Source organism: Myripristis murdjan, chromosome 7 (assembly GCF_902150065.1).
Source record: "Myripristis murdjan chromosome 7, fMyrMur1.1, whole genome shotgun sequence".
NCBI classification, from domain to species: domain Eukaryota; kingdom Metazoa; phylum Chordata; class Actinopteri; order Holocentriformes; family Holocentridae; genus Myripristis; species Myripristis murdjan.
In genome coordinates, this window is record NC_043986.1 from 28,311,149 (window position 1) to 28,446,126 (window position 134,978).

General features: G+C 40.7%; 3 protein-coding genes across 6 annotated transcripts in view; all 3 read left to right on the plus strand.

Annotated features, from left to right (window-relative positions):
* LOC115362716 (zinc finger protein PLAGL2-like) overlaps positions 1-8,901 on the plus strand; it is an 8,965-nt gene extending 64 nt beyond the window's left edge. The window contains exons 1-2 of the mRNA XM_030056768.1: positions 1-11; positions 2,924-8,901. The exon at positions 1-11 is cut by the window's left edge and continues 64 nt beyond it. Of these exons, the coding sequence (XP_029912628.1) occupies positions 3,371-4,684 (1,314 nt within the window). The 5' untranslated portion in view covers positions 1-11; positions 2,924-3,370 and the 3' untranslated portion in view covers positions 4,685-8,901. The remainder of the gene's footprint in view (positions 12-2,923) is intronic.
* Positions 8,902-10,840: 1,939 nt separating this feature from the next.
* mfn2 (mitofusin 2) lies at positions 10,841-36,790 on the plus strand. 3 transcript variants are annotated; one of them, XM_030056767.1, is made up of 18 exons: positions 10,841-11,227; positions 13,809-13,990; positions 16,018-16,153; positions 16,674-16,836; positions 20,812-20,936; positions 21,211-21,319; positions 21,754-21,861; positions 24,297-24,450; positions 24,808-24,875; positions 25,973-26,094; positions 27,514-27,640; positions 27,910-28,014; positions 29,609-29,711; positions 30,870-31,090; positions 31,409-31,564; positions 32,266-32,462; positions 33,981-34,115; positions 34,848-36,790. In XM_030056767.1, the coding sequence occupies exons 2-18, from the start codon at positions 13,813-13,815 to the stop codon at positions 34,915-34,917; spliced, it is 2,277 nt and encodes a 758-aa protein (XP_029912627.1). In that variant the 5' UTR covers positions 10,841-11,227; positions 13,809-13,812; the 3' UTR covers positions 34,918-36,790. The 3 variants fall into 3 exon arrangements, with proteins under 3 accessions (XP_029912627.1, XP_029912625.1, XP_029912626.1); XM_030056765.1 differs by lacking the exon at positions 10,841-11,227 and adding an exon at positions 11,276-11,843; XM_030056766.1 differs by lacking the exon at positions 10,841-11,227 and having other exon boundaries at positions 13,813-13,990; positions 34,848-34,929; positions 34,961-36,790.
* Positions 36,791-58,257: 21,467 nt separating this feature from the next.
* On the plus strand, positions 58,258-121,168 carry LOC115361815 (paired box protein Pax-7-like). 2 transcript variants are annotated; one of them, XM_030055467.1, is made up of 9 exons: positions 58,258-58,342; positions 59,220-59,455; positions 59,948-60,092; positions 60,424-60,552; positions 85,440-85,639; positions 96,468-96,633; positions 97,403-97,602; positions 116,028-116,295; positions 121,053-121,168. In XM_030055467.1, exons 1-9 carry the CDS (start codon positions 58,258-58,260, stop codon positions 121,166-121,168), a joined length of 1,545 nt encoding a protein of 514 aa, XP_029911327.1. The 2 variants fall into 2 exon arrangements, with proteins under 2 accessions (XP_029911327.1, XP_029911328.1); XM_030055468.1 differs by having other exon boundaries at positions 59,948-60,077.
* The last annotated feature ends 13,810 nt before the right edge of the window (positions 121,169-134,978 follow it).

Genomic DNA, 134,978 nt, shown 5'->3' on the forward strand with positions numbered 1-134,978 from the left:
CGCGGGCAGCGGTAAGTAGCGATGCGCCGGCGTCCGTCGATGCGGGCAGGAGCTTTAACTGTGCTGGGGGAAAGACGGGAGGCACACCGAGACAAACTCCCGATACAAGTTAAGAGAAGCCGCTCATCTTTTGTGTTTTAACGAGCGAGGCTGGCGGCTCTCTAACTTCCCACACATCCACACCGCGGCTCGGCGGCCGGCTCGGTCCGTACTAACACGACGGAGGTAGCTAACCGCTGAGCGTTAAACTTAAATTCATCTCCGTCGCGTAATGTCGTGAAAGCAGCCGGGCTAGCAGCTTAGTTTAGCCTGTGCCTGTTACCGTCCCAGTCCCACCAGTTCCCACCAGTTCAGACTTCACTTCATTCAAGCCGCCATGCAGCGTGTTTGAAGCTCTCCTCTGGTTTCCAGGCCATCCTGCCTCGGCTCGCTGCCGCAGGAGGCACAGCCGTAGCTGTTAGCCTAAACCTCGGCGGAGTGGCTTTAGTTTCGCACAGAAAGTGAGGGGCATCCAGGCTTTCATGGCAGCGCCGCACTGGGACCCACAAGATGGCACTACCAGCACCAGCAGCTATCAACTTACTGGGAATGATGCAACGCAGGATTCAGCACTTTATCGGCATTCCCACCGCTCGTGGCAGGTCGGGAACACCCTGGAATTTTGACAGGGTGTCCCAGAAGGGGGAGGTTTGGGCATGTGTGGTTAAACTCACATTATCCATTAACTAAACGTACTATAAACAGTCATGGTATTGTAAAAACATACTCTGCTCCAGTCCCGACGCGTTAATTGAGTAGACATTTTGACTAGGACATGTGAGAGAGAAAGGATTAGGTATATGTATGAACTTACAGATGTAAATTAAACTGTTGATTTGATGATATCTGTTGGGAAAGTCAAGGACAACGAGTTTCAGCTCAGAAAGAGCCAAGACTGGACTGAACAACATGAGCAGGCCAGGAAGGGAGAGCATTTTAAGCACACAAAGTGGGAACCTTTTTTACGCTTCTTTTCCTTTTTGAAATAAATATAAATGCCAAAAAATAAGCACCAAGCCCCTTGTTTGTGATTTTCAATGACAAAGTTTAATGTGAATTGTAAATTATGCCAAATCTCTAATTTCCTGCAGTTAAAAAAACAGTAAAACTCATAAGTTGCCATAATTCAATGTGTCCTACAAGTTTGAATCACAGTAATACCATGTGACACTGTTAGGAACACATTATTAATTTAACTGCAGTTACTGTTTGCTAGCATATTTATTTTTCGTTGTTACACCTTTAGTAATTAGACGATATTAACTGCCCTTCCTTTTGTAATATGAAAATCATTTTTCGTTTGTTCAAACCTTGCAGAGGCAGTTAAGTAAATGTGTTAAGCTTATAAAATAACAAGCATGGAGCTATCTGGCAGGGGAAGTCCCAGACAACTTCATGATGTTTCAACAAATGAAATCAACATGACTGTGGTTTTCTTATCTGTTCATCTGATCTGGTTAGAAAAAAAAATTGAAATTACTGAAGATGACCTGAACTTTAACCTAACAGTATCTTAGAAGTTCACTTCCCAGTAGAGTGTGCAGTCCACTTTGAAAACCAGATACTGAAGCAGAAGCCCCTCTGCAGCTCTGTGTACGGGGCATTCAGGGTCATTACGTCACACAGTAGTTAACACACAAACTCTGGCACCGACTTGTTAGTCAGGATATTGTTGGAGCTCATATTCAAGTATTCTGGATTTTTTGTTTTTAGAGAACTGCGGGAATTTAACTGGGTGCAAAAATCACCTCGGACTCCAACTACTGAATATTTGCTTATTTTCTTTCATTCTTAAATTCAATCTTAAGTTTTTATTTATTCATTGGGATGATTTTGTTCTTTTTGGTGGCAATTTTTTTCAGATTATAAAATATCTCATTTACATTGCTTATTTACAATCAAATACACATTAACCAAAATCCTTACACCACAAAGTTTGTTTTATTCTAAATTATAATAAACTATTACAGAAACAATCAAGAAATTTTCAACTAGGACTGAACAACTTGGTAAAAAAAATAATTTTCCAGATACTGCGATTGAGATATGATTCACGATTTTAGTAGGAATGATAATTTTGGCATAATAATTTTCATTTTCACGAAAAAGCTATTAAAATGATTTTCTCAGTTATGTACAAAGAAATATGTTTTCTTAGATCTGGAAAATACAGTTTGTTGGCCAGAGTGACTGCAACACCAAAATACTTCATTATGTTTCGAAAAATGTTTTTTCACGCATTTTACCTTGTTCAAGAAATTGCAGCTCTGACGATTTGAGTATTGCACTTGGCCATATTGGAATTTCAATAATGTTTAGATTGATTGTTCAGCCCTATTTCCTGCTGCTTCAGCCTGCACACTTGGTTGTCTTCTGATCAAAAATGCTTCACCCAGAAAACAGCCCCTCTGCTTTCTGACCCTGGAGTCCACTCACCTCAGATATTTTGATTCTCCGCTCAGTCAGCTGTTACGCAGGGGGTGAGACACATTTGAGAAAGTTGTTTTGGGATTTGATCCTGGATCAGTGGCATAACAGCAGACTTCACCAATCCACTATTTTTGGAGAAATGTACTGGACTAACATACTCTAAATTGCAAGGACTAATATAATTTGATCTATGTCTTGTTATAAGTTATCCTGTTAGTTGGTTAACACTCCCAGAGCTTGTAGAAGCTGCCTTAAGTGCACTGAAGTGATCAACAAGAAATTCAGTTATCATAATTTAATTCCTGCCTGCATTTTTTTCATTGACTTTCTTTTAAGCAGCATCCCTTGCTGCTACTAATAAATATGCCCGTGGTTCCCACTGTAGCTTTGCTTAAATTATGTGACAATAATCAAGTCAAATTTACGTTGTATTTTTTCTGTGTTCTTTTTACAGAACTGTAAAAATGCTTAGCTGCCTCTCTGATTCAGCTGCTGCAACTCTGGCGTTTGGGGCTGCCTGAATACTAAAATAGACTTGTGGGCCAGCACAAGAGCTCTTCTCAGGAAACACAGACCCAGTCAGAGCTTCCAAAGCTCCTCATCACAGCAGCCCTTTTGGGGTTGCTATGGCAGCTGCTGTCACAGAAACCAAGCGCTGGACACAAGCTTGCCCCAGTATAGCAGGACAGACCACTAGTCATTGCTGTAAGAGACCATCGAACACTCAACAAACAGCACTTACCATTAATCCCAGCACTCTGAATTAACAAGACGCCCAGAGGTCTCCAGTCTGATGGTCAGCTCCTTGGAAAATCCCCATGAGTCTTGTCTGTGTCTGCTCAGGCTCCTGGCCAGATCTCCTGTGCACCAGCAGAGCCAGTGTTGTTCTTTCTGCTAGACCATGTTCCACCAGCAGGATCATCTGAAGAGCCAGCTGCAGGAGAGCCACCCGGCCAGCAGACAGCTCTTCCACTGCCAGGAGTGTGGGAAGCAGTACAACACCCAGCTGGGTTACAGACGCCACTTGGTGGCAGCCCACAGCGCAGCAGCAGGCCTGCCCTGCCCGGAGGGGCCACCCGGTCTGCTGGAGCACCTGGGCAGCCACATTGACAGACCTCCACCAACGGAGGGCAATGCCAGTGCTGCTGTGCCTGTGCGGGAGAGGAAGTACTCGTGTGAACGCTGTGACCGACGCTTCTACACCCGCAAGGACGTGCGTCGCCATGCGGTGGTGCACACCGGTCGCCGCGACTTCTTGTGCCCACGCTGTGCACAACGCTTTGGGCGCAGAGACCACCTGACCCGCCACCTGAAGAAGAGCCACGCCCAGGAGGCAGGGTTGACACCCACTGGCACACCCAACACCCCTGTGGCCACACCAACTCCTGCCACCCCGTGTCCAGTGAAGGAGGAGCCAAGCCCGGTGACCTGTGACATGGGCTCAGCATCAAAGGAGCCTATGGAGGCCTTCTCCATGTACAACTCCTACCCCATGGCCAATCCTGTCCCAGGAATGGGCCACCCTCATGGCCTCATGCAGGGCTCCTTGTCCTCATCCATGGGCATGGGTCGCCACATGCCACCCCCTTCTCCTCAGCCTCACCACCATCACCTGCAGCCCCCTGCGCCACAGCAGCAGCAGCAGCAGCAGCAGCAGCAGCCTTACGGCAACATGACCAGGTACCAGCATGGATCTACCTCATATCCTCGCGCTGACGTGGACAGTTTCCTTCTGGACCTGCAGAGTGGCCTACCCCCTCACCTGAGTGCAGCCCCTTCCTCTACCTCCACCACTGCCTCCCCTCAGAGAGAAGTGCTGGCTGAAGGTGTGGGGAGTGTCGGGGCTGGTGACCCCCATCTGCTGTCCAGGAGCCCAGCACTCTCTTCTGCTGAGCTGTCCTGCACCGCTAATATGGACCTGGGTCCCCTGCTGGGCTTCCTGCCCTTCAGCCTGCCGCCCTACAGTGCCCACATGGGAATGGGAGGGTTGGTGATGGGCTATCCATCTACCTCCACCTCCACCTCCTCCCCATCCGCCTCCACTGGCCTGTCCTCCCAGGCTCCAGGGCCCTTCACCCTCCTCCAGCCTCCCCAGGCTCATGTACCCCAGGGCCCCGCAGCCCACAACCACAGCCAGCTACCTCAGGGGTACAGCAGTCCTGCTATGAGCACTTCCAGCTCCCTACCTCGCTACTACCAGGCCTTCCAGCAGTGAGCAGCTCTATCCCTGAAGATCTACCATCCACAAACGTTGGCTTCACACATGCTCATGGATACTTTATGAAAAGGGCAAAAAATGGGAATGGGATCTTCCATTGTAAAACAGAAATGCTAATTTAGCCCGTTGATGCTAATGATGCTAATCTTAGTTATCTTTTGTTGAACACAACAAATCACCTCATCAGTATTACCTCATTATTTAAAGTAAGCTTGAAAGAGGGAGGAGATTATCTCAGTGCAACCAAAATAGAGTACTTCTTTCAGTCAGAATCTGTTACCAACAGTGGTTGCACTTAAGAATGGACACAGGTGCAGCACAATGTCATTGAGTTATACAGTTTTAGATCAGTAATGGAAACATCTGTGGTCTCAAAGACCACTGATGTTTTTTTTTTTCTGGAATTTACCATGTTTAAGAAAGTGACACCTTCACACTACAGCAGATTGGTTAGAATTTTTCCATGGATTTGCTTTCTAAAGTTTTCAAGTCAGTGGAAATTTGTTTAGTTGAACTTTTTAGCTCCAAAAGAACTGGCAGGATGAGGAATGATACTTTCAAAATGTTATCCATTACAGAATAGTGAGAACTTGCAAACATTTTTAATCAGCAGTTTAAGCCACTGGAAAATATTGAGTAAACAGTACAGTTTGAGTAGGTTTAAATATTTGTTTGGATTTACCCTTTTTTTTTTTTTTTTTTTTTTTTAACAATAGTTTCAAATGGTGAGACATTGTTAGCCTTTAACTCTTTCTGCATAATTCAGAGATTAGTAACCTATTTTTAGTGTCTGCCAACTGATTACTGTAATTAACAGTAACCATAAAGATGGATTATGGTTACCAATTGTTGGTAATCAGAATACTGTATACTGTAAAATACTGTACACCCATTACATCTAATCCATTACTCCCGAAACCTACCGACCTAGTCAACTGAAAGAGTGATTGATCAAAAATATAATGCACAGTTCTTTGAATTTTATTGCTGCTATATACAAAATCATTTCAGATGTTATGCTGCATTCCAGGGGTGTCAGAAAATCTGAAATTCCAACTTCCTACAAAGAAAAATGCAGTGGATCGGCCCTTCAGATCAGAATTCCTGGTCAGAAAAGTTGGGTGAGATTTCTCAGCGCCAAGGTTTCAAAGATGCAATTCCTGATGTTATGTCAGCTTAGTGGCATACACTCTGAACACTGCATTGCACCATTTTTCCTCTTTGCTACTTAACATTACTATGAATAATCCTCAAAGTACACTGGATTTTCTTTTTTTTTTTTTTTTTTTTTTCATATTGCATGACCTTAAATATATCAAACCACCTGTGTGGTCAGTGGTTCAACACGTATTTGAAATATTTGTGCTAACTAGATAACTAACACTGCTACATATCATAATAGCTGCTGCATGAGGAACAGGATTTTATGTTGAAGAGTCCATGTTTCTCACCTGGTTTGTAGGAGGTTAGAATTACGGCCTCGAAGCTGGGACTTTCTGATGTCCCACTCGGAATGCAGCATAAGATTCACCAAGGTGTTTCAGAACACTTACATGTGTTTTCTATTTTGGGCAAGCTTTGTGCCTGTCCAAACTCACAGCCGTTTTACTGTTCTTATTACGATGCATTCCCATGAGGTTGGGATGCTTTTGGATCTTGGAGTTTCTAGTGGAAAGCTGTGTCCCTCCTCTTGGCCTTGCCTCCACTCTGCTGCCAAGACCAGGCAAGGCAAGAGAAGGGAACTATTGGAGGAACATTGGTCTCTTGAGATTCAAGCCTGAGCTGCTGCATTTCCAGGGCTCCTTTTAATGGAGTTGCACTGCAACATAGCATGAATTAAGGATCTGAACGAGTATCCTAAAAATGGCCTCTTTCCGTCATGAAGTTGGTCATTTCAAGTGGAAGTGGAGGACCCTTCCCGTTAGATGTTGCGTGTGGTTGACTTGAAGTTGGAGAGAAGATACTTAGAGAGATAGTTACTGAAATGGTTGCTTTCACTCTTCTGCCTTATTTACATTTGCTGTATTTTGAAGGACTTTCCTCACTAGCATCGTCTCAAGCCTTGAAGTGTTGCACCGATGTCTTAAAATGCTACTGTTGTGCCTCTTTAAGAGTGTCTACTCTCTTGACTGGGTTTAAGCACTTATGACATTTCTAAAAAAGGATGAATTTGATCTCTTTTGAAATTCTATGTACCTCAACAAACATGCAGAACTGTGGGTTTATATTTTTATTTGCTTCTAGTTATTTTGGCTCTTATTTGTGCCATTAGATTGAAACTATAAAGGTAGATTTTATGAATCTAAACTCTTTATCTAGAAACAGACATTGACATTTTAATTCACTCAAACTTTCTACCTCTATCTTTTCATAATTTTTTCTTCTGCAGAAATCATCAGAAATTGTTTTAACATATAACAATTCAGCGGTTTTTACTGCTCTTGAAGATACGGAGATGTGTTAAAGAATTTCAACTTTGGAGGACTGGGTATACATTCAATTCCTAATAGTGTATGCTGGAGTCAGATAATGTTGTCTGTACATGCCTTTGATGATTTTTCTACTTGTTTACTACCTCAGAGAAGAGCGACAGGTTACTCTCCACCTAACTACAGAGAAGATGTCTGTATAGAGTTTTATTTTTGTCAGTGAACAAGCACATGTACTTTGTAGCTCCATAGTTTTTTATTGAGGTTAGCTTAGAGCAAAATTATTTCTAGCACAAGAAGTACCATGTTGCCAGGCGATCCACGTTGCTCTGTTCTCATATTGTTGTGTGTCTTTTCAGTCTGGAATGTTTACCTGCTTCATTTACCGATTTGGAGTTTTTGCAACTTGCAATTTGGACAATTGCAAGTTGGGATGTACAGATGCCACTCTGCCACTGCCAGTATCGACTCTGAGCACTAAACCTGAAGTAATGGCCAAATTCAAGCACCAACTTAATGCTGACTTAATGAAATAGATTAACTAATAGCAATTTATTATCTACAGTAGAAAGTTATAAGACTGATTTGCAAGTGGTCTGCACAGTCTCAGTACTCAATAGGACTCAATTCCAGTCGTCTGTGGCAGGTTTTTGCTCCTCCTCGTTTGGTACTGAGCTCCACCTGGTCTGTATCTACCTGACACCAGGTAGTATCTCATGCTGTACACTGGACAGGTGTGACTCTTTATCTACCACTGAGGAACAAAAATCTGCAAGACACCAGACCTCGATACCAGAATTGAGTACCTAGGCTCTTGGGTTTAATGTCCAGTAAAAGTTCAAACACATTCCCAAATTCATTTTCCCATTCTTAGTAGTGGGGGCTTCAGTAAAGAGTGATCTGTCATGTTTTAACATGAGAGCCCAGCAGTGTCGAAAACAACAGTCATTAAGCCCAACTAAAAAAGTGACAAATTTTTTTATGCACAACACGCAGCTACTGGCCTATCACCCAGTGATTCTCTGTTTATGTCTTCAGTGTTAACATGCCATTAAGGCAGTCACATTAGTAAATCACCCAGGTCTTTCTTTCTCGTTAAAGTGTGCTAATCAGTGAAATCAGATGCTATGATATTAAGCTGGAGTGAAAACCAGCAGACTAATGTGGTGCAGGACTGGACACCACATGTGGAGAGGAAACAGTGGTTCACAGTGTGTGTTAAGACACTGAACTGATGTAATGTAGTGGTGAGTGATAAACCACTTGTCATATTGGGACACAAACATCAGCTACGTGCTCTATAGTTATGGCTCAGAGACTCCAAGTCAGGAATGCTGATTCCTCAATGTACCGTGGCATCTGCATCTTACTGCTGCATCCCTAAATGCATGGTCATAAATCAAGTTAACTGGAACATCTGATGTTAGATCAGTTTGTCAGTGCGACAATAACCTGATGTGGAGGGCATTCCAGACTGAACGGTAGAGAAGCTGTGCAGGGCAGGGGGTGGACGAAACGCCAGGCTAGTTATTCTACCCATCAATTTACCTGATGATAATTCAATGTTATTGTTGTGTAGCCTGCATTCAGGTTGGCTCTGAGAACCACTACAGTGCAGGTTTCACCACTTTTAACTTTGTTGAATTAGATCAATTTTGCTTTAGGTGTTTGTATTATCACCCAATAGATTAGAGAAAGATGAAAAGAAAATAAGCAGTTGTCATATTATTTTCTAATTGTTGTCAAAACATAAAGCAATACACAATAAATCATTCTTTAGATTTCCAATGTGTTTTGTTGTTTTTTCCTCTTCAAGAGTAATGACTTTCATGATGTTAATATTAGCAAGGGTTGTAATTAAAGGGAATTAAAGGCATTCATTTTGAAGATGTAGTCACAAGCTGGATGGAGTGCACTTTGTACTCGGAGGCTTTTTTCTTTTTTAGTAATCTTTTTTTTTTTTTTTTTACTCATTTTCTTGGTGTAGACATTTAGAGTGGATACATTGTGTAGGGAAAATAAGTTGAATGGTGAAACAATCATTTTCTATTACTTCAGGCATAATATAAATGTGAAAGGAGGAAAAATAAGTTTGTTAGATATACTTTTCATTTTTCTATACACTGAACAAAAGATCCATGGATTTGTACACTACAGCTGTAAAAGGGTGCTGTGTTGTGACCTAACTAGATGAGCAAGTGAGAAAAGGCTGGCTTTTCAATCTGAAACTATGAGAAGAATAGCAGCTCAAATACAGAGGATTATAGTTTGAAGAAAAGGGACATGAAAAGGAAGCACACCTTATGTGTTTCTGGGTGAAAGCAGGGAGCTGTTAAACTCACAGTTGGACACATACAGAGCTTTAATTCAATGACTTTAATTGCTCCTTTAGAAAAAAAATGCGCAGGATGTAGCACAGCGCATTAAAACCTGGGCTGAAACCAGTGAATCACCATGTAAGGACATGACACTCAGCATTGTGAGTTACACTGCAGAAAAAACAACATCATTATTCTTAATGAGTAAAAACAAACGAGTAAAGGGTTTGGTTGGACAATTAACAAGACTGGTGAAGAATTTGGTTTTTAAAAATTAGATTTTAATATATGTACATTGGGCATTTGGTTCACAACCGTATATAATAACTAATTACTAATTAATAATAACTAAATAATTACTTTAACAGATGCTTCAATAAAATTGGCATCAATAAAAAACTTCAATCTGCAATAGACTTTCTGGAAATACAGCATAAATAGCTATTGAGATTATTGGTCTGCCCTGTGTAGTTCAGATTCTGCTGCAGTCATTTCAAGTTTAACTTCATCTGAAACTGAGAAATAATCTATTAATGAAAATTAATAAATCTGAGTCCAGAGACATGAGGTATGGGCAGTAGGGAGATTATCACAGCATGCAGAAATCTGTGTGATCTGGTAAAGGGAAGTGATGGAGACATGAGTCAGATTAGAATAAGATTTGGACACAGAGGATTGAGTACAGCTTTGTTCCAGATTAACATGAGTTTATATGAAACATTTTTTTTTTTTTTAGATTGGAACAAATATTTTATCTAGATGAGAAGTTTCCAGATGAGAGTGGGTGAGACAGGACAGACAGGAAAGTAGCTAGAGTTCAGTTTGTGGGTGAAGCAGACCACTGCTAAATGTTCTGTCTAGTTAATAGAATATAAGATCAAGGTTATTACTTTAACTGTAACTAAGCTAAAAACTAAAAGTAGGTGTGAAAAAAACAAGGACAGCATAATAATACCAAATGGATGTAGACAATGCAGTCTCTTCACAATGTATTTTACTGAACAGCACAGAACAATCACTGTCCTAGGCTGCATTAAATTAAATAAAAAAATATTAAAATCAAACATTTTGCTGCAGCCTCTGCTTTGACTCAATGCTTCAACAACATTTTAAGTGTTGCAACAGTGAAAATAGAGCATTCTTCTATAAACAAAATACTAGACTGGATACAGGAAATGCAGTTATTTCACAAAGTATTTACAAACATTTTTAAACGATAAAAATTAACTGAAATGAGCAATCTCACACTGAAAACTAACTGAAACTAAACTGAATCTGAGAAAGAAAAAACAAATGAAAAATACAAAACTATACTGTATCTAAAATAATACTGCAAATAGGATAGCAATAAAAGTCATATCGATGCGCACTCCAGTCCACTAGGTGGCGATATGCGACTATTTACGCCGGCTAGGAGGGCAGACACACCTCGCGCTAGCAGCCACAGTCAGAAACAACAGAGTTACATCGCTTTGTGCTAAAACAGCTTTCCGCTGCCTGGCAAAACCAGCGAACACAACCAGCGTGGAAAACTACAAACGTGTGTGTTTATTCCCTGTCCAGCTGTCACTGCCAGTATCATAAAGTGAACGTAAACAAGACGCTTGGTCGCCCTAAACGGTAGCATAGCTAGCTAGTGCCTTATGATGTGCGATAAACGCCCCCTTCACTTAGCATAGGTAGCGTTGCTGACATCAAGTAAACATTGAGCTTAAAGCATAGAGTCATTCCAAAATCTGAAGGACCAAGATGCAAGAGGATTGTTTATAACGCCCCCAGCCCCCAAATCCACGGTAAGTCATGAAGCCGAGGACGGTGGCGAGTCAAGCAGCTAACAGGAAGCAGCCAGTGGGAGGCTAGTGAGCAGCTAGCCGTGTAGCCCGGACCTGTCCAGTGTCAGCCTTGTCATGCGGGGATTTTATCTAACCGATTACACAATGGCTTTGGGTGTCATTTGACTGACGACTAGCGTTCGTGTTGGCGAGCGAGCAGCTTGGCTAGGACTGTAGAGATTTGCGTGACGGGCTGGGATCTGACATTTGGACACGGTTGCTAGCCAGCGGGGGTGTCATTTTGAGACTGCGTGCCCTTCGCTCCAGGCGTCACACATATTGGGAATATGTGCCTGCTTCTTAATGTAACGTCTTTTTTCTCCTAATTTACCAACCGTCCGGACTCTTTGTCGGTCGCCTATCGGTTTGTAATACACGCTATTTGTGAAATTGTAATCTTTTGAAAAGGACGAAATATTATTTTTGTAGTTTTGCGTTGTAACCTCCGAAAATTGTGTGAAAGGTCACGGCTAAAGTCGGTTGGAAATGGCCGTGGCGGGATTTTGCTAGTGAAGTAATTTTGCTCCTGTTCATAGAGTAATCACAGTTTTCTTGAAGAGTGTCCCAATAAGTCAAGGTAAGCTTCTTTAATAAACCATATAATCTGTCATTGACTTGCTAAACATAAGGGGGTGTGAGCTACCATATTCCTCATGAAGCAGCGTCGCCCGTGGAGAGAGCGTCACACCAAAGTCCTGTTAAAAAATGGAAAAATAATGTATTGATAATCAGCAAATGAACATACCTGATACACTATGGCTAAAGATATTTTATGCATTGTTAGTGTGTTCTGGTGAATTCGGCATACAGGTTATTCACCAAACAGCATATAATCTCTATAAAATGGTAACTTTTTAAAGTCCTTATCGCTCCTTTTCGCCCTACACTGGTGCAAACACCCAAAAACACCCAACCAGCCATACCAGTCGTTGAAATCTCTAACAGTGAGACTTAATAATTCAGCAAATGTCATGCTCTTCAAGCTGTTGAATTGCCTGTAAAAAAGACAACATAAAATTCCCAGATACTAAATGGACTTCAGCCTGGCTGTTTCTTTACATATGAGAGTGGAACATATTGGGAGTAAACTGCCTGAAGCTTTTATTTGATCTGAGTAGAAACAGGAGGCAAATGCTCCTTTGGAAGACACTGTGATGTTTGCTAAAAATAACTTGCCAAAATCTTGAGGCTGTAGTGTTTTTTTTTGTTTTGTTTTGTTTTGTTTTAAACAGGACAGGAATACTTGTTTGTTTGATTGCATGTTGATTTATTGATTTTTTATTTTATTATTTTTTTTTTTTTTGGTAGATTTGTAGACATGTGAAGATTGCATTGCACCCTAAAGATGAAGAGAAAATAAAAAAAAAAGAAACACCACAGCAGTGACCACTTAGTATAACACACTGATACAATATCTATTAAAAAAAACAAACAAACAAGAACTTGCATTTTAACACTTTAAGTCGAACCGCGGTCCTGTACCACAGCATTTTCCACCCAGTAGTGTTAATGCTAGCATTGGTTTTGATGGTGTGTGAACCCTCTGGCCTCAGAGTAACTCATGTTGGAGCGACACTTGACACTCAGCACTTCAAAGCCACGGATTCTTTGCTTGGCTGTCACTTGGCAGGGAGTGGAGGATCGCTGCACGTATCTCCACACTTTGTATTGGTGTTGGAAAGACGTGGAGTAATACATGTAGCCACACACCTGTAGTTGAAACCTAGGCTGCCAGTCAAGAAGCCAGCATAGCTTCATTAGCTTCACTATCCTTTTGGATGGTGAAGCTTTTTGCATCATAATTGTGGTTGTACAGTTACATCCGTCACTTTTTAAGTCCATGTTCCCATGACCTAGCATGCCACTGATATTAATGTACATTTTTTTCTCAAAGATGTGTTATCTAGAGACTAATAGCAGGTCTAATTGTAGTGGATATTAGATTATGGCTAATAAAAATGGAAAATAGAGGCTAATAGAGTTAAAAAGCAGATGCACAAAAAAATGCACATTCACTGCACAAATAAACCCTTCCTTATATTCTCTGTAAGCCTTGGTTCAGCCTGGTAGGCTCTTGTTGAACAGGGATCTGGAAACATCATCTGTGGGCTTGTGAATGTGTATTGTCCAGCTGTAGGCTTGCTTTCACACCTCACTTAGTGGCAAATCAGCATTTTACACTTGACAGCTGACTGCTACTCCATGCACCAACTTAACAGCAGTTTTGAGTTAAAGGTCAGCCTTTTAGAGCGTTAAAATTTCGTACATACCCTTTTTCAACATTTTCTAGTCCTCATATCTTGGATTTCTCTGTCTGTAGTTACTAGGCTGGTGCCTCGTTTTTGTGAAGTCATTGCAAGTATCGCTGCCAAGGTGGAGGCAATTAACTTTAATATTTTATTTATACTACTCCTACTTTGAACTTTGTACTCTCTCCTCACTTTGGCTCTTTGAATTGGAATTCAGCACTGCTTCTTCAGATTGTGCTTGCATTTGGTTTTGTAGATGAAAATGTCTTTTTTGGTCTTTCTGTTTTTCCCAGTGCCATGTCTCTAGTTTTCCCACGACCCAACACCAACGTAATCCACGGCAAGAAGGATAAGAGACTAATGGCGGAGGTGAACGCGTCGCCGCTCAAGCACTTTGTCACAGCCAAGAAGAAGATCAACGGTATCTTCGAACAGCTGGGAGCGTACATCAAGGAGAGCTCGTCCTTTCTAGAAGGTGGCCTTTCTTTCTCTTCTTTAGAGTTGGTTCCTAAATTGGCTCAGCTGTGATGAGATCTTGTCACTCTTGAATGGAAAGAATGTCATACCAAACTGTTGTGTTGTGTAGCTTTATACTAGCCTAGGTGACTGTAGAAACCTTTGAGCACCTCATACAAATGCCTTATCTATATCTTTGTAAAGGAAAATTTCTATTCATGTTTTAGTCCATGTGCTACACTGCAGACATACTTTACATTACTGACCATTTTCCAAAGTACCGTAATTTCCGGACTATTGAGCGCACCTGAATATAAGCCGCACCAACTAAATTTAAAAAGAAAAAAGAATTTGTACATATATAGGCCGCACCTCTTTATAAGCCGCAGGTGTCCACGTTGTAACATGAGATATTTACACAGAAAGATGGTACACAGAAAGATTTTTTTTAAATTTTTACTTAAATAAATGCTTTTTTCCGAGCAGCGCCTGTAACACGGCAGTACAGCGACAGTAAAACGGCAGTAACACGGCTGGTTAAAAAAATAACCTGGCTGGTTAAAAAAATAACCAGCCTACCAGCCGTAGGCCTTTTGCCTACCAGAAAAGTCATTGATCGCTATCTTCATCTTCCTCCTGCGCACTAAAACCACTGAAGTCCTCTTCTTCAGTGTCGGAATTGAATAGCCTCAGAATGACTTCTTCACAGACTTTCTCAGTCTCTCTTTCGTTGTCGCTCTCAATGTCACTTTCGTCTCGAGGCGAATTTGTGCTTGTGCTGTCCTCTTCATCACGCAACTTAAAAGCTGCAACATATGAATTTCTTCGTGTGTTTTCCATGATGAGGGTGTGTGCATCTATGGTGTGCATGATGCGCAAAATGACTGTTCAAAACACAATCAAACTAGCGTCTTCCTCGGCGCATCATCTCTTCCACCTGTCTGTCTTGCTCTTGCGCTTCCTGCTAGAGCGCCCCCTGGAGGCCGTTAGCCCGTAAAAATCTATAGAGTAGCCGCATCGTTGTTTAAGCCGCAGGGTTTAAAGCGTGTGAAAAAAGTAGCGGCTTATAGTCCGGAAATTACGGTATATCATACTTTATTATTATTATTTTTTTTAATGGCTTTTCCTTCTGTCTAAGCAACCATTCTGTTCCAAATATTTTATAATGATGCAAAATATAAACTTTCAGCAACTTGAAACTTGCTTGAGATAGATAATCCATCAGTGAACATCGTGCCTGTTTTTTTTTTTTTTTTTTTTTTTAAACATAACCTTATTGTTATGCACTTTGGCTTAAAGAGACTGCAGGTGCTTAAATGTGCTGGTGGAAAACTCCGATATCTGGGACATTATTGTAGCTGGGTGCTGAAAAGTGTATGTTCTGCCAAAATGAAAAATCTGTGTTAATATGACCCACCAAGCAGCACTTAAATATAAACTTAACTTCTAGAATTGGTTCACACTGCTTACTAATATTTAAAACACTGCAGATATAGTTTGTCCAAGTTGTGTTGGGTGTATGTTGAGTTGAATTGAGAAGAGTGTATTCTCATGATTTGTTAAAGGCCTTCAGTTTGGTTCTGCGATGTGTGTAGATTCACTAATGAGCAAGACAGCATTGAACTGTCAGATTTTTTTAAACAGAGCTTGTGATGTTCTTTCCATACAAGAGAGAATAGTACATATTGGACCTAGAAGTGGATGTTCCCTATGTCACTACAGTATTCCCACACTCGGAATGTGATAGCAGTGTTTGTATTTGTTGAAGACAATGAATGGAACAGTTGCTTTAGTCAAGAATCGAAGAAAAGGCTTTATCATTAACTTCTTAGCAATGTACATGGGTTTTGAGGAAACTAAATTGTTTGAGTGTTGCAAGTCCAGTACCGACCATCTCCTGAGAGACTCTATTTGGGCATTTTTTAAAATTCAAGCTATATGTTGGTAGCTGCAAACAATATACTGCTGCTACTACTACATATGAGTGATAATTCAGTCCTACCTGGTTTCATTGTGTGACTTGCTCTGTTGCCGTCTACCTATCAGACACTCACAAGAATGAAGAGCTGGACCCAGTCACCACAGAGGAGCAGGTCCAGGAGGTTCGAGGTTACCTCGCCAAGGTGGCCGGGATTGGAGAGGTGCTCGCTCGCAGACACATGAAGGTGGTCTTCTTTGGGAGGTATGACCCCGTCTTTGCTCACACTACAGTTTGTCTTAATCACAAGGGCCAACCAAATGAAAAACATAATCCTTTGAGCTTCTCAAGGGCCCAGAGATTCCCCTGCTTTCTAAATATATTTTGGGTATAGTTAATGACCAGTGGAGCGCTAAATGTTTGAACTTTTACTGCCAAAAAGGATCAGAACCTTTTAAAGATATAAACTTACCAGGGCAGAGATTTGCATGTATGTAAGTTAAAGGTTACCAAAGTAATTTTTTTGCTTCAGATTTATTTCAAATGCTGTGATGCACCTGTAAAATGTTTCAGTGAAAAATAACCTGGTTTTCCCAGCTTGTCTCTTTATTTTGGTATTTAAAGTCATCTCGCATTGAATTCCAAGTGCTATTGAAAAGGTCTTAAAATATCTTGAAATTAGAGAAATACTGAACAAATAGAGTGCCAACATGTGAAAAGACTGCAGGTTAAATGGCCGAGGCCACTGCTGACAGGCTTGCTGGAAATGCTCTGCTTCCTTCAGGACGAGCAACGGGAAGAGCTCTGTGATCAACGCCATGCTGTGTGACAAGGTGCTGCCTTCGGGTATTGGACACACCACCAACTGCTTCCTAAGGGTGGAGGGAACCGATGGCAACGAGGCCTTCCTCCTCACTGAGGGCTCCGAGGAGAGGAAGAGCATCAAGGTCAGCAGGAAAAAGCAGATGCACAAAATAAATTACAGCATTGCATCATGAACATAACTCCTGAGATGCTTTGAACATCACCCATTGATGAATTCTAGTAGTGTAAGAGTTATGCGAGTGTTGTTCCCCTCTTAATAGCAGTGACAAACATCAGTTCTTACAGTTTACTACTTTGAAACAGTACGGCCAGGAAAAAAATAGATTTGCCTATTCTAATTACAGCTATTGAAGTAGTTTATTTCCAAAAGATAAGTCGGCTTAATGCACAGTGGGGCTGTTGTCCTCTTGGCATGCTCATTTAAGGGAGGGATTATCCTCATGTCTGTCAGCCATGCTTTCTCTTCTAAGTCTGGGCTGTGGGTCAACTACGTGGGTAGAGCTAGTCTACTTACCATTCTGGTCTTCATTTAACTTGGAGTGTTTTTTCTGCCATGCCAAGGTCAAATGTCGTGGCTATAGTGCGGAAGCAAACAGATGATACGCACGCACAACTATTCCCAGGTGCTGAGTCCATCAAAGGATGATCCGTAGGGTTCCGTAGGGTTAAGTAGAAAGACTCGCAACACTGTATGCGCTCCTTATGTTTTCCACAGATTTCTCCATCAATTATATAGAATAAAAATACAGCATTTCAATCCATGACGGGCTCTTCATCAGGCAGTCACTCCAAACAGCAACAGAGGTTTGATACAGTTCACTGACACCCTCGATTGTAAAGACATGTAAGGATTGAGAAGAACACATTTGTTAATACTGATTATTTAAATTTGCATAGTAATATTCATCCCATGGTAGCATTCACTTGTAAGAGGAGTGAAATAGAATACAACAGAACCAAGGTGTTACAGCTGTGATTGGTAACTCTCAGTTTTCAAGCACCGTGGTATGGTGGGAATGTGGTATTTTTACAGCCTCATGTGTGCTCTACATATGATGACCCACTTCTCATACTACACTATTTGACCTGGGAGTCTTCAACACACTGACAAACACACAGACAAACGCACAGACAAGCATGCATTTGAAGAGCCAAGCTTTAAACATAGCAACAGGAGCAAAGTGGCACTGCTTTCTAGTCTCATTTGTGATCAGTGGCTTCAGTTTGTGGTATTTTAATGTTTCTGGATAAACACAAAGGACACCAGTAGACGCTTTTCGCAGCAGCCATTTTGACACGAGCAGCAGAGTAAACACAGGTGGTACTAATAACATTAAGGTTGTGTTCTATTTATGTCTAATATAGCCGGGGCCTGCTGCTGTTCATGCTGTTTCACTGGACAGGCTTTTCTACACTTAAATGGAACAGCCCTTTAATTATTGTCATTAATAACCCCTGTGTTTGCCTGCTATTTGATGTCAGAATGGCTGCTGTGAAAAGGGTCTATTTGGGCCTCAAGTGTGTGACTTCATCTTGACCTAGTAATACTTTGGATACTGCAGCAGAGGTGGGCAGACACACATTATTCTGAGCTCTTAGCTTAGCTACTCTTTATTGTTTGCTTCCACTGTTCAGTTTGTAAGCTGCTGAACAGTTTAAACCAAAAATGACGAGCTGTCCCTTTACCCTGTGGTTGTTAATACAGTTCAGTTTCTGAATTTCTGAACAGGCCAGTTTGAAATTAGGGTTGGCCGTCCCTCAGGACCCCCTACAGACCAGTGTTGCCATACAGAGGCAAGAGGCAGCAACTACTCGGAGTGAAACTATGAAAAAGGGCTTTTAAGTCCCCATGAAACAGCGCCTTACCTTCTTAAATTGACACACATCCTGATGTAACAGGATGTTGGGTTGGAACATAAAGTGGAGAAAGGTCTTTCAGAGGTGCAACCTAATGAGATATCAGGTTAAGGAAAGAAACATGATGGTTCAAAAATGTAGTGTAAAACTTTCAGTTTCTGCATAATCTAATCTAAAGCTTTTTTTGTGGTAATTTTCCTCCCTGTTAAGCCTGACACCATTAAATATAGTATATCTCTATAGTGACATAAAGGAATAGGGGTTTCTCCACCTGTACTGACATTCTTATAAATCTTATAAATGTTTTATTGACTTAGAAAGGAATTATTCTGTCTCCCTATCCTGTCCTGACCAGTCATCAGGTAAAATGGACAAAGTTTTATGTTCAATCGAGATTGAAACTTTTCCTTTATTGAACAGAATGATGTGTTTTAAACTCACTTGGTGACAGATATGTAAGCTGTTAATGTAAAGACAGGGTATGAGTTTGGCTGTGATCAGTGTAGAAACGAGTGGCTTTGTGATGCCAGAACCTCTCATTGCTTTCATTGGAGATAAAGTATGTCTAATCCAGTGAACCATCTAAAATGGGAACAGCCCAGTATATAATCCCAATGACAGACCTCTTATCCTTTTTCCTCGTACATCAAAGCTCAGTTCGTACATAGGGGCTTGAACACAAGACGCTGCAGATCCTGTTTTTGTCATTATGGGATGGACAGAGACCTTTTTTTCTAAGCCAAACCCCCCATGTTGGGAGTGAACTTAGAATAGGTCACATCCTCTGAATACTCATGGGAATCAAGCTAACAATTAAACCCAAGTTCATTCAGTAGGAAAATACTTAGTCAGATGTGCAGGGTTTTGACAGGTCCCATATAATACCAGTGCTTGTTTTGTTATGTCACAGATAAGCAGCATTTGGAGGGCTTGGTTCAGTCCAGTTGTTGCTGGTAATCTGTTCCTACGTCAATCAGTCATTTAAAAACTGACTTTCAGAGATTAAGGCCCTGTTTTGAATCCAGTTCAAGGGAGCAAGTTGCATCATAGCTCAGACATGTGTTTGCTGCATGCACCATAAAGCGCTGTTCATTTTGTTTGCCAAGTTTTTCTGATAAAGAGTCAATCCCTGTCAAAGTCCACATGGGAAGCCTTTTGTTGTGGGTAATCACAGTGTCAAAATTGGTCACAACATAGGTTCCCAAACTAATATAGTTATTTATATAGGATGCATGCATATGCTGTACTTCGTTTTGTTACTGTGTCCCATGCTGACTCCAGCCTGTTAACTTGTTGGGAGCACTACACCATGAAATTGTTGGACTAGCCATCCTCAGCAGTTAGGTTTTTCTGTCAACTGTCAAGCAAAAAATGTTGCAAAAAATGAAATGAAAATAAGGTTGCATTAAAGGTACTAATCTAGCTTCCTGAATATGTAAATATTTAAAATAAATACAGCAAATCTAGGGCTGCCCTCTGAAAGTCAACAAGTTGAATCATCAGTCTTAAACCTTGCAGGCAACTCAGGTGGTGGCATCAAAGATTTTTTTTTTTTTTTTTAAGTTACTGGGCATTGCAATATGACAGTGCATTGGGAATATATTGAAATAGGGAATGTAAAAAATATTAATTTTTCATATCCTTTTAGAACTGGTAGATGTGCAATTAATTAAATTAATCGACTGCAGAATTACGGAGGCCAGTGCTGAAGCCTGAGTCAATTTGTGGTATTGAAAGGCTGACTGTGAGTCACCTCCGGAAATTATGAATTGGGTACAGCCCTACTAAAATTCCTCATAAAATAAAAGGTGTCTCTCAGGTTATAATCAGTGTCAGGCAAGTGGTTATTGTCCTTAGCTTTAGACACCTGGCTAAAATTTGTCATGTCAACTCACCCTGTTACAGTGTTAACCACAGTGAACCACTGGAACACAGAAACTACGTCTTTAGTGCTTACTAAGAGGAAGCCTTAGGAAGCGCTTTTAGCTAATTTAAGCCAGTTAAATCAAAACAGCTTTGAGACAGATAAGAATTGGTGGGTACTTGATTAGCTAGAACAGGACATACAGAGGGAGAGGATTTGCTTGCTATGTTAATAAGTTAATTGCACCAGGCGGTCTTAATGTCTAGGGGACATAGCCTTTTCACTTTTAGTTTTATTTGCAATCAAAGTGTTTTATTTGAACCCAGCTAGTGCCATAAGTACCTCACCTGTTGTGTCCCCTCTCTCCACCTTGCAGACGGTGAACCAACTCGCCCATGCTCTTCACCAGGATGAGGACCTGGATGCCGGCAGCTTAGTGTGTGTGATGTGGCCCAAAGCCAAGTGTGCTCTGCTAAGAGATGATCTGGTCCTGGTCGACAGGTCAGATAGAGATACTTACACTTCTACACACTCTAATATATGCACGGCCTGTTGTACTACCTCTGTTCATAATTATGTAAAAGTATTGCAAAATCATTAAAAAATGGATGCGGAAAGAAACCATTTATATTTCACAGAGGAATTGCAATTTACCGAAAAAAAATCTTTGCTTCCATTTTTGATTTTCTTTTGCAAAAAATGATACATGTCAATTTTGACTTGACCTGGGTAGTTTTGCTATCAACAAATTTAAAGGTAAAATTTTCCTCCACAGCCCAGGAATTGACGTGACCACAGAGCTGGACAGCTGGATTGACAAGTTTTGCCTGGATGCTGATGTGTTTGTTCTGGTGGCAAACTCAGAGTCAACGCTGATGCAGACGGTGAGATATGAGCGTCTCTGCTGATTTAGTCAGTACAATGAAGCTTATCCACAATCCACTGTTTATTGTTTTGGAAAGCTGCGTGTTTGCAGACTTTTGCTGCTGACAAAATGTATAACCATGGAATTGACAGCTGTAGCCCTAGAACATATCAAGTAGAAATTTATGGATGAAAGTATGGAAAGTTATGTATGACAGAAGTGGTTTTCAGTCATAGTCTCAGGGTCCCAGAGCTCTTATGGTTTTCATTCCAGTTATTAGGGTTCGATTTATGTCTCAGATGAGGGTCTTGATGTTTGGGATTGAAAGCCACAGGATTACATCGTTAGAAAGTAGCAGCGGTCATATCAGTAGAACTTTGCAGAACTTAGTCATGTTTTATTGTTTGTTGTTGGTTGATTTTATAACCAATGAAAAACTGCATCTCTCTACAGGAGAAGTCATTCTTCCACAAGGTCAACGAGCGTCTCTCCAGTCCCAATATCTTCATCTTGAACAACCGCTGGGACGCCTCGGCCTCAGAGCCTGAGTACATGGAGGAGGTAGGTTACCTTTCACTTTGACAGAACACAAACACTCAAATGTTTAATTATAAAACAGCCATGCTAGTGTGAGGTTGTAGTTTGTTGCTATCCTGTAGCTGATTTCCATTTGTGCATAGGGCAGGGCAATAAAGCAACAATAACTATCACAATCTATTTTTATTCTCACTATAAATATAAAAAATGTTCAATAAAATTTTTGATACATTTCACCATAATAGTAATTATATTCCATGACTGATGCACAAATAGCCAATCATGTGGCGTGACTAGAGAAAGTCTGGTTGCATGCACAGTTAAAAACAAGGAGACACATCTTTCTCTTTCAAAATAAAAGAATAACAGGACATATAATCTCTACAAACACACAGTCTTGTTGTCTCTCTCTCAGGAAAAACAAAGGAATAGAGGATAGATAGGTATCTGTCTCTCTTTTCTTCTTTCAGCTCTACTTATGTTTGTTTTTGAGGGCCAGTGCTGATGTTTCTGCTAAGCTATGTTTTGTGCTCAATTTCAGAGTCTTTAACTTTTACCATTTATATACCAAAAAATCCAGGTAGAAAGTTTTTTCCAGAGAATTGAATTTGTTTTGGTATGGAAATGCCTCTAAACAGCATTTCGATCATACAACACTCATGCCCAGGAGAATAATGTCATTAATAAAACAGAATCTGGCATACTTGCACATGCACTGATTTTTACTGTGAGAACAAAATTGGCACAATTCTAGGGAGAGAGAGCGTGTCCAGAGCATTGAGCTGTAATACAGTATCAGCTTGGTGTTGACTCAGCAGCAGCAGTAGATTAGGTAGCCGGGTAAACTGCTTAACCGGCATTACCCTGAACTTCACTTTGTCTGGCCTAGTGGACTTGAACTGGGGTTGACCTTCTGCTTCACATGGCCTCCGCACATTCTGATAAAGTCTTAAAATATCACTTCAACAGGAGGTGTTAGAAACAGTCAAACATAACCCTAAAGTTTAGTTTCCAGACATTAAAAATGGACCCTCTGCACGTACCAGTTTTCTGGTACATTTTCCCAGCTGCATAGGCCTGCTGTCTGTTCTATTCTCAAAGGTCCACAGTTAATTTCATTTTCATGTTTAGTAGGTTGTTAGGACAGAGCACCTCAGTCAGCTGAGTTGTGTATTTGTTGGCACGGATAGGGAGTGGGTGTGTCTGAGCGTTTGTGAGCGTACAGTACAGGATTAACCTCAGTGAAGCTATGCATGGTGTACAGACTGGACATGTGAGCATGCGTATATTTAGCGTTGATCTGTGCCACTCCAGGCATGCAGGAGCGAGTATTTTGAAGAGATAAAAAGCTGATAACCAATTAATTGACTTTACACGAATTCATTGCATTTCATTAATGACAAAAAAATGAACACACCTTGAATCTAATGAGTAAAACAAAATATATTAACAGAAATCAAATAGCAAAAAATGAGATTGTATTTCCTACCCAGTTTTTGATTGAAACCATATATTTTATGTGTTATATTTATGACCGTGGACCATCATTAATGAACATAAAACAGTTCCCCTTTTAGGACAGAATTTGTCTCACGTCTTCCCCCTTTTTGCAAACACACTTTTTTGTTAGTGGATCAAGCATTTGAAATCTCTCCTCAGTTTTCTCCCACTGGGCACCCCTCTCAGTCTTGGGGTCTTTGAGGTAAGTCTAACTCAGTGCCAGTGCCAGACTCTGGATTTCAAAGAAATTTGACAAAGAAACTGTTCAGACCGGAAAGCTAATTGGACAGGTTTCTCTGCTTCTTTGCAGTTGGATTTGTATTCTCCTCCTCACTTGTCCCTTCCACTGTAGTTGGAGGTGAATTAGTGACTTTGTTTTATTGGGCAGCTTCCTCCCTCAGGCCTTTTTTTACTCTCTGCTGAAGTAAAGGGATAGTGACAGTATTTAGCCCCAAACACCCAGAGTGTTCTGACTTGGGGAACCTCCTTGTATGCCTGACCCATTAGTTGATAGTGTTCAGACATCATCAGACAAGTGACACTCTCCAAAGACATTTTCAGGTTGTGGTTTGCGGTGTAATGCCCCTTAAGTATCTTGAAGAAAATAAAAACAAAATCCCCACACATTCACCAAATTAAACTGCAATTTTATTAAATCAATGTTTCAGTCATCCAACCATCCAACCATGTACCTAAAATAAACTTAATAAAATAATAATAATAAAATAAACTTAATAAAATAAAATCCAATGAATTAAATAAATTAATTGATACCATAAATTACAGTAATAAAATGAATTAATATTCATTCATAATTAAATAAAATGTAAAAAAAATATTACATTTTCTCAGTGTGGATGTATTTATTATTTATTTATTTATTTATTTATTTATTTTTCAGTGTCAGTAATTTGAGTTAGTTCATGTTCCAGGGATTAAGTCTGTTGTCGGTGTCTTAGGTCCGCAGGCAGCACATGGACCGCTGCAGCAGCTTCCTGGTGGATGAGCTGGGTGTGGTGGACCGAGCCCAGGCCGGCGACCGCATCTTCTTTGTCTCCGCCAAGGAGGTCCTCCAGGCTCGTGTGCAGAAGGCCCAGGGCATGCCTGAAGCAGGTGTGGATAGAGGCAAAAACACACACACATATACAGGCTACACTAGGGATAAACCTGTATGGATTTTGATGATTAATACCAGTAGTGTTAGACTGAAGTTACCATTAGTCGATATTTGGTTTTAGATATTTGAGTTATTCTCGAAAGGCATTGCTCGAACTGCACATATATCCAAATCTATTTGTGTTGCTTTCATATTCTACACATCTGTTATTTCTTCTGTAAAACTTGCCAAGAAAATTTGATACAGTTGACACTGATTAACAGGCCTATATCAGCCCGAAATATTGTTCTAACCCTGAAGCAGACACGCGCTCGCTCTGTCACAGTGTATGAGAAATTGTTGTCCTGTTGTAGGCGGTGCCCTCGCAGAAGGATTTCAGGCCAGAATGTTTGAGTTCCAGAACTTTGAGAGGCGGTTTGAGGTAAGGTGCTCTTTCTTTTTTATACAGATAGATCAGAAAATATGATACAAGTTATGAGCTGGTGTGCAGGGACTATTTGCAGATTCATAGATCTGTGCATATTTAGTTATTGCAAGGTGTTTAGTCATAACTAAGCTGTTTATAAGGTATAAAGGGATGTTTTCTCATGGGGAAAAAAACATTTAAATTTGTACTATTGATGAACAGGGATGGTTTTTAGGGGTTTAATCAATGGCTGGAAGGGGACTTTCAGATAATATCAGCTTGTAAGCTAGCTGACTGAAGCATCTGGCTGGTGAACCATCACTGTTATGTTGTGAACACATGATTTCCACACTAACTTCTCCAGGAGAGGCCAGTGATAGTAATGGCTGTTACTTGCATATAAACATGAACATAGCTTGCTTTGTTCAGTTGCCCCGCTGGCTAGTCAGTCCCCTAATGAAGTGGAAAAACAGTTTTGTTCAGGTTAACTTGACTGACTCCTACAAAGTTTAGTTCTTTCACAGTCCAGACTTGGGCTAAAGATAATGCATTTTACGGTGTTAGCAATCCTGTCACTTTAAGTTAATAACTTTACTGAAGATCCTCACATCACAGCATTGTTTTTTTCAGGTATCTCTTTTTTTTCTAAAATGGGTGTTAAATATTTAGTTATTAACAGCCATACCTGGTTGATACGTTTGTAGTGCAACTTAAAAATGCGATTATATTTTCAAAATGGGGTTTCTCCGTTGCTCGTGCAGCCTCTAGGGCCTCACTTGGGGATACTTGTTGTCGTTCAGATAATTTCAGTGTCTCTGGCATACAAATCAGTTTCTACGCAACTGACTGCATCACTCACACCGTGCATTAGCAATAATTATGTGAACAAGGGAGCCTTTACCCATGCATTTTAGTGACTAATGGAGTATTTACTGTATATTATCTTTTGTGTAAAATTAACTAAGTAAACCATGTCAAAAACTGTGTCGATTTAAGTTCCTTTATGAGTAGTGGATTATTTGATCAATCATGCCCATCCTTACTGCCAGTAAATTTGCCATGTCTGAATTTAATGCCTGGTTTGATGGTGTGTGTTCTGACGTTATGTGTAGGAATGCATCTCCCAGTCTGCGGTGAAGACCAAATTTGAGCAGCACACTGTGAGGGCCAAGCAGATATCTGAAGCCCTGCGCCTCATCATGGACTCTGTGCACGTAGCTGCCCAGGAGCAGAGGTGAGCTTTTGCTGCTGTAAATCTTATGTATGTGAACAAAAGATTTACAGCAAAGGTGATAACATTTAAAGGAAAACACTCCGATATTCTCAAACTGTTTTACTTCATCAGTCTGTGTGCTCAGCACATTCCAGGAGTTCTTTTTGTATTGAAATGTTGTGATTTACTTTTCTGGTGTATCCACCTCTCAGCGTGCCACATCTACTTCTTCTGGTTAGTGATAAAACATACTTCCCAGAATGCCTTTGGACAACCCTCAGAAAACGTGTTGAACTTGTTTTAGTCAGCTGTCACAGGTATAGGGGAGTGTGAGAGTTTTTCTAATAGAGAAAGTGAGACATTCCATCAAAACACAGCATGCATTAAAGCTGCATTGCATTCTGGTCTCTTGCGTCCTGGCTGCCTCATTTATGATGGATTATGGATTATTATGATGGAGTTGGTTAAAAACTGGGAGCTCCAGAGAGAAGTCCTCTCTCTTTGATGTGACTGACATGAAAACATGATGTTTTAGATGACTGATTTTTTTTTTCCTGCTCCATATTAGCTGCTCAAGATAAATCTTGAGGTTACTTGTGTTGTCTGTTTGGCCAGTTGTTCATGGGAATCAGAAAAATGCGCAAAACAGGCAGAGAAATGACAAGTCTCTGACCAATAGCTGTTTTTAGCAGTGTTAGTACATTATTGTGGATTTAATTTCACTTTAATGTAGTTGATACTCTAATCTTTTAAATATTTTAGAAATAAAATCTGTGCTTAGCTATGTAGGGTGACGTGACATCGCACTCGTAAATCGTTGCTTTTACCAAAAAGAATGAGTGGAATTTTGAGATGCCTGCAAGGTACAAAAAACAGTGGAGAGGCAAGTGACAGCACTGATCTTGACAGGTAGACAAACCTGTCAATGCTGAGGAAGAGTCAACTTTGGCAAGAAAAAAAGCACCCTCTCCATTTTTAACCTCTGCCTTAGAAGAACGTATTTTTCTGCAGATGTTTCACCAGTGAAAGACTTGTCCACATCTCTTTAGTCAATAAATTATGGTTTTGCTTTGAAACTTGATCACATGAAACAGAACCAATAGAGTACACAAATGCAAAAAGGAGAAACATCTCCCATTTAGACCAGTACAAACAGATTATAGTTTTCAAATTATTCTATATAAATGTTGTCCTCAACAAGTTGAGAAACTCCAGTTAAAACATTTGTTGACAAAGACAAATGTATGTTCAGATTAACTTGCCTAGTGCAGTAAACTGAAAAGCGATTTGTTGGCACCTTTCCGTTGTATAAGTGGTGTGATTCACCAGCTGGTTGTATTTCAGCACAGGGACAGTCCATTGTGTATAAAAGTCTAAGCAGTTGTTGTAGAAACTGACAATCATTTTCAGTCATTTATATATTTGTGTCTCTGTGTTTAGGATCCACTGCCTAGAAACCAGGGAGGACCGTCAGGACCGCATGGAGTTCATCGACAAGCAGTTGGACCTGTTGACCATGGACTGCAAAGCCAAGATCAAGAAGATCACTGAGGAAGTGGAGAGACAGGTGACCCCTGACATAAAACATAAAACCTTTTACTCCAGGGTATCTACAGGTTCAACTGGACTTACTTTCATGTGGCCAAATAATGCAATGACGATGTGGAACTTGCTTTGTGAGACTGGCCCCTGAAAAGCTTACCATCACTAGTGATTAGTTGCTTGTTGTAGTTGAGCTAGGTTCTAATAAAGAGGGGGAGAGAGGTTGTAATCAAGAGGAAACAATGTGATTAAACAGGAAGGAGTTTTCATCCAGGCTTGTGTGGTCGTGTTTAGGTGTCCAACGCCATGGCAGAAGAGATCAGGAGGCTCCACGTGCTGGTGGATGACTTCCACCTGGACTTCCACCCCTCACAGGTGGTGCTCAAGGTCTACAAAAATGTGAGTTTGAACAAACACTCTAATGGGATCTCAGGACTCAACAATATGCATATCCAAAAAATATCCCCCATTCAATACTTTCTGTTTGCTGTTATCACAAACGACAAAGAATAACATCCAGAAGGCAGAGTTCACAACAGACTAAGTATATAAGCCCTTACGTCATGCATGTTTTTGATGTTATGTCGATGGAGGCTCTGTTGCAGCCACACTGTGCTTTCATCACGACTACTTTGATGTTTAGGTCTCTCTGCAGTTGATTTCAGTGATGAATCACATCTCTATCACAGTAAAATCTGAATCCCTGAGATAAAACTGCCATGCTAGATGTGAATGTGGTGCCTTTCTTTGTGTGCACCTCCACTGTCTGTGCAGACCGTACCCTTCCTGCCTCCAACAAGACCAGTCAGGAATGCCGTCCATCCCACCACATCTTTGCTAAACTACTGTTTATGTGCACTCAACACTCATACTCATTCCTGGATTCCTATTGGCCCATCGAATCTGTATAATGCCCAACACAGCATGCTCTGTTTGATGTGTTATGTAAGAGCAGCCCGGATTGATTCAGGCTTGTACTTGTTCAACCCTGTAATCTCATTTTAGCAACAGAAACAGGCCAAAAGTGCCAATCTGAGCTAAGCCTTCTGCTAAGATATTCAGTATATAGTGGTCTGAAAATGCTGAACAAAGCGTTTGTGCTCACTTGAGCCAAGCCCAAGTTGTAATTACTTTTGGTGATCTCAAACCTGACTAAAGCTCCACATTTTGCCAATAAATGGGCTTTTTCAATGATGTTTTTTATACTCTAACAGAAAAAGTGAGGAATTTGGTTTTGTGTATTATGTGCATTGTCAGGGCTCCAGACTAACTTTTTTACCACCGTCTCAAAAAACAATTTTAACCATGCCGAAGTGAATGTAAACACTCAAAAATCTCAAATGTTGTCTTTGTGGTTATCAGCATAAAAATACTTTTGAAATGATCAAGAAATAAATCATTGCATTTTTATTTAAATATTTGCTTCAATGAAAAAAAAATCTTGACAGCAGTGTTAAGTATTTACAATAAGCTATTAGTTAGAAGTAGTGTTAGGAAGGTAAACAGGGCATAATTCCCTCTCTAATATCTATATTATATTGTTGTTGAAAAAGTAAACAAATTTCTGTTTCAAACAAATATATTTATTCTAGTTTTTCATCAAAAACAAAAAGATTAAGGGATAAGCAAGTGAAAACGATAAAAAAAAAAAAAAACAGAAAATCCCCCTTTCATCCCAGAGGTGTCCCGCAGGAAGCATTTGTCTGTCCCAAATGCATTTTTTTCCCCATTGCATCTTTGTCTCAGGATATTATTCTGCTGTTGTTTTGCAGACCCTCTCATAATTCTCTATATGTATGCCTCTCATTCATACATTACTTTCTAACATGTTCTAATGTTGAAATTGTTGGGTGTAGGCAGCTCTTACTTGTTTTATTCATATGGTCTGTGGTGCTTCTGAAGCAGTAATACTGGAGATGTCACTATAAGGTGAATGCTTTTTAGTTAAGTAAACATTTTGTTGACTGCTGTTCTGTTGTGGTTGTTTTCCTAGGAGCTCCACCGGCATGTAGAGGAGGGTCTTGGCAGGAACATGTCAGAGAGATGCTCCAGCGCCATCACCACTGCTCTGCAGGCCACCCAGACTGAGATGATCGGTAATAAACGTCCCATCCACATTGATGACATGATTACATCTGACCCAAATGTCCACATACACACACTGTCCAGACTGAACAGGAGCATGTTCACGTTACGCAATGGGACAAAGATGAGTGTCACGTACCACCCGATTCATTCATGACCAGAACAGTTTGCTGTCAGCACGAGTACAAAAATAGCTGTTGTACTGTTTCTTCTTCCACGGTGGAGGAGCTACAGTTTACATTCACGTAACAAATGTATTTTGAGGCACAATTATTTCAGGGGTAATTTTATATAGAATTTCTTTCATTTGCAGTTGCATGTATATTTTTTGTTTCTTTTCTTCCTTCCTCTGTCTTACTTCCCATTGTCTATTTCTAGAGTCATTCTGCAATATATTTGGAAAAAAACAGCAAATAATAATTTGCTGCAACTGTTAGGTTTTAATGTAGTTAAAGGACCAGTGATTTTGAATGTTTAGCATATCTACAAAATGTATACACTTGACATTTCTGCTAATCTTTTCCCAAAGCAAACATTTTTATTTTAGAACTCTGATATAATTTTCCTACCTTTTACCCAGCCATTGACTTCGATTCATTTCACCACAATATTGTAATGAACTTTCGGAGACTTCAAACTTTTTTTTAACAAAAGTATTCCATCACCGTAATAAAGTCGTCCACATTAGTTTTCCTAAAAGCAGCAGTACTCTTGTGTTTTGTTAACTTGAAATTGGGCAGAGTGACACGGTCTCTCCACTGGAAAATAGTCCCTGGGAAATGTTTGCTTTACACTGCCAGTATCAGTTCTGTGGTTTATGAATGGTAACAGCTTTGTTGCCTGCAGAAGCAGAACATTATATGGTGGGTGTTAAAGCAAAATATCACATTTGTATTTTGGTAATTTGTTGTGAAATCTTTAGTACCCCCGCATGATTTGTGAAATGGTTTGTTGCAATGTAAAATATGACGAAACTGTAGTAGAGTGGCCCAACATTCAGAACCAGCCTCATGAAAAGTGTCCCACTGCTGTGTTATGAGTTGTGCAGAAGGAGCCACTAGTGGTTTCTGATTCAGTGAAAATGTTTGAATACCATGTAAATCTTTCTCTCTTCCCTAGCCAACACTACTGCATGTGCTTAGCTCTTTGATCTCTGTCTGTCCATCCAGAGGGTCTGAAGCCGCTGCTGCCCGGCGCAGTCAGAGAGCAGGTAGACAAGCTGGTGCCTCGCCAGTGCTTCAGCCTCAGCTACGACCTGGCCTGCGACAAGCTCTGCAGCGACTTCCAGGAGGACATTAGCTTCCACTTCTCCTTGGGCTGGACTATGTTGGTCAACCGCTTCCTGGGGCCCAAGAATACCCGGCGGGCCCTCATGGGCTACAATGACCAGGTAACCCCTTCAAGGACGTGCTGCGTTTTAGTGAGTCTTGCATCTTAGGAGAGCAAAAAAGATCTATCTCCTTACTTTTGAGAAGAGCTGCTCCTTGATCCCATAGATTTTCAGCAAGTCGCCTAGCAAGCCAAGCTAGCCATTCCCTAACCTTTAAAACTGCATTCAAAGACATAAAAAAGGCATCATGGTGTGTCTAACTCTGGGTACGAGGGAAAAAATAGCCAAATTCCCCCCAAACTTTTTGTCACTAAGGCAAAAGCAAGAGCAGGAATACTGAGTGATAGCTGGCAGTAATACATGGTATTTTTCCTGCAGGTTCCTCGGCCTTTGGCTCTGACTCCAGTTAGCAGCAGCATGCCTCCATTCCCCCAGGGCGCCATGACTCAGGAGGAGCTCATGGTCTCAATGGTGACTGGCCTCGCCTCCCTTACCTCCCGCACGTCCATGGGCATCATTGTGGTCGGCGGTGTGGTAAGAACACAAATATATTGACAAATATCATGTTTGAGATCAGGTGAAACTTTTCTGCACCCTGTTGCTAAGCTGCATTACTGCAGCACCAATTAATAGTAGTATCCAAAATGTAAACTAGAATTTAAACACGACAGAACAGTTGACGTAAGACAATTCCAACACATAAAGTAGAAATGTATGAATACAAGTATACAAAAACAACTGGACTTATGCATTTAACGTGAAAATGATGCACATTTGTCCATCATTCCCTATCCCTTTGAAACTCTGTAGACCTACACTATTTTTATGACATATTGCAGATTTTATATTTAGTAAATCTGTATTTCAGCAAGAAGTTAATACTGTTGTTAATGTGTAAATATCATCTGTCACTAAATCCATACATGCCTGTAATCCATCTCTTTTGTTTATCTCCTACTCATTAAGTGTTGAAGTGTTGGCAGCATGTTTACATAATCCCACAAATGTTTGTGTTCTGTCTGCCTTGGGCCAGAATACCCACTGCTATCAAAAAGGTTTCATTTGATCTAAACTCATCAGGATTTATAATGTATCTGTAATATATATACCAATGAAATGAACATGCAAGTATGACAAAACCTGATTTATTACAACATATATGGTGGAGTGAGCACCGACCCTTTTCCCAGCATGCACCAGAGCAGCGAGTCATGAGGCGTTTGTCCTGTGTGCAGATCTGGAAGGCGGTGGGCTGGCGTCTCATCGCCCTGTCGGTGGGCCTGTACGGGCTGCTGTATGTGTACGAGCGGCTCACCTGGACCACCAAGGCCAAGGAGCGAGCCTTCAAGAGGCAGTTTGTTGACTACGCCAGCGAGAAGCTGCAGCTCATCGTCAGCTACACCGGATCCAACTGCAGCCACCAAGTCCAGCAGTAAGCACAGACACACACACACACACACACACACACACACATACATACACTCAGCATGCATCCTTCCCTTACACCCTATGAAAAGACATTTATGAGGGTTATCTGTGTAATAAGAGGAAGTCAAAGCTGGATTTATGTGAAAATTTAACTTTTAATTTTAGACTTTTCACACACCTTCCTTAATCCTGTGTATGCAAATGAATTTTGATGATGTATGGTAATATCTGTAGCGAAACCTTGCTGTGCTCAGAGTCTCTCCATTTTTGCTAGTGGCACTGTATTCTCCACAGAAGAGATGAAGGCAGGTGATCAACTAGACGTCACTGAGTTACTAGGTGTGAATGTTCTGGTGGGACTGCACCCTATCTGGACTCGTCTTGGTTTCTAGCAGCTTCCCTGGCTCTAATGTTTCACATCACGAGCTGGTTATGTATTACAAACCTAATGTAATCCCTGTAGCTCAGCGCCAGTGTCAAATGTGCCAGGCGTGGTTAGTCATACTGCTCTTATGTAAGAGCTTTTAAATATAAATCACAAGTGATTTTTCTCCACAGTGCTTTATTGCTCAATAGTGTCCTCTAGTGGTGAGATTGGGAAGTGACACAAAAACACTGGAATGTCAGTGTTTACCTTTTGTCATGTCCTGGGAGCAGTGATTTAACTTCAGTAAATCACAACCTATCATGGGTTATGGATTAATTACTTACCATTAGTGTGGTTGGTGTGTCAGTCCAAGCTACTGGTTTTTACATATTGAGTTGCACAGCACCGACATTAACTTTAGTGATCGATAATTTCATATTTTACTCTGCCAGATGAGTGCATCTGGAAAAATAATGAGTGCAGTGGAAAAGTAATTTCCCACTCAGTGCAGTATCTCCACTGGCCACAATTTTTTGGAGACAGACTGCGCCCTTGTCTGTTTGGCAGGTGATGTCTGTCTCACACAAGCGGATAAGAAAGAAAGCCATGTGTATCCGGTGTTTTTCCAAGCAGCACCTGAGTGAGCACCCAAGCCTCACGAGATGAGTCTCTCTCGTGGCAGGGAATGCAAGAACAGAACGTGCATCATTAGCGACCGATGTAGATTGGATTAGATGGACTTTTTATTTGGTGGGGGCCGTGTCAGTACGGTGGTGGTGCACCACAGATGAACCTTTGTATGGGGAAACACTGCAAAAAAGAAGCTGGAAAACCAGTCAAATCCACAGTGGGAAAAAATTACACACTTTGATTTGTTCGATTTATGACGCCCTAATGAAAGTCTGGTAGGTTGAAAGCTTGGCCTGATAAATTTAAACTACATGGATCTAAGGATAGGAAGTCTTTTTCACTGTGATGTTCAGTGTCAGATATTACTGAAACGTCTCTGTTCATATATCTTTTCAGCATTTATCTTCCTTCTGTAAATTTCTGTCTGGTACTTTGTGCTCCCTCAGTGCTGTAACCATGACTGATGTCTGTGTTGGGGTGCTTATCTCTAACGCTGTGTCTCTGCCTGCTCTTTGTGGCTGTCAGGGAGCTGGCAGGTGTCTTCTCCCAGCTCTGCCAGCAGGTTGACGTCACGCGCCAGAACCTGGAGGATGAGATCAATGACATGAACAGCAAGATCGAGCTGCTGGACTCGCTGCAGAGCAAGGCCAAGCTGCTGAGGTAAGACGCCCGCTGGACTCAGGTCCCCCGTACAGACACTGTGGTGCAGCCAAATGAGGAGGTGTGAGCATTTTCCACGTGCTCACGTGGAGTGAGGAATATGCAGGAGCGGAGGGAATCCACTTTGGTGTTTACAGGCTCAGTCAAAGTGCTGTCATTAAGTAAAAGCCTGACATACAAGCTTGATGTGTGTGTGACTACTCAACCATACACTGATTTTACAGCTGCACTAAGTATTTTTCTGACCATTATAGGGTGTTGAGAGCTCAAACTCCATTTATAAACACACAGTCCAAAACCAAATTTTAAGAAGAAAAAAATGTTTGTTTTGTTTTGTTTTGCTGGGGATCGATGTTTGGGACGATTTGGTTGTGTGATTTCTTGCATTATATTTTCTCTATTATGTCTATTTATTCTCGAGCTGCATTCCAGTCCAGAATGTGACATTAAAGAGAGAAAAGAGCTGTACAAAGTCAAGGGGTACAAAAGTCTCCAGAAAGCACAGGCTCATTTCAGGATTCTTAACAGTTTCTGAAATTCTTAGTGTGAAACAAGACACTAATGGGATTCTGAAGAAAGCAAGTGCATAAATTTCACTTCCATACCTGTATACAGTGTTGCCTTGTCAAGAAAAAACATTTTTTCTGCTTTATTTTATTGATTGTAAAAAAAAAAAAAAAAAAAACTTCTGTGTCTAAATATCCTCTATATGTGTGTGTTTCCTCGTGTCAGGAATAAGGCGGGTTGGCTGGACAGCGAGCTCAACATGTTCACGCAGCAATACCTCCACCAGGGCCGGTAAAACCACTGGACACAAGATCCTGTGAAGACCTAGTGTCGTTTGTCAGTGCAACAGATAACTAGTTTCTTTTAACTAGACGACCGTTTCCTCTCTAGTTAACACTTCTTGCTTCCTTCATTTGAGGAGAACGACTTCTCAGCGGTGTTCTAAATAGAAAAGGGGAAATTCATTTGATACCAAATATCCCTCTGCCACGTTTAACCTGTCATGAAGAGAATAGATGAACTGTCTTTGTTTTTGTATGTTTAATTTAATGTCATGCCTTTTGAACACAGAGGTTAAGTGCCACCCCGAATTTAAGGCAGTCATAATGAGGGAATGGAAGAAAATATCATATGTATATAGGGTAATATATCTCATGAGAGACATGCAAGGCTATTTATTCCTCCAAGTGTACTACTGTGTTTGGCTAGGTGAAAAATCCAGTCGCGCTTCAGAGTCTGGAGCAGCGTTGGCCGTCAGACCTGACCCCGCATGATCAGGTTGTCCCAGAAAAGGTTGGAGACGGCGGCCATTTTGAATGCACTTGCCTTTGATTATAGGCTATTCCATGGTCATGCTCACATTGTTTGTTTTTCTGTCGTCATAAAAAAGTGACTAAAAATAAAACACGATTTACCGTCAGATGGTTTTGCAGCACTTAGGTTGAACTATCAACACCAATTAATCGTAGTGTGTCCTTACACACTACTCCTACACACTAGCTAGATTTTTCTTGTTGCAGAGGGTTCTGTCATTTGGCTGTGAGGGATGTGAGGATGGACGTGAGGTTAGTCATGTAACTCTGACCGGGCAGAGATCGGTCAGGTCCTGATGGCATCGGATCTAGATGTTACCTGTTAAGATTTTCTCCGACTTCTACATTTCTCTGAGTGTAGTTCCTTCGTTGTTACAGATGTTGATAATGGAGTGACACAGGCTGAACAGGCTGAAGGACTTATACAGACTCGTTTGCTGGATGTTAGGTTTTAACTGCTCCATATGTAGAGGGTTTTATTTTGATGAAACATTGTTGTGTCTAATAGTTGTGAATAGAGTAAAATTTGCATCCGCAAATCCTGGCAAACAAAATGCAACAAATAAAAGAACAATACACCTTTTTAATATGATGAGATGTTAGCACTACCAACTGAAACGCCTGAATATCCATGATTGCCTCTCAGAGCCTCAATGTCTTCACTACTCCATTTTTCCTTTTCTGTGTGGAGTAGTTTGGTTTGGCTTATCATATGCAGTACTGCTGCCACCTAACATTTGGCCATATCTGTTGATTATGGCCCACAAATAAGTGAATTTAATCTACATTAAAAAAACACACACATGCTTATTTATGCAGCAGTGGGCAAATCCAGGCATACATAAGCTTATGTTAAATTTCACAATTGGCTTCTCAAGAATATAGTGTATGGCGATGTGTATGATTTCATGTCACTTGCCTATGAGAAGGCAATGTAAAAACTCAGTAGTGCTAAAAGAGTGGAAACCACATCACTGTGTGTGTCTGTATTTGACCGCTAAACTCTGCTGTTAAAACAGCTTTTTGTTTCTCATCGGACGATAAAATAAAGCCATACATCTGCTGGGTTGTGCCAAGTTAAGTTGGAAGATGGCTGTGAGACACTTCTGTCAGAGTGAAGACGTGCACTTTATATTTTTGCTGCTTTTGTTTTGTTTGTGGCTTCTTTTGTTTTCCTTTTTTTCTAATAAAACTCCTTACCCCCCTAAATGTAAAGTGACAACGTCGACTGTTGAGTTACACATCAGGAGGGTCGAGCTTGTGCGTGTACACCTGCATGCAGTGACTGTCAGAGTTTGTTGTCCTGTTAGTTATCCTTGTAAAATAAATCAATAAATAAAGGTGACATAATGGTAACGAAATCTACGTGTATTCATTTTCCTGTACAGGTGTTATTTGGTGCAGCAGCATGTTCACTCTTGGCTTTGGTTTTCAGTCAGTCAATCACACTGCAAGAAACAACTCCCAGCTTTCACATCCGTCTCTTTAGCCCCAGAAAACATGAAAATCTGGAGGTGTTACCTGTTGTTGGTTCGGATTATGTTCTCTCTCCTGATGAACTGCAGCACAGTTCTTTTGGAAGAGGACCAAGACCTGCATTTTCAGTCCTTTTTTTTTTTTTTTTTTTTTTTTTTCTGTGTTCACTGTAATTTGCAGTAGCAGGACAGGCTTGGGGGAAAGCACAGACACCATGAGAAAATCCTTACAGCTCATTCTAAAGTGTGTCTAAGAGAGTAGTTTTCCCAATCAAGACAGATGTGGAGGACGTACAGTATATATTTTTCACTGCATGATTTAAAGAGTAGAATTTGCATGCAAGCGTAGATGATTAGACCCCATCATAAAATTATATTCCAGAGTGGGAACCACATGAAGGCAGTGAATGATGAGTCCAGTCTGACCAGTGACCATGTGATTATCACAGTTGGTAAATTTCATACAGAAACTGGTAACTGTTTTGAGAGTGAATCATTGAATAGAACGGAAAATGAAACTGGTGTAAAATATAAAATGGAAAAGGTGAGATTGTCTAAGGAAAATATGTTTGCTTCAGTTTTAAGAACCTACAAAACCCAAGATTTAAATGTTTGTAGCATTTGATTGTTTGGAGCTCAAGCAAATTTTTAGTCAAACATTCTATAGTTATCAATACATTGAACAAAAGCTAATCATTTTTTTTTTCATAACACCAGTTGCAGTATTTCATCACTTCTGTGTAACATTTCTTGAAAATCCATCAATTTTAATGTCCTATGACAGTAAATACTACTCAATTCTCACAATTTCACAAGTTGCCTCTCCTATCAGTAAAGCAAATTGTTTTTCTGAGCTCCGTGTTGGGTATTTGATAATCTGACCAGCAGGTGGCAGTACAATACCATCTACCACTGGGAGCAGGCTCCATCTGACAGCTCTTACAGACACTGAAGCTTCACCAAGGCCGACAACTTCACATGATCCAGGATCCTGGAAATCTGAAAACAAGGAGGTTGTGGTTGATCCAAAGTAGTGAAGGAGTCAGTGAACATTTAGACATCGAGTAGATAGTAGAACGTCCCGCAATAACATTGAAAAACCATGTGAATACTGAGGTGAAATAAAGAATGTCATTATTCATCCACTACTGCCACCTGCAAAGTTTACTGAAAAATACTTCATTTTCTTTCTATCGGTTAAAAAGACTTTCCTACTTTAGTATCATTTTAATATTAAATCTGTCTACTTGCTTGGGTTGATGTCAAACCTTCATGTCATGTAAACTCAAGGAACTGAAGTTGGCCCCAGTTTTCAAAAGATGTGTATGTCACATGCTGTTGGAGGGACAAAATTCATTACCAAGTACTATTTCATCATTCAACAAGAACTAAAAAAAATTTGAGTAGTTTGATGACGGTTAAAAATCCAACATACTGTCTCAAACTTGCAAATAGGATTTAAATAAACAAGACAACATTTTGATCTGCCTAGGATCTTCCTCAGGTCAGGTCATGTGTCCCGACGAATATTAAAGAAAAGTTGGTTAGTATTCAGATAAAAGCAACATTTTACTGTATTTTGTACATCCATCTTTGCCTTAATCACACCTTTTTCTTCTGTCTGGCTTCCAGAAGTTTTTGCAGAATTCAAGAATCCACATTATCCATAATCCACTTTTTCAGAGCTGCTGGACTTATGACATTCGAAGATGTTTTGCATTTTATGTTTTTTTGCAAATGTTGCCAAAGAGGAGCTATGGAGTTGAGAAAGCTCTGCAAGTCAGCGCTCTTTACTCTTCATTAAGACCTCTGATAGGCCTGGCATCAATGCACCATGTGTTTAGGGTCTATGTGCTGGAAAACGAATCCTCTTCCACGCAGCTTTAAAGCAGACGGGACTGATACTTCTCTTTGCTCCTGTGCATCGTATAGAGGAGATGAAAACTTCCCCACACCAGAAGTTTTCCACCACCATGTTTGACTGTAGTTTTGATGCACTGTTGCATTAACCTCTCATGCTGCTGCCGCCTCACAGAAACTCCCTGCTTGCTGCCATAAAGTTTGAACTGTGATTCATGTGTAAACTAGGAGAGTGCACTAAGTGGAGTGCGGATCTCCACCAGGCCTGTCTGGAACTGCAGGGCACGCTGTGTGTCCAGTGTGTGTGCATGAGACTTGTGGAATGAAGATGAGACAACATGCAGAGTACGTTACCCTGCCACCATAAGTGATAAGTTAACCGAAAAGGCATTTCAGTTGCTGGCAGAGTTTATTGAATATTTTCAAACGGCCACAATGCTGTAATGTCAGTTTGAATGAATACAGCCCACAATTGTCTTTGCTTGGAGAGCAAACCTGGACAAGAACGATAACAAGAGTGAGAAGAACAAAGAATCCGCTAACTAACATGCCCCGGCACGTACGTTAACTTTTGAATCTCTGGAAGGAAGACAGGACCGCAATTGTGTTTGAAGCTGTGGCAACAAGACATGATTGATTTTTCCTGGCAGAAAGAAATGAAAAAATGAGACGTCCTTCATGCAGGCAAAACTGTGCACAATAAAGTTATTAGGCTGATAGGGCCAGTAGTATGTGAGATTAGCTGCAGACAGATACACACTACTAAGCACATGATCCTCTCCAGGCTGCCACCTGGTGGAGGTAACCAGACTTTTTTCCTGACAATTTCAGCAATAAAATGTAGGTTTTGTTTGGCCCATGCAAACATTTAGACTTGTTTTGTAACAGACAAACTGCACCTCTGTCATTAAAGCTCCAGTTTCACTTTGCCAGTTGTACTTGGGACCAGGGTGTTTTTCCTCACTTGTCCTTGTATGATTGTAGATGCAGATGCTGTTCTGTCTGAGATATTATCTGGATATACTCATCTTCAGACGGCGTAGTCACTTAAGCTCAGTCTGGTCTTGCTTTGAATGAAAATGACTTGGTTTGTGAAAATCGCTTTGCACTGCCCCCTTAGAAACTTTTATTCAGCGCCTAGGAGAACAATTTTGCTCTCCTTCACTAAGCTCTTTGCACAGTGTTACGAACAGCTGGAAAATATTTTTCAGTAGAAGTTTTGTTTCAAAACACAACCAGTAGCAACAATAATGCATAGAGGACCATATTAATTTAGTCAATATCTGGTGTTGTGGAAGACCAAAGCGCTTCACACTGTGTTTTTTACAAGCTTTCATGTGTTAATATTTGAGTGAAATTTGTGATGAGACAATTCAGATACATATCAGTGTCATACAAACATTTCTCAAACATTACAAAGTGTAAATTTGTATTATTTTAGGGTGATGTGTTCTTGTTGTATATTATGAGATATATTTCGGTCTTGAATCCACAGTGTCCTTTTTAACTCCTTTTTAAGTGTACTGTGCTCTAAACTAGAAATTTCCACAAAGTTTGCACTTAGTAATGCAGATTCTGATTTGTTATCAGGCTTTCTTTAAAGATCAGTGGGATTGTGTTTCTCTTTTGAGACGTCGTCCTGCCCTTGAATTATTGCGAGCTGCTATACAGCTGGGCTGGGACGATATGCTCATCACAAGTATTGCAATTTGGTTTTTACGATTTATTGTGAATTTTGTTTGCTTTTTTTAACACTAGCCAATGGAAAAAAGTCGAATCCTGCACTTCTAGAGACTGCGTACCATGAGTCATATTTCCCAAAACGATGCACATCAATTTAAGTGTTGCAAATGCAATATTACGATTTATTGCGATTTACATTTCTTGAATGATATTGATTCAGGAATCACAAAATTGCACTGCCCAGTATCTGGCCCTGTGTTGCCTCTGTGTGTAACTGTCTTCTTACGATGTTGTGAGCCGAAGTGATGTGGGACAAAAATAAACGGTGTCGCCGCACAAGCACAACAGGGAGCACATTGTCGGGGCCGCTCTTTGCCAATGTCCCCATGTCTCACAGCGCTGACTTTGAAACAGCTGTGCAGCCCGCTAGAAGACATTTTACTGTGACAGTGCAAAAGGACAACTGGTTTTCAACCCAGTCCGTAAGTGTGTGTTCACCTCTTGGGCCGGCAGATGTTAATTAGTCAGCCACACGGCGAGGCCTTGACTGCCCGACTCAGATGTGCCGGCTCTTGTATTGAACACATATGTGGAATGTGTGGACTGGACTGAAAAAACCTTTAATATGATAAAGGCCTCAGCTGGTTAACCCAATCACTGCAATTGATGGCCAGCATATAGCAAACATGTACATATAAATTTAACAAAATTCAATATGGACAACTATCTACATCGCCACACTTAGCGACATAGTTTGTCCACCTTAAGCCGCATGAGGTTGAGTAACAGTGCAGCCTCCCAACAAAACATGACCACCCGCTAGTTACGCCCCTGGTTCACACAATAATAGCAGTTAATAAATATTTCTTGCAATAATAATTTGGATTATGTTGAAGTAAATTGGAAGAGAGGTCAATTGTGTCCCCCCCTATTTAAAGCTGCAAAAACAATGTGACACCAAATTGGATGACCATTTGCATCACATCGATCTTCCTATTTTTAGCCGGACAGCCACATCTGTTATCTGGGCTCGACTTTAATGTATACTTGTGTTTCTTTTTCTATTTTGAGTTCTGTCTCTGAAGTATTTGTTTAACTTGTTACGGCTAATAAATTTCGTCTAACTGAGAAGCTAAAATGTATGTCTTGTGTGACAGTTATCTCCAGATGCAACACAGGCCACCATGAATAGATAAATTGTTCTGTTTTTCCACATACATTCCCTGAAGTTACAGAGCGGGTGGCTTTGGGATTTTGTCCAGCGGTGGAGGATGGTGCACGGAGATGGAGTAGAGATGTTTTTCTGGGACACTGAGTTATGCGCTGTCAAATCCCAGTTAAATATTAAGTTCGATTTTAGAGTCAACGACGGGAGTAAATAGAAGTCTCACAGCAAGCAGGCTCTAATTTGACAAGATGTCCCACTCTCTCCATTCACATTCACACAAAGGCCCCTATTCATGGACAGACAGAGAGTTTCTGGATAATTTGTGATTAAAGAGAATACACTGCGACGACTTGGATCAGTTAGATTAGGATTTCACAAGCATTTTAAATGGCACTCAGTCAATTTGCCTGCATGCTGGTGTCAGTCCAGAGAGCGGCAGGTATCTCACGTTAGCAGGGATGCTGAAGTTGACTTTCATCCATTGACTATGCTTTCATCTTTTGAATGAATGTGTGTGCTCAGACACCTGTCACACAGAAGAGTTTTACATGAGATTAGGTTTCAAGGAGGAACCGACACGTCCTTTGAATGTGGTTCATCACCTCTGTTGAATACTGGAACACCTGTCTCTCTCTTCCCTACTGATTATCTTGACTAATCAGCAGAATAATCAACAGGATTATTACTTTAATGACATTCCTGCATTTTGAAGCGACTTTTAGGACCCAGAACATTTTGGTTGACCTGAAGCACTGTAGATTCAATCAGTTTTGTGTAATTCTGAGGTGCTGTGTTGTATTTAGCACAAAGGATAAAGGCACCTCAGTAGAAAAGACTCACTATAGTGTTAAAACTCTACTTTCTGCAAAAGCAGGAACTATTTGTAGCAGTGCAAGTTGACAAAAAGACAAAAAAAAAAAAAAAAAAAAAAAAAACTGACTGGAGATTGATCCCATGCAATTTGCTGCAGTTATTACCAGCTTACAGATGTTAGTTATCAGTTCAGTTAAAGTTGCATGTGACTGTGACTGCATTGCATCAACATTCATTTTTCAACAGTCATTATTGTTTGTGAATTTTTTTTTTTTTTTTTTTTTTTTTTGTAAAAAAATAATTTACTCATCAATAAAAAATAATCCACCAAAACTTCTCTCATCCATCAGCTGCACATGTTATGTGGAGCAGCAGCTTTAGTTATGTCAGTCATTTTTGGAATAGTTGATATTTTTGATAATGTTACTTCCTGCCACATCTTAATGAGCCAAACTATTGCAGAGACACTACTGCACCTTCTTATAATAGAAATGCACCATGCATTATGCAGACTGACAGAAATTAGATTGTTCATTCAAGACGAGCAATAAAACATGTTTCAGAGCCAGGAAACACAAACTGAGCCTGAACTATGATGCCACGAGCATGGCCAACCTGGAAAAGTCCTGTTCCCACTCTGAATGTTGTCTAGTGCTTTTACTTCCAAATGAGCTTCATTTCACTGTAATGCTAACATGTATAAACCAAAAAACATGGCCTTATTTCCACACAATACACCTGCAGACTGTCACTTTGTTTTCAATATTTGTGTCATGATGGCAGAACCAAAAGCTGTTTGATTCTTTTCAGGATCCCAGCAGCAGCGTGCATGAAATCCTCTGCGTTTGCCTTTAAAAGCAGCAGCTGAATATTTACACATTAACATTAACTTTAATGATTGATGTAAAAATTATAGTACCTGCTTAAAGAGGTACAGTTGCAAAGTTTTACAGATTTCTATCAAATTTTAAATATTAGTGCAAACCCAATTAACTTGTCACACTGCAAACAAAATCTCTGTTTTAAAGGTCACTTACTGCCATATTCATCTTTAAAATCATTCTTTTTTTCTTTTCAAAAAGTAAAAAAAAATCTGACGGTGAGATGAAATACACAATACCAGTTGTTTCCAATGCTAATCATCTATTTTACAGAATTTTATTGAAACAAGTGTCACTTTCTTCATAGCAGTGTGCTGATGAACCTCATTCTGCCTGCAACAAGTGAAACCATATTGCAAACAAATGGGATTATCCCACTGGCAGATTTTTTTTTCACTTGTTTTAAGAAAAACACGATTTTAACACTGAATATGGGACGTGATGACACTGGCAGTGTACAAAGTTAATGGGAGCAGCGACCTTTAATTGCAGATTCATATAATACAAACATTGTGCCAAACGGATCTCGTGCAGACTGGAGATGTTGTTCAACCCGTCAGCATCATCATCATGCTATCCACTTTTACTCCTGTGAAAAATCGGCCAATGAATAGGCGCTTCTGATAATTATTTAGCAAACAAAATGCATCTTGCATGGTGGATCTGCATTGCTTGATCAACAAAATGGCAACATTGATCCCAGAGGTGGCTCTCGGCCTCATGAAGGTCCCATGCTCTGCTGGCCTGTGAGACTGTCTGTTCTCGCTGTAATCGCCTGTGAAAAAACAAGTTAGCGATGCTTCGATGGGCCCATTAAATGCCGCCAAACATTACAAAACACCCCACCATAAGAAATTAGCTATGTTTCCAATGTTGGCCGTTTTTGAAAAAAAAAACAAAAAAAAAAAACAAGAAGTTTATTTTGGTGTTGCTCTCATGCTCTCAGTATGACCATTTGTGTCGTTCTTAGTCTTTTCACTACAAGAATAAAGACATGAGCTGGACCCACATTAAGTGCATATGTCTTCATTTGATTCAGTGGCCATTGGATCTCAGTATTTACCCAGCAGTCGTGCTCTGTTTCATTCAAGTTGCTGCTGTCGTCGGCTGCCCAGTGAAGTAGTGCCTGTGGGCATGAGCTGGACTCCTGGCCTACAAAGGGCAGCATTTGAACTTTTGAGGTTTGAACCTCGATCAAGCATCACTTCTTAGTTTGGACTGAGATTTCACCCACACACACTTGTGCATGTCTTTGCAAAGAGGCAGGGTTTATGCACCATCGCTGTATCAAATGCCCACTCATAATTTTGATTAGTTTGGCCATGGTGGCCAAAAAACTAACTAGTCCCTCATCTCACAAGTGGATATTTAAATTGTATGAGAATCATTCTCTCCATTTGAAATTGGATTAGCGTTTGAGCTAACGTTTGTGTTTCACTTGTTTAGTGAGACCTCCATGCTTTCAGACGCAGAAGCCAAAAGATACGGGGACAATTTTGCAGTATAATTCACTCTGACTAAGTATGTGACTTCCTGTCCAACACATTTAGCCAAATGAATAGATGGGATTGAAGTCAATGTTTTGCCCTGCTTACCATCATGGTTTCTTGCTGAGATAAGGTGGTTTTCTCGATGCTCCAGCTGTTATATCGGCCTTCCTCAATTATCAAATGATTTGAAAGGAACTGACAAACAGTGAAAGTGACCTGCCTTGCTTTACTGAACCAACACTAGCTGTTTTCTAGCTATAGGAGTGTGGCAAAAACTGGGGGGGAAAGGCAACAAAAGAAGTGGATCTTAATGAAAATGTGTCAAAAAGCAGTTTCAAATTGAACACCCGTTTGAACACTTAAAGCTCGACATTTACACTTCTGCTGCGTAAAACATCAACCCTAACCCATTAAAAAGGAATATACTGAACATTAGGCAAACCTGGCTTGCAGTGCATATGAAGTGAAATGCTGAGAGGGATTCTGCGGGACAGTGAAGCTCCTGTGTGCTGTGAGCGTGGTAGACGGGGCTGGGGGCAGGGGACGGTGGCTGGGTGGAGCAGGGGCATGTGGGGCATCAGATGCATCACTTTTCATGGCTCGGTCACCCGGATTAAGTGTAACCAATCGAGACAGCATGTAAAATCGGCCCTGCTACTTTCATCTGAGTTAAACAGAGTCTTTTCTTTCTGACATTTTCAAAGGCGAGCCTGATCTAACTGATTAATGCCAAAACAACCGACCGGTCCGTCACATGATAGGGCTGCTGCAGGAACTTCGTGTCAGCGGGGACATCTTGGGAAGAGGAAGCTGTTGGGACAGTTCCATGAATGGTGCAAAAAATTTTTCACTGCTCTCACAAAGTGCTTGTACTCTGCTGGATTATTTGAGGTAATTAACAGCTTCCAGTGCGGCAGCTGAAGTAGTAGTAGTAGTAATTTTGGTTAGTTCCTCGTAAAATCTAGGTCATGTGCAATCGTAAAAGGCCTTATGCTGTGCTCCAACGAGTGCGTCTTTGTCGTGTCACTGTCCAATTAGCAGCTTTTGACCTTGTTTGAACAGCCAGTCTACCTTATAAAAGCCGTTTACAAGGAGGCCAGCCATGTTGTCAGAATTAATTAAATGCCATTGTGGCGTCCACGCTTACTAGTCATAGACAGACACGCACATCAACATTTGGACAGGCTCTTTTCATTTAAATTTACACGTCCAATTTCAAGTACACGTTATTTTAGCATTCTTTTTTCATGGTAAGTGATGATTTAATACTCCTCAGTATCGCATAATATCACAGGTTATGTTTTTATTTTAAGCATCCCAATGGTTGGCGTCTGCTCAGATCAGAATCCTTAAATATATAATCTTTTGTTCATCCTTGTATTATTTATTAGATGTTTCTCTTGAAAAAAAAAATCTTAACTTTTTGTTAAACTTATGGTTGTAAGGATTTTTTTGAATGTTTCAGATGACGCACACACGGCTAACCACCCCATTCTGTATGGTCTGCACAAAAAGCGTATTCTTCTCCATCATCACCATTGGTCCTGTTCCCTCATGCTAACACGCACGTATCACACGTCCACACACACACACATGCGCACACACAAATGAAACTATACTTAGCTGACCTTTCCTGTTATCACACCACACTGGATTTGAAACTTGAAGAATATGAGCGGTGTGAGTTGGTTTCTCCTCACGAGCCGCTGACCTTCTCACAGCATGCCACTGCTCTATCTGTGGATGAAAGGATGACACACTGGAGATCACCATCGGCGTGACCTCAGCTCCTCGCATCACATGCTCCTCCAACCTCGCCGGTCACCGGGGGGGGGGCCTGAAGCACCGATAAGCCAGGCACATCTCGTCAAAGTGCCGGGTGAACAAGTCAGGCAGTGCTGTGCATTTTTCCATCTGTTTTCGAGGCTTTTGTTTTATTTGAACTGCAAACACTGGCAAATAATAGTTTCTCCCATAAGGCAGCGTATTTATCTGCCAGCACAACAGGCCTCTGCCTTTTTTTTTCCAGAAAAATGAAATAAAATGAGAATAAGCCTTTTTCACAGCAGTAATTTCAACATGCACAGCACGATAGACCGAGGTGTTACCAATGACATTAATGAAGGCTCAGGTCCATTCAGGGCTAACAGAGCTGTTGTTCATGCCGGCCCACTGGAGACACTCTGATACACTTCAATGAAACACAACTTTAATTAATAACATTAGTAACACTTGTGTTTACCTGCTATTTCATGTCAAAATTTTTTGCTGTGAAAAAGGTCTGTTATGGTTAGGAAAAAACAGATCCATGTACTGACCCTTTCTCTCAAAAAACGACTTTCAAGGTGCCCTTGAGCAAAGCATCACACCCCCAGCGGCCTAAGTGGCCAATAAGCAGAGCACGTTTTATGACAAAGTGCCAGATTTTTGGTTGAAGGAGTTTCTCCTCACTTTGTTAGGCTATGGTGGCCATCACTGCTCATGCTCACCGCCCTGTTCTTCTTCCAAACAAACTCCTCATGTACGACACATTTTCTCCTTTGCACCAGACCTGACAGCTTCCCGAACTGGCAATAAATCGAATTACTATCGTGTCATGCCAGTTGACATAAGACATAAGAAGCTTTATTGTCATTGTGCTACTGAGGACAGCATACAACGAAATTGAGTTGGTGCATCCCTGAGAAAAGTTAAAAGTAAGAAAATATATAGCAATTTAAAGAAATAAGAATATATACATTATATAATAAATAAAACAAGATAAAATAAAATAGATCACTTATTGCACTGAAACACTTATTGCACAATTGGAGTCACAGTTGGAGGTAGATGCTAGCGAAGGAGACGTTTATTTGTGTAAAAATGGTACGATTAGCTGAAGGTTGGGTCATAAATACAAAAGCGAGCTCTGGTGTAGAAATGAGGCCTGCTGAGGTTGGTATTGCACAGACCATCACAGACTTTTGCCTTTTATTTCAGCCTCTGGACAAAACAACCAATTCCTTTTCAACATCAATTTTCACTTTCATGATTTTCACACCAGAGTGCTGTGTGCCAAAGCCTAAACAGTGCTGATTTATCTTATATTGCTGTTTATGACCCAAACTGAGTCTAATAATGGCCTTTTGTCTGTAGAAGTTAGTCTTTGAAGATATTTCTGCACCCTTAACACACAGTAGTGTCACTTACAACATTGTAGGCACTAGTACTGGTGTCACTGTGCAACATAGTCATGACGGTTTTGGGGAACAGTGATAGGTCTGTATTTTTTTGTGTGAAATAAAACAGCTCTGTAGGACTGTAAATCACCTTCAGCTTGGCTGTGTGTGCAGAATTGGCCACTGTGCCCTAAGCAAACCAGCTACCATCATGTGGTAGTTAACAAAGTCAAATTTCCTAAATACAAAGTGCATGCATCAAAAATGATATATCAGCGATAAAAATGATCAGTTCCAAATCAAAAACAGCATGGACTCTAACCGCTATCTACCCAGCTCTGCCACTTTGCAGATTTACAAAGGCAATCAGCTGTTCGCAGCTATGTTTTCTCCAGAGCTGAGGACCTCCATTATGGCAGCCAGTGGGAGTGTTAAATCACTTGAAAGCCTTCTGTGGTTGGACATGCTGGTTTCGCATCCTGGATATTCCTTGATGTTTCGGCTGATGATAAATAGTGACAGTCTCAGAGGGCCTCGGTGATTTAGCAGCTTTAACCACTTGCAGCTGGAGTAGAAGTTGCCATGCTAAATATGTCATGTGGTTTTTAACTAAGGAAACACACCTGTTATTTCTGTCTCCCTAAGTTCTGCTATCTTTTTTTCTTCATTATTTTTCCAGGGAAATGCATGCACACACACAAACACACACCCACACAAACCATTATGAGATGCATGATACAAAGTTGCATTACTTTCTAACTTAGTCTGAATTTTAGCAGCAAGCTCCTCCCAGTTCCCTGCTGACAGACATCCTCTACAATCTGAAACCACGCTCTCTTACTGCACACCACTGCTGTCACCACTACGCCACTATGTAGAGAAGCAGCATCTAATTCTATGAACTTCTGTGTGCATTTTACCAAAGCACACCAAAGGAAAGGCCTAGTGTCTATGCTACCATGTGCCTACAACTACTACCTTTCTTTTCTTTACTTCAATCAAAAGCAAATTATCTTTCATACAAAATGTTCATCAGTACATTCATGCAGTCCTTGAGGTAAGAGTTATGGAAACCAAAACCAGACCATCCATTTAGTATTGGTCAGCTCAGATGGCTGTGGTGGCTCTCAGTGTGAAAAATATGAGCATGGAGCTGGTCGGTCCTGAAAATAAGTCATGCTTTCTCAGCAAAAGTCTGTCCTGAATAAATAAGGGATGAAAATGTGATGCAGTAAACCTTAAAGAAAAACTGAGCCTTGGTGGAGTGGTGGTTTGTATATTACCTGGATGTTATATGAGTCAACATGGTGGTGAAATATCCTCATTAGCTGGTCTGTGCTCCTCTGGGCTGCAGCTCCACAATATTGTATTTGTGTCTCTCTGTGCTGTATTTGTATCTAGCATGACAAAACAACTCCAGAAATAACACTTTACCATATAAATGAATGCCAATCAAGTGGGATATGCCAATTCGAAAAAACAACAACACACAATAGCCATTTTGGCAGGGGGGGATTACACTTTTTGTTTTTTTATTTGAATGGGAAAGCAAATCCCACAGATCCTGCAGGAGACTGGACCCTCTGCCCAGTTGACAACTAGGAGCTTGAACTCTCCTCCGACTCCACATCAGGTAGGAGCTCTTCTCTCTGACTGTCTAAGTGATCAGACCTGTTCACTCTGCAGCTGATGGTTACATCCATCAAGAAGAGTCCAGCCACTGACCTTTCTCTTTGCTCTTTGACCTTTCAGAGGTCAAACAGACCGAGACAGGGACCAGGACAAGAATCCAACACGTCCTCCGTCGGGTATTTCAAGCTGTCTTCTGCTGCTGCTGTCTGCCCAAGGATGCAGAGGAAGACTCCTAAAAAATGAGCACGTCTCTGTGGTAAAAACAGACACACACACACACGCACATGCATACACACACATGTGCCTTCTCAGTCTAAATGTCCATTACAACGTGTGTAAACCATGTTTAATAGAAAGTATAGTCAAACCTCTTTTGGCTAAAAAATAACAAGTGCTGTGCAGCCTGACTCCATGTTATGAGCATTGTACTTTTCCGAAATAATACAAAGAATAGCACTTTGAAATCTGACAGCCACTCTCAATGCTTTGTATGTCTAGGTTCGGGTGTCAGCTGTAGAGCCTGTTGTGCATTTTTTCTGCAGCTCTTTCAAAGTGTCACTGTCAGGAGGTGGGACCTTGGTACACTGTTATGGGTGGGCACACTACAGAAATGAGTCTTTTCTGATAAGTATTTGGAGAGTAACAAAAGTATTAATATGCTTATCACTGATACACTCATGGAAATGTGTCTGATTTGCATCAACAATACCTCTCCCTCGGTTTATTTCCATTCTAAATGAAGGTTTGTGTTTAGGAGCAACAAGTGCAGCTGAATGTGAGGGATAAGATCACAAAGGTGGCGTGCACTGGGAAAATGAAATTCAGTGTAGTAATATGGTCATATAATGTGGCACAGAAAAATATCACTGGGCTACATGCTCAAATTAATAAGGTCTAAGGACTCTGCAGCTGACTATGTAAAGAAGCAAACAGCCCACTTTATTTCTGCCACTGTAAGAAGACAGAGGTTAGGTCACTTACTGATAAAGAAAGCTTGGGGCATGGGACATTCATCCTCAACATGTAGACTGCATGCTCCTCCATTAATAATCACACATTAATGCCACTCAATCAATATGCACAGGCCATCTCCACAAGGCATTAGGGTAATTAGATAATTTAGCAGGCAGTGTTTGTGCATAGAGCTGCAACTATCCATTATTTTCATTCCCTGTTAATCTGTGGATTATTTTCTACATTAATTGATTAGTTGTTTGGTCCATAAAATGTAAGAACATGGTGGAAAAAATTTAATCACTATTTCCCACAGCCCAAGTTGACATCCTTCAATTTCTTGTGTTCTCTCATCCAACTGTCCACAGTCAAAGATATTTGGTTTACTGCCATAGAGGGCTAAAGAAACCAGAGAACACATCTGAGAAACTCTAATCAGAGAATTTGGAAATCATTTTTCTTGAAAATGACTCAAACAATTAATCTATGATCAAAATAACTGGCCATTTAATAGTTCACAGCTAATCAATTAGTCGAGTCCAGACAGAGACATCGCAGCAGTCCGACTCTTAACTGTCACTGAGTTTTGACCAGGATGCAAAGCCAACATCAAGCTGCTTTGTTGTCTCTTCTAGCTTATAGTGTACTTTAGCTGCTTGCTGACTCCAAACCAGCAAACCATTATACATCTCTTGCAAAAGCAAACGATTCTTGCAGAACTCTTCAAAGTCCTGTAAAAACTGTTTTTGTGTCAGTACACACCCACCATCACTTGAATAAGCACAAGAAGCACCAACTAAACACCGACAATAGAAATGAAAACACTTGTAGCTTTTGTTTGTGCTGTATGCAGGGCAGCAGGGCACACACACAGGTATCCAAATGTGTAAAGTGTGGATGTGTGTTCTGAACATAACACACTATCAATGCAAATAGGGGGAAAAGGTTTTTTTTTCCTCAAAATGTTCCACTGTAAGACTCTGCAAACACAAAAGCATGGAAGAAGAGAATAGAGACATTTGTGATAGAAAAATACAACAGAAAAAATAAAGCTATATCTCGCCCTCTTTGTGGGTCTGGCCATATGTAAGACTTCATCTTACTTCTTCACCTCCTCATCCTCCTTTTCCTCCTCCTCTAGTTCTCACTCCTCCTCCTCTCTATCCAATGTTGGCCTCCATTGTTGTCCAAATGTTTACCTGTAGCTAAAAGTGTTTTCTCACGTGTAAATGTGGAAAGGCATTTGGCAAAACAGTGCAGTGATGTATAGAGCAGTGTTATAGAACATGCATTCAGTTTGACACAGTTGGTAAATGCACTGGCTGACTGCACTGACATCTAAAATATTTAACACTTTACAATCCCCTGCATCAGTTGTTACAGTTTTTTACGGTTGTTTACACACTAAAATGAAAATGTTCACACAATTAACAAATCTTTACACACAAGAAGCAAAACACCTGTGCAGAGTTGCACAACAATAAGCATAGACTCAGCTTCACACTTTTTGCAAAACATTACACACAGTGATTTGCAAAATTCTACACACATTTTCACACCTTAGACACAGATAAGGATTGTAAGGCTATTTCCTTCTCATTACAAAGCCCTGGCTTGCCAGTGACCACACTAATAAACAAACTGGATAAGCACATCGACCTGATGTGGAAACACACGTGCTAAATTGAAAATACAGCACTCAGGAAGGTATAAAAGCCACCAGGTGAGTTCACCTGTCTTCAACAAAAATGGAAGGAGTTAGAAGAAAAGTGAGAGTGAGAGGAGGAGCTCAAAGAGGAGAAGAAGGAGGTAGAGGAAGAGGTAGAGAGGGACCTGAAGAAGTGATAGCACCCGAACAAAGAAGAATTACTGTCGCTGCTGTATTTCTGCTGAGATTTGGCTGAACTCTCAGTCCAGCTTCCCTCAGCGTCCTATTTGTCTACAGATAAGAAAACTACTATTTTGTTCTGATTTTCCTTGTTGATTGACATGTTACTATAACTGAGTATATGGTAAGAAATAAATATTTTCAGTCTGCAGTATCAGTGTTGTGCAGTGCTTAGTACGTTTATAGTACTTGTGTACTTTCTCTGTATACCTCAAAGTAATCATGAAGAATGTATTGAGTGTCAATATATTTTTGTCATCTAAATTATCCCATAACCATGCTCTCAAACAATATTTCTGAATAAAGGGTTTTCAAATGTGTTTTGAATTTATTACGGTAGTATGTAATAGTTGGAAACAATGTACGATCATTGAAAAACTGTTAGTGACGTGAGAACAAAATAAGATTTTTATCAATTTGTTTATGGTTTTGGCTGATATATTTCATTTTGCAAACAAACTGGGGTGTTCTGCAAATTGGGTGTGGTGCTTGGTTAATTGTGTGAGGTGTTTAGAAAAAAGGAGCCCTGTTTTCAAAATTGTGTGTAAACAATTGAAAAAAAAAAAACTGTAAAAGGTCCTTTTCTGACCTTAAGGAAAGCAGTGTCAATTATATTCCAAGAAAAGTTCAGGGAATATGATTTTCTCCACAACTTTAAACAAAAAGCAGTTTCAAAACAGCTCCACATTTATTTCAAATTGCAGCATCATAATTAGAAGGCTTTGAACCATGGCATGTTTTCAAACTGGGTGGGAAAATTCTATAAACCAGAGAGCCATGGCTGGCAGTGTGTGAGCAGCCTGGCTGGAACAATATCAAGAGGACAGGTGGAAGAATTCATGTAAGAGATCGCCTTCTCCAGGAGTTCAAGTGAGACAGGCTCAAAGCATTAACTGGGGTGATAGATAGGTCCAGGACAGAGGGTTAAATATTCAACCTTATATCCTCCACCTGTCTCTTGAAAAAAAAAAAAAAAAAAAAAAAAAAAAAAAAAAACTACCGGCCCCTCACATTGTACAGGGAGGCCTCTACAGGAGGACTGGGGCAGCAGGCAGCCACACAATAACACTCAGAAGAACCCTAGAATTGTGCATGTAGTGTGTACGCTGATGTATTGTGCATATTGTGTGCACGTAGTGTCTACATGATATATATGTTGTGTATGCAGTGTGTATGATAAGTGCCTGCAGTGTGTGCATAGTGTACGTGTGTGTGTATACATAGTGTGTACAGTGTGTTCATAGAGTGCATGCAATGTATGCATAATGCGTGTAGTGTCTATGTAGTGTGCATTCTGTGTTCAGTGTGCATGCAGTGTGCAGTGCGTATGTCGTGTGTATGCAATGTGTACATACAGTGTGTGTGTAGTGTGTATGTAGCGTGTATGTTTTGTGTGCATCGTGTGTTGTGTTATGTGTTTTAGTGTGCATGCAATAAGTGCCTAGTATCTGTGTAGTGTGTTTACTGTGTGTATACACTGTGCACATAGTGTATGTGTGGTGTGTGCATGCGTTGTGTTCATAGTGTGTGTGCATAGTGTGTATGCAGTGTGTGTGTGGAGTGTGTGTGGTGTGTGCAGTGTGTGTGTGTAGCGTTCCAGAGTGGCTGTCAGGTTGCAGGAGGAAGCTCTAACCCAGCCTGGTAATGCAGAGCAGATGCTGACATGTTGAGGTTAAAAACAGCACTGCTGTCAAATGTGAGTGAACCTGACTCAACACTCACCACTGACACATATGTGTGTATGTATATATATAAAATACCTGTTAGCTGACTTCAAATGCAAACGCTGCACCCCCAAGAGGAGCACAGCACCATGTGTGTCTGCACCTTATGTATCCCCCAATGGGATCAAACCCATCAGACAGTGATACCTGTCACTCTCCACATGTTCAGATATGAACTTTTGAACTATGAACTGATGATTTTCTATATTTTTAAGCCACATATTCAACAGTTGGTTTTATGACAGCACTATCTTATGGCGATGTTATGCACATGCATGCGTCTTCGCAATGCCTACATGCACTGGATACTGTCTGAATTGCAGCACTGAGGTTTATTACACATTTTAAAGCCCCTATACTCACTGCTACTCCCTTTATGCTCATGTTGGATGCTCTGCCTTCTCCATCTGGAAAACTTAAGCACTGGCATATTTTTACTAACAAGGCAGTTCTTGGTTTGCTTCCATCTTACCTATGGATCCTTCAGTTACTGTCTTTGCTCCGAGGTCCTATCCCTGCTATCTGTCCCTAAAGCCCGTACTGAACTGAGAAAAGGGGCGTCTAAGTATGCAGCCCCCTCTGCTTGGAATCAGTTGCAAAATGACCTGAATCTGCAGGAGCTGCTCTTTCTTGATACATTTCAAGTAATCCTTAATGATTTGGAGGCAGGCACATCTGGCTGCAGATGCTTTAACTGATTTATAAAGCCTCTCTATGATCCATGATGTTAGTGTCAATGTTGTGATGATGCTGATGAATATTTTAGATTATTTTATGACTTTGTAATTTATTTCCTATTTTTTTGTAACTTGGCATGTGTTCTTGTATGTCTGCAACCCTGTTATCTGTGCTGCTGTCTTCCTCGTATCAAATGCAATCAAAATGTGTCTTGAGAATCAGTTTCAGGTTAAAGGTTTCTTAGAGCCAAAGTCAGTGAGTGTGAATCCAGCTCAGGACCCCTGCTGCATGCCATGCTCTCTCTCTCTCTCTCTCTCTCTCTCTCTCTCTCTCTCTCTCTCTCTCTCTCTCTCTCTCTCTCTCTCTCTCTCTCTCTCTCAATCTCTCTCTTTCTCCACAATATTTACAAACTATGATACACACATAATTGATTACACTCAGACAGGACAAGTTGGAATTTTAAGAAAACAAGATTTGTGCAAAGTATAAGTCTAACCCTAGTTCATGACCATTATTTCACCAGGGACAGTATTACCATCGCACAACACTGGCCTTTCATTTACATCCCTCCCATATCAGTGGACAATTTATTTTAAACAGGCAATCTCATCCAGCAGTTGTAGGATTACATGGAAATAAAACCATCCACAAGAATTTGCAGTATTTATCATATTACAAATTGCAAAATACAGTCTTGCATTCAGGGTTTCAATAAATTGTAACAAGCTTACAACAACACGCTGCAGCTTTACAGTGTCTGGGGCCTGATCATGTGAAGCCTGCTCTGCTCTGAGGGACTTCTCGCTCTCAGTCTGGTGGAAGCTGCAGCTCTGGTTGGACCTGGCATGCCCTCTAGTGCTGAATGTGTACAACTCAACACTGACAAACCCTCAGCATTTGCCTTATTCCAATGGGACCTCCTCTAAGTAAATTCATGCAATTTATTATTTAAGACCTTCTGCCTCCTAAACTAGGCACATGCCTCTCACTTTGGCAGTTCATGTGTTTTACCTACAATATTTGTGAACAAGAACAAACTCTTTGCCAGCATGCAGCCTGTTATATCCAAATATACTGGCTGCCAGTCAAGAATAGTTTCACTAAGACCAAAAGCATTTATTGATGATGCAAGTCATGTCACACTTGCAAAGATAGATAGATAGATAGATAGATAGATAGATAGATAGATAGATAGATAGATAGATAGATAGATGATTTGAATAAACAGAACTGAGCAGAATGACAGAGAAAGCAACAGAGAGCTAAAGAGAGACAGAAATGATTTTGTGTGACACGCCTGTAGGCCATTTCAAACCAAACTAAACTAACCAGTTGTCACGTCTGTTGGTGTGCGATTCTTTGAGAGGAAGGCGGCACACCAGATTGATTCTACATAGTGGCTTGCTTTTGATTTTGCTATATTTTGCTAAAAATGCCACGGAGCTGTTATTTCAAGGCCGTCCTCGAAGGAACTGGCAGATGCCTCAGTCTTCCATATCCCAAGCGAGGCCTCACTTGGGATATGGAAGACTGTAAGGCCGAGCAAGCCCAGTCAGAGCTCCAACAAAATGATCTCAGCTTTATCTCAGCCACACGATCTCTGTTGAAACACTTTGTTGTGTAGTTGCTGGCCTTTCGATGTTTTCTCTTCATATATTTATACATCATAGCCAACACAAGTCACTCTCCTGCCTTAAAAACATTTCCAAGAAAGAAAGAAAGAAAGACAGTTCATCAGAAATAATTCAGCCTGTGTTGTAGAGCTAAATGACACAAAGACATGTGATATAACCCTTTTTATTATTAACACCGGTGTAACACTGATCTCTAATTAAGCTACTCTTGACACATAGTATTTTCGTAAAAATATTCAAAATTTAGAGTGAGGACAAATCTTACAGTCTCCAGGGTTTGTTTGTTTGTTTGTTTGTTTGTTTGTTTGTTTGTTTGTTTGTTTGTTTGATGGAGTGGCGTCAGAGGCTTTTTTGTGGTTTAGAGCAAATGATTTTGGGAAAAACCAGAGAGGGTTTTCCAATCACATTTCAGTTACTAAAGTTAGCCTCTCTGTCACTTGTTGTGGACATGTTGATTTTTTTTTTATGGCAATTATAGTGTATCTTTAGTAGGCTGTCTTTTAGATAAGCATTGAAAAGTTTTCCAAAATTAGGCTTTTTTCTGTTTTTATTCTACATTCCTATAATGGGCTAAAGCATGTTGATTTCATTATACAACCTTTTAATTTCATTATACAACCTGTTGTATAATGACCAATAAACCTCCTTGTATCCTTGTATGTATTATTTTAATGTTCAAGCTTGGAAAAAAAGCAGTTGTGAGCAAATGCATCACACTGCAATAGAGTACCTTTTAAAAGGGTCCTAGCATGTAACACTGTGTGTGTTAGTAAGCTGTGAACAGGGATCAAAACGCAGTACACCCAGTGACTCTTCAGTAGGAGGCCCTTCTGGCAAATCCATCTAATTTTACCATAATAACAGAGCTGGTGGGATCATTGGCACTGCAGGACAGTGGGCCTAAAATCATTTTTTAGCAGTTTCAGATGGGCATAAAGTATGCAAATGTTTTGTAAAATTGCTAGAAATTGGTTTGGAGTGGCCAGACAGTGTCTAGGGGAGGAACCACAGACTCTAAGGTTTAGACTTTTTGAGCTCTCTGGAATTCTGGTCTGGCTATGATACCCTGGTGTGTGTACGCTATATTGTGTGTAGGGTGTACTTTTATATACTGTGGGCAGTATGTGTTGTTTTTGTAGTGCGCATGTGGTGTGTTATTGTGTGCATTTATGCATGTTTTGTATGTAGTGTATGTTTTTTTATTGTGTAGGCTATGCACTGTCTAGGCCTATATTTAGTGTGTATGCAGCCTAGAGTGTATTTGGTGTGCTAGTGTGTATGTATTTTATCCCTTCGCTCCTATTGGCTGGCGAAACTTGCTCGCGCTCTCTCCTCATGAATAAGAGAAAGCTCCACGAACCTATCGGCGCGCGCGACCCGGCCCCCTTTCTCGCGCTCGGCTGGTCCAGAGTTGTCCAGGAGCCCGTGAACTGGCCCAGACTCCAGCCTTCAGACCAGTTTAATGACCTCCAGCCTGTAGACAGACCAGTTAAATAAGCTGAACCAAGTAGGCAGTCCAGTTAAATAGGCCTATCCTGAACTCAGTGTAAGGGACCCCCTCTCCTCTCCGCACACACAGCACTGCTCCACCTTGTTGCCGCCTGCACTGCTAGCTTCACTGTTTTCACCGTTTTGGGGGGCTTTCATGTTGACGCTTACTTTTTCCTTTTTCTTTCTCCGTCATACATTGGACCGCCCACACATTTTCCATCTTTAAAACAAGTCTGGACCTGGTTTGGAAGGCTTGAAACTTGTCCGTGTTGTGTTGTTTTTTTAACGGTGCAAATGTCGTCTTTGCCAGGAACGGTACCGCGGATGATGCGCCCGGCGCCCGGACAGAACTATCCCCGCACCGGCTTCCCTCTGGAAGGTAGGCTCCACTCTGACCGGCCGCTGTCTCGCTTCACACCGGAGAACTTCAAAACAGCCTCGACATATCACACGTAGTCTTCAAAATATATAGATATTTCTTTTTAGTAAAGCCTGCAAACTTTAGGCCTATAATGTTACAAATTAAAATAAACGACAAGGCCAAATTGTTAACTCCAAAACAGCGTACATAGCCACTAAAGGACGCCTTTTTCTGCGAGAAAAAAAGAGGCAAATTTAAACACAATCTCCGGGCTTTTTTACACAGCATATTTGCATTTATTAATCATCCAAGTGAGCGTTTCAGCAGCAAACCTCGTGCTCAAGTGGCCCCACTAAATCCCCAAGAACACCAAGCAACAGTTTTAGCCTCGATGTGGGATTTCCTCAAGTGTCCTGCAGCTGGAAATTAAAATAAAATACACAGCAAAACGAAGAATCAAAGGATTACATCAATATTTGGACAGCATGACGGTGAATAATGAGACCGGACGAGACCAGGCTCTTCACCGCCTCTCCAGTGTCGGATGGGACAGTCGAGTGCTGTCTGCTTTAATGACAGTCTGCTGCTGCTCATTTTCTGCACAATGTATTTTAATAATTCACCAGGCTCTATCTACTTCACATAATCTGTAAATAGAGTGGATATTTGAGCCTCTCAGTGATGCTGCTGAACAATTAAACTTGAATCTTTTGTAGACTCTATTTTAAAAAAGTGGGGTAAAACTGGATGTTGCGTAATTGTCTATAGCCTATATACATTTAAATTTAAAACAGATTTTTTTCCCCCAGATGCTTATTTATTCCCAGTGGCCTGATGTGCATTGTTCTGGGTCAGTGTGGTGTGGTTCAGTCAGCAGTCCTTGTGTCCTCCACAGTGTCCACTCCTCTGGGCCAGGGTCGGGTCAATCAGCTTGGCGGTGTCTTCATCAATGGCCGGCCCCTGCCCAACCACATCCGACACAAGATAGTGGAGATGGCCCACCACGGAATCCGGCCCTGCGTCATCTCCAGACAGCTACGGGTGTCCCACGGCTGCGTGTCCAAAATCCTCTGCCGCTACCAGGAGACTGGATCCATCCGGCCCGGAGCCATAGGAGGCAGCAAACCCAGGGTGAGCACCAGGAAATTATTATTATTATTATTATTATTATTATTATTATTATTATTATTTACAATAACAGGCTAATAAAAATAATTATAGAGAAATTGTAAATGCATAGTAATACTACTACTACTACAGCTACTACTATTACTACTACTACTACTACTAATAATAATAGTATAGTAATAATTATAATATAATAATAGCCTAATTATAATAATAGTTTTGTCTATTTATTAATTACGTCCCATACAAATCAGGCCTAATACCTTTACATTTTTTTTCCACCATAAAAATTACTTTAGGTTATTTCCTATCAGTTCAGCGGTTCAAACAGACTAATCAACACTTTCTTACAAAAACTGCCTGGCCTGCATGTTTTAGAAGAGTTCACAGCCCTTCGTTAATTTCGTTGTTTTTGTGTGCTTGTTCCACTTGTGTCCTCTCCTCCTCCACCTCCTTCTGCTCCTCCTTGCCTCTCTGGTCGTTTCTCCCCTACAGCAGGTAGCAACGCCGGACGTGGAGAAGCGAATAGAGGAGTACAAGCGGGACAACCCCGGCATGTTCAGCTGGGAGATCCGGGACAAGCTGCTGAAGGACGGGGTGTGTGACAGAAGCACAGTCCCTTCAGGTGAGGCCTCCTCTGGTAAGCCGACTTTCTTCATCCTCAATTTTTCAACTGTTTCTCCCATTTTAACATGACTGGGACAATTAGAAGCGGGAAAAATGCAGTTAAATCTGCAAAATGGTGGTTGCCATCGAAATAAGGCAAACGAAGGATTTATTTGGAAGGTATTAGCCTATTATCATTGTTATTATAATTATCATAATTATTATTGTTATTGTTACGTTATCAGTAAACCTAATAGTGGCAGTGGTTGTTGCAGAGTAACAGGGCGATTATTATTATTATTATTATTATTATTATTATTATTATTATTATTATTCCTTCGTGAAACCTGGCCTTGTATTTGCAGTGAGTTCAATCAGCCGTGTTCTGCGAGCTCGCTTTGGGAAAAAGGACGACGAGGACGACTGTGATAAAAAAGACGAAGACGGAGAGAAGAAAACCAAGCACAGCATTGACGGCATCCTCGGTGACAAAGGTAGGCCGGAGGATAAACCTGACGCTGGATCGGCTATAGAGGACTGGTTTGCGCCAGCTGCAGCGGGAGCGGGACAGGAGGCTGCTGTGCCCTGTCCTGGTTGGAATATAGATGATGAATTACAAATGGGCCTAACTGGCGTTTTGTCGCTTGTGTTTTTTTTTTTTTTTTTTTTTTTTACCCCCATCTCCCCTCTCATTTAAGCTGTTTGCCCACAAGAGACAGGAGCTGCTTAATTATTTATGATGAGCTTTGATGGATAGCGTTTGAGTGTATCAGGCTCCTGTGGCGCTGCTTAAACGGTCCCTTGAAACTGATGCTGACAGATGACCGATGTGACAGTCAATATCAATTACGCCCAGTCTGAAACCCGGCTCTGATGTGAGGGACACTTCACACGGCTGCTGGTATAGCCATAGGTGGGCTGCGAGGTTGGGATTCGGGGGCTCTCTGATTAGAATGCGACCATAAATCTATATTTCCCCTCCTTGCGCTTTAATTAATTCAAATTCATTACCGATGCGACTCAGGCCCTCCACAAAAGCCTTGGATGTGTAATAGCCTTCCGTAGAGGCTAGAGTCCACCACATCAAATTTGAAATAAAAAATTCTCTATCTTTACACTTGAACATGACCCTTTTTCTGTCTCAACGTGATGAATAACAGCCCCTTCCCATTTTTAAAATTAGAGTTATTTAAATCTTGAATAAAAGGCCATGAGGAGAGGAATCTATTGTAGTCTGTAGATGATTTTTGTAATATTGTGCTCCGTTGGATTAGATGAAGAATGGTTGATGCTGATGCAAAAAACCAAAAAACAAAAACAAAAACAAAAAACAAAAAACAAAAAAACAATGTGTCGTCCTCGTTTTAGGCTATTTGGTTGTTAACCACTGAGGTGAAATGCTGTGGGTTTATTCTAAGTAGATGAAGCGATATAAAAAGTAGCCTGGATAGTAGCCTATTTTGTATATTCTGCATGGGCCTTTTTTATTTTCTCGTTTGAGGCCTGCTGTGATCGTTAAGACTTTGGACGTGACAGTGGCTCCCAGTGCCTCCTGACCACTGGCTCCACTGGTTAGACTGGTGACATGGATTTCTGCCCACGTTTTGACGTTTTGAAAGCGGGCTATCAGCTGTCCCTCCTTTTTTTTAATTCTTAAAAAGATCAGTGCGCGCGCTTGTTTCATTCTATCATCCGGCCTGGCATTTAATAATGTTAAGACTTATTACAGCTCGTAATGAAACCGGTGTCTGTTGAATGGGCGTCTGTGTTGGAGAGGGGTGTAATAGCTCGCAGGCATGGTAAGAAATGTATTTATCCCCTATCAGCCCTCACTCTCAGAGTTTCAAGCACATACGTTGTGTTGAAGGGGTTTAAAGCAGATTAAATTGAGCCTTTTATTTCTTTTCACTTTCATCTCTAAACGGCTCACTTCGTGGCTGGAGCCCGCGGCGCAAATTCATGAGATTTTAGGTTTCCTTCTTCGTTGTTTAGATTGTATTTTTCTTAATATTTTTTTTTTTGCATTTGTTTTATAGGACGCTGCTGTTGGTTGCTTTTTATCTCTCCCTCGCTCTCTCTCTTTTGGTGCACAGTGCAGGCAGATCATGTTGCCAGAGTGTCGTAGTAAATTTTTTAAGCATCAAATTAAATAGACAGGACTATGGCTGGAGATGTAGCTGCATGTGATGCCTCAGCCTTTCCACTGCAAGAGAGGCTTGAGAGCAATAGGACGAGCTGCTGTGCCTGGGCCAGACACATGCTTTAGCCTGATTTACTGTGATTTAAACTGGACACTGATGTAGGAATGCATGCTATCAGATGTTCAACCGCAAGTGGTTACTACAAAGTTTTTTTTAAATGCATGTGCTACGCCGTCTTTTATTTTTTATTTTTAGTATAATTATTTTATTTCGAGGCCTTGTATGTAAGATGCTAAGCAGGCTTAGAGCTGCCGTATTTCAGACGCTGTGACCTCATTTTGAATTAAACAAGCAACATAGGGAAAAGAGGAGGCTGGCTGAGAGAAATTCTGTGTCACCTGATTAAATCAATAGAGAGCCGTGCTGTGTGATGGAAAGCAATGGCACTTGAACAAATGGAGAGGTCATTTCACTCTACATTTTCGTGTCTGCAGGTGTAATCGATATAGGCCAAGTAGAACTGGTGTCAGCAATTAGCCCAACCACTGTCAAGTCCTTGTCTGACTGCATGGCTTTCTGTCAAATGAAAGTGAAAACAGCAGCAACCTAAAAAAAAGGCAGCCTCTGTACCCGCATTTTCATGGCAGTATTTCTTCGATGTGCTGTTTCCTGAAGATACTCATAACCTACTGTAGACAAGAAAGCCCCAAAAAATATACTGGCTATTTTGGAGTCCAAAATAAGCCCGCTTGAAAGAAAAAGGTCGACGGCGCGGATGGAAAGAGCACTTCAAACAAATCCAGGCGGAGTGACGAGAAGCAGCTTTAGTGAGAGTATGGGAAGTTATTAGCTATTAATAACATTTTTCCCCGGGCATCCACAGTTAGTCTACTCCATCTGCACTTTCTCCCAGCTATTTTGCCGGGTTGAAATTGAGGGAGACCCAAATGTTGGCTGGAGATAACACAATCATCACAGCCTCGGTCCTGGGCTGTGCATCAGTGTATTAAACTCGGATTAACCTCCCCTTTCCCCCTCGTTGCCTCACACCAAATTTCAGTGGAACACTTATTTTTTTAAGGGACATATTCACACACACACACACACACACAAAAAAAAAAAAAAAAAAAAGGAGAGAGAGAGTGAGAGAAGAAAAACAAAAACCAAGAGGCTGTGAGCCACTCCTAGCGCAGAGACATAATAAAAATAATACTTATTACAACAATACAATACAACAATAAAAAAAAAAATGACAACAACAACAACAATAATAATAATAATAATAATAATAATAATAATAATAATTTAGTCCAGTAGTGGCAATATATGACTTGGCTTTCCTGTACTTTTTTTTTTTTTTTTTTTTTTTTTTTTTGAAATAGCAAGTGGAACTACAAAAATAAATGTGAAGGTTAGAATTTATAGCATAGAAAACCTTAATCAAGAAAAAGCCACAGTACAAAGGCTTTGAGGACCTGACATCCCCCCACCACCACATAGACCATTGAAAAAAAAAAAGTGTGAATGTATCATCATTTCTTTACAGTAATTCAGTGCAGTCATCAGGCCTCCGTAATGGGTCCAAATTATTTCTGGAACTTGCTTCTCAGATATCAAAACCACTGTTTTAGTCGCTCATTTGGTCACAGGTTGTAGTTAACATGGTGTTTTGGGCTTCATCTTGTACCATATGGCGAAACAACTTGATTTTTATTTACAGTGGCTTTTCAAGAGGCTGAGACTGGAGGAAACCACACGCTGAAACAGAAATGGAAAGGCATCAAACTTAAGCTTAAACATGTCTACATTTTATTTTGTATTTTTATCACTATAGTGTAGAGCAAAGATCACCAGAAATTTATTTAGACACCTAAAAGAAAATCCCATCAGTGAGCATTCACGGACAATATCTCCTAACTATCTAAGCTGATAGACTGGTGATCTATGACTAATAATTTGTCATACAAACCAAATAATAATATCCTGTGAGCTGTTACCTCAAATAATTTATCACACTGACCAAATAGTCCCTGCATAGTAATTGATCACAGTTTGCAGATAATGATGTCTTGTAAGTCATCAGCCAGGAATGCATTTGATATCAGCAGGTTTGGGGTAGTTGTGGTGGTAAATGATATTAGACGCAGGAACTTTGGCATAGCTTTGGCTTTTATGAATGGACTCCTCTGGGGAGTAAGCTGATTGCCAAAGGAAAGTGTCACCCAGCAGGAGGACAATTCCATGGGATTTTACTCCTTTATAAATATACATATAATTCTATGTAAAACTGTAAATATTGGCATACTTCATAGAGTCCAGCAGGGAAGGCAATATTATTTTGTCAGTGGCGTTACCTTGTTCTGTCATTTGAAGTGGTGAGAATAATAAACGGAAGGCTGTTCATCATGCTGAATATTAACACTGAGCTGTATCCAGTAGCTGTGGTGACCTGCTAACCTGAGGCGGACCCTGCCGTTACCAGGAAGGGGATTTCACGTTGTGTGTTTCAGAATATTTTAGAGAAGAGGAGGAAAAAAGTAGGTGAGGAAACGTTGAAGCGGCTAGAGGAAATTGAGAAGCTTAGAGTCTTTGATCCTTGGGTGCTTTCGCTTATCAGAAACATTTGTGGTGACACCGCCACAATGGGAGTTCATCATATTAGCTAGTGCCAGCGCTGCTTTCAAGCCTGCCTGTCTATTAATTAAAGCCCATTTGCCATGTGGGACAGGACCTATCTGGGCCTACATGCCACCAGCAGTACTGCTCCCATCGCTGTTGCAGGGGCTTTTCTCTTTGAAGGGACAATTTCTCTTTCTGGAATACTTTGGGGAAAATTAAAAGGTCTACTGTAGACTACATGGGGACCCCCCACCCCCACCCCCACCTCCTCCTTACAGGGAAACATATAATCCTTCCCTGCTCAATAACTTTAAAGGAGCCGCTCCAGCCCCCTCACCCAACGCCCCCACATCGCAAGGTATAGAATACCACACTGCACTCAGCCTATAATGCTGCCAATTGCCATTGTTTTTCATTATATATCATTTTTTCCCATTTAGGCAAAACGAGGTCTGTTTGGGTCGCCATCTTCTTATGTAAAATGAAAGGGTTGATGATTTTATCAGTTTGTTCAGGCTGCCTGGGACAGCATTATAAGATAAAACTTTGATCCCTGTGGGGAAACTGGGTCACTGTAGCAGCACATAGTAATAGGATAAAGCAAAGAAAAAAAGCATATAAACATAAAATAATATAAATGATAATACATCAAATAGGGGTAATCATACGCAAGTGGCAACTGCAACACTGGAACATGCTAAGTAGAATGTGCAAATTGGTAGTATGGAGGAAAGTATGCATTTTAGCCTTGTTAGGGTGTGCAGAATAACATCATTAAGACAGTCATTGCATAATATGGAAAATACAAATATGACAAAATATCACGAATATTCAGCATGAAATTGTAAAGAAAAAAAAATACAATATGTGCAATGTATAACAGAAACAGAAAAGCAGCCATTTACAGAATATATACATGATGTACAAAATGTGTGTGTGTATGCACAAACCTTGTACATTTAGATACAGTATGTGCATTACTAGCTGTTTGCCTTATCAAAGCTTTGTATGAGAGGATCATTTATAGAGAGAAATGACAACATGTAACTCATGTGATGAGACCGATGAAGGAAATCCAGTCCGACAACAACAAAGGAGGCTCTGCTGACACCGGTAGAAGAGACCTATCTGCCTCCAGGCTTCCACTATGACTTATGTGTGGTTTTAATGCCTCAGCTTTGAAAAAACAAGTCCCAAGAACTCATCATAACCCCAGTATTCACCTGATTTTAGCATCACAAGAAGTAGGATTCAGTTGACAAATATAGGCTATTTTCATAAATTGAATAGTCTAATTCATGTTCTCTTCCATTTAGATTAGGCTGCATTTGACAACCTTAATGTGAATATCACAAATCCAAATAGCATCTATGTTGAAATTTAAATCACAGGGAATGTATCAAAATCTACCAAAAGCAGGGATAATTGTAGTGTTGCTTCTCTTTTTCAAGATCCATCAAGACTTCATCCATTTTTCTGGCCTGACCTACTTGTTGATTTTCTTTTATTCCTCGTCTCCTTTCGGACCACTCCAAGATGTCTTTGAGAAAACAAATATATGTAAAGAGGAGCTACTAAACTGGGAAGGGGGTTTGAATAGGAGAATAGCAGCCCACTTCTTTGCCATGGAGTGTTCAGTAGCCATCCCTTAATCCTCCTTTCATTTTGCCGACAAATGCCAAGAATCTTGTCTGGCGACCCAATGGGAGGCTGATCAGCCAACAAAAGAGAAGCAGTTCACAAAGACCAAATGGGCAAAACGGGGTTGAGGGCAGTCAGAAGCCTCGGGCATCCCATTAACACCCGTTTGCAAACGATACACACAGGACAATGGGAGACATTGAAATCACAACACACAGCACAAACAATATGGCAAACACAAATTAATAAAATGTCAACACTTTTGTTGGTGTTTAATTGAGCCCTTGGCGAGCCTTTTGGAGAACCCCCAGAGTTAGAAACCTCATGCGTCACAACTATTGTCCTAGAGCTACATTATTGCATGAACTTGATATTGAATTTGTATCACTATCTGTGATTCTTGGACAGAAATTGATCGTAGACAGGGCTAATGGTGTCTGCACTGGGTTAACTTGATATTTTGTGCATGGCTGGTTTATTAGTTACCACTGTGTAGGGATTTGGCATGAGCCGCAGGGGCCTGGAGATGTCCGCTTAAATCCAGCTCATTTGGCTCTCCCATGGAATCCATCCCAAGAACCTGCTAGAGAACAAAATGGAAAAACTATCCAGAAACCTTTCATCCTCCACCTAGACTCAACAAAGAGAAAAGGCACTCATAGCAAGCTGCAGGATCGAACACATGAAACTCAAGAGCCTGTATCAGTTTGAAAGAAACAGCGTTACCAAATTCATCTCAAAATGTATTCTATCCACAAAACGTGCTGCTTTGCAACAAAACGTCCTATGATTTTTAGTGTGTCAGACTATAACTGATTTTATTTTTATGCCAGCGGTAAATGCAACTGTCACTTAAAAATAGATAAGATCATCTGCATATGTTTGACATCTACAATAGGCAACACTGATTTGCATAGCCTTGCTGTTACTCGTATTGCATAGGAATATATAATATAGTCTTTGATCCGTGGAGGATGAAATTCAGAAGAAAAAAAAAATACTGTGACTCCACTGTGGCTGCTTTTCATAGGCTGTGCAATAATGTAAATAAGTGAAACAAGTAAATAAAACACCGCTTCAGAATATGAACAACTTGAATGACAGCACCTCAGCCTCTTTGAGAAACAGTTGCTTAAAAACAGACACACATAAAGTACAATAAATAGTGGCTTTCAGCAGAGCAAGCATGCCAGGCCTCTATGGGAAAAATTGCAGTAGGGTATTGTAATTTTTCACATTTTATCTCAAACCAGCTATGTCTTGAGCTGTTTTGTTTTTCTTTTTTTTCTTCTTTTCTTTTTGGTCACTTTTCAAGAAAAGAGAATTAGCCAAAAATGACCGAAGAGATACCCGCATAATCAAATTGAAGTGTGCATAACTGATTACCTTTTTAATGTGAAGATCTTGGGTTTGGGGGAATGGAAGAAGGAATTATTTTAGCGAGTAAGGGAATGCATGTCTAAAATCCTGTTTGAAATTCCCAGACAAAGGTCTCTCTTCTTGCATCTATTAGATGGCTTATTCATGGTTTTCTCTATCAATCCATGGAGTAAATCACATTCACCAAATGCAACCATCCAATGTAATTGGCTAGGAAATGACCTTAAATATACAGAGATTACCGGGGCCATAAAGGCTTCGCAATTTTTTTGGAGAGTTAACATTCACGCTACTGAAAGGTATGAAAGTGGATTAATGGCCATTTCTAAGTCACTGCATTAAATAATTTGAGCCACATATTTAACATGCTATCAGGCAATAATGTGAATTGTGTATAGTTCACAAGCTGGAGAGCCACCCCCTCATGCTCATGTAAATGCAATAGGGACACTCTGTACTGTACTGTACTGTAGTCTGTACTCTGTACTCTGTCATGCAGAGACAACAGCAAATGTTTGAAAATATATATTTTTAACACATTCAGTAACAAATTGTTAGCTTGGAATTGTAAGTTTCTATCTTTACCTCATAATTACAAGCTCCTAAATTGATAAAATGGTGATCAAATGAAAGCAGAGAACAGCGGACAGCTTTAATTAGATGGTAGCTTTATGTTCAGATTGAATATTGAATACTGAATATTGAATATTGAAGTGGAAATGTAAAACCAAGACTTGATCAGGCATTATATCTGGTTTTCTGACTTCCAGCCAATGAAAAAAAAATCTGTTTTTTCTCATTTAAATTCAGCTGGGCATTTTGCTCAGTGTATCCCTGGCACAGATTGGAACACGTGTTTATCTGAATAACCACAGCTAACCAAAGGTGTGAGGTTTCAGCAGCAGGGAAGGAAAATATCAGTCACCTCTTTACATTTCCACACACATTTTGTACATTCTAATGTTAAATGAGTCATGCATGCCACAAGTCATTCTGACCTAAATGTCATCCACAGCTAAAAATCATAAAAAGCAGGTTGCAGCATTGTCCTAAATGAAATGAAAACATGGGTTAAAGTACATGCATTTAGTGACGTGTCTAGTCTAAAATATTTTTTGAGAAAAGTGAGACACACTACAGTGTATATTGATCAAAATTAATAATCTGAAATGGAGGAACCATTTAAAAATACTATGCTGATTATGAATTATTTCTTTTATACTGATTCAAATATCATCAAAATGAGGACATTATTTAATTTATGAAAACTAATAAAAGTGCAGAGGCCAGAAATAGCTGGAGTCTCTTGTAGGTGTAACAAGTCAACAGTGATTATTGTTTATATTACCAAAAGCATAAAAAAATAGATAAAAATGTGATACTTGTGGAAATCAGTGTTAGAGCTTAAAGTTTCTCGGTTTTGGTTGAAGCAATTCTTTACAAATGGCAGCCTTAAAGTCAACTATTTGTGACTTTTGTCATTTAGCATTATTTTGTATTTTTAGCCCTGTACAGGCATTTGTGGGAGATGAGGGTGCGGACAGAAACAACCTTTATGCTTTTCATCTGGGTGCACTGATAGACAAGCAGTCGCTAACAAGGAAAAAAGGATAAAAAAAAAAAAACTGTGAAAGGACCAGAGAGGCCCGTCTGTTATTTTGTGTCTGCATTTGCTATTCAAGGAGTTGATGAACTCCTCCAAAAGTTTATTAAGGGGAAGGAAACAATATGAACCAAAAGCTTCAGGCAACCAGGCTGACAGTTTATAAAGAGGCGGCCATTGTGGCCCAGAGGCAGATGCATGAATACCTCTGAATAGACTCCCTCAAAGTGACACGATTGAGCTAGACAACGGCAAAATGCTAAAAAGGAAGGTTTCTCCTCTGCGCTACCAAGCCGATCAGTATTTCTAATTCTTCTGCCCTGCATTAATGTACATCTGCAGTGGGAGGGGTGGAGCTGGGAGGGGTTGCTGTGGTCCAGTCAATGCAGTGGGTTTTACTGGTGTTTTGGTGTGTAAGTAAAAGCCTGGTGTTCCCTACGCCCACTCCAGGCAGCAGGTGTCATGGCACTAGGAGGGAAAAATGCTAATGGATATGGATAAGAGAGGGCGAGAGACATTTACTTTTGCAGCTCTCACTCTTGTCACGGTTGCATCAGTTGAATGTGTGACCAGTATCATTTTGTATGCTGGTACACCTTTGGTTCTGGGGATCATTTTATGTGTAATGCCAGGACTCCGTTTATAACTATTATTAACAGCATCAATAAATGCAAAAAAATAAAGTTGACATTATCACAGGGACAGGCGGTGAGAAAGTTGAGTGAAGTTGAGACAGACATAATGCTGTGCCTTCTGAGCAAAGTTAAATTTCACGCAGCTGAAATTTCTTACACATTGTAAGACCCCAAAATATCTCCATAAAGTTGTGTTCACATTGAAATTATGGAAATACTGCTATTTTTTGTCTGTTGTTTCTCTAGAAGTCACAGTAGATTAAAACAAAATATCTGCAAAGAATACATTTTCCTGCCTTAATTAATTGATATAAATTTTCATAAAAATATGTCAACCTACCTACCGTCAGTGCTATATGATGTTAGGTGTTGTGTGTTAATTTACAACTTGCTGATTCACTTAATCAGTGCGTTGAGTTTGTAATTAATCATGAAGTGCAATAGAGTTAAAATTACACACAGAGCATCATGAGGCGTTCAGAGGTATCCTTTCAAAAAGTTACTGCCAAGTAAGTTTATTCACTAACAGCATTTTTTACCTGCGTCTTGCACTTGGTGAGTGTTAATTTTGCGCCTGTGATAAGATATATTTCTCTCCCATAAGTTCTTCATTCCAGCTCTACAAGTTGGAGGTTTAAAATCTTGGTTTGAACCTGGATCGATCCTATTCCTGCCCACATATTATGAAACTCAGGAGTGATTAGAAGCCATCTCCCAGGTCTGCACTGACTGGCTGCAATAATGTGCATCATGCAGATGATGACTTGTGGCTGAACACAGCCTGTTCCCAGGGGGAGTGACCCGGCAACATCCTGTATTTGCAAGGCAACAGGCGTCACCATTAAGCAGCACAATCAGACACCATGTGCTGGTTGTGTTGCTGCGGGCCCCTGGGTGCCCACCTACAGACAAGCTGCGCTCCTGCGGTGCAAAGGGTGACAAAACGCAGGGTGCTGGGTGGGGGATGGGCATAGATCTAAGGGGAAGCAGATTAAGGCAGGAATTACATACAGATTGCTATTAGAAAACATGCGGCAGTGAGGCACAGAAATAGACGCAAAGGAGTTTTTTGCATGTTTAATGTCCAAAAACCACGTTTCATGGCATGTTGCTCAACCAGCACAGGCATCCTTCCCCCTGCTGCCCAACTCTTAGTCAGCAAAGATGCAGAAGGTGCTGAGCTACTTACTGATTTCACTAGTTTACTTTTTTTTTTTTTTTTTTGACAGAAAACATAATTCCTGTTGACACAATGAGATGACAATATTTCAGTAATATTGTCTTGAGTGATGTCTGGTGTAGACACTTAATACTTAATGTTTTGGGATGTGGGAAATTTGCACAGTTTCTACCTTGACCAGAAAAATGCTTTTGGAAAATGCCCGGTAGGCAGATATATAAAAATGATTATAGTTGCTAGAAACTTTTGAAGAAATGCTGTCAGAGAAAAAAGATTTATTTTCTATCAACACCTCCTCATTTTAAAAATACATGGAGGGTTTTGAATGGGGTTCATGGGCTGCAGGATCATGAGAGTTAATCAGCACATGGAATACAATGGACTCAATTATGGCTAGACCAATACATGAGACTGACAATTATTAAAATTCAGATATAATCCAGTCAGAACTGTCCACCAATATGGTGGATGAAAATATTAAATCTTAAAACTGAGTAACACTTTTAGCTATTTATCTTTGCTGTATGTTGTAATAATTAATATAAAACTAGACTGCTCTCAGTGTTTGTGAAAAGAGGCGGGCTGACACCTGAGCAATAAAGCTGTTTATCAGACAGGATTGTCAAATAAACTGCTTTTATTGGACCATAAACCTGTCTTTTCAAAGCCTGCCTGGTGTTTAAAGAATAGATCACTGACTTTACCAGACAGTCATGACGGGTCAAAACTACACATACATCAGTGGACGAAAGCAGCAATTTTGCCTTGAGGCTGTTTATTGCTTGAGATGCTTTTTTTGTGTTGGTTTAAGTGATTGTTTGAGTAGCAGACAGCACAAAATGGCTGACACCGACTTTTATCTGTGAAGTTTAATGCAGTTGGATCCACAGGTCTGGTTTATCTTGACCTGAGGGTTACGACCGGCTGATGCTGTGTCTCTGCCCTTGAAAACCATCTTCCCTTAACTTCACCTCATCACTTTTTTGCCTAAAGGGTCAAAGAGGCAAAGATTGACTCCTTCTGTAGCTAAAAGATCGTTTCCTCTGTAAAATGTAAAAAAAAAAAAAAAAAGGTTATTTTTCTGATTTCCTCTGTCATTTATTCTAAGGTCACTGGATTAAAAAAACAATCACAAACCAACTGTAAAATCAGTCAAAAAACATTTTTTACACCATAAATTTCTGCTTTGGTCACTAATTCTACACGTGACAGTGCAAATCTTCCATCTTCTGACGAGAAATGTGCTGAAAATGAACAGCCATAATTTTGTGCTAATTCTATTTCACAATAGGGCGTGACATAAAATAATAAGGCACGCAGGCTTTTGTCCAATTTTGCAGGCCTGATTAGTAGTTAACACCACGGGCCAATGGCTTAAAAATCACCATCAGCCCACGCCACTTACGGCCATAAAATCTCCCATTTTCTGCTCTTTAGCCGTTTTTGCCCTGGAATCCTCCCTGCTTTATTTATATGTGTTTTTTTTCCCCACTCACATACACAAAGGCAATAAACATGTTCCCAGAGTGTTGCAAATCAGAAATTTGCTTTTTCTCCCCACCAACTGTGAATGTGATGGCCAGTGTGAGTGCAGCCACTTTGGGCTGGCCAGCTGCAAGAAGGGGACGGCTCAGCTTCAAACAGCAGGGCTTGTCTTACACTTTTCACTACTGGGCTTATTTAAGCATCCACTGGCTCTATCTCCTCAGGCTAACCCCCTCCTCCCCTCCAAACACAATGCATCACCACTGCTCCAATCCATCATGCAGCCCAAAACGCACCGCTCTAAACCAAAAACACACTACAGTCCAACCAAACCTTAGGCGCATTTCTAAAAATCAAACACTCTCGTGTCCAAAAAAAAAAAAAAGAAAAAAAAAAGAAAAGAAAAAAACTGTAGCTGCTAAAATTGTATGAATTCGTTTGATTTGTTATTATATAATTAGTTGCATGCTGCCAGTAACAGTCAAGAACAAAGATGTCTTTTCTCTGAAGTCATAAGTTGACCAGCTGTTCCCCCAGTAGATGTCAGATCTGCATGAAAAGGGACAGCAGAAGAAGCAGGAAGGAATGAGGGGGTTTTTCTAGCCTGGTATTAAGCGCCTGCTCCCCACTGGAGTGACAAGCCACCAGATCAAGTGCTCAGCTATCCCTTCCCTCTCCAATAAACGTATCAGGGTGCATTTCAAAGCACCTTTTAACCATAATCTGTAAAGAGACTCAACAAGCCCAAATCACTTCATTTTGTTTGCAGGGGTAAGAAACTCCACTCCTATGATTGTTAATCTGCTTTTTTCTAAATAAGATTATTCTATTGCTCTTTAAAACTTTTTGCAATTGCTTTTTTTAAGCCTCGAGCTGTCCACTAAGGGCCTTGGTGTGTACAGTATATCTCAAATATGCCTTCTTAATATTATTGTATTTGCTCCCAGCCATAATCTATATCAGTGTTTATATTGACAGTCAGCAATTTTTGTTTATATGGCTATTTTTTTTTTTTTATCAGTAAATAAAGACACTTGCATGCCACTGCCTGAGGAAGAAAGAAGATAAAGACTTTGCATTTAATAACTGTTAGTTTGCTAAGACATAATGCCTTGATAAGGCGAGCATCTTGGTGAGGGCTGGATTGAGTTCAGTGCCAGTTCTATGTAGTATTTACTCAGAGGACACAATTTGTCTGCAAAATGTCCTATAGCAGTTTACAGCTTTTTTGTGTTTTTTTTCTATGACAACAGTGTACTTTGTCCACAGTAAAACAACAACAACAACAACAACAACAAAATATATATATATTTTTTTGTTTTGCTTTCGCTAGTTATGGCTACAGTTTCTGAGCATGATCAGCTCCAGTGTGCAATGTTTCTAAATCTTTTGGCAAACATATTACTCATCACTGCTAAAACTGCTTACTTTGCACACTCCACTTTTGGTGCTTACTATACATTTTTTGTGCTTGTTGTGACTAAATACCATTGTGTTCAAGCTGTTTCAGAACAATGGCTGGAACAATATTGAACTGTCTGAATGGGAGTATATACAGAGGCAGCAGCGTCTAACATAGCGCTAGTCTAGGCTTCAGCTGAGTTTTGCCCATAATGGGCCCGCTTGGACTTGGATTTTAGGCCCTTTGTTGATGGATTGAGTTTGAGTGCCAACTGGCAGATTTTGCCTCACTTTCTTTTGTGCTCTTTCATAATTTTATAACTTAAGCTTTGACCTCAATTAGTCAAGTCTTCAAACCATGAAATCAAGACCCTATATTGTCAGTGTGAAGATAAAGATTTTCAAGTGAAGGGAAAACGTGACATTATAGCAGATATGAACAGAAACATATAGAGCAGATATTACTCCTCCGTCTATTTTGGAAAACATCCACATTTTAATCCAAACATTTCTGTGAAAAAGAAAAAAACCTTTGGCAGTGTAAACGCACCTGAACAGCCAGTTCACTGTAAACAGACGTTTTTTTCTTAATGGAGCTGTCATCATCACCAGTAGCTGTGGTGAGTGGAAAACCACTGTTTTCAGTTCAAATGGAAATTCAGTCAAATTAAATGAGTTAAAATTATATTATCATAGTAGACATTTGTTTAAGAGTTGCACCTTGCATTTTTAATATTAAATATATATGTTTAAAAAATTAATTGCCATAAGAACTGTTTTTTAATTGAAAAATTGCTGTCAATTTTACTATGACAGTATTAATCATTATTTATCATTCTTTATTTCATGTAAACTGCATTTTTTTCAATTTTTTTTTAATCTGGCTGTTGAAATATGCTCATCATCATTGTGCTCATCCTCAGGTAGCTTGTAGGAATGAATATCAAACTTTTGATTTGTTTTCTTGAAACAACATCCACTAAAAAATGTGAGGCATGTTCCAACAGCCCCCCTCCAACTATCTCCTCAATGTCACAGCTCTGCTCCATCTGACCTTTTCAGTTCTTAAATATGCAGGCAGCACTTTGCTGCACTGCTCGGCCACAGAGAGTCAATATGTCAGCGTTTATTGAAGGCCCGCAGAGCTCGGTGGGGTTGGCAGCCTTCCTTTCATGCCGGGCGGCCCCCTGAGGTGTTGCCTCTATTGGGCCTGAAAGGCCTGGGAGACTCCCGGCCCTCCGTTGTTTAAGGTGAGCCTACTCTCCCATAGAGGCAGCCGACCAGAAAGGGGCTTCCAAAGAGGTTTCAGAGCCATGACAAGACGGCTAAAAGACCATCACCCATCACCTCTCCTCTTCATTCCATTCTATTCATTCTTTCCCAACCAAACCACTTGAACTGCCGGGAGAGAGAAGAGCTCATAAGTGTACATTTTGAGTGTAGTGCTGCCCCTCCACAGCCTCGTCCCGCACTATGTGTTGGTTCTCTTATCAGATTCTCAAAATGGATGGGAAATCTGTGAGGAACAATTTGCACCGGAAAGCAATAATAGCTATCATATTTAGGAAAACGATGTTTTATTCATGAAAATACTCACAATTAGACATTGCCAGCTTGTTCTTATTTTGCGTCTTCATGTAGTACAACTATTCCTCCCACTGCTACTACTACCACTGTATTATTACTGCCACTGTTGATGATAATAGCTGTGCTGCGAGTAGTACTAGTGCTGCCAGGATTACTTACTGTGTGTGGATTTTCTACAAATTTCAATGACTTGAAATCTTTTCTTTTAAAGAGGATCTTACTCCCACTCTGTGAAGTAATAATTGATGAGCTTCAAGGCTCTGTCATTATCACATATTATGAATAGTACATTTTAATAGAGGTTTCTAGCAGCTTGTCAGCAGTACGTGGTGTCAGAAGTTCCCATTCCCAGCAGACAGGAGAGCAGACAGGTTGGTTAAATCCAGCCCTAAGGCCATGCAGATAGTAGAGAAACAGATGCTTGTCAGAGATAGCACACCATAATAGGCTGTCTGTACTGTACTCTCCCCTCTTTTAACTCTCACACACAAATAGAGTGGTTGAAGAATGGATACAGTAACATTTAAACATCAGCAGGCAAAACATGTTAGTTGTTGTTGTTGTTTTGTAGTAGTAAATTTGTCCCCGACTGTCATTTGCTGAACATTCTGTTAGTGAAGACTTGGTCAGTGCTCATGGTACAAAACTGAAAGAGGAGCTTGATTGTAATTATACTGGAACTAATATGCTTTTCAAAATGACCCATAATGAGTTTCATGCTGGTCTCCAGAGCTCTGTCAGTCTTTGTCTCTCCCCGTCTTGGTCAAAGTCCGGAACGAAACACCACTGGTGTCAACATTCAGCACCAAAACCCACAAAATTACTGTTTACACAAGTGAATTATTGCAGACAATAAACTAATAAGACTGAGTTTTTTGGAGCTGAGTGACTACCTGTATTTGTTATGGAAACAAATCTTCCTTAAGCTTTTTGATATGAGGTTTTAAAATCCAAGGCCTTCTTCCTCTGAGGTGTGAGTACTGTTGTAGGAAAGGCTGAATCACGCTGATTTAAAATAATACCCTCCAAGATAATATACATTGTCCCTACATGATACTGTAACCCCAGAGACAATTACTTTATACTGACAGATGCTTTAAAGAAATGCTTAAAACCTGCATACATCTGAGAATGACCAAAGATAACACAGAAACTCTCAACTCATATTTGACTTGTTCCTTTAGGATGTAAATAGAAATGCAGTGTATTTGGGTCTTGGCAAATGTGTATTGTAATGGTTTATTGTTAGCTTGGCTACACAGGGATGCCCTGACTCCACAGCTCCTAGCTGCAGTTGTTTCCTGCTATCACAACAAGATGACCCCATTAGGAAGCATTCACATTCAGTATTAACAGGCTTATTTAATTACAACAGGACAAGACAATTTATTCATTTTGATTCTATTTTAGATTGATTTTTCAATTATGAGAGGGACAGGAATGCAAGCAAATCTATTTTTTTTTTTGGTTGCAAATATATTGCATTTGTGAATGCCACAGACCCCGAAGGAGAGCAGGCCTACACATTCTGTGATATTTAATTAGGTGTTAATTTGGTGATAAAACCCCAGACTTCCTGATGGTTTCATCACTCTCCCCGAATGTTCAAATCAAATTACAGCTATCATTATTTAGTAATCACAATGTCCCTTTTTACCTCAACAATGAATAACTGGCTTTGAATTTGACCATAACGTTTTAATTAGATTTGTTTTTTGAGAGAGAGAGACGGAGTGAGAGAGGGAGAGAGCGTGTCTGTTTGTAGTTGCTGCACATGATGCGCCAACGATATGATGCAAAAAAGGCATGGATGTATTTCTATAGCAATTTTATTCCCAGTCTCGATTGTGAAATCAGAGCATGTGTTTTTTATTTATGCTGTGGCACATTTGCAAGCCCTGTATGTGAGGAGCTTCGCCATGCTCCCATTCGCCTGATAAGACGAAGCATGCCAATCGTGGGATCTGGTGAGACAAAGATGAGGTCCAGGTTGAGCCTCTCTATCGGCTCTAGGCGTCTGTCTCATTACCATAATCTCCGGTTCCCATTATCGGCAAGAGAGACAGGGAGAGAGGAGCTGACCTTCCCGATCCAGTGGGCTGTCAAACTTTATTTTATTCCATCCCAGGGATCCTCATTGTCCTGCTATCCAAAGCTTGCATGAAGCTGCTGCTAGCATGCGATACCAAACCGTGAATGGTGTTCAGGTTGTCAGCACCGCTGCCTGGACACTGCCGGCGACATTGTGGCACAACATTTACTCTCCAGCAGCCTGCCAGCTCTTTTCATTTACATTCACAATCATTTCTTGCATTTGCTCACAGAGCCACACATGTAACACCGATCCTAAAAGTCTTAGGAAAAATAAGGAGAGCGACAGACAGTGAGAGAGAGAGAGAGAGAGAGAGAGAGAGAGAGAGAGAGAACTGGGCTTTGGTAGTACGATGATTCCAAAAAAATAGAAAAAAAAAAAAAAAAAAACCTTAAGGCAGCTATCCTCAGACACAAGGCCAAATCTATGCAATGTGGGCTGACAGAGGGAGAGAGCGAGAGAGGAAGAGTCAGAGACAGAAAGTAATGTGAGGCAAGGAAGCGTAATTTTGCTACCATCCCTCCCCCACCTCTGCCCCTGTTCTCCCCTAAATCCACCAGCATGTGGAGGGAAAACAAATAAGGTCCATGCCGTCGCTGCAGCACCCCGAGGACTCTGAGGTGCCTTTTGGAAAGTGATCCCAGCCCACTGCACCGGCCTCAAGTGTTGTCACGCCGTGTTAGCGCCAAATCGCTTTGCAGCAATCCCCCCACCCCATCCCTCCAACAACCCACCAACAACAAACAAGATATGTATATGAACACATTCTTTAAAGGCTGTGTGTGTATATATGTGTATATATATATTTATGTATATATATATATATATATATATTTTTTTTTTTTTACCTTCGTTTTAGGAAAACAAATCTTAGCGATGACTAAAATGGTGGAGGAATTGATTTAATTAATGCAGCACCATGTCCTGCGGCCACATGTAATCCGTTGAGAATTCTCTAGCGGGAGCTTTCGAGGGGGGCGGTTGGGGGGAATACAAAAAGATATCCTCCGTGAGACTCTTCCAGTGGCCTGTAATGGGAGCCTCTGACTAATCCCATAATTCCTTGTTTAATTAAACTACAGAGCCGACCCTGTAGTTTTCTAAGCCAGTTTGATGGGCCTTTTCTTTTTTCGGTGTTTTGTTATTTCACCGGCATGTTACCAACTTTTACACATCGTGAATACAGTCGCACACACACACACACACACACACACACACAAACAACCAAATAACCAGCGGGAGGACTGTGAAAAAATATCCACCTCCACTCACACATTCTCCAGTCAATACCCAGAAGTCATTGCATCAGCATCTGAGTAAATTTGGAATATAGCCGTATGTGAACCTGTAAGACTTTTCAAATGTTTATATCAGATTTAGACATACAGACCTTTGGTCCATTCAAGACCAAAATTGTTTGCTGTTGTCTCTATGTACAGACATGTGGTAGAAAGTAAACCTCCCAAAGCCATTTTACTGACTTTAATTTGCAGACTAGACTTCAGAATTTAATCATGGTATGTAAGCACCATGAAACTGAACTAAGTTGTATTAGGTGTTTAAACACAGAAAACATTCATGTTTTCTGAAAATATAATAAGTTTTTATTTCTATCATGATCATTGACCGGAGGTTACAGTTTTCCCTCTTTTTAGTTACCACCGCATTACTTCTTAAGCGTTAATTGCTGTAATAAGTGGCTTTGAAGTGTATCATTATGTCAGAACTGTCACTTCCGACATAAATGGCCATTATTAGCACTTTAGGCATACCAGCTTTAAAGTGTTTCTTGCAGAGAAGTGAAGAGTTTCTTGCCACACCCAGCAACTTGGCTTTCCTGCTGTCCCCTCAGGGGCTCTGATGGAGCCAAACAGCAGTGCTGACATTTCTAGTGTAGACCAACCATTCCCACAATGCTGCTGTCTACATTACAGCTGTCACCCACGCACACAGGCATGCAGTTATACATGCTTGCATAGTACTGAGTGGACAGACTTCATCTCTTACATACACATGCATATATATCACCTGTGAGCATACATGTGTCTACAAGCTTCTACAAGAGTAATTTAATAAAGGAAGAATGGCAGTTATGGCCGCAGTTTTGATTATTTCACACTATCTTTTTCTCTCACATATCAATTTCACCATCTTCGTCATTCTTTTTAGGGTGTGACAGTAATCCTCTTTATCAAAACAGGTTATGTCTACATCTGCCTTGTCACCTTGTCACAGTTATCAAAAAAAGAGGTGTGGCATTAATTGTAGAGAAGAAGAAGCATTCAGGCTCAATGCAGACTGACAAGATGCAGTCAGCCGAGATGAGCTCAAATATATATATTTATTTTAATCAGTAGATGTTTTTAACCTTTATTTAAACAGTTAAAAGTCAACTGTGCACACTTTAGGCTACAGCTACTCCCAATCATTTAGTTATAATGTTATTTATAGACCAAATTCAAGCACTATCAGCGGCTACAGTCATTTTGGTTGAGTCTATTTGTGGCCATTTTCAGGTAGCTCTTGTACACCTCAGTCCTTCGCTTCTGCCACTTGATCTGTCTGTGAAGTGGCCTCCTTGTCCCAGAGAAGTGACCTGAACAGAGACACCAGCATTAGAGGAGAGAAGGCTGCTGGCAATGCTAAGCAATATCAGAGATTCAGTATGTTTTACTGTGACCTTTGCTAATTTGCTCCATGCTTCTCCTGATCTTCCTCTTCCCATCACACATTTGGACATTAAGTAGATGCTGAGCCACAATACTAAATGCCTGCCGTCACTCAATCCTTGGCTTTTTTGGACTATGCCCAGCTAGTTTATGGGGATCTACCAGTTTCTTCAGTATCGCTGTTTCAAGGTGAGGCATGGTTCTTTAAGTTTTTCTTTTTTTGACATACTCATAGGGATCTTCAGGAATTACTATTTCTGTGGCCCCTGAGACCGGTTTGCTTTGGATATTCCTGCCAGGGTCACGTCAACACTGTGTCTGACAACATTGTCAGTCACTGATGCTCACCAAAGCCTCCACCACCATGAGGCTGTGAGTCTTCTGAGGGGAACTGGAGGGTGAAATATAAATGTGGACACTGCTCCGACTCCCTGGAAAAGATTATGTCAAGGAAATTATTGGTTGATGGTCAAACGTCAGATTCAGGAGGAGCGATGTGGATTATGTCATGTTCAGGAGAACAGCACACCAGTTTTTTTACCCTCCCATATTGTAAATAATTTAATTCAATACCCAACGTCTACAGGGGACTGACCTTAGGATGGCATCTCTGTATGTGGTGTTGACATACTGACTTCACAGGACTGTGATTTTTGGTGTGCACTGGAGCAGTTTGGGATGAACGTCAGCTCCTCCAAATCTGAGACAGTGGTTCTCTCCTGGAGAGAGGACTGTGGTTCTCAAGAGAGCTAACCAAAAAAAAAAAAAAAAAAAAAGCTCTCAATGTAGCTCTCAATCCTTGGTCCAGCCCTCATCTAGGGTCATAAGCTCTGGGTATGTCCTGGAAAACTGAGACTGTAGATCAAAGTTGCAGAAATGATGTTTTTCCACAGGATGGTAGAGGTGAGGAGTTCAGGGATACAGCAGGACCTTGGTTGAGCTGCTGCCTTTCCACATTGAGAGAAGCCAGTTGACATATTCAGGCATCTAGTAAAGATGAATCTGGCCTTTCTTTGGATGTATAATAGACATAGTAGTCTGGGAGGAGACCCCATGGCAGAAGGAGGGACTATATCCCCTAGTATGCCTCTATGGCAGAGGAACACAAGGGACATCTCTCCATCTCGTCTTGTCTCGTTTCATCTCTCCTCTCCTCTCCTCTCCTCTCCTCTCCTCTCCTCTCCTCTCCTCCCTCTCCTCTCCTCTCCTCTCCTCAGGGATGCTATTTCCTCCAATCTCCTGCTCTCTACCCCCCACGTCCTCTTGAGTCCTCCATCCCTCCATGCATATCTATGAGGTGCAGGCTAGAGGCAGGCACTGCAGCGAACCCTACCATGCAATGACTTAAAGCAGAGAAGAAAAGCCATGGCTGGGCACTGGATTAGATGTGGAGAGGGATCAGCTCCCACTCTGCCCTCAAACCATCGGGAAATAAATAAGGGCACCACTAAACTTCAGGCCAGATGAAATTAGAAGGGTGAAATGTGGATAAGAGCGGCCTCAGACCAGCTTCTCTGACACCTGCAGACATAGACGGCGACAGCCAAGAGGTTAGAGCAGCAGGCTTGTGACTGGAAGGTCGCTGGTTCAAATTCCCAGACCAGCTGGGAACATGTGGGTGGAGAGAGAAAATGAGTCACACTGTCTTCCCTGAAGAATAAGAGTGCATTAACACCAAGCATCTTTGGGGCTATTTCACTTGCATCAAGATGCCTGATAAAGTGGACGCCGTCTTCTTGAAAGTGAACTGTTGCCCAATTTGTTAGGAGTGAGAATCCAACAACAGGAAACACCAACTTTATTGATATCAGGAGACAGATGTTGACATCGGATAGCCAGCAGTTCCTTGTGCTTGGAGAGCCAAGCATATAAAAATGTATTACAGACTGCACTGATGCTCATATTTGACAAAGAGTACAGTCCATTACAGTCCAGTCCAAAAGTCCATCGTGCCCAATAATGTTTGGGTGTTCATTATATGCAAGTAGTCATGGAGAAAAAATGATCATGTAATTCATAAAAGCATATAAGAAGTTCAATGTTGAGACTTTTCTTTTGATAATTGTTTAATAGGTATAGTTTTATGGCTGTATTTATAGATGCTGTTTTTTCTGTTTTCATACAATCATGTTGAGTTTAATGAAGCGAAGAAGGAATTTGGAGGTTTTTAAGGGCACCGGTTCAACTGCGGTACAACTCTGGCCTTATGGGTAAAGTCAACTTTTCCATTGTACCTCAGATGAATCCCGTGAAGATACATTGGACAAAGGTATAGGGTCCTTCTCCTCCTCAGTAGGTGAGCCCATAGCTGTTGCATTAAATTTTTTTAGTTCTGCTAAAAAATTAGACAATAAAATAACCAGACATTGTTAATCAGTTGTCTCACTCAAGGTCACGCTTCACATTGTTTCAGTGTCAGCTAGGAAGTGGCAAAGGGAGATGCAAATAAATATGAATAAATTCATTTTTACTTACAGAATGATGCTCTCAGATTAATTTGATGTTATCATGACAATGGTAATTGGTATGAATCTTCAAATTTGAAATTGTAATTTAAAAGGTGTATTAAGTAATGTCCCTGGTCCTCTGGTGTCTAGTGTTGACCAGAAGAGGTTATAATGTGGACACAAGGTGTTGTTTGTCATGTTTAATGTTGTCTTAGCATGGCTGGTTAAGTGATACCATTGAATGCTGAAATACTCCATGCCAGTGTGGACTGTGGTGCTATAATCTCCTGACTGACCAAACTTTAAAACACATGACAAACACATGTTTACAATAGACATATATCACACAACTGGCCCTTTTACTCATTTCTTCAGAGACAAAACCATCATAAATCTACATTTCCCTTAACCGACTCCCAAATCCTGGCAAATAGCAAGGAGCTATATTTGAAATGGATAGCTGCGTGCATCAGATAATCTTCCATAGCTACTTAAAAAAAAACAGTGTGGATACATTGTGCGTGGGGGATTCAATGAAATCAGCTGCACAATAAATATATTGGGAATATTTACACCCTGCCAGTTTTTTGTCTGGGTTGCCCTGGGGCCTATAGTGAAAGAATGGTGGTACACAGATCGCCAAGGTGGTCTGGAGAGATTAGCACCCCCCATTCCCCTCCAACTCTCAGCTCCATGCCCCAGGGGATTCTGGGATATGTGGGTATTGATGCTGGATTGTATTTATCAAGAAAAAAGGCTCTGTCATATAAATAACCACACAGTGAAATAATATAGCCCTCAGAAACGTCACAGGAGGCCATGTTATTTGAAGCAGCAGTCCTCCCATCTTCTTCTGCCTCCTCTCAGTATTCGCCAGTTTTTGTCAGTAATTGTGAACATGCATGTTGCTAGAAGCTTTATTTTTATTTATTTATTTATTTTTTTTTTTTTACCAAATGATAATGTAAGCTCTATCAGATAATGGAATGACTTTTTCAAATGTATTAAAATGTTTAAAAGACAATGACATATGTAAATAAATTGTAGAATGTGAATTAATTGGATAGACTACATGAGGGGTTTTGTAAAGCCTGATCATAATATTTTAATTCATATTGTTTAAAACAGAAGAGAATATGAAGAATGAAATAAGTCACATTCTCACAATAATCCACAATAATTTGATGTTTTCATCTGGTAGCGTATTACACTAGTTTTGTTAAATGATACAATTCATGGAGACATTTTTTTTTTATAAAATTTTGAGAAATTATTCAAATATCATTTGCCACATTTTCATTTGGTATGAAATGGCATAGCTTACGTTGAGATGTAGTTGCATAAATCAGTGACTGTTGTGATGTTTTGGTTTTACTGGAGTGCCATTTTTATTTGTTTGCTTTTAATTTCACAGGATCTTCACTATTCCACTTTATCTTTTTGTTGGGATAACTCCTACTCATCTGTGTTTCATTGGTTTTTACCATTAGTGAATCATTTCTGTGGCTATTCTGCTGCTAAAGTTATAGACAAATTTCAAACATAGATCTTGACAAGGTGTGTAAGATAATAGGATTTGAGTGAGTGGGCTTAAAGATGCAATAAATAAGGTTTTTACTGCCCTGTAGCACAACAATAGGTGGAATTTTAAGGATTGCAGCCACTTGCCAACTCGTCTAGAAAAGTTACAGTTCCGCTAGCCTGGACAAATCACTTCTAGTCCAGTGTAGTTAATGTGATATTCAAGTATAACAAAGCAGACAGTGCTTTAAAAATTACAGACATGCATAAATTAATGAGTTTATGTTCTTTTTGTATATTTCATATTCCTAAGTAATTCTTTCTGCAGACTGACGAGCTCAACACAAACATCTTTACTGTTTTTTCTATGTAATTTTTGGGGATGGTTTCTCCTCTGGAGGTAGTGGCAGTGGTGAGCTATTGACAAATAAAATCACTGCTTTTTTGTTTTGTTTTTGACTCAGGTTCGTTCACAGTGCTGCTGTTACTTTCTACTTCTGTCAGTGAGTGCTAGAGAGCAGCTTGCCCTTCTGTAATGCTGTAGCTTCAGTTTCGACGGCCAATGGGCTGGCAGAGACAGTGACGACCCCTTGGATTTGTTAGGTGGAGGAAATAAATGGAATAGAGGCAACTGGCTAAATGGCACTGAAATTTCTTTAATTACATGGGCTAGTGTACACTCTCCTGGAGATAAAGCTCAGTCACTCATGCAAGGAACATTTTGGAGCGATTTTAGTTTTGTTAATGAGTACCAAAGACTTGGCAGTTACTTGGCCACATGCTGAGATTTCAGGCTCCCAAAATGTATTTTTCCAGATGGTAAAACTTAAAAGGTTTTATGTCACTTCCAGTTCCTCTTTGCCTGTAACACCTTTGCTAGCAATCTATGTGGAGACTGTGGTCCAGTGACACAAAATGAGCAAATCCTCTCTTGAAGAGTTTGGAAACTGACTGTCTTGTTTCTCCATGTGTTTGTCCAGGCGGTCGGATGGACGATGCCTCAGATGTGGAGTCGGAGCCGGACCTTCCCTTGAAGAGGAAGCAGCGGAGAAGTCGAACCACTTTCACAGCCGAGCAGCTGGAAGAGCTGGAGAAGGCATTTGAAAGAACCCACTACCCCGACATCTACACCAGGGAGGAGCTGGCCCAAAGGACCAAACTCACCGAGGCCCGCGTCCAGGTAGACACGCTTAACTGGGAAGCCAAAATAACACCCACTAACTGATACGTACAGGCCACTGTGCATTGTACATTGTATCCATATTTATTCAGCATCAACATGTTTGCGATGTTTGCCTAGAAAATACGAAAGGACTAATGCGCCTGGTTCATTAAACCTGCAGTACAACCATGCATTCAGACCCAAGTTCAAGTAACAGCAAATCTAAATAAGTTCAGTGGGTTGGCCACCCTGATCTTGTTTGGCAAGTTGTTTAAAACCTCCATCAACATTTAGCCGTGATCACACAGAGCGCTTTTTCAAATTATTTTCAGTGGTTCGGTAGAAACAAATCTCCAAACTATGTGCCTGGCATTGTGGGTGCTGGCCGGGGCTCCAAGTGGAACATGTCTTAACATTAACATTAACCACAGTGCCTGTTGCTTCAGTGTAACAACAGCCTTTAAAAAACAAACAACCTCCTACATCCTCTGTTTGCTTGCTCAACCTCTTCTGTGAGAGCAAGCAGAGCAATTACCAACTTTCCCTTTGTTATTTCAAGTCGGTTATCTAGCGTTAATTAGAAACAATCTGAACCAGTCACGTTAAACCTAAAATAAGGATAGCTCATACACAGAAATTAGGCATCATCGCAGTCACATCAAGCAAGACTAAATATGTCCAGTAATACACCGAGAGCACCTTACTGTATTTCTCTGGGATTAGAACGCTCACCATTCCACACATTTTCATCACTAGCTTTTTTTTTTTAAACACTCCATTACATATTTACCCGCTTCTATTCACACATACATAAAATGCTGTTGAGAGTCTGCCAGCTGTTCGCATCTTGCCAAAGAAGCTTCTCTTTCTTCTCAGTTAGGTTTTGACAGCTCCACTGTCTCCATGTAGTGCCGGAGAAATATACTGTAGAGTTATAACAACAGCTGTTAGGTGTGCAGCGGAGGGGTGGGGGCTAAAACGAGCTGGGGTTGCATTCCTGATGGATTTCTCACTCTCCAACATCTTGGCTGGGATCTTTTCTTCCCACCACTTTCAAGCCCACCGCTCCTTGTAAAATTCGCCGCATATTAGAGAAGACTTCTTGGCTCTCTCTTGGGAGCTTTCAACCCAACAGCAACATGAATCAATCAAGGCCTAGTAAAAAAAGACAGCAGGGAGTAAAAAGGGAGCATGGCATGGAAACCAGTCTGCACTCTGCCGCGTACCTCTTTCCCTCGCAGACGATGGAATAATCTACCTTAACCTGACACCAACCCACATTCAGTGGAGATCAGACAAAGTAAATCATCATGTGTCCCTCTTGCCTGTCATTGGGACATGCCTGTTTTAGTCAGCAATCCAAAAAAAAAAAAAAAAAAATCATCAAAAAACTGTATATTCCCACATACCCCATTCCATTTTCACATGTATATTTGGTTTAGACTAGAGTGTGATCTGGAATCCAGAAGTCAAGCTGTGCTGATGACTAAATAGCAGTCAGTGGAGTAATTTCACGTCACCATGAATAACCAGCTGAAATTGGGTCTGGTCAAACAACAACAACATGTGACTTCTCGTCTGCTGAGCTAACTGCACTCAAAATAACTGGAAATGGCTAAAAAAAAAAAAAAAAAAAACATCATCAAGATCATGCATGAAATAGACATATAAAGGCTTAAATGATGTCATGTGATGCTCTGAGTTATTTAAAATATGGCAGTAATTTTGTTTGGTGATTTTCCTTGTAACCTAATTTGTGCCTTTGGAAAAAAAAATCCCAGGAAGGTTAGAGCAAATTTAATTTTGAAAAGGTCACAGAAAACTGAAGAAGGAAATTCTCTGATACATGCGACAATCGCTACTTTAAGTGCTTGTGAAAATATGCAAAAAAAGGTTTGTAGTTTTAGCTGTGGATTAATGTATTATTGAGAACGAACAAACTGGGTTTTTATCAAAAGGTTATGCCTCTCAGCATCATGCAGTGTTTGCCAAATACTGCATGTCAATATTTTGATGTACTATTTTTGTATGTCTTCCCGTGGTAGAGCTCCTTAACATCTCAAAGGGGGATGGATGAGAAACTGCCAAAACTGTTTCTGAACTAAATTATTTTAACAATAGAAGATAGCTCACCATGCAATCTCATCAAACTGCTTGACTTCAGTTTGGAAAACAAAGTGACACCACAAAACTCCTATTCCTCCTGATCTTCAGATGTCAAACAATAACACAGCAGCAACACTTTCTCAGTGTTTTACAGTGTCATGTAACAGCGAGTGTGATTGCCATGGCACGGCGGTCAAGTTTCAACACTGAAAAGTTGTTTTGAACCTCATTCTGAAAAGCGCCTGCAGTGGATCCGTAAGGAAGAAATGTGTGTGAGGTAAAGAAAGGCAGGAACTCAAGTGCAGCGCAGGTAGTCAAAAATAAAAACTCCTAAAAAAGAAAAACAAAACAAACACATCTAAATTCTTCAGCCACTGGGTTTGGAAAAACTTAAAGTCATAAGAAAAAGACATTTTGTTGCTGTCTTGCAGTAATCTTTCTGACTGAAACAGGATGTTGGGTCAGGATACAGCGCTTTGAGGGCCTGTTCAAAACTGGGTGGGTTGGAATGTAGCAAACATGAAAAGATTTGGATGTTAACTTGCATTCTATAATAAAAGACTGCTGGCCTCCTTCAACACCTCCATCACCCCCGTTACTGGAACAATGGGGCAGCAGTTTCCATCAAGGAGAGACAGACATGTAGCAACATCCACTGCATGGTTAGTTTAGTGAGTGAAGCAATCCTCTGAGAAATGTAAAATTTGTGCTTTGGTGCAAAATCTGTAAGTAAAATGTGATTTTCATACCAAAAATGCAAGAAATGAAAACGGATTTACTTTTTTTTTACATTTACTTTATCATAGGGATAATTAGCTAAGAGAGTGAAAAAGTCATTTCTTTATGATTTTAGCACCTGCAGGTGCAAGAGGAGAGCTGGGTTGAAAAGGGTTCATTGTTCCTGTGGCACAGTCAGGCTGGTGTAGCTGCCTGTGGCTCACACTAAGCATAGAGAACCTGTTATTCCTATTCCTAATGTGTGATGATTAACAGAGCAATACATATAACAGATTTAACACATGCGCTGTAATACTGTGCCAACATTACCGAGCTGAGGTATATTAAATTAGTCCACCCATATGAGGAGTGGCACTGGCAGATTATGTCAAACTCATTTGCTGCTTTGATGTGTTCAGTTCAGTGACCAACAACTTGTTTACGCATCAAACATCAAGAAATCAGCCTCAGAGGAAGTAGAGTTCAGAATTTTCTGAACTACACTGAAATTTTTGGTGGAGCTGACTGTGATCAAAGGCCAGTTAAATCTATGTAAAGGCAAAAATATTATTTATGAATATGCAGTATTTATTCAGTTCAGGGAAGGACACAAATTCAAGATGTAACATCTATTGAGGTAACATCTCTGTCGGATAAAAATCTAATTTTAATTGCGGCATGGCAGTGATTATGCTCCAGGTATTAGTCAGACCTTTGGGTGTTACCGAGGAAAAAAAGGTATTACAAACAAAGAAGATTTAGTTTTGAATTCCACATGCCCCAGAATATGAATGACAACCCCTTATTTTAATCTTTAGGCGAGTAGCCATGGAATAAGCGGGATAAAACCCTTCAAGGTGCAGGTTACTTTATGTTTGGTGGTTCTTCGCCTCAGTGTCATCCATTCAAATCGTTTAGTGTATGCCTTGAAGGGTTTTATCCCTTACATTTTAGCACTCTTGTCATGTAAGGATGCACCAGACATTTAAGTTGGAGGTATCCACATGCACACACCTGTACACAAACACACACACACCTACATGTCTCCGCATATCACACGCTGCGATGGGAAGTACAAACAATTTCTGCTTCTGGTTTTGCCACAACCAAACACTTGACTTTAGAGCCAATTTAATTATAGAATATTTATTCTAGTGTCTTCATTTTTGAAAGGAAATTGCAGCCACTGTTTTGTACTCACACTTAAGGTCACATGTAGTTTTGCATAAGTTTTGCACGAGTGTAATGAAGTTTTGCATCTCTGACTACGGTTTGCATACTCTTCAATGTATTTTGCAAATTTATCATTTATACACAAGCATGATTATATGCATGCATAGTTTTATTCCAAAACTTTTTATCTTTTTATAGACAAAAAAACAAAAAGGCAAACCTGGCACATAATTTCAGACTTGGCTTTGTGTACCGGTGCAGTGGGCTATTTGCTCTTAACCAGTCTTCTACTCTCAGATACAGTTTAGGCAAATTACATACAAATTACAGACTAATTTTACAATTGCTGCAGATTTACATAACTGAGTTATTAGTACAAAACTTCTGTAACTAGTATGCAAACTGGAATTAATGCCTTTGATCTTTCTATTGCAAACCACAGAACCTGAAATTCCAGTAGAAAGCAAAGCTCCACAAAATGAAGATATTAGTATTAATAATCTGTCATTAAATTAGCTCCATACTTTTTTCGAAGGATTGCAAGGCCTCACACCTTATAAGTCATTTCACTTTAAAAGTCTGTAAAGCAGCCCTTTCACAGTGAACTTAAAAATGTGAGAACTTGTTGGGTTTCATACCTCTGCCCATAAGAGCAAACCAGACTGACCTAGATTTGTCTACGGGGGTAGAGGTACTGTACATCCATCCTTGTGGTGAACCTTGCTTCGTACAAAAACAGCATGTATCAAAGTCAGCTTAAAGCAAACCCCTTGGAGTCACTGGTTTTGAGGCACCACAAAGGAACAAATGGGATTTGTGTCAATCAATGAGTTGGAAGCGGTCGTCGTGTACCAGGACCAGTGTTCAAACAGAAAGCGTTATTATTAGAATTTAAATGAATTTCTTTCAGTCTCTCTTTCTACTTCTGATAGTTATCAGGCTAATCCTCCCCCTCCACTCTCTCCCTCCCAGCTCTTCTTTAATTAGCAGCAACAACCCCAATGAGAGAGAGAGAGAGAGAGAGAGAGAGAGAGAGAGAGAGAGAGAGAGAGAGAGAGAGAGAGAGAGAGAGAGACAAAGAGACAAAGGGAGTGATAAAGACAGCCACTTCCTCTCTGGGGTCCTGGTTAGTACTTGGCACTGATGTCTGATCAGTTTCACCAGGTTACAAGAGTATGTGATCTGTTTCACCAAACTATAAGCGGCAGCAGTAAACATGTCGCCCCCGCCAATGATTCAGACACCCTCTGGGCCAATCAGAAACAAATATGCCACCTCATTTTGACGTGTAATTGCAGTGTCCACCTCAGGCAAATCAGTGCAATTTTGAAAGTGCTCATCATCAAGTTTCATCAAGACTTTTTGAACTCTTCCCATAGTCCTATTATAATTAGTGTCGTCAGCTGACATCTCTCTTGATAAGATAATGTAAGTAGTTAAAACTCTGCTTCATAATTTTGTGTTTTGGTCTGTCATCTTCCATTTTAAACTGTTAACTCCAGGCTTGGTGTCAGTGCCACCATTGTCTTCAGTGGGGATTCGAGCCCTCCTAAACTTTGAGTGCAAGATGCCATTAGTCAGTGTTATTGGCCACAATTACCCAATGGACATCTTCCTGCTGTCAGAACGAGACAGGAGGAGAAATTTACCAGTGCCTGGATAGAGTCCTAGTGGAAGCTGACTGGTTTTCACTTTATTGCATCAGGTGAATTTCTGGCTCGAGTTGAAAAATTTTGAATTAACCAAACGCCTCGTTTGCTTCATTCATACCACATCTAAGAGTTGTTCCTGAAAGCAAGCAAACACACAGATAACGCTTTGGGAAAATGTTTACTGCCGATTGCTGAATGCCTTTTCACCTCAGTTGGCGTCACCCAGAGTGAAGTTGCGTCCATCTCATTCCACTCGCCTCCTTCCTTTGGCTTCACAAACATTCACACCCACTCCACGCTTTTTGCATTTTGTAAAAAGTAAAAAGTCAGTTTAACTATCCTACGCCATGTTGCGATTACAGAAATGTGTGTGTGTTATGTCCCTGTTTGACACATGACACACAGACACGTGTGTGTGTGTGTGTCCATGTGTCGTGTGATTTCATATTTATGAACCTGTCCTTGCTTTTGAATCTGCATGTGTATGTGTGTGTGATTGCTGTTGTCCATCTGTGTGCAGTAAAAGCCCATGTCAAATGAGAGAAAAAGGAGAGAGCTGGGCCAGTGACCTCTTCACTGCAGAGAGAGAGAGAGAGAGAGAGAGAGAGAGAGAGAGAGAGAGAGGGAGAGAGAGAGTCGGGGGTGAGAGAACTAGAGAAATGATGGGAGGCTTTTACTAAGAAAAGAGCTCAGAGATTCATATGAAGAGGCAGTGGAGACATTGGAGTAGACCCATGCTGCAAATAGAAAGAGGTAGATCAGGGAGGGGGGGGTTATAGAGAGAAAAAAGAGAAAAAGAGAGAGACAGAGACAGAGAGAGAGAGAGTTAGAGGTAGAGAGAGATTGATGTCAGGTCTTTTCATGCCTCTCAGTCTCCGTTCTGTTGGACTTCTCTGCTGTGAAATTCAATCAGGTTATCCAGGTTTTACTGCTCGTCCTGGACATCAGCTACCCCTCAACACACACACACACACACACACACACACACGCCTGTTAGATACTGCACAAGTGCACACACGCACACACCACTAGCTCTCTCAGTAATCCTAGGAGAGACATCAACTTGCTAGCTGCTTAACTCAAGATCATGCACACACACAACGCTGCGTGGCATTTCCATGTCAGCCACTTTTATTATTCACTTATTTACTTTCAGAACTATGTTTCTATATTTTTATATGTTTCTATATTTTGATTAAAATGTGTTGTTGGCATTGTTGCCATTCCATGTTTAGCTGTTGGGGACTGGGATAAATACCTATATGACAGCCTGTGCTATAAACACACACACACACACACACACACACACACACACATATATATATATATATATATATATATTTGGGTATATGTGGAAAAATGCAAAAACTGAAATATAAGTTGGAAACAGAACATGAAACTTAGGCTCTGACATTCCATTCCTAGAGATTTTTTTTGGTACTTAAATCAGTGCAGATTTTTCCTTTTGTGTGAATGTTTTTTTATGAAACATGAGAAAAGAGAGAAAGAGAGTGTCAGGAGGATGCCAGGAGGAGGAACAGGAGCAGAAGCCAGTTCAAGGTGACATTGCAGTGTGATTTCTGAGCAAAGCGTCAAGCCTCTTAGAAAATCACTGCTTACTGCACACACACGCATGCACACACACTCACTCACACGCACACACACACTTAATGGTGCACACTAACAGACACACAAATGCTGTTGTAGCAACAGCATTTGTGCTCGCCTGCACGCACAAACGTAATATCAGGGTTTGGAGGCTGACACACAAACTGTGTTTTTGCATCAAAATTATTATTTAAGTTACTGATTTGAAGAACATGCAGCATCTTTAAATTTGACCAATTTCATGCCAAAAAGTAAGTGTAAGACAAAAAGACTCAAAAGACTGAGACAAAACAAAAAAATGAAATTCTTTTGTGGTTGTGACACTTTTTTGATATCCACCAAACTGTTGAGGTTTTTTTTTTTTTTTTTTTTACAAACTATTTCTGTCTTTTTTCCCCCCACACCACACAGAACAATAAGTAAAAAAAAAAAAAAAAAAAATAGTCTGGCCAGAACCTTGAGAAATATAAATCAATTTCACTCCACTTACTGCCTTTATGTGAAAACATGAATTTTCCAATACACTATTAAACAACTGAATGAATAAATAAATTGTGCAAGCGAATAAAACACTTGGCTTGTTTTTTCAGTATTTTTTTTGTTTGTTTGTTTGTTTTTTGGTTAGGGCGGAACACCCATCATTTCAAACAACATGACCAGATCTATAAAGCCACGCACATGCACATGAAGTTTTATATATATCTATGTGTGTATATATATATATATATATATATATATATATATTCTCCCATGCACAGTAATATGTTGCTGCTGCACAGAGAGCTTGATAAGTTGTGGAACTGAAAAGTAAGACTCCACTTCTTCCCCTACTCTTGCAATAGCACCTTGGGGCAACACCACCTGCTCTAATTATTTGAGTCTCCTCTACAAAAATAGGAGTCCAAATGATCTCCTCCACTTGAAAGGCATGTTTTCATTTGCACAAAATGGAAAAAGGAGGATTCCTGGAGAAAGTAAGTGGGTGGAGAGCTGGAGGCAATGCGTTGATTCCCCGCTACTGCTGCTGCTGCTACTGCCGCTGCAGTGTGCATGTGTGTGTGTGTGTGTGTGTGTGTGTGTTAACTCATCTGAGTGGTATAGTGCATGTAGCTGGCCTCATTCAAATGACACACGTGATCAAAACACACTTATCTTCCTGTCTGATGTGGGACATAAGTGCGAGTGAGGCAGAGAGAGGTAGAACAGAGAGGGAGAGAGAGAGAGAGTGAGAGAGAGACATAGACAGAGAGGGCTGATGTGTGTCAGTGGAGGTACAGGCTGGTACTTGCTATGAAGCTCTGTCTTTTTAGTTGTGTTTAATTAAGACCTTGGAAATTAGTGTCCCGCTGAGTTGAAAAAGAGGCCAGTTTAGCCTTTGGCAACACACACCCCTTCCTCATTTCTCAATCTGCCTGATCTGGCTCACTTTACTGGACAAGGGGTGTGTGTGTGTGTGTGTGTGTGTGTGTGTATGTGTGTGTGTGTGTTGTCTGTGCTTGTGTGTGTATGTCTTGTGCCATGGCTGCTACTCTTCCCAGTTGAAATATATCACTGTTTCAATCTACTGCACATTGTCAAGGGCAGGGCCGCTGTGTACATCAGAGTTTTGCTACGACTGAATAGGCGAGGAGGGGGTTGGGGCACCCCGCCTTGAGAAGCCACTGACCCTAAAAGAATTTCATCAGTCTGTGTTTCAATGGAGAGTTTTAGTGTCCCATGAAGATCTAAATGCCATTTCAGACGCTTTTTCACCCTGACAAATGATTCCCCATGAAAATAAAAATCTGGGAAAGATAGTGTTTACACCATCAAAGCCTTAAAAAGTATGAAAATGTCTTAAATTCAGTTGATAGTGACCTTGTTTTTCAAGACAAAAGAGGGTTGTCATAGAGTTGAAGTCCATGCACCTTAATTTATTGCCTGGTTTCCCTTTTCTCAAACTGATTTATAGCTTCAGAGATTTTATTAGCTACGCTCAGTCAATAAATGGCTAGTCCTGACTCCTGACAACTTCCTTCCTATTTTCTGTCCCTTTTAAAATGTATTTATTTATTTTAAAAAAAAAGTAAATTCCAGGTGGCCTAGACAAGGACCTAACAAGTCTTAAATTTGCCTCAGATACCCTGCTGGTATGTAGTATTTTGTTTTTGCAAAGTGAATATTATGGTTAGACGGGAAATTGAATGATTGAATTTACCAAAAGCGTCTAACTCAGACTTTCTTAAAGTATTGCACTTTGTTACCATGTTGCCATATGGTCAGATCTGAGAGTGTGTGTATTGTGTTGTGTGTGTGTGAGTGTGTGTGTGTCCTTTGATCATTGGTCTTAAAGGCGTTTAGCTGTCAGGACGTTGACGCCTCCTCTCCCTCCTCTTTGGCCTCCATTCATTCTATTGTGGCTGCATTCAGCTTTCTGTCCTCAATGGGCCAGCCCCATTTGGAGAGCAACGCATGATTAACTTCACACACACACTCCATTTACACTTAATAAACTGCACACACACTCCATTAATGGACTATTAACTGCCTCTTCCAGCCAAAGATCAACCAGTGCTTTTAAACTTTTCACATTTACAATAGGATGTGGTGGCTGTTTACAATTAAAGCACTAATGGTCTAATTAGACAGGAACAAAATGAATGATAATTTAGAGTTTGCTCTAGAGACTGCCCACACATATTTGCTCTCATGCATAAGACAACATTTGCTGTTCTAATACACACAAATGTTATGTAGCTATGGAAACACAATCAGGTCTACATAGTGTTAGTGATAGTAAATCCCTGTTTTTATGTCTCCAAATTTCATCTGAGAAACCAGAAAGAAATACCAACAGAATAACTAGGACCTATCCTGCTGTTGGGGAACAAGAATTCATACAAATGCTGTGTTTGTAACCGTTTGAATGGTCAGGTGTGCAGAGGTCAGGTGTTGTTGGTTGCAGGATTGGTCGTTTTTTTACAATATTTCATTTCTGTAATTACTGCAGTTACATAACATATACCAAACAGTCATCAGAAATAACCATAGATATTTTATTTATATATTTTATACAAGTACATCAAGTGCACAGTTGAGAAAAGGAAAAATTAAGAGGCAGTTTTATCAGCATTTTCTCTCCTTCCCCCAGTCTCTCTGCGTACTTAACAGTTTTTAGAAAAATATTTTTTATTTATTTATTGACTTACTTACTTATTTACTTGTACATGTGGCCACCAGTTGCTACATCTTAATAATAATGAGCCGTAATTTTTATGTATTTATTCAGCTCCAGTTAATGGGAAGATAACATTCAGCAACAATAGAAATATGAGGGTTTTTTTTTATATAACAGCATTTTGTAAGTAATTAAAAAAAAATATTTTACAAATCCATTTATTTAGCAAAACATTGGAGTGAAATGGGGAAATGCACTCTACTGAAAGTGCTAAGGAAAAAATTAGATAACTGATTTGATAAAATAGTAGTCATTAAACTAGCGTTTGTGTTTGTGTCCATGTTCAACATATAAAATGTTTTTCTTCCAGGACGAAAGGATTTTTTTTGGTGCTTCACCTAACTGACAATTCAGGTCCCCTCTCGTCTGACAGGTGTGGTTTAGCAATCGAAGAGCCAGGTGGCGAAAGCAAGCAGGAGCCAATCAGCTAGCGGCGTTCAACCACTTGTTGCCGGGCGGTTTTCCTCCCACGGGGATGCCAACACTACCGACGTACCAGCTGCCAGAATCCAGCTACCCCACCACCACTCTGTCACAAGGTGCACAGCAACGACCTTTACACCGTCCTCACACAGCCAGGCCTAGCTAGCTGTGTCCCAAAGAGTCAAAAAGACATGCAAGACCTTTAACACAGCAGTTCAATTTAAATGTACCAGAACTCATGTTATTCAAGTCTTGACAAGTCTTTTTATATTTATCGATGACTGACAAGTTAGCCAGTGCCCCTTGAATTATCCTGCAGTGAGCCCCACTCATCTGTGGCTGCTAAAAAGATAAACAATATATTTGAAAACACGACTTGACCTCGATCTAAATTATATTATTATTATTACCTAACATGAAAATGCAGATGATTGCATCTTCTAAAATGTCACTATTTTGAAATCGTTTTTTGTCAAGATAGTAAATCATTTTTACAGTATTCCAAAATAATAAAAATAATAATTAGAATTATTATTTTCAGAAATAACATTATTTAAAAATAACTTTGAAATAATTTTTGAAATAATTTTATTTTCATAAATTGGTCTGATTTCAGTAAAAACTACACCATAATTGACATACTTGTAATTTTCCTTTGTATGTCCACCAAGCATGTAGGAATTGGCAGTTTTCTTTACATTATCTCATTGGGCTGGTGATAGTTTGTGATGTTTTTTTTCCTGTTATGGCATTTTGTACTCACATTTTAAATTCTATCATGGTCAGTTCAACAGACGTGAAGGGAAACTTAGGGAAACTTTTGGACAGTGTGTTGTTGGTTCGTGCTGCTGAGCTGTGTTTGCTGTTGTGTTTTGTGCCGCTCAGACGGCGGTGGGACAGTCCACCGTCCGCAGCCCTTACCGCCATCCACCATGCACCAGGGCGGCCTGTCCAGCGCCGACAGCAGCTCCGCCTACGGCCTGGCCTCCAGTCGCCACGGCTTCTCCAGCTACTCAGACACCTTCATGAGCTCAGCAGCACCCAGCAACCACGTCAACCCTGTCAGCAACGGACTCTCCCCACAGGTAACAACACACCCTCTGTACCGTGCAGAGGTAGATGTGTGCACAGTGCTTGGTTTAGAATATCTACTGAGGTGTGATAACGCTGCTGCATCCAATATCATTTACCACCAAACTGAAAAACCTCATGATATCCAACACATTTTTGACTGACAAGATATTATTATGTAGTCAGTGTGATAAATACTTACACATAGGAACTGACAAGGTATTATTATTTAGTCAGTACAATAAATTACTGGTTGTAAGCCACCAAACTATCAGCTTAAAGGGAACAATGGGCTTGAATGATTCTTTACAGATTCTTTTTTTGGATTTGGCTTCCAAATAGGTCAGTTTTGCTTGACTCTTGCTCTCCATTATAACAGTAAAAATAAACAGACCAAATTTGGATACATTTTAGTTGAAGTATGCAGAGAACCACACCTTTCCATACTCAAATGACACACACATAGGTATGGGTGAGTGTGTATGTGTGTTTGTCTGTGTGTGTGTGTGAGTGTGTGTGTGTGTGCAGCCTCATCTATTTCCTTGCGCAACTATGTGTATGAAACTGTCTATGTAAGCCTGTGCTCCATGCCTGTGTCTTCAGAATAGGCCCAGACAGCCTTTGAACACAGTGTCTTGACTTGCTGAAAGCCAGTGAGTAGATGAGATTGAACACGGCTGAGTGCCTGCCTTCTAATTAGCAAGCTCTCAGCTGACTTTGAGTGAAAGAGTCAATAAGTGCTGTATTTAGATACCAATATCCCTTTGCTAAAGGGGGAATTACAATGATAACGTTTTACAATTAATTTTATCCCACATCCCTGAGTCTCTCTAATTAACTGGATTGTTCGACACCGTGGCTCCAAATGGATTCCGGCTTGAACTTTTAACCACAAAGATGTTCGTCAGAGGACAAATCCTTCCCACTCTACGGGGGAAACAACTAATGCAGAGACATCAGAGAAAAGAAAAGGAATAATCTCACTCGACTAATGAGTCTGATCATGGAATTGAGACAGTGTCTCTCAAAGTCATTTTTTTTGCAATTAACAGATGTTGCTGTCAATGCGGGCTGGTCTAATGAATTGTAGCTGATATCCTATAGTGCTTCACCCTGTTGTCACTGCGAGTCCCATTGGGTCTGGTGCTGTGTATTATCTTTGATTAAGTATGAGCTGATTTCTCATTGCTAATCTGAGTGCTAAAATTGAAGCCTTATTGTTGGTTTTTACTAAATAAAGCAGACTTGGATGATTAGTTAGGGGTCATTGGACAAAAATGATTGTGATAAAATCCTTTTTTCTAATACAGAGAACTTTTAATGTGCTCTAGATGAAAGTTGTGAGTATCAGTTTACTGCCCAAATTTCGGTCATGAGTACATGTGGTTTTAGTCTCTTATTTTAGGCCTGTTTGCTGATGACTGATATGTATTTGATACAAGGCTCGCTCTGTGATATTTGTATCAGTGCATCCCTAATTCTTGGGAGATTTAATGACATAATATCTCTAAAAGGTGATACTGAAGATAGGTATGGGTGTTATAGTGGCAGTAGGCAGAGTATTTGGTCCGTTGGGATTGCAGTGCAGTTTTCTCTGGACAGATAGCATGAGTATCACTGAACTCTGCTGTGAGGCTGATTGGAAAGCAATAGTGTAACGCAGTGGAATGCCACTTTAAATCAGTTGTTGCCAGATTTAAACACATCGTCTCCTCTCATTCACAAGGAATTGGCGGCACAAATGTGTCTGCATTTATGTGTCAGTGTGTTTGTGTGTCCACGCTAACAGGGAAGGGGGGGATTCACAATGTTATCCTTTCTTGGTGTCTTGAACAATAACCATTCCAAATGAGACTTTTCTGGTTGGGGAGGGATTGTTAGCCGCCACAGAATAGAGGACTGGCTGATATCAATGCAAATCACTGGGTGAGGAAGAAATTATACGCAATTACTCACCAAAACTGGGCAGTCCAGCCCACCCCAAGCAACAAGATCTCCCTAACAGGCAGAAAATAAGATTGAAATGGTGTTTAGAAAGAGTTGGAAAATGAAATTCAATGCCACATTTGTCTGCAATTACCCCCTCGTTCACACATATTTTATTGGGAGTTTTTTTTTTTCATCCTTCCCCCTCCCCCACCTCAAATATTTTCTCAAAGCTGATTGGGAAACTGGTTGTACTCCCTTCTTCCTTCATTTTTTTTTTTTTTTGACATGAAGAGACTTAAGGATTTGGTGACAAAAAAGAGATTTGCTGTTGTACTGGAGAGTTGGGGGATAACAGAGGCGTTCCTGCCTCCCTTCCTTCGCAGCATGTTTGATTGTTAATCATAGTGGTGGGGCTTTTGCTCTTAATGCTTCTCGCTGCAATACCAACCTGCATAAATATCAGGAGCCGGGGCCAGCTTCCTTTATTATGAACCATCCCCATCCTTCGCTATGAGGAAAATAACAAGCCGCTGCTGTTTTACATTAGGGATTACCAGACTGCAGGAGGAAAGAGTTAAGATTTAAATTTTTGTTTTATTATCCGTACTTAGATTTTACATAGGTATGACTTACTGTATTATTAAACATGGTACATTAATTGATTTTTTTTTTTTATTCAATTTCCCTCAGATTTTGAAAGAATCAAATAAAACATCCACCAAGCTACTTGATTGACATTTTTTGTAACTTGGGTAGAATAAAACAAATGGACTTGGAAATTATTTTGAACACTAAACAAAGTAAATGTTGAACTTTTGATGTGATGGAAAGAGTGAATGTGTGCTTGTGTGTGTATAATATACATGTATTTTTTTTCAATTTCTTTTCTCTCTCATCCAATCACTTTAGCCCTCTTCAGTCTCCTCCCTCTGTCTCTTTCTCTCTCCTTGTTTGGAGGCAGTTTGAAAGAACTGTGTGTTTTATGTTCTGTTTGCTGACCATGAAAGATTTTCATCAGTCTGGATTCCAGTGAGGGGTTTGAGTGGTCCAGTGTGGCCTAAACGCTGACAATAATACAGCGGTCTAGTGGTCACATTTAAAGATACAACACAAACTATTGGCTATTGGCACCTCCAATCTAAATGTATTGGTAATCATAATGTGCATGCAAGCACCAAGTTCAATCTATGCGGCTTTTTCATGATTTTACGTTTTTTAAATTGTTGTTTTATGATTTCATGTTAAGAAGCAGATAGAGGCAACACTACTTATTCTCCACAGAGGCTTAATTAGATTGATTGTACATAATATCGTCACTCTATGTTCAGTTCCCATTTGTAGGCTTAACCTGCTGCTACCTCCTTCCTGTGTTGTTCTTTATTGTCCAGCCACTGTCCTGCCAGGAAGGTCCTTTTCCACCGCAGTCCACTGGACCGTCTGGAAGCTCAGGCTGCAATGGAAACATGTTCATTTTAAAATGTACATAATGTGACAGCAACATCTGCTTACATGCATACAGTTTTCTGAAAGTGGTTTATTATTTGCATTCTACTTAAAACGACTATCATGTGTTCTGTAGGCCTGGTGTGAGCTCTGAGGCTCCTATAGGTTGAGATCGGTGCTATGATTGGTTCCACCATCCACTCGCACATGCTTAGACAGAGAATGAACTCTCTGATTATGGAAGAAATCCCATCCAATATGAATCAAAATAGCACCAGTGTCTCAGTAAATCAGTTTGGTTGAAACAGTATTCATTCACGAGGTGGAATATAGAAAATTTATCTGGAGTGAGTACTATGCATTTTTAGTGTATTATATTCCCAGTGTTTTTGAATGGCACCAGCTGAAGCATTCCCATTGTGGGTTCACTGCCATTGACCCTTTCATCATGTTCCCGAGCATTTACATGAGATAACAATGTAGGGTGAATTTCCTAAGATCCGACTTCAAAATAGCGGGAAGAGCGTGCACTTGTGTGACAGGCAATAATTCAATTTGAAACTGCTATATTGCGTTTGGAATGTAATTCACACAAGCCATTTTGCGCCTCCTCCTCTCAAATTGAATGGGAAAGAATTAGAGCCTGACTTTCATGTGAAGAACGAGTGTGAGTGTGCAGCCAATTCCAAGTCTTACTGAGGGAAAGGAAAACAACAATATGAAAATGCCAGCCTTGTGATGGCAAAACACACTGTAAGTGTAAATAGTTACCCCTTTCACAGCTTCACCATCAGTGCTCTTACATCCCCCCGACCCTTTCCTAAGCTCGATAAAATAAAGCTGGTTTTATTTAAACCACACTTTTTTGACAAATACCCATGAATCTATTTTGCTATTTTGAGCCCATTAAGTGGAGAGATTTTTTTTTTTCCTTCTTGGTATATCGTCAGTCAGACAGGCAGTGATGTTGGACCACTAATCCCTTTCTGTCAGTACAGAAAAGTTGTTGACCTGCTGCTGAAATTGAAACTATTATTTCCTATAGTGACCCCAACAAATCAACCCATCACACAAGCAGGGGAATAAATTTAAAGAGAGAGAGAGAGAGAGAAAGGAGAGGAAAGGAAAACGCTCCTCTTCTCCTCTTCGTTTCCATTCCAGTTTGTTGTGAGAGGAAGATTTAGTGTGTTTTGGAATGGTGGAGCTCTCTGGCTAGCTATTTGATGTTGGAGAGAGAGAGCGTGAGAGGGAGAGAGAGAGGGAGAGAGAGAGAGGGGGAGAGAGAGCAAGAGAGTGAGGGAGGATAGAATAGGCTGGGTTTCAGTGTTGGGGGATCAGAGCTGCTGTGGTTCTCCCAGCTCTGTCTCTTTGATCCATATCCCCAGGCCTGCCTGCCTGCCTCGCTAACTCAGGCCTCTGCTAGTGATTCCTGACAACTGTCGGCCTGAGATAAGGGGTGGGGGTGGGGGTGCATGTGTGTGTGTGCGTGTGGGGGGGGTGGCTTCTCCTCACACCGCCCCGTGCACCACCACATAGACTTCCATTAACACAGCCACCACTTTTAAAGAAATAAATCAATGAGCAAACGCGGATGAATTATATTTAAGAAGACTGAGTACAGCGGAGTTGCCAAAAATACCAGAGTGGGGGGGGAAAAAAAAACAGGTTTTGGCTTTAACGCCCCCCACCACCACCACCCCGCAAACCCACTCCAATTCCCCTACCCCTTTCCCAGCGTCCCCCCGTTCACTGTTGACATGACAGTATGCACCTGAATGTCAATGAGTGTGGTGCCTAATATTAGTCTCCGCTGCTATTAAAACTTGGGAGTATTAAGCCCTTTGACTGGGCACGCTGTCAGCTGGCACGCTCCCATGTCAACAAATCAAAAAGGATGAGCGCATATATTTACATCATTCCCATACTGAGAGATAGAGGAGGGATGAGGAGGGAGGGGGGTAGATACTTGTTAATTAGAAATCACCCGAAATGCAGATGCTGTTTCAATTTGGCAAGAAGGAAAGCAAGGAGCTTTATACTAAATAAATAAATAAAAGACGAGACCTGCTCAAGAGAGCTGCCAAGAAAACCAGAGGAATTTAAATCATATCCACTGGTGGAATGTTTATAGAATATATTTTTCTTTATTTCTTTATTTATCAGTGTGTACTCCCTCCCCCCTCCCTCACAGCACTGGAGACTAAACTATAGCCCTGTTTGCTCCCCTAATAATTATACTGAGTGGGTGTAAGTGTCAAAGACCCCCTAGTTCATGTCTCTTTCTGTTTGTTCTTCTGTTTAACCTTAACCCGTCTCATGTTCCCTTACTTTTCTGACTTCTGCCTTCCACCCCAACTAGCCTGTAACTTCCACCTCCTTCAGGTTTCCTTTGCTGGCTCACCTTCCTCTGCCTCTGCTCTGTCTCTCTCTCTCTTCCCCCTGGAGAGGAAACTGTATGCTGCCAGATGAAAGGCTGGGGCGGACAAATCAAAATGCTATTTAAATGCAAGGCCGTTTGTGTGCGGGTGAGAGATACTTTCCCCGGCCGATGGGGAGCTGTTGCATTCACCGATAAATAGTAAATATAAGGGAATGCGATTTACATTTATCTTGTGGAGGCAGCCAATATGACTTTCAGTAAATCCCAGAAGATGAGGATTTAAGTGAGAGGGTCTGAAGGAGACCACTGCATACAATGTGGGGATCACCGGCTCGCTCTCCACATTAAAACTCTAGGGCATCTTCTGACTGTATCTTCAGTGCAGATCATATAGGCCTTCACATATTCACCACATTTTCATAAGAGATTTGATGGGAGTGAATGTGTGCATGCAGGGCTTCCATAGGAGAGTTCAATCTAGTGCTTTTATTATTTATTCCCTGAGTTCTTTATTATTTGAGCGGGGACCTATAGCTGCCACGTAATGACATGAATTGGACACATCCTGTCATACCCTCCCTGTCAAATGGGAAAGGAGAATTAGTATTTTAAATCCAGAACTATGCAGTGCAATATAGAAGTATATATATAACGAGTAGCTTCATTTCTGACCCTGGCCTAGTTTCTTCTTCGGTGGTGGGCCAGCTGTGTGAACTGCTCCTACAGTATTGTCATCTGCTTAAAGTTTAAAGTTCAAGAGGTCCTGGAGTCTGGATTGGCCAGCCATGTCAACCTGTAGCAGACACATGGAGAGGGTCAAAGGTCAGCCTGTGTCCATGTGCTTCCTCTTGGTTCCAGATACCAAGTTGACAGGCGGAGGGTTGTGATTTATGTCAGGTCAAAAAACATACATGTTCAAATATGCTTCAAATCCAAATGCTTCCTCTTGGATTTTTTTTTTTTTTTTTTTTTTTATGAGAATGAACTCCTAAGAAAAAAAGATCTGGAAGAGCTACTCGGACAGCTAAACTCTGTGATAAACTCTGTGATAACGCTTCAGTGATAAAAACAAGCACTTCATCAACCTGATAAGACTTCAAGGACTTCATCACACATTTCACTAAGCTTAACAAGTGTTAAGCTTAGTGGTTATTTTGCCCTACAGTCTATTTACAGGCTTATCAAACAGCCGGCTAAGGTGTAGGGTCATGACTTGTGTCAGCTCACGAATTCAGGATACCGGTTTTGTGTGCCAGTTTGTAGTACGACAAAATGATAAAAATCAAACAGTCTTATCAATAGAAAAATCCTATTTCTCTTGCTCCCTCTCAGTACCTTGCTCCAGGACACTTCAGGATTGCTGGACTTTGAACCTACCTCAGACATAAATGAAACTTTTAGTTGGTGCTTAAAGTGCTGATGTTGAATTGAAGGTGTAATTATTGAAGCTGGAATCCAAAAATGTTTTCTGAGAATAAAAAAGAGCACTACAATATTTCCATTTGTTATGTACTTGGCTTAGTATCTGGAGAGATTAAACATGATGCTTAGTAAATAGAAGGTAGTTATAAAAATCACATTTTTTACTATCTCTCTAATGCTGCTTTAGTACAGTTTCTATTTGGCATCATATGTTTTCATAAGCTTGTAATTTCACTGCAAAACCCTGTAAAACACCACAAATTGTGTCAGAGTTTTGGGAGAAAATGTGCTGGATAATCAAGGATTTTTGGTTGCAACAATCACAAAAAACCTCAGGACAGTCTGCTGCTCTGCCTGTTTCTGCTCCCTCTCTCTCTCTCTCTCTCTCCCTCTCTCTCTCTCTCTCCGTATCTGTTTCCCCGTCTGTCTCTCTGCGATGCTTTCAGGGCCCAGCTGTCTGCTGTTCCCAGCAGCGCTCTGCCTGTCAGCCTCCAGCTGAGAGCCATCTCTCTGTTTATTTACATGTCATTATGGCTGGGAGGTGCAGATATTAACACTGTCAACTACTATTTGACCTGACATCCCTCACTGGGCCAACTCCCTGCTGTTTCAGCGCACAGCTCCTCTTCCCTCTCATCATCAGCCTCGACCCCGGCCTGTTCTGGAAAACCCACTCGGCCTCAAATCATTAAAGGCTACCGTTTAATTTGGTGGAGCAGAAGTAGAGGAGGCGGACGAGGTGAAGGCTCGGGGTGCTGCTGGTGGGATGGAGGAGTATACAGAGGGAAGGAGGAGGGGAGGGGTGGGGATTCTTCCATGTTGCCTGAATCTACCCCCTGTGCCATCTCCCTACATATTAACTAGAGAAAATAAGCCGACTGCTGAATGCTCCCTCTCTCTGATGGGAGCCCTGTAGAAACTATTAACCCTTGCTTAGCATGGGGCCTTTGCAACACGGGTAACATTTAGGGACTATTTTGAAAAATGGGAGCAACCTGCACCCTTTTCCAAAGTCAGGAAAATGTCCGAACTGAGGCGTACGGATGGGAAAAGTCGTTTTGTTGCTGTGCATGAAAATATAAAACAAAAGATGTGATTAAGAGAACTGTAATGTTACACCATCCCAATTCTGCAGAGCTGCTGAGGCTGAGCTGCCAGGCTGCACTGTGCAGAACCACAACCTGCAAAGACTTAAAAGGTTTGGTAGTTTGTGTCCAGCTGGTCATCTGCAGGTTTCAGACAGACAAACTTACGATTTTTAAGAATTTGCGCCACTTGGAACAAGAAAAAAAAAGGAAAAAACCCACAAAACTCAAGTATTTCAGCAAATATGCTCTCTTGCAATCTAAAAATTTTGAAAATAAACTCGCGGACCATACAGCAAAAAATAATTACTCCATTTACAACATTTTAATACTGTTTAAGACCTTAGGTTTAGATAATTTAAGTGCAAACTTTATAATGACCCAAAGATAGCATGGACTGATCATTCTTGAAATCCAATTATTAATAAAAAAAAAAAATGACAGCTTTAATGGTCATACCAAGTTGATGAATATGATTTTAAAAAGGTAAATGTGCATGCTATTCCCTGATCTTATTCTCTTAGCAGTGTGAGCGAGGCCCCAGCAGAAAGAGCCATCTGTCTGCCGCTCCCCTCGGCTCGCTTGTTGTGAGAGGTGACAGCTTGTTTGGCTGCACACTAATCGCTGTGATCTGCGCCTGACTTGTCCTCTCCCAGCTCCTGTCATTGCCAATCAAACGGCTAATTTGAATTAATTTAAAGACTTCCCCCCGCCATCCTCTGCTGCGCTGCTGGCCTGACTCACTCTAGTTTCCCCACAACCTCTGCTGCTCACCATCACACTGCCATTTGAAGACAAACGGGTCAAAGTAACCCATTTCAAAGCAGATATGCCTCAACTTCTTCTCTATACTTGATATGTAATTTTCTGAATTGTAACAACTCACTGATTCATGGTGTCATCTACTTACTGACCACAAGACCAAAGAAAGTGAAATTGAGAAGTGGCAAGAAAAAGTTTTTACACACAAATATAATATGCCTTGGGTTTGTTATATCAGCCACTCTTTCAAATTAGCTCCTTTTTTGCTAATACATTAAGTGATCAGATGGAAGCTTTTTTCTCCCGCTGAAACACAAAGTGAAGCTGTGAGCTTTGCAAGCAACAGAGGAAAAATGGTGCAAAAAGTGCCACATCATTCTCACTGCAGTGCAACATAAAGCTTGACAAAAAGTCACAGAGTATCAAAATTGTGCTAACCTGAAATAATAGAAGGGATAACGCTGAAAGTAAATATGGACAAGAGGAAATTAGCAACTACACTGTTTGCTCTTGCAGAAGAGGGAGAGAAGTACACTCTAAAGTAGAGGCTGCCTCCTTCTTTCCAGGTGCTGTTATTTTTTCCCTGACAATGATGTCATATGGCTTAAGCTGAGGTATGCTCGAAAGCACCTAAATATAATACTGAATATCTGAAATAAAGTGATCACAGTCTAATGGTCATGCTCTGGTATTCTGTATTCAATTATTTGGTTCGAGTTGTCTGTGCACTTAAAGTCATTGTAGTTAATTTTAGAAATGCACCAGAAAAAAACAACAAAAAATACAGAACAAAGACGTAACCCCCTTAAGGACACTTGTCAGTCCCTTAAGGAGCCATAGTATTCCCTGAACCCCAATTCAAAACGTGCTGGTATAGTCCATAGTGTACAGCTTTCAGACAAGGACAATGACGTTCAATTATATTCAGAGAGAAAAAATTGCATTTGGAGAAAAAGAAATGTGGGCGAAAAGAAACAGAAATCAATTAAAACACAATGGGAAAGGAAATAGGACGATATAAGGCAAGGAAGAGTAAACATTTCTGTTAATGAAGTGAAGAGGAAATTGAGGAGCAGGAGGCCTCCTGCCTGCTAACTCTGCCCTCAGCATGACGAAGCCTGCTAATTGAATTGATGCACTGGCTTTTATTTGGAAATAGACATTTAGTGAGCTCAGATGAGGGTCCTTCGCCAGCCAGATTTCTCATGAGCAAACACACACTGAGAAATAAATTTTGCATGGCTTGGCTCTCAACTGAATGCAACATAGTCATTAAAGAAAAAAAAGTAAAATTAGCCATTTTAGTGCTGTTAATTATATTTAGTGCGTGCCGGTTGTTGACTTTTCAAAAAGCCATTGTGCTCAAACTTGGTCACAGCAGCTTGAGCGTCATTCTCCATCTCCTTATACCCGCTATCTGTCATGGCTGTTACCTGCTGAAATATGTCGAATGTTGTTCCGTTCCAATTTTTATGTGAACTTCAAAGTTGAATGAGCTCACCCAAGGCTGAAAAGGTCAGCTTTTGCGAGCACTAGCTATTGTAACTTTCAAAGATATGACCGATACCTTCTATATTTCATGGTGGTATTTAGCGTAACTCCCTCTTTTAATAATGTCAAAGGCAGTGGCACAAACCAAGGTCACCATCATCTGTCTCTGGATTTAGCACGCCATTTCCCCAGATAACGCAATATGATATTTGTCTTTCAGTCCTGTCAGGGTATGAATACATTTGTTTGTTATTGCCGCTTTATATATTTAAATATGTCTTCTTCGTGACATTGAATTCAATTTCTTTTTGCGCCAGTGATGGGGGAGTTGGGATTTTCAGGATTACTGCTTGTGACAAAACCACATCTGCTTGTAGTAAAATAGCATTAGCTGGTCTCATAATTACCTCTGATTGCATCAGATATTCTCCATTCAGCATCGACATGCTTTGCAATTAATGCCTCACATCTCAAAATTACATCTAAGACAGTGATAGATCAAGTCTGACACTAGCAACACTGCTGCGGGCTTTGGTTTTATGTGTGAGCCGTGTGCCCATGTTTTGAAAATCCCAATCAAGATACCCACCAACAGTGGCAAAAACATAATCTGATATTGTAAGGTAAATCCCGAATAAGCCACAAATACATTTGATACTAAGGTTATATGCACTGTCCTATCTTGTTGTGTAATGCATGACAATATCAAACATAAGAGAATAATTGATGGTATTTTTTGAGAAATGAATGTCTTTTTTACATTTTGCTAATCCTTATCACCAGTTGATATAACAATAGTGATTGGACCTATATCCAGCTCATGAAAGCTTTTACATTTGCTGTCTTTTGCATGTGGATCCTTCCTGGCATACAGGGATGTGTATGAGTTCTGTGCTTCTTGTTTCCTTTTTGTGTGAAATGAACAGAGCATAGTGGACTCACTGACTGGCCGGTGACCTTTTGAACGTGCGGTGCAGAAATACCACAGCAATGAGGACTTACAGCAACAAAAGAGACAAAATAAAATAAATAACAGGGCCTGGACAGTCACCGCTTTAAAGTGAGTGGTCGAGGTGTGGCAGCTGGTGAGAGGCTTAGCTGAGCAGCAGAATGTGGGAGATGGTATTGTGTGGCATCGAGATAACTCTGGCACATCTGGATACCTGAGTATTTTCATCTCTTCTTCATCTGTTAAAGACATCACTCAGTTTTGGAGCAGAGAGGCTTATCCACTCACCTCCGGTGTGAATGTGTGTGTCTGTGTGTGTGTTTTCCTTTTTCCTTCCTCTCCATCCTTACTGGGGAGTTCAGTAACATAGATGAAAATCTTTATGGAAGGACAGCTTCTACATTTCATTACTCATTACTCGGTGATTCGGTATGTGTGGCATATTGTACGGCCCATTGTGGTGTCAGGAGGCTGCTGGGTATTCCTGGAGCCCCACATATAAAAACGGATTTAGATTCTACCTTCAGCTTGATTAGGGGACTTGATTGAGTTGATTCCACTTGATTGTCATTTTTCAAATGTCTTTTTTTTTTTTTTTTTTTAATAATAGCCTGTTCTTCATTCATCACCACCATTCAGTCACATGTGAATGAGCTCAACACTTATGGCACACAGTCCATTAGCACCGCTGCCTTGTTAATACACTGTACCGGGGTAATATGTCCTGACACCATAATTGATGCCAAGCTAAAAATCTTTACTAGCCGAATGCAGAATTTAGGGAAACTAAAGCCATCAACCAGTCCCTTATGGATTTTTGGGGGATTTTGCAATTGCAATAATTTAGTCTCATTCAAACAATTCTTGCAGTATTTGTAAGAACATGCAATTTTGCACTTACCAAAAAATCTGTGTGTGTAGTTGGGGTGGTTAATGCAAATATGTAGCAGACATTTAGGTGTTGACTAGATGTTGATAGGACAGCCATGTGAGGAAAAACCTGCGTAAATGTAGTGTCAAAGTTAAATGTCCACAGTTATTCAGAGCTGCTACCTGCAGTTTTGTGAAATCATAACTGACTGTCTCTCAGAGATCAGTTCAAAACAGTTTCCATGTTTGAGAAGCCCTTAATGACATCATGGCCATCTCTAGTAAGAGCTGCTATCATTTGGTTTCAGCTGTAGAAGCCGACTCTCCTATGGCTGTGCATGGAAACCAAACAAAGAGCAGGGTTTCTTCTGACACCGGCGCAAACAAAACAAGGCTTAATTGGAACAGTTCAGGAAATTAACATTGTATGAAAGCCAAACTCTTTGTCTCAAATGCACTATTTATTTATCTGAAAGGATGCACATTGTATCAATTTACACTTCTTACTTCTCCATTTACATGCCTGCAGGCTAGCTGCTTCTTAGAAGTTGAGAGAATTAATTACTTTTTTTTATTACCATTTATAGAGGAATGTGTGTGAGGGTGTGTGTGTGAGTGTGTGTGTATTTGTGAGTGTGTGTCTTGTCTTCTATTATCTCTGCTCTCAGGATTCCTCCAATAACAAAATCAAAACATGAAAACAGCTTCTGAAAGACCTAAGAGATAAAGGGAAGGGTGCAGGGAAGGAAGGAGGGATGAAAAGATGAATATGTGGGGGAGGGAGGCACAAGTATGGGGTCAGTCAGAAAAAAAATGATGTTGAGGAGGACATTTCACATATGACAACAGATCATGTATGCTCCGTTTAGATGGAAATACCAGATGTGCCAGAGCTATCTGATTGCCACATAGCACCATACCATCTCCCTGATTCAGCTTCATTGCTAAGCCTCTCACCAGCTGCCACGCCTCAGCCTCTGACCGCAAAGTTTTTGTCGAGCTGAACGTAGACGTGCAAAGCTTGGGTGCACATCAGTGAAAAGTATTTTGCCATCAAAGGCTATGGTGAAGATATCATGATCAACAACGGCGTAATTTGTGTTTCAGTTGGCATGGGTAATGACAACATTTCATTTTGAGTGAACTGTTCCTTTAAGGGTTACCCTATCAGATCCTTGTTTTGTTTTTGTTTTTTTCAACTTTGGTGTTACAAACTTATCACCTTGTTGTTTTTACACCACGTTTCCCAGTGATCACCTGTCAATCAAACAGTGTGGGCGGGACTGTGATGTTTGAGTTTCTGTAGGAGGCGCTCTTCTGTTTGTCTGCTCAGCCATGGTGGCTATCGCTCATACTGGACGTCATTTTTCTTCTTCTACAAATTTGAAACAATGTCTGATCTAAGTAACATTACAGTGTGTTTAACTCAAAGTGTGACCTGAGCTACACCTCTTCGCTTCCTCTGAATCCTCTTTCTTCTAACTACCGAGTTCTTCAGTTTATTACAAATGAACTGGAAATGCAAAACACAACTTCCTGTGCACCACGGGAGTTTTATCAGGAAAGACCCACCGGACATCGGGTCTTAAGAACAGCAAATGTAGAAGCTCTCTTGAACCAGATTTAGGTTGAGTCACTATGTTATATTAATTAGATAGTATAGCAAAACAGCCAAAACTCTGGATAAGTTATTCAAAAATAAATGCTCACTCTTATTATTAGCTTCATGTGGAATTTAGAGATTTTTTGCCTTAAGCCTATTACTTAGCAAATGCCACAAGTCAGCCTCTGTCAGATGATAACCTTGTATATCCAAAAAGCCAGCTTGGCAGCTTTTCAAGAACAAAGAATAATAGAATATTTTAAGATTGACTAACTTGAGTTTTTGCAAAGATACAGTGTATTTTGACTGGGTTTTATGGACCCCAGGGATCATAGACAAGTGAAATTTTTGAGTTGGAGTTATAAGGTTTTCGCAGCATACCAGAAAGTATCTCTATGGGCCTGCCTGTGAAAAAAACAACTCTGTTTTCAGGCCCCGAGCTGGAGCTGATAATACTCCAACTCTTTTCTGTCATTTTGAGGAACCCTGGTGCTACCTCGCATTATGCTAGCCCAAATATTTCACCCCATGATCCAAGCGCCTTTAATTGATGTCAATGAGTTTATGCTAAATATGAAGATTTGAATAATTCCTGCTTTCAAGCAACACAATAGCCCTCGCTGCAGTGACAGGCCACCTCCCTGTTGCCCTGAATAGACGTGTCAGGCTGCTGGAAACCCCTCACCTCCTCGCCCACGTAGGGCTTTGACATCTCCTGGGGTCCTGGAGACTCCTCCTCCCTCTCCAGCTCTCTGCCTATGACTCTCTGCCTCTCATTCTCTCGCTCTCGCTCTCTCTCTCGCTCTCTCTCTCTCCGTCTCTCTGAATCTGAACCACTCTCCTGGGGCGAGCCAGGGTCTCAAGGCCCCTTAAACACTTTACAAACACCAGCTAATGCCCTTTCTGGGGCAAAAGAATGGAAATTATCCCAAATTAAAGAAAAAACGGCAGCGGGGTGAAAAAAAGCCGATTACAGGTATTTTACTAAAGAGTTTCTGTCACTTGGAGTTTCTGTCACAGGAAACAAATAAGTGAATAAGTAATAAATAATAAGGAAAATAATGAGAATTAGCAGTTATTCTAGAGAGTGAAAAAAAGATCTATCCTAGACTGTCACAAATGTGTACAAAGAGTTTTCAAAAAACTGAGACAAAAATGAAAACATGTTAGCACAAGTGTGGCACTATTAAGATAATTGTTCCCCTCTTTGAAAGAGAAAGACTTGGCTTTTGAGGAAGTGTGCAGCGCAAACATGGCCTGAATTTTAATTGGCAATGCCAAATTTGGAACCACGCTGATAGCCAGCATTTAATTTAGTGGCCAGATTAAAAGAAAAGCAAGTGGCTGAGGAGGCCGGGCCGCTATTCAAGTGCCTTTTTAAACGGCCTGCCTGCCCTCCAGCTAAATCAGAACATGAGAAGGGCTTCCCCTCGCTTTTCTTTCGCACGACAGATCCTTGTTCTCCCCACCTTCTACCAGGATGCAACTCTTATATTACTAAAGCTGGAAACACTTCACTGTTTTTGGCTTTTTGTTTGTAGATATCTTGAACAAATTAAGCATCAAAATTGCTACCCCAACAACCATGAAAGCCACAAAAATCAAATAACACCCATTTACAGCCAACCAGCAAAACCGGGATTTCCACTCTGTGACGAAGATCCGACTGAACCAAAACTTCTGTTGAAGGAATAAATGGTTTTGTAGCGTGAGAGCAGCATGTGGGGGTTTCCTCTCCTCTCTGGTCAGGGTATCAGGATGAAAAACCTGCAGCAGCTTCAGCAATTTCCTACAGCAATGCAAATATTATTTTAAACTTAAAAGAATAATTCATCCCAAATCTGCCTTTTTGATTTGACCTTACTTTTTGTTTTTTGCTGTAAAAAGGTGACTTTAATCTAAGTTCAATAGTTGGAAGGCTGAGATGGAGCTGGATGGATGGAGAAGATATTGTATCACTTTTCATTTTGGAGTTTATTAATCCTTTAATTAGTTTTAGTCATTTGTAAAAAAAAAAAAAAAAAAAAAATCTTGTTGCAAATAACATCTTGTTTGACCCTGACAACAAGAGGGGCCATCCATTTAAATTGTTTTCTATTGTAGAACAATCCTTTGTCTATGTATAAGACACCAAATTATTATTATTATTATTATTATTATTATTATTTGTCTAAACATGCGTACTCTTGCAAGCAAAACCTTACTTGCATCTAGTCTGTGATGGTTATTTTTGCTCCAAAACAGAATACAGAGTGGAAAGGTTTAAGATTTAAAAGCCAGACAGTCTGCTTTAGGACAGGTAATTGGTGCTGATTGACTACCCTTCCATTATCCACACATAGTGTATCTTATAGTCATTTGGTGCCATAGGACAGTAAAAATATTACTTATTGCAATGTAATTAGGACGTCTGAAAGATGTCTGCCTTCTGAGGATCTCTGTGTGTGAGTGCAGTAAAGTTTAAGCTCTCAGTGCTTTTTCAGAATACCTCAGTGTGTCTCAAGTTGCCCGTATGTACCTGTGAACTATTACTTGGTGGCTGCATGTGGCCTTGATTCTACCGCCAGCTCCATTCTCAAATAATTGATTCAGTTTCCAGAAGCCAAAGGGCAGCAAACACACAACACAAACCGCATGTTATTACCAGCCAGGCTTCCTCTGGATCAAATGGCTGTTTGCATCCGAGTTAGGATGAAGGTCCTTTGAAGGTTCATAAATAACATTTTTCGTTGGTGTCCAGTGTCTTTAAATTGATAATAATTGGGTTAAATAATACTAAAATCATATCACAATGTCTCGTTCGAAGCAGTTCGGTGTTGTGTTGATCAGTTCCACAATAAATATGTAATCAGCCAAACTGTGTCACATCTATCATATCAGACTGGACCAGATCCCATTTTAAATAAATGGCTCCCATGCTTTGCTTTAGCCTTGTTCAGGATGTGTGTGAGTGTGTCTTCGCGCAGGCTGGTTTTGGGTTGGCAGCGCTCCAGCAGGGCCTGGCTGTGCTCCGTCTAGCCTCTGATGTCTGGAGGCATCTGATGGGAACTCTTTATGATCTTTAAACAGCTGAATCATTCATGAAGTGGCTGGAAGCACTGGGAGGACTGGGAGGTGGCTGCGGGGGTTACAGATTAACGCCGGTCCCAGAACGCTGGTTATGGAGCACAGCCTTAGGACATGAAGCTGTCTACTGATGTCAAGAGGACCCCTCCCCTACACACACAGACACACAAACACACACACACACACAGCTCACCCCCTAACCCCCCTTACCCTATCCTCTTTATCATCTCATTCGCCGCCCCTCCTTCTCCTGCTCCCGTCTCTCCGTCTTTATCGGTCCATCTCAATCTATCTCTCTCCATCGCTTATCTTCTTGTGTTTCATACCACACTCTTACCCTGCTTTCAGACAGAACATGAAAAAATATGCACAGCAGAGCAAGATGAAAAATGAAATAGCAGACAGTAATTTGAATAAACCCTCCACACTGACACTGGACAGTAAACACAGCTGGAAAATCAGTCTGGTCTCCTGGTCGTGCCCCCAAAACCTGCTGGCTACTGGTGGAACGTTGGACCGGTACTTCATCTGTCCTCGTGCTCCCATAAACCTGTGGGCTATGGCTGCCCTTTGCTCAAGTGTTTAGAGGGATAACTGGCAGGTCGACCTGTAGCTACCAAATAATTTAAACTGTAATTTAAATGAGAACTGGTACAGGTGTCACAGCTGATTAAATTATCATTGACAGTAGAGTGCATTGTAATAAAAAGTAAGTGTCAAAGTAAGTTTTTCTATCATGTCCACGTGCATGATGTCAGATGTGGCTTGAATGCACATTAAGTTAATGGAGGCATGTGAACAGAGTGGCACGGTGGCATGAATTGAGGCGCAGGGATGTTCCGAATTCAACCTGAGGCACTAAGCAAAAGAAAAACAGTAGAACTCCTTCCAGACATCGGTAAATATCTCCCAGCAGCTAGTGTTTACAGCAGGGAAAATGACCATCAGCTAGTTGTGACCAATAACCACTAACATCTGACCAAAAGGCTTATAAAAGCTAGATTCCCTATAGAAGATAATAACAGTGTGTCTGCCAAAACCTTTGTAGAAGAATTAAAATGAAAAATGAAAAAATAAAAAATGACACTACTGATATATATATATATTTTTTTTTCAGCTAATCTACACTGTCTCATTCATCATGCTGGCTGGGCTTTCTGTTGCATATTGTCATTTTCACTGCTGATTTTTCAAGTCAAGCTAAACTAATTTGTAATAACTGATCAAACTGAACAAATAAGACTTTGTCAGTCATCAGTTACTGCTCCTCTTGTCCTCACTTGTTTTCTATATGTGAGTTTTTACGTTTTGGTGGTGAATGATCTTAGATGCAGGGACTTTGCTGTAGCTCGGGTTTTAGTCAGCTGGCGCTCCTGTGTTTTTGCACACCTGTTGTCGAGTCCTCCTTTTAAAAGCAGCTTCTCCTGTGTGGTTTTTAGGTGATGAGCATCCTGAGTAACCCCAGTGGCGTCCCCTCCCAGCCGCAGCACGACTTCTCCATCTCGCCCCTCCACAGCGGCTTGGACTCCTCTCCATCCAACAGCATCTCGGCCAGCTGCAGCCAGCGTTCGGGCGAGGCCTCCATCAAGACGGTGGACAGCCTCCCGTCCTCGCAGTCCTACTGCCCCCCCACCTACAGCACCCCCAGCTACAGCGTGGATCCAGCCGTGGCCGCCGCAGGATACCAGTACAGTCAATATGGCCAGAGTGAGTCCTGTGTGTCTCTAGTCTAGGCATGTCGCATTTATTTATAGCACCACTACTTTCCTTTGGCAAGGAGCGCGTAGTACTGAAGATGCAGACGAAATAAACGATAATCACTAATCACCAGTTATGCTAATGAGATTATTCATTTAGCTAATTCCTTCATTTTTTTTTTAGCAAATATTAAACATACTTGCTTTCACATAAGACATGATGGGATTAATGGGGAATTCGTAATTATGTTACAAAGGAGGAATCTGTGGTGTAAGAGTAAAGTTTCTTGTTTTGTTCTTTAATTTTTGAGTTCACAAGAATGTTTCTGCACGTACACATTAGCTGAATTAGAGCATTTGAGTTTGCAGGCTGTTTACTTTTTAATCAAGGTACACATACAACAAACAATGTGATGCCCTGCATGCTGTGAACCAGGGTGGAAGGACAGAAAACATCACGGCAGATTGACTCTTCACAAAATGAAAACAATACACAAATACAAAAAATAAAAAGACAAGGATCCCCTGGGTTCCCACTTTACTTTTATTATTTATTTGCACAGTGATAACTGTGACACCCATGTAATAATACCCATCCAAACGCTCCAAGGGTTACAAAATTGGATAGCAGCATCTAAGACAAAACAACCTTGTGGGAAACAGCAGTATGAGAACCAGATGCATGAAAAGGAAAATAAAACCTTACAGCAACAAAGGACACGACAAGTTAAATCGATAGACATGTTAAATCCCCACATTAAATGCAGAGGATTTTACCGAGAATGAGCGTACCAGGATCTACGTGACCACCTATCAGGAAACAAAATGCAGCACAGCATGTAAACCAAGTAAAACACAGCAAAAGAAACAAAACAGCACATTGAAAAGAGAAAAGCCGAGCCTCAGTGAAGACAAAGACCACAGGTTGGAGTTTTATTGATCTCATCTTCCACTGCCTCACAACGCAAGCTCACAAAACAGAGTAGAATGTAGGAGTTTTTAATTATCATGAACTCGGGTCTGGTGGGAACTTTCTGTCTTCAGGGCAGGAAGTCCAGGGGATTCCTGTGGCACCATGTGGCTCTGTAATCGATCGAGGTAAACACATCATCTGACAAACAGAAACAGACAATTTTGGGATGAATATAACTTTGCCTACATTTAACCTTTTTTCATTAAATTTCCCCTTAAGCAGCTTCAAAATTAGAAAAGACATTTTCCCCCATATTTTACATCACATCCATATTCTGTATCTGCTGGCTGGAGCGCTTCATTGAAGCTACATCACACTAATTTTGAGTGAAATATTCAAACCCAAGAAGCCATTGTCTTATAGCTGCACCAATACATCTATTAGAAAACATCTACTTATATCTAGTCTTGTGCATCATTTTATACATATTATCCTGTAATTCAACAGGACATATTTGATATTTTTGGAAATCTTGAGAATTTAAAATAAAGTTTTGTCAGTGTAAACAAAGCTCGACCACTCTGCGTTGACAAACCCACCTTCAGAAATGTGTCCACTATTCCCAAACTACATTTGTTTTTATTGTTGAGGTAGCATTTTAAAAATCTAATGGATATTTTATTGGCAGTAAAATAAATATTTCATTGGAATATATTTGCCCACTCCTTGCTGAATTCCACTTTCTAGCTTTGTTAATAATCTTACTGAATTTTGACCCCAGTAATATAACCCCGGCAAGTTAGATTTTGTCAAGAGCTTAAGTGTGACTAAAGTTTTTTTTTTTTTTTTTGTTTTCAGACGTTTTTAGATATCACTAAGAAAATGGCTGTAGTGCTATAAACGTATCCCTGCTCTGCTGTGAGGGTTATGGTTTGGCTGTGGCCCTCCACCTCCACCGCTCCCGACTGGAGACAGATTTAACATTTCACTTCGCTTCAGACACTTGACTCTTCTCTTGTTCTAATTCAGGAAGCACCTGACAGATTAAAGTACATACCATCAAAATGGCAGGGTCTGTTTGTGTGTGTGTGTGTGTGTGTGTGTGTGTCTGTGTGTGTGTGTTTATGTGTGTGCATGTTAGTGTGTGTTATCAGATAGGCTCTATCTCAGTGGCAGAGGACTCTCAGTGTGCCTGCTCAACAGGGATTTAAGGTATAAACCTAGTTGACAGGAAAAAACAGCTTCCCTGGGAGGGCCTTGCTAAACCCCTGTGGAACACACACACACACACACACACACACACACACACACACACACACACACACTGCTCCCCCACTAGCTGTCCGGGTGACTGGCACCTTGGCAGACAGGCCTGCCCACCCATAGGTGCGCCGCTTCCTACCGTTTCACCGCACAGAATGACAGCTTCCTTTCTGTGCACGCTAACACGCTAACTGACATGCTAACACGTGCATTACTTATCCCCCACCCCTCCAACAGACACAACCCCCCCATGTCACATCATGTCTCCTGTCAGCCCTCCTCTCCCCGAGACTATAAAAGAGAGGTTAACATCACCTGAACCAGGGAGGGGCATTAAAGGAAGCAACATCCCCGACTCTAAAAAAAGAGAAATGTGCCAGCCTTCCCCTGTCTGTCAGCGTCTGTGTCTGTCTGAGAAAGCCGAGCTCTGGCTGGCTGGCTTTTGTCTGTCTGTGACACACTCTGTCCTAACATCAGTCAGTGTGGTAGCACACCACGTTACAAGAGACATACAAGGAGAGTGTCTCCACCATGTGTATCTCCTCTTTTCTATAGGCTACCCTATGTGCTGCGCAAAACTCAGGAGAGACTTTACTTATTACTTATTACATTACTTATTCTCTTAAAAAATGACAAAGATGTCGCAATTTAGATTTAGAATCTCTTGGAGTCCAACAGATTCATAATGAGATGTTACACCTCTAAAATTTAATAATACACAGCATGTACATCTGTATCTTCATAGTTACAACAGTGGAGTTTATATGTATTTACTGTAGGTCAAGGCAAAAGTGGTCGTATGCTGTGGGATCATTATGGCAATCGCTCTCCCAGTCACACACACTGATCACACTGCTTATTGTGTAAAAATAACACAGTAGCTTTCCATCTGTGTCTTTTGGTTTGGTGCAGTGTGAAGAGTCGTTTCTGCTGGCAGTACTACCAGTTTGTCCTGTTTCATTTCACCACAAGATGATGAGCCACAATTACAGGAGAATGCAATATCAATGAAACTGTGGATAGCGTTGGGTTTCTCAGATGGGCGAACGCTGTCTGAGGAAAATGACACCATTCGACTTCCTGCAATCCAAAAAGTTGGACTTGGAATTCACAGAGCCAGTCAGCACCTTGTGCAATGCTTAACACGACAACTATGACACAGCGAGGCCATAACTCTCGATAAAAGATTATTAAAAGAAAAAAAAAAAATTCTGTGGTGAATTTGTTGACCGTCTTATACAAAGATGCAACAGCAGAGTAAGTTAAGCAGAATGCAGCAATGAAAAGCAGATTTGCTCCCATAATGCCCTTGGTTTGTCCTCCTGCCCTCATCAGGTCCACTACGCTTATTAACATCCTCAGCTGTTTGTATGTGTGTGTGTGTGTGTGTGTGTGTGTGTGTGTGTCGGTTGACACCAAAAAGCGGGTGAGGTGTGAGATAAATCAGTATTCCTGTATGACCTTTGACCCCCCGCATGCCTGCAGGTGAAAGCGTGCACACATGCTTCTGATAAACATCTCTACCGTGTCAGTCAACCTGTGGAGCGCAGATCCATCCAATCAGAGCGCAGTTTGCCCCGAGCGAGGCAAGGCTTTAGTCACAGTTCAGGCACAGGATGTCAGAATAGAGGGTAGGAACAGAACTCAACACATAAATAGACACAAACATGCACATCCTAAATCTAATATTGTTCTGTTGGAGTCACATAAACATTTTTGACTTTTGAACGTCAAACCATTGCACAGTAGTCACACGTTGTATAAAGTAGGGTTAGACTGATATATGTAGTTTGGTGATATATTAGGCAGATATTGGCCTTTTCGTAAAAGCTGAATATTGATCTGTCCATCTTTTCCCTCCCTTGATGTGATGGAGGTGAGGACAGGAATGCTCTGAAAAGCTTCAGGGTTGTCTTCTGTGAACGTGTGCCAAAGCCTGCCTCGAACTGCCTCACATGGCCTCACACTGCCTTAAGGAGCTGCTCACCCTGTGAGAATTTCATTAGTCTGGCTTTTTGTCTGGAGGTTTGGTGTCCCATGATGATCTAAAAGCCGTTTCCACTTTAATAAAAACAAAACTTTCAGGGAAACAATGAAATCATTTTATGGGGTTAAAATGGTCAAAATGAATATCAACAAAAAAAATAAAAATGGGCTAATCAGCGAACAGCCTGAGTCCAAATATATCAGGATCAGAATCAGCATCCATATGTGTCAAATGCAAGTATAAATTCTGTTAAAAGCTCGCGGCAAAACTTTCTTGGCACGACTTAGTAGTTTGATCGAGGACATGGATGGATGTTGGATGTCCTTGTTGGCAGTGTAGTTGGGCCCGACAGGAGTTATTGCTTGTTTTATACTCTCTGTGCAATTATTCGTGATTTTTCTTTGATGTGGCGTCGGACTGCCCTCAAAAACGAATCAATAAGGCTGAGAAAAAGTCAAAGCAAAGGGGTTAAAAAGAAAGAAAACCTCTTTTGTTTGAAGCTCTTAACAAATTCTGCTTTCAGATGCTGCTGAGTGTTACAGGGATAGTTTAAGAGTACAGATGATCATTATTAACCCTCTGTCCTGTGCTGTGTGGTCTTCAGCTGCTGTGGATTACCTGGCCAAGAACGTCAGCCTGTCCAGCCAGCGCAGGATGAAGCTGGCCGACCACTCGGCTGTACTGGGACTGCTGCAGGTCGAGACGGGGCAGGCCTATTAAGACTCACCCACACGATGTATACAACACGTCACCTGGTCACCAGCACCACCCGCGCCTCCCGCTACCATCCATACACATCTCTCAGGAGAGCTGTGCGTGTGTGAGTATGTGTGTGTGAAGGGTAGACCGATACTTGGGGCTGATATGTTCCTTTTTTTATATGGAAAAACGGACACTGGCTGGTCAGTGTTGCCCACCTCAAACACAGCTACTGAACAACATTTTGCTTTTACTACTTTCACTTCATTTCTGACCAGAGAAATCATTCCAGTGTAGTGTGGAAGAATATCGCTAACAGCTTCAGAGTTGGCAGTCTGTAAAACCCGCAATGAAACTTACCTCACGCTGCATGAAAACAAAAACACACCCTCAAACTCTTCAGTGCTGTTAAAAAAAAAAAAAAAAACATGTTGTATTTCTGGCTCCATTTGTTATTCTCTTATTCTTATTATGTGTGTCAAATTCATTTTCTCCATTGGCATTTTGAAATTTGAACAGCCAGACATTGTTCCTTCTGCTCACTTTGTCTCAAATGGAAAAAGAGGATAAATATCTGTGTTCAACAATTTGGGGAGGGGTTATAAATATGGAAATCATAACATGCCACATCATAAAATAACTCAAATGAATTGAACATCACAGTTTGATGAAAACTGATGATCCAAGGGGGGATTTGTCTTTTAGGAAACTGCTCACCCACCATTAATCTTGAGTTTCAGTGGAGAGTTTTAGTATCCTGTGATGGTTTAAACGTTGGCTCCGAGGCTTTTCCAAACTGACAAGAATAAAAATGTGGGGAAAGAGTGAATATTTGCAGGTTTTTTGGTATGAAACTGGTCAAATGTAAAGATAGTGAATATCAACAGCTTTAATCCAAAAATATCAGTGTCAGTCTTCAGGAACCCCTTTCGGTCAAACCCTAGTGGGTGCGCGCGCATGTGTGTGTGTGTGTGTGTGTGTGTGAGGGAGATGAGACCAACAGACTACAGCACTTCTTTGGCAGACTGGTATGGACTGATTTCAGCCATTCCTGCAGGAGAGACGTCCTCTCTCTGTTGTTTGACTGCTACTCCTCTTGTCAACACAAAGACTCTTGAAGAGCTTTGAAACGGGTCGGAGGACGAACGAAAGCTCCTGACCGGCCGACCTGAATGCACTGGACGTTGGCAAACCTTTAGCCATATTCACTCCCTGCTTGGTTGGACCATGTCATTTCTTTAAGGAACCTCGGAACCAAGAATTACAATTCCTTTTTTTGTCATTTTTAATTGTGGAAGTTACATATGGATGTTCTTATTCTGATTCTCGTTGGTTCGATGTTTACTTTCTGTTGGTTTCCTAAATATGATCTAAACAGAGGATGGAGGTGGAGGGGTGATTGAGGAAGATAAAGGTGGAGACTGAGAGAGAGTTTATAATTTACCTTCAAATTATCCACTTCCCCTTTCATTTATCTGTAAAGAAAGCACCGTTTCGGGCTTGGTAGGCCAAATTCCACACTTTCACCAACAAAAGGAAGGAAGCAATTCACACAGGCAGACAAGTCACCACGTGGAACGCAGGAAGAGATTTTTCTCAGAGATTTGACCTTCCTCAGTCTAATCCTAATCGACTAGAGGGGGAACTCCTCAGCAGCCCCACTCCTCCCTGGTGCGTTGTTCGGGAGGGGAACGCCGAGGCTCCAAGGACGCCGTCCTGTCAGGCTTTGTTTCCCATTCGCCAGTGAGAGTCACTTAAAGGTTAACGGTTGGAGACATTTTCAGACCAAATAGAGAACCATTCCCATAATAAAATCATTCCAAACACTCAGAAATACTTGAACAATAAAAATGCATTTCTGCACTAGTGAGTTTTTTTTTTTTTTTTTTTTTTACCATTAATAAAATGATCATTCTTTGCTCTATATTTGATGACATTCCAGACACCCGCAGAGTTCAGGCCTCATTTGATCGTAATAAAAACTGAATCATAATGCCATGAATTGAAACAGAGCACAATGGAGTTTTACGTGTTGATCAAACTGTGAATAAAGTACTTTTAACGAAAGTCAGATTGTAAATTGCCCGTTTTATAAAGAAGTGTGTTTGTGCAAAATCCTAGGTGGTGAAAGGTGACAATGACAATGATTTTCTCGATCATTATAAGGATGATGCAAGTGGAACGTCCCTGAAACTGTAATTTGTCACTGATATGCGTTGATCTTTTTTGAATTCATTTCCATTCCTCTCAGACGCAGGTTTGGTGGACAGAGTATGTGTGTGTGCCCCTGTTGAAGGCACTTATCACTGATCCCCTTACACTTATCAGCACACTCCATATCCACAACAGCCATGGAAACTCTTTAGTCGGTTGCTGTGTCAACCCTCTACCTTGTGTATATTTTTTCTATGAAAGCGAACCAAGGGGGGAGACCACGAGGATCAAATGTACAGATATGCTCATTCATTCCCCGCCCCTTCCTGTTTACCTGTTTCTTTTCTATGCTTGTTTTGTTATGCTTTTGTTCGGCATGTGTGTATATTACCATGGCATAATTTATTCTACCTGTATGAAGTATTAGAATAGTGGGAAACTTGTATTGGCATTTACTCCCCTCAGCCTGTTGGTGTGTCAACTGTAACACTGGCGTAACTGTCTGTTCATTAAAGCTCTACAACTGGACCAAGACCTCAAGGCTACCCGGCCTTTCTGTTCCTCTGCCATTAATAGACGCTGATCTTGTTGTCTTAGTGACAGTCATCATCCACAAGCACCGTCTCTTCTCTTGAAATGATTCCCAGTAATCACAGGACTGATCACTCTTCTATCTTCCTAGTGTACCTTGTACTGTATTTCCTCACATAGTGGTTGGGCCTTTATTTACCTCAGCTGCCGAGGGCACCAGTCCTTTATTTGAGGGAGGCTTTTGTTAGAGAGAGGCCTTTATTTCTAATGTTTGAGAGGTGTATTTCCTCATATTTTAGTATGAAGCCTCCTTGTTTTCTGATCTGCTTCTGTTTGGGTAGTGTCTTGTCAAAGTGTTTTGATATCCAAGTTTGAGTGAACGCAACTCTGTTGGCAGGGTGAAAGCATTATTAAATGATGTTACAGCTATGTGTTAACAGCCTGTAGGAGGCAACAGCCAACAGACATGCACACATACATACAGTGAGTTGGATGTGTGAAAAACTCTTGAAATTATCCACAAAAAGTGAACAAATTTGAGATAATTTTTAAAAAAATTTTATTTGTTCATGTCAACAATGCTCAGAGCCATTATTGAAGATCCGCCTTTTATTTGAGAGCTGGCTTTTATTTGAGGGAATACGGTAATATCTGACTTGTGAAAAGTTTAGCAGAAAATTGCAATGAAACAGAAAGAAAGGAGATTGCATTGAGTTAAAAGTTGTGGTAAAAACTGTTATCGTAGTCCAATAATACAAAGACCCTTTTATGGGAAGTCTGGATTTAAACTGGTCGTTGTTTAGATTATTCAATTATCAAGCTTGGTCAAGCGCACAATTCATGATTATTAATGTGTTCATAATGCACAGATGCATAACCTGAAAGGTGCACTACACAAAATTGCTGAGGGTCGACTTTAGACTTAGCTGACAAAAAAAAAAAAAAAAAAAAAGTATAACAAGCATGTAATTAAATTGTTCTCATCATTGGCCCAACTGATGTAAATTGCATGCTTGTCTGTATTATTTATTTATTTATTTAATCATGTTTAGGATAAAGGGTCCTGACTTAAATCAACCCTTGGTAATTTTACATGCACACCTTTAAATGAGCATAATTCTTATGACTCTTATGACTGATGTTATGATCAAGCTGAAGAATGAATCCAATATATTTCCTTAACACATTATAATGTGATACCTCAAGGACTCAGGGGATTTTCAGTTTCTTCTCCTTTTTTTTTCTTTCATTGGATAAGTAGGCAATAAGCAATCAAACAACACTGTAGTGAAAATGACATAATGGCATATAACAGGTGTTTCATTTGTTAATAGTGCGAAAACACATGGAGGGTGGTTTACATAAAGTACAGGAAAAGCATTTTACAGTCATGAGTTACAAATATGAATGAAATGGGGGACAAATGCAGTGCAACTTAACTTGGAGAATAAATTTTATCCACCTTTTAGTTTATCATTTTGAAGTAAATTAACAGTATACATCATTGCTGTCATACTGATTTCAATTGTTAGCTGGCTCTGGCCTTTCAGAGAAAAAAAAACAAGCTTTTTTGAAAATATAATTGATTTAAATTTCTATTTGTAATTGCCTGATGAGTTTGAGGTCATAGTTTACAGACATTTTTATATACTGCTACATCAGTTGAAAGCTTTATCAAACATTAATTAAAACATTCACATTTTAAGTTGATCAGGTTTCTGTACCAGACGTCTGAATTGTCCCGTCACACGATCGCAACACCGACTACGAAACTGACTTCTCACAGCAGTTAAGCACGACAATCCCTTGTATGTGGTGCATGTACTTTATTCTTATGAAAATATACGAATCTGATACTTTTCCAGTTGACAGCACGCACCAGCAAATTTTATGATGAATTTCATAATCCATTGGCAAAGTTCTTTTGCCTTTGCGTTGGTGACATAAACCCTAATCATGATCTAATCCTCCCTTTGATAATCTACAGTTCCCCAGGCTTTGAAGTCAAGTACATCATGACAGCCGCAGTGATTGAAGATACTAAAAATCCCCTGTTAAAGCTAAGCAGAATGAATGAAGTAGTGTTAATGAGGGAGGGCTGTGTGAGCCTGCGGCGAGCCAGTGTTAGCCGCCGCCTGGGGGCCCGTGACCCAGACCTGACCACAATAGGCTATTTTGGGGGGCAATATATTTTGAGGTCTGGCGCTCAGGCCTGATGGTTTGCTTGTGTCTAGTTGGAGCATGAATTAAAGCTTTACAACACAATTAGAGAGAAATATGTTCAGATGCTTTTATTATAACCACTCAAACCAGGAAGTCATGAATCATTTTTCTGATTTTTCAGAAGGACCAAATGAGACAGAAGTATTTTTATAACTGAACCACAACGCTACTATTACTACAACCAATACTACTACTACTAGTAGTAGTAGTAGTAATAGCAATAATAATACTAATAACAACAATAAACTTTACTTTCATAGCACCTTTCAAAATCTTTCAATGCTTTACACAGTTGAAAGGGGGTTAAAAATAAATAATTTCACATGTTTTACAAGAGAAATGATAAGTGAATTAATTGATTTATGGCCATATTCAACATCAAAAGGACAAACAAGAGGAACAATACAAGAGCACAATGGGTAAACACTGGACTTCTCCAACTGAGTGAGGTAATATTTTACTGCATGGTTTTGGTTCATTCACTCCCTCCTCAAAAGTCAGTCCAGAGTGAGTTTCTCTATGACCCAAACATGTGCCACTTAAAGTACTTTTTTGGGTTAACTGAAAGCTCTCCTGCTTTATGATAACACAGGCCATTGCAAACTCCAGCCATCCTTTCAATGTTGCCGTTTCATTTCCCCATAGCGAGCAAGGTGAAAGCATCAACCAGCATGGCAGAAAAGCCATAGCTTAAGCGTGTGTGTGTCCATGTGCATGTACACATATATTTGTATCTCCCAGGTACAATATAATTGTACCAACCAGGCCCCTAGCGACCTTGCCTTTGATATTCCAATTGATTTTCTTACATAGATGAGTGACCCTGGAGGCAGGGCACTGTTAAACTCCCATGACATCCCATTCACCTTTTAGGAAACCCGTCACTAAAATATTCCAGTCGTCTAAAAACCGGGATATGAGTGGAGGTTTAGGGCGCACAGGTCTCCGTGACCGATCCGAGGTTTGCCTTGGCTGGAGACTGAGAGGACGAACTTGGATGACACAGCACACAGACGCTCCTGAAGCGGGCAGTGGCCGCTGCCCTTTTGCGCAGACTGCCCTGTTAGATGGTGTTTATAGCATCTATAGTTAGTTAGTAACTTTCGTATAATTCCGTTATTATCACTTCATAAAAAGGCAAGTCGCATCCAAATACACAAAAGTACACCTCAGATTTAGATTTTACCAGCATACCTGTTGGATTTTTAAACAATGACTAGAATGACTGAATTTAATTCTCAATTTAGTTCCTCAATTTCAAAGGCCTGTAATGTGTATTTATAATGATATGGAACCTTTATGTTATGTTTATTTTATTTAAGAAGGGACAATAAGACATTAATGAACATGAGCACTTGGCTCCATCATGTAAATGTGACACATTTGCCCATACAAAGTAATTTCCATCTGCAGTCCCTGATTATCTTACTAAACTCAATATTTGGGACTTGTTAAATCTAAAAAAACAAAAAAATCAGTTTATCATTGAAACCCACAAGTTTGGAGGGTCACTGCTGAAAGGAACGATAGACTGCAAGGATTCAGATTTCATGTCTGTGTTGACTCTTCCCCCCCTGCTTGTTACCACAGTTACAGCTGCAGCCTGATCCTGTGGAGCCACAGCTGCTGACAAAATGTTAGTTACTGCAGAACCATCTCACACAGCCACATCTGTCTCAAACTCACGAACACGAAAAGAAAGACGGCAAAAACGACAGATTTCTCCAGCTGATATTTGGCTGACTGTTGTGTACTAGTGATTTAAATGAAAGAGCTGGAGGCTTGTGGATTCTTGTGGAGCAGAGGATGGCTTTCATCAGTGAATGAAGAGCAGTAAGCAGGTTACTGTGCAATAATGTGTGCCAGTAATTATACTACCAACTGTCAACATAACTCAAGTACATACAGAAAGTCACAATAATAATCCTAACTTTGAAAAACAGGGAGTTTATGTGCATGTATGTGAGAGTGAAAAAGTCAGAAATCAGGAGCTCAGACAGAGAAAAAAAAAAAACAAAGTTAAGAAAGAAAGTAGAAAGTAGAGAAAAAGTAGTAGAAAGGATTGCAGCAAATAATTGTTATTGGGGAAAGAAGTTAATTTCTTCACATTCAAGATGCGAAACATGTCTACTAAGACTACTGCCCAGATAATTCAGTCGTACTCAGCGGTGCATCGCGTTTGGACCCCGGCCAAATGTACATCCAGAGAGGCTCGTCAGCTGTCCGGGAAGTTTGAAGAATTCAGTTTGTTGACAGGAATCATGCCAAGGAAGACGCATTGCCAGTCACTTCACATTCTGCCGGTTGCAGATGTATTGGGCTCACGTTGCTGTATTGGGGCTCTGTGCCTTTAGCATCATGAAGACACTATACATGCACAAGTTTAACCCCTATAAGTCTGATTTTCCCTTAAATTTCCCCTTAAGTAGCTTCAAAGTTACAAAAAGAATTTTGTTTTATTAAATAACAATGACATGTACATATTCTGCATGTGCTGATTGAAGTGTGTTATGGCTGCAGCATCACAAATAGAAAATATCTAGATGTCTTGGGCATCATTTTATACACATTTCCTTGTAATTCAGCAGGAAATATTTGGTGTCTTTGGAAACCCTAGGATTGCCACTGAAAGTTTGAATTAATTTTCAAGCAGCATGAATTTGTAAAGATGAACCCAGGCTGGAAGAGGTTAAGTATAATTTGATCTTTATCAGGGACCCTAGTACTCATCTGTTGTCCTGGAATTTCTTCACTTTCTTCACTTTCCTGGAATTACTTCACATTCATGGCTGAAGGAGGATCGATATGGAGGAATCATAAACAACTTTCTGTAAAGCACAGATTGAACATATCGAGCACCCAGCCTATTTTACAGTAACACATCCTGAGGCACCATTTGTAGACTGCGGCAAAGCCTAGGACTTGCAGACATTTAAACTTCCATACAGGAAGGTGTGGCAATAGAAAGTGTAGAAAGACAGTCAAAGACCACAAGGTCCAGCAAGAGTCCAAGGACACAGAAAGGGTTCAGTCTGAGCTTCAGCAGGCCTTATCCACTTTATCAGTCTTTGGGTGGATGTTTGCACTCCTGACCGCTTGGCTCTCCCTTCCCAGCTCCCTCCTCTCCACCTCAGCCAGTGTAAGTCTGGGAGCAGTCCCCTGTACTGCTGAAGGGGCCCAGCAGGTAGCAACTTCCTAGGTTCACTGTGGCTCTGACCCTGGCCCTGAATTTGCTGGGTGGCTGTTTCTCCTGGTGAAATCGCTGTCAGGGAGACGCTTCTCAACTTGTGAGACTCCTCTAGGTCAGAGTCAACAAGCCAACTTCTTTCTAGACTCAAAATTTGGCATCAGTGTTCAACAATCCAAGGGGTGGTCCATCCTGAAAAGACAGGAGTTTGTCCATCAACAGGGGCCCCAGCGGACTAGAATGCAATGCATCCACAAGGCGTATTGTGTTTTGAGTAAGTGGGGCAGCTCTAATTCCAAACACATTGCTCCCACAACTAGCTTTTCATGTATCTCTCATTTCTGCTTCGTTCTTACATATTTAAGGCCAATACGTAGTCACCAAAAAGGATGTGGACACACAGTTTTATGTAGGCATAAATATATCTAAAAATATGTCTAAAATATGTCTAAAAATGTCTGCTTTTGTAGTCTTTGTGCCAGTCATTTTTTCAGTCTGTAAAGCCCTTTTCACACTTGGGCTCCTTAACCCTAGACTAACTAGCTTCATTTCACACTGCTTATCAACCCCGGGTTAACTGTTAGGCCTGGGTTAAGGAGTCACATATGAAAATCAAAGCCCAGGCTTAATGTCCTCAGAACACGTGCAGCACAGGTTTAATCGGACAACAAATATTCTGCTGCTTTTCAAAAGCTTTCTATCGCTGTTATTCACACTACACATCTTAGCCCCGACTTTTTCGGGATAACCCCACAAACTCAGGGCTAACCCCCTTCCAGAGCAGGGCTGACAAGCCCTAGGCTACTGTCGGGGTTAGCCTACTTTGGAATGCACCAGGATTGTGTCAGTGTGAAAGCTTTCTTAGCCCCAAGCTAGGGGAGCTGTTAGCCCCAGGCTAAATACAGTGTCAAAAGCCCCTAACAGAGCTGTCCTCACCTTTGAGTGAACCCTGTGTCACACCAACTATGGCTTGGCTGTTAGTTCCACACACCCCGCAGCATTTTATGTAACACCCTTTGTGTTGTTGGTAGACTACTTGACAGGAGGATGGAGACAGCATTTGAACACAAATTTGCTGAGGAGGTGAGGAAGTACAAACACCTCTGTGATGGGTCTGCAAGAGACTGACAGGTTAGTGACTCTTCATCAATAATGCAACTATTTTTGTATAGCTTATGTTTAAACACAATGGGAAATGATGGGTATAAGATGGGGCTCATCTGCTTTCAACATGGTTTTACTATAGATGGAAAGGCAGAAGTCTGCAGACAGTCCACCAGTCTTGACGTCAGCATACGTGTCCACTGTGGTCCTCTCCCACTATGGGAATGTCTTTAGACGTTATTAACAAACTGCCTATTCTCCAGTGGTCCACTATGATGGAATCATCTGTGGTAAATACGTTTATTAGTCACTTGCAAAGCCTCTACATCCGCCTTTGTGTTCATTTATTCTCACTATCTAACGCCTTACTCAGAGAATTCAAGACTTTTCAAGAGTAAACAGGCCCTCTACTGCACAGACTGTCACAACCTCTATATGCTAACATGATGATTACCTTTCATAACCACACACATGACAACAACTTATTGATGTTTTTCATCTCCGCTTCATCATATACTGTCTAACTAACAGAATAAGAGTATATTCTTCTTTAAATAGTTTGTATTCAAGGTGGCCACTCAAATTCTATAGTGTGCACATTTCATCCCAGAAGAAGTTTGACAGAACAAAACAAAATTGATACTTTCAATTAGAACAGTAGATGTAAAAGCAGAAAGTGTAATTTATTAAAGTAATTAACCTGAAAGGCAGGATCAGAGAGGAGCTGGCACTTTCTCAGTAATGATTACTAAGGGTCAGCACCAACCTTATCATTAGGCCCGGGAGCCGAAAGTGCCACAAGGAGCACAGTGATTAAAGAACATGCCTGTAGAAGTTCAACCCCCCACCTCACAAGGCTCTGGGGTATTGTGCACTACGAGTACTGCTGTGTCAAACACTCGAGACTGTCACAATGAAAGCACTTACAAAGCCTAACATCTCCCTAAATCCCATAATTATTCCAGGATACATTATGTACCTGGGCTCCAGCTGTCTGATCGCCACACTGAGGGGATTGCGCCTTCCTACAATCAGCTTACGGGAGACAGATCGGCATGATTGGCTAATAACCCCGGGTCGTAAGTGGTGCGCTTAAGCTGTGTGAAACAGACAGATTGTTTAAGAAGAATAAATGTAAAAGAATTCGCCCTTCCCCATCCCGGCTGCACCGCAGCTTTCAGCGGCCACCGTTGTTCTTGGTATTCCATCTTTTATTTTCCTTCCAGATTTCATTTCTCTCCCCCCTCACGACAACAAAAGAAAGCGAGGCCTTACATTTTTTTGGGGAACTATTTTATGCCCCGCTGCCACCGCTTCTGCCGCCGCCGCCGCCGCCGCCCGCCACCACTATCACCTTCTTCCCCTTTCATTTACTGTCAGGGTTTTCCTTAAGTCTCACATCTTTCATGTCTTATCGCGCCAATCCCCTGAATGTACGATTACTGTGCTCTGTACCAACCTCTGGTGTTATGCACCCCCCCCCCCCCCCCCCCCCCCCCCACCACCCCCTCCCCCCGCCCCGTCCCCCCCTTTCACTCCCAGCACCCCACACCCTCTAATCTCCACACTCCAGTATCACTTTGAAATTAAGCTGGGAAGAAGCCAGGGGTCTTACTAACCTCTCTGCTCCCACACAAGGCCCTCAATCAGCCTCATTGACAAAAAAGAGTTGAGTCGACATGTCTGAGCCAACAGCCGCTCTGTAAAACTCCTTTCAATGGCAACACGAGTCGTCAATGCCCAGCCGGCCTGACAAGGAAAATAATGCTCCGAAGAAATCGTGTCGACTTATTTCTTCTAGCAGATAAACAGCTGATCAAAAATTCTTATCAGGCTATTCTGATTGACGTAAACAATGCTGGATTTCATTCATATTCATACATTATATGCACTGGCAATGTATTTAACGGAGGGGAGACGCAACTCTCATGAGAAGTGAGCTCTTAACAGGCGCAAAGTATAGGCACAGACTAATATACAGAGACCATTTTTTTAGATAACAGATGGCCTATCATGCGGGATACAATTTAAATAAAAAAATGCAATTTTCACCTTGAAATGAACAAATGATTACAATTTCTATACAAATTATGGCATCCTTGCTTCACCGCAGTACAGCACATAGGCCATGAAACTTGACATAATTGCCATGAAATACATTTTTCAAATATTTGTATTTTGTCCACTGTTTTAGAACACGCCTGTGTCTTCTGCAAAGCCTGCGAGATCACCTTCTGGGGGTGGGTTGAAAAAAAGGAGAGGAAAAAAAACATCAACAGACAAGATAAAAAAAAAATTCAAAAGAGAGAAGGCAAAAAACAACAAAAAAACAAAAAGCAAATTGCCACGCCTGAGCCTGGCAGCTCCCACAGTTATCTCTGAAAGCTAAATTACGGTGTCTTATCACGGGAATCATCGTCTAATGGTTATCTTCTCAGATGTTTCTCGCCCCCCTCCCTTCTTGCATCCTCTTCCCATCCTGACACCAAAGAAGTGTTTTTATACCTGATTATGAATCTGCCTGAGAAGAAAAGATGTTAACTTCGGCATTTCACATTGAGAGTTTAAAGCAATCACAAGCAATATAAAAGGAGAAGCGGTTAATTTGGCGGCGGTGAGGAGAATGGCTGCGGGTGGGAGGGGTGTGACTGCTGTGGGCCATATGAAAATGTGTGATGCCACAAACTATTTCATTTGGTTGGATTTTATGGTGGCGCAAGCTGAGATGTGAATGCATATCAATACTCCAGCAGCATGCTAAATCACCCCACAGACCTGCGGTTGTCCCATGAATGTAAATCACATGAATCGCCACAAATTAACGACAATCAAGTAGTTTTTGTTTTTTGATTTCTTAGCAGTAACCAAACACTTCCCACACTGAGAGGTCTCCTGCTCCAGATATTTCTATTGCGTGCAGATGGCCCACCGTTCTTCTGTTGCGTACCCCTCCTGTCGAGCCTAAGTGACACATTAGATCTTTGCCCAGATCAGGCGTTACTGGAGGGCATTGCTGCACCGATAGCAATTTCACACCCAAGATCAAAAGGAAATGAACAGTAGGACCCACTCTGAAAAGCAGTGTTGGGGAGTAAAGCCACCAGCGCCACAGGCCTCCTTTGCAGCCCTACTGGCTTTTACTACTGGGAAGGAAAGCTGGAGAATGAGAAGCAGTGAGAGGAAGAAGGGAAGATGGATTTGATTTGAACCCTAAATGCAACTCGGGGTTGGCACTGCAATGAAATGAGAACCTTTTAAGGGTCCATGTTGTTTCTCTTTTGTTTTCTCAGGTTGTTCTTGCTTTGTTAATATCTCCCCTCACAAATCAGCATGTGCTTTAACTCCTTGAAGCTGCACCAGGCACCTGCACACCTCACCGGCCTCAAGTGGCTTGAGTTTTGGGAAAACCCTCTGCAGCGATGCCAGTGCACTAAATGTCTTTGTCTTAAAGAGGTGTCGCACAGGTGGAGGTGGTTAGGAAGTTTAGCCACAAAGACATTAAAAGTCACGCCAGGGATCTTGAATGTTTGGCCCGTTTAGTGCAATTTACCCACATTTTAAATTCAAAATCTCTCGATTTCCTAATTTGAATTTTTGGATAAAACACCCAGCATCTAGTTCTGCTTTTGTGTCTAACAAAGTCATCACCACTCTTAAACCACAGAGCCACAGATAACTGGCTGTGTAAGCAAACATTTCCCGCGGACTGTTTTATTTTTCCAACGACTGGCCCGTAAAGGAAGGGACAGCGTCCCATTGGTTTATTTTCTATGATGACACGAGACAGACCCAATCACATCTTGTACTGGGCTGGCCCCACCTCTCCCTCTCTGTCCCTCCCCGTGTCAGACGCCATGGCTCAGAGCCAAATTGAAGGAGGCCGTCTCTGTCATTGTCAAGATGGATAAGCACAAACTATAGAAGGTGGGTGTGGAGAAGTTGCTGACCAGATTAAAAAAAAAAAAAAAAAAAAAAAAAGGAAAAATCTAGACGCCAATGCTGCCAAATGCAGGAAGAGGAGCAGGAAGAGGAGCAGGTGTGTGACAAGGAAGCCGAGGGACAGAGGGAGCAGGAGGAGAGTGTAGACAGAGCAGCCAGGCAGGGTGCAGGGTGGTGGTGTGTGTGCTATGAATGATGAGGAATTCAATTAACAACAATGCTAATTAGATAACATAATGGTTGAGACCATCACCTACTGCTGGCGCTCACTCACTCAGTCAAATCATATAATAATATTATTAGTTGCGAGGCTAAGGGTTGATAAAGATATGTGAAAAGGCTGTATAATAGCTTACACCGTAGCTCTACTGTGCTATAATGTATGCCTGCTCATGTATTAGGGGAAATAGCTTTAATTTCCTTCTAGGGGCAGCAAAGTTGTCCATTTTCAGGTATATGGTAACTATTATGATATCCATATGGGATGCACTGGAATACTGATGTGTGTGGGGTAACATAGGCCTACATGCTGCCTACTCCAAATATTTCTCTACCCACAGTTCAAAATGTTTGGTGCTGCTGTCCAGCAAGCATGCAAAACAAAAAAGAAAAAAGAAAAAGAAAAAAAAAAAACAAGTACAAGTTTGATTTATAAGTTTGAATTTCCCTATTACATATACAGGTTCTGTTACT

Bases quoted from the DNA above. Each gene is read 5' to 3' on its own strand.
- mfn2 (XM_030056767.1), top strand. From the start codon at position 13,813: ATGTCTCTAGTTTTCCCACGACCCAACACCAACGTAATCCACGGCAAG. The intron at 24,451-24,807 runs GTGTGGATAGAG...GTCCTGTTGTAG, and splicing joins CCAGGGCATGCCTGAAGCAG to GCGGTGCCCTCGCAGAAGGA. The intron at 32,463-33,980 runs GTAAGCACAGAC...TGTGGCTGTCAG, and splicing joins TGCAGCCACCAAGTCCAGCA to GGAGCTGGCAGGTGTCTTCT.
- LOC115361815 (XM_030055467.1), top strand. From the start codon at position 58,258: ATGTCGTCTTTGCCAGGAACGGTACCGCGGATGATGCGCCCGGCGCCC. The intron at 60,093-60,423 runs GTAAGCCGACTT...TTGTATTTGCAG, and splicing joins TTCAGGTGAGGCCTCCTCTG to TGAGTTCAATCAGCCGTGTT. The intron at 116,296-121,052 runs GTGAGTCCTGTG...TGTGGTCTTCAG, and splicing joins GTACAGTCAATATGGCCAGA to CTGCTGTGGATTACCTGGCC.